The sequence below is a fragment of the Vicia villosa genome, unplaced genomic scaffold (genome assembly GCF_029867415.1).
Source record: "Vicia villosa cultivar HV-30 ecotype Madison, WI unplaced genomic scaffold, Vvil1.0 ctg.000287F_1_1, whole genome shotgun sequence".
Lineage (NCBI taxonomy): Eukaryota > Viridiplantae > Streptophyta > Magnoliopsida > Fabales > Fabaceae > Vicia > Vicia villosa.
This window is the reverse complement of record NW_026705123.1, coordinates 356654-500832: the sequence shown is the minus strand read 5'-3', so window position 1 is coordinate 500832 and position 144179 is coordinate 356654. Positions and strand designations below refer to the sequence as shown.

Sequence of the window (144179 nt, the reverse complement as noted above, 5' to 3'; positions counted from 1 at the left end):
TTTACAAAGACATTTTTATCACAAAGGCATTTGGCTAAAACATTTAGTGAGAGAAAGTTAAATAAAACTTTTACAGAGGGGAGGGGGTGAGAGATGAAAGTGTCAAGATAAGATTCTGGATGCTTTGAAATGAGAAATTAGACCTTTATTTATAGGCAAAAGGTTGGCTCAAAAAGAAATTCGAATTAAACGCATTTTACCATTTGCTAATCGATTAGACCAAGTTGCTAATCGATTAAATGATGCAAATATACAATTGTAAGTCCTCAAAATGGAAAGTTGAGATTTCAAGTAGTTGCACAGAATCAAGGCACATTCAAACTAGCTTGGGCCTTAAGTTTGTGCAAATCTAATCAATTGGATATATGTTCCAATCGAATAGAAAAAGTTAAATTTTCGTCCATGGCTTATTTAAATGCTCCCAATTCATCTGATACAACTTATAGATGTTTTTCAAAGTATTTTTTTATTGGTAAATCATTTTGAAAAAGGATTTAGTGTGTGAGTGTTTTAGCCTTTTGCTTTTACGGAAAAGTCCATCTGCTTTACATATGATCAATCACTTACTAAATTAGAAGATTACACCTTTTCTACAAGCTTTTGCCATATGTTGCTCTTTACATTGATACTGCTTGAGATCTCTTGATATGAGGCTTTAGATTATTTCCATTTAATTTTTCCTCATTGGATAGTCAAGTTTATCAAACCATGATACTAATATTTGCATATTTAATCGCTTAATCGTTCGTGTTTGACTTATCATAGTTGCCATCACGGTGGTTGTCATCATCAAAAATAGATGTCACATTACCTGCTAAACAAGGTTCCATACTATGTGCCTATGACATCATCCTACATCATAGAAGTATTTCACTCATATGTTTATGGTCCTTTTTAGGATCACATCAATAGTGGGAATAGGTGCTTTATCTCTTTTGTGGATGGGCTTAGCAGAAAGCTTTGGGTGTGCCTAATAAAGAACAAAGGTGAATTTTTTGAAGTCTTTAAAAGATTCAAAATGCTTGTGGAAAATTAAAGTGAGAAGAAGATCAAGGTCCTCAAAACATATGGTGGAGGATAATACACTTCTAAGATATTTAAAGGATTTTGTGCACAACATGTGATTGATAATGAGGTCACAACTCCATATATTTCTTAACACAATGTTATATATAAGAGGAGGAATAGAAGCATCATGGATATGGCTAGGTGTATGATAAAGAAAAAGGGTATTCCTAACTCATTATACGGAGAAGCAGTCACAACGGCTGCATATGTGTTGAATAGGTGTCCAACAAGGAAACAAGAGAACAAAGTTCTAGAATAAGTGTGGAGTGGAAAGAAACCATCAACGAATCATCTTAAGGTTCTAGGTTAAATTTCTTATAAGAACATGCCTGATGCTAGAAGGAATAAGTGGGGTGACAAAAGTGAAGCCATGATTCTTGTTGGCTATCACAAAACTGGAGCTTATAGATTGTTTAATCCAATCATTGGAAAGCTTATGATCAATAGAGACATCATTATTGATGAAAATGAAGCATGGAAATGGGCAACTAATAGCATAACTATCAAGCCCTTGTTGAATTAAGGCATGGAAAAATTAGATAACGAGTCACATGAATCTTCACCAAAAGAAATGGTTAAGAATGTTCCTAATGTGATCCAAAGACCTCAAAGGATAAGGATGGCTTTAGAAAGACTACAAGATTATGAGATGATTGCTGATAATGAAGTCATAGAAGATGGATATCTTGTTCACTTTGCACTAACCCAGTAGATATTGAACAAATCAACCATACTGAAGCATAGAAAGCTACAATGATTGAAGAATTGGTAGCCATTGAAAGGAACAATACATCACAACTTGTCAAATTTCCAGCTAATACCAAATCAATTAAGGTAAATAGGTGTATAAGCTGATGCAAAACCCTGATGGATGAATTTCTAAACTCAAGGACAGGCTAGTAACAAGAGAATTCCTGCAGAGAGTAGGTCTTGATTACTCTGAGGTTTATGCTCGAGTTGTAAGGTTGGAAACATTCGGGTTAGTAGAAGCTCTAGCTTGTAAGAGAAACTGGTCAACATTTCACCCTTATGTGAAATCTTCATTTTTTTAATGGACCATTAGAAGAATAGGTCCGTGCCACTCAACCTCCATATTTTGTGAAAATAAGGAAGGAAAGTATTGTGTATAGACTGCTTAAAGCTAGATGCACCAAGATCTTGGAATTAAAAAGTTAATTCTTATTTAGTGGAATTGAGTTTCATTAAGTGCATGTCTGAATATGGTATGTATGTGCAATCAATGGGAGATGACATAACACTCATCTGCCTATATGTTGACGACTTGTTAGTCACAGGAAACATCAAAAATTTGAAAAAGTTCAAGCAGCTGATGATAAAAGAATTTGAGATGTCAGATTTAGGAAATCTATCCTATTTCTTAGATATGGAATTCTTGAAACTGAAAAGGCATGATCTTGCATAAAAATAAAGATGTTAGAGAGGTCCTTAAGATATTCAACCTGCAAGAATCTAATCTTGCAACCTCGCCTATTGAATAAAATCTAAAATTTGAGAAGAATAGTGATGAAGATAAGGTGGATGCAACTCTAATCAAATAGACAGTAAACTCATTGAGACATATATGCAATGACATGTCTGACATATGATTCTCAGCTGGCCTAGTGAGAAGACACATGGATGATTCTAGAGTATCTTACATGAAAGCTGCAAGAAGAATGATGAGATACCTAAATGGAACAATCAATCATGATATTATTTTCCCTAGAAGCACACATGATAATGGTGCAATGATCACATGTTATTCAAATTAAGATTGGTGTGGAGACAAATCTGATAGAAGATGTACAATTGATTACTTCTTCAAAGTTTTTGGAGCACCAATCTCATGGTGTTCTAGGAAACAACTGGTTGTTTCATTAATCTCATGTGAAGCAGAATATATTGTCTAGTCTTATGGAGCATGCCAAGTAATTTAGATTGAATTAGTGCTGAAGGAGTCAAAGAATCAAGTCAAGAAACCACTTGTCTTACAATTAGATAAGATGTCAGCCATCAGTTTGGCAAAGAATCTAGTTCCTTGTGATGGCACGTGCAAACATATAGAAGCTAGATTTTATTTCTTAAGAGAGCAAATGAATAAAATAAAATAAAAAAACTAGAAATGAAGCATTATTCAAGTGAATTTCAACTTGCATGTAACTCAGAGATTGAAGATTGATAGATTATTGGCACTTATAAAGAAGTTAGAAGTTATTCAATTTCAATAATTTACATGTTTTGTTGTTTGTGAGATAATCCAACATTAAGTGATACAGTAGTTTGAATAAGTTATAAAGTGGTTAAGTGTGGTATAGTTAGTTAGTTCTTTCACAGTCAAGTAATATCATTTTGTATATAAATACATTGTTTGTAATATTGTGATACTAATTAAATTCAATATTTCCCTCAGACTACACTTCTTTCTTTACTCTCTCAACTCTCAATTATCTACTCTCATATTTGAGTGTAACTATAGTTGCACTAACATAACAGTTAACACATGGGACTTTTGAGAGCTAAAAATATAATTTCTTAATAGTATAAAACAACATGATTAATGAGAAAATGTTCAAAATATATAAATAAATAGTATAATTTCCTCTTATACATCAATTGATATTATTCAGATTCAAAAGTACTATATATAGGAAGAATCAACTTACTGGTACATAGAGCTACTGGTTTATACTGAAAGAAAGAAAGTCTAGAAGATCGAACAAAGTAAGAGATATACGTTTATGTTTTGCTACATATTGTATTTTATTCGGTGTTGAAAAAAAGAAAGAATATATATTGATATTTATATGTCTTTTCTATCGTTATGCGTAAATAACATAACCTTTATTTTAATAGTTAACATTATGAAGAAACTTTTTTTAACCACAAAAATCAATCAAAGTTAAAGCATATATGCAATATAAGAATTTATCATTCTTATTCTTTATATTATTTTATTAAGACATGATTGTCTTCTATCTCTTTTGGTTCATTGTTTTTTAATTCCTCAGTTGATATATTTTTTTTTTGAAAGTCAGAAATTTTAAGAAGTGTGGACAAAAATTTTACATTTTTATTAATTTTATATCTTATTTTTACTAATTTTACCTTTGATTTTGTCTAAAAATTTTGCCCTTAATTTCGTCTAAAAATTTTACATCCTATTTTTATTAATTTTGCCCTTAAATTTGGCTAAAAATTACTAATTTTGTCCCTAATGTTGTCTAAAAATCGATTACTAGTGTGGGGAGTATACAACGAAATGAGGGGTTAAGCTCGGGTGCATGCCCGGGCTCGTTAGACTATAGCTCCGCTCAGGAGAGTGTCACGCGCCCGGACTCGCTGGGCTATAGTTCCGCCCATAAATGTTTCACAACACTCTTTTTATTCTTATTATTATATTTTTTTACTATTTTGAATATTGAAATTAGAATTTTCTTCATTCTATGAAAATCTACTATTTTGATATATCATTAACTTTATGAAATTATTTTAAAATTGGTAATATAACATGAAAAAATAGCCGTCTCTTTTGTATGTGCATTAAAATTTGTACTACCATATAGTTGCAAATTACAAAATAATAAATTCTGTATAAAATTGTGTACTCTTTTCTATACAAAAACACACTACTTTTATCTAAATAATTATATTGTATGTAAAATATATTTATGAATATATATAAATTGTTTAAAGATAGTATAATATAGCATATGTTTTACTAAATGATTTGATTAATTTTATAGGTATGTTTGTCCATAAAAAGTATAGTGAGTATTAAAGTTGGATATATAATTTTAATTGAATTCATTGGTGTGGAGAATGAAGAAACATTGGATACTATTCTCTATCCTACCCTGATGGTTGTATAATGTATTTAATTTATATCACACGCTATTTAAAAATGATAAATAAATTAAAGAAAATATTATTTTTTGCAATCAATCATGTCAAGTATTGGTATATTACTACTTTCATATGAGAAATATTGTTTTATTTTTTTATAATATTGTTAATTTATAATCAACAACTTATTTACTATAAATATTTTATATAAAAAATATATAAAAAATATTATTGTAAAGGGATTCAACCCTTTATAAGCAACTCGCTCACATTTAATTTAACTAACAATATTTTAAATTAATTAAACACGAGAGTCTGATTTAATTGAACACACATATAAAAAATTACATTTCACATTATTATTTTATTTGTATAATTTCTTTATTTCTCACACCATTCTATCTCTCTGGTCTGAACAACCCACTTACACAAGAATTCCCATTCTCTCCTTTTTCCCATTAATTGCATTCACAACTTACATGGCCATAGAAGATGCCACACCAATTAATCCAAATACAAAAATGACCTTTTCTCTCTCTCCCTTATACTATATATAACCCCTACACCATCTTCCTTCACTGCATAATAAACTACTCACACGTTTATTCAACTCTCTAGTATTATTATAAAGCAAGTGATCTCTTCAAAGAGAAGAAACACATACACATACACACAACAACCTCTTTGTGTCTCTTCCTTAATCTATCTTTGACTTCTATCATCACCATTTTCGCCTGAACTTCCTAACTCTCATTATTAAACTCGTTTTCTTGACTTTCATATACTCACTTTCATTAATTTAACTTTCTAATTACACAAGCTTCTTCCTCATAATAAAGTCTTAATTAACCATCTTTATACTCCATCTTGGTGTTCACTAAATTCAACAATAATTACTCGTTAAGCCTAATTAGTTTATTTTGTTATAACAAAAATGGTTGTTGAGACGAATGGTAACAACAATCATCATCACCAAACATTTGATGTATCATCCATTGATCAACCACTAGACTCTAAGTTTTTCGACGACGATGGTCGCGTCAAACGAACCGGTAATCTATTAGTCTTTTTTCTTCTATTTGTCTTTTACTAGGCTCAACTCAAATTCTAATATATTGTTATACAGGCACATCTTGGACTGCAAGTTCCCATATAATAACAGCAGTGATTGGCTCTGGAGTACTGTCTCTAGCTTGGGCTATAGCTCAGCTTGGATGGATCGCTGGACCTGTTGTCATGATTCTCTTTGCTTGGGTTACTTATTACACTTCCGTTCTTCTTTGTGAATGTTATCGTAATGGCGATCCCGAGAAGGGCAAGAGAAACTACACTTACATGGAAGTTGTTAATTCAAATTTTGGTAAGTTATGATTCACCAACCAAGATAATCATTTTTTAAAAAATTGAGTTGTATATCAGAGTTCGAAAATTTGAAGTTTGTTTTATGTTTTATGTATTTATGATTGTTCAGGTGGTATTCAAGTCCAGTTATGTGGGATAATTCAGTATCTCAATCTTGTTGGGGTTGCAATTGGATACACGGTAGCTTCTGCAATAAGCATGATGTAAGTTAATTTCATTGAAATTTTGATCTAAGAAATTCAATTTCAAGGAAAATAAATGGTCTAATTCGCTTTGATTTGTGTATGAAACAGGGCAATTGAAAGGTCGAATTGTTTTCATAGGAGTGGAGGAAAAGATCCATGTCATATGAACAGCAACATTTACATGATTGCATTTGGTGCAGTACAAATTATATTCTCTCAAATTCCAGATTTTGATCAGTTATGGTGGCTTTCCATTGTTGCTGCTGTTATGTCCTTTACATATTCGACAATTGGTCTTGGCCTTGGAATCGGAAAAGTTATAGGTATGTATCATTTCTCTGTTTTTATCGTCTACAACACGCAGTTTATTGTTAGTTTGTCTTCTATTTTTGCATAAATTTTATTATATATATTTATGAAAATATTTGGACAATAATATAATAGAGAACAAAAAGTTTGCTGGAACTTTGAGTGGGATAAATAATGTGACAAAAGCTCAGAAAACTTGGGGGAGTTTGCAAGCTCTTGGAGACATAGCTTTTGCTTACTCATTCTCCATGATTCTTATAGAAATTCAGGTATTACTTTAATACTTTTTTTCTATATTTTTTTTATAAAGAACGACACTCCTCACCTTATAAATCGAACAAAATTTTAAAGAATTATATTATATTATAAAACAGGACACAGTAAAAGCACCACCTCCGTCAGAGTCGAAAGTAATGAAGAAGGCTACACTAGTCAGCGTTATAGTGACAACATTTTTCTATATGCTATGCGGTTGTTTCGGATACGCAGCGTTTGGAAATTCAAGTCCAGGAAACCTTTTAACCGGTTTTGGATTCTATAACCCATTTTGGCTCCTTGACATAGCCAATGCTGCCATAGTGATCCACCTTATTGGTGCCTACCAAGTTTACTGTCAACCCCTTTATGCTTTCGTGGAAAATTACGCGGAGAAAAGATTCCCGGACAGTTATTTTATGAACAAGAACATAAAGATTCCGATCCCGGGTTTAGAAATGTATAAACTCAACCTTTTCAGATTGGTTTGGAGGACAGTTTTTGTGATAGTGACAACTTTGGTATCGATGCTTCTTCCATTCTTCAATGATATTGTTGGGCTTCTTGGTGCACTTGGATTTTGGCCTCTAAGTGTTTATTTTCCAGTGGAGATGTATATACTTCAAAAGAAAATACCAAAGTGGAGCACAAAATGGATTTGCCTTCAATTGCTTAGTGGTGCTTGTCTTGTAATTACTATAGCAGCTACAGTTGGTTCTATTGCTGGGATTTTCCTTGATCTTAAAGTTTTTAAGCCATTCAAGACTATCTATTGATTGAAAGATTGCAGTGAATTTGTGTATGATCAACATGATTTGAGAGTTTTATGACACACAATTTCTGATGCAGCTTGTGTGAAGAGATGAATATTGAAGGAGGGAATATAGTACATAGTTGTAAGACTATTTTATTAAAAGGAAAAATATTTATATTGTATTATTGTATGGTTCACTTCTATTATTATAATACTTGTTATAGTTTATTGTAATGGTGAGTTGAACCTTGAAAATGAAATAGTTTCTTATTTTTCCTTCCTTACTTGTTATAGTTTATTGACACTTGTAATATCATACAGTTAATTAGTAGTAACTAACACATGTCAAGTTACAGACATGCTATAGCTAGGGGTACTCGCGGTGCGGTTTGGGCGGTTTTGACGAAAAAAATCATCCGAACCGCAAGAGAAAAAATAGTGCGGTTTTGTTTGGTTCGGTTGACTTTTAAAAAAAATCCGAACCAAACCAAACTAATGCGGTTTGGTTCGGTTCGGTTGGTTCGTTTTTTTACAAATATTTTATTGATCCATACATACACATATATATGACAACATAATTTTATATTTAGACATTCATACACTAACAAATAACAACAAAACTCGTCATATTTTGACAACAATTTTCCATGTAATATGTAAAAATTAAATTAGACAAAAGTGGAATATTAAACATAAAATAATAGCATAAAAAAATATAAAATTATTATAATGAGAAAAAAAATAGAAGAGACGAAAGATTAGTGAAGGTGAAAAAGAAAAAGAAAATGTGTTGAGAGATTAGAGAAGAAGATGTGCGATAAAAATGAAACTCAAATACCGAACATTTACATAAAGATGAGAAGGTGAAAAAGAAAGAATATAGGAGAGTAAAGATTATAGAAGAAGAGGGAAGATGTATGTAGCAAAGAAGGTGAAATAATGTTATTAGAGATTTGAGAAGATCGGGACTGAAATTATATGTGTAAGGATGAGAAAATTGTTCGTATTCATAAGGCTAATGTATAATAGGTTTAATTTTGGGTTGAATGTGAGTTAAGTAAAATTTAGGTTGTAACATAATGCGGTTTGATTCGGTTTGGTTCGGTTTACAAAATACAAACCGCAAACCGAACCGAACCGTGTGGTTTTGTTAAAAAATGACCCAAACTAATCTGAACCAAATGCGGTTTTTTGCGGTTTCGGTTTGGTTTGGTTTGGTTTGCGGTTTACTATTGGGTTGGTTTGGTTTTGAGCACCCCTAGCTATAGCTATGTGTTAATTCATACAGTTAATTATTAGTAACTGACACATGCTAGTAACCGATAAATACAACCTGCAATAGCAAGGATTTTACAAGTGCATCGTTGTAACTTATTTTGAAACTATGAAAAACACTTTCAACAGAATTGAAAATTAGGACCAATTGTTTGTTGATTTAGTGGTGATTGACGTTATATTTGGTAGAGAGGACTATGGTTCAATCCCCCGCAACTGCGATCGAGAGAAAACTAAAATCACTTGATGTCAAAACTAACCCTGAACTAGATTAGGCGGTCCAGTGAGCAAAATTGCAAATTAGAATCTACTTTATCATTCTCTCTAATCTAATATGCTATCAGTAAGGTAGTTTGATCTAAGGTGGATCTCACACCTCCTCCGCCACCCCCATGTCCATCACAGAGTGGTGATTCTCTGACAACTAAGTTCTCACCATATACCTGAATCTCAAGCAAAATAATATCTCGGGTTCTTGGTTGCCATCATGTGCATGAACAATGGAACAATTTGTTCACTTATTTTCAAAAACAAACACGTGTGAAATCACTTTATCTTTGTGGGAACAAACTTGAAGGTGTGAGTTAAAAGTGTCTTCTTCCAATTCTCGTAACTATGTATTGCATTAGCATCAATTAGAGATCTTGTTTTTGAAAGTCACCACATTGATGTGATTGTAGAAGGGTTACCTTCCGATTATGCGCCAGTAATAGCTTCAACTAAAAGTAAGTTTGATATTCTTGGTCTTGATGAGGTTTATGGTTTACTCCTTGCACACGAGTTGCATCTTGAAAAATACAAGAAAGACATACTGACTAAGACTTCATCTCTCAATCTCACACATGTTGACACCAAATCTACTAGAGCTTAAATCTCACTTTTCTCATCTAAGGACTCACCTCCTTCATAATCAACTGAACAATTTTACAACTCTTTCAAAAGTTGTGGTTCTCGTGGTGGACGTGGAAAACATAGTAGAGGATGTCATAAATCTAATGTTTAGAACCATGTATGCTCCATGTTTTTTCACACTTCTTTCAAATGTTGGCACAAGTTTAATCATAGCTTTCAACCTTCCCCCTAACACACACACACAAAATGAATTTTGCTTAGCTATCTCCAAACATTATCAACTCTCGAATTTATCAAACTTGGTTCGACCGGCCTATCAACTATATCCTTTCAACATGATCAATAGTTAATCAATTGAATTTTTCACTAAAAATTCTACCTCTTCATCGACCACCTTGTTTCCTGACTTTGGTGCCTCCTTTCGTGTGACAAACAAATCCAAGAATCTACGAAAAATTACCCCATGTGAAGGTCATGGTTGGATCTATATAGGGAATGATCAAGGTTTGAATATAAACTATATAGATTCCAAATATTTTCCCTCTCCTACACATTTACAAACCACTTGATGGTCATAATCTTCTTCATGTGTCCTCCATTCCTAAAATTCTCATTATTGTGAGTCAGTTTGCTCATGACAATAATGTGTATTTTGTGTTCACCCTTGTACTTGTAAAAAAAACTATAAATGCGCGGCACCCTTATGTTGGTCGGAGTGGCCAAAGGCTTTTAGGATTTTCGGTGGTTTTAGGGCAGGCTCACAGTAGTGAGAAACCCTGTTTTGATGTGATTTTGATGTGGAGAGAGAAAACTCACGTGAGGTGAAAAGATCTGTATCTTTTGGTGTATTTTGTGTATGTTTCGAATTGTCTTTCTCAACCCTAAGGTTGAGGTATTTATGGGTCTGGATTTGGGTACTCTTGAAAAGTGGTAAATGCTCCACCTTGACTAGGGGAGTTGTTGACTGCATACTTCTTAGGGAATCGTTATTGGAATTTCTTGCATATGCGGTTATAGGTTAGGTACATGTCATAGCTCATGTTTCCCCTTTGAGCGAGCATCTCACATTGTGGGGTCTATGCTTAGGTGACGTGTTCTGGGGAGGGCGTCTGATGAATACATGTTTTATGTCTCTCCATTCGTTGATTTTACAAATATGTCACTAGAACTCCTAAAAATTGTCTTGTAGAATATCAAACTATTGATGATGTGCTTCTTCAAGGGTGTGTAGGACCTGATCGCCTATATGTGTTTCCTCACATATCTATTACTACTCCCAAGTATTTTAGTTATAGAGCTAATTTTGTTTCCTCAAATAATACCTCTCTACTAATACTGTTTTTTTAATACAACTTTTATAACAGGGGCGTCTAATAACACTCAATATTTGTGGCATCTCATGTTAGGGCACCCTAACAATTTCTCATTGAAACTTTCTTTTTTATAAAAATGTAACATTCCTTGATAAATAAAAATTTCTCTCAATTTTGTTCTTCATGTTGTATGGTGAAGTTTCAAAGATTGCTGTCACATATGTCACATACCACATACACACACCCTCTTGAGCTGATTTTTAGTGATTTGTAGGATCACTCACTCTTTTATTCTTCATTAGGCTATAATTATTATTTTACCTTTGTATATGTTTATTCTAGATTCACCTAGATTTACTTACTTAAATCTTAATTTGATTTCTCTCTCATATTTAAATTGTTAAGGTCTATGGTTGAACTTCAATTTGGATATCATATAAAACCTATTCAAACTGATTGGGGTGGAGAGTTTCATCCCTTCATAAATATTTGAATTAGTTGGGAGTTATCCATAAATTCATATGCCTACATATACATCATCAAAATGGTGTGATATAGAGAAGCCCTAGGCATATTGTTGAACTAGGCTTAACTCTTCTCAATCAAGCATCATTGTCTACCACCTATTGGCACTGTGCATTCCTAGCAGTCATATATCTCATAAATAGACTCGTATTTTTCCCTTATAACTCAACATATCCTACACTACTTTGTTCAATCAAAATCCTGACTACAAATTTCTTAAATATATTTGGTTATGCTTGTTTTCCTCTCCTTAGACCCTAAAAAAATTATAAGCTTGACTTCAAGTCTTATGAGTGCTTGTTCTTGGGATACTCTCCTTCTCACAAAGGTTACAGGTTTTTATCCCCTTGAGGTAGGATGTACATATCCAAATATGTCCTTTTTAATGAATCAAGATTTCCATTTTTGAGTTATTCACTTGCCTAAGTCATCAATCATTATCAACTGTCACAAATGTTACATTGTTTACTCTTCTTGATAATATTCTTACATCTATTATTTCCTGTTCCTATATACCTAGACCATTTGCACATGTATTTACATCATCTACATTTCTACATACAAAATTTGTATCTCTAACACTTATACCTACATCAGATGTACCTATAACACTTACACCTACAGAGTCCTTTATATCAACTAATATCCCTGAACCTTATTCATTTCAATCAGTGTACACTACTCCTACAACTCTCATCATACAATATCCAACTCAAGATACTACCATCCTACCCAGAGCAAAATATGTCCCTATTAATATAGTAAATGACAACCTTATGCAAATTAGAGTGAAATATGACTTCATTAAACCTAGACTTGAGTATAAACTTCTACTTACTCACATTGAACCTAGGACAGTAAAACAAGTTCTCTTAGACTCCTATAAGAAGGAATCTATGTTAATTGAATATGATGTTTTGGAACAAATAATACATGGACTGATTATTTCTAACAAATAGGAAAGTCATTTGTTGTAAATGGATTTTTATGGATAAAAGAAAACCTAGATGGGGAGTGTCAACAAATTCAAATATAGGTTATTGGCCAAAGGGATTTCCACAAGTACAAGGTTATGACTTCAATGAAACAGTCTCTCTTGCGATGAAACATATAACCATCATGTTGATCCCCAATTTTTCCATTTCAAGTTAATGGACCATCCAAAAACTGAATGTCAACAATGTATTCTTAAATGACTCACTTTATAAAGAAGTTTACATGAAACAACCATAAGGGCTTGTGGTTCGTCATTCATCTCTTGTGTGCATATTCATTAAAGTCTTTTATGGTCTCAAACAAGCCCCTGAACAATGGTTTAAAAACTTCAGGATGCTCTTCTTCATCTAGGTTTTAGGGCTAGAAAATGTGTCCCCTGATTCTTTACCTTGTCTCAAAGCAAGCAAGTTATTTACTTACTAGTTTATTTTGATGATATTATCATCACATGTAGCTATGTGTCTCTCATTCAACAAATCATTATTAAACTCATCATGGTATTTTCTCAAACATTTATGTGATTTGGAATACTTTCTTGGTATAAAGATTCACAAGAACTCCATTGGTACACTAATCATCTCTTGGTCTAAATACATTAAGGACCTAGTCACACCGAATAATGATCTTGAATGCAAAATTATTACCCCTCTTATGTAGACTACTTGCAAAGTCAACAAGACAAGATCCAACTTATTACCTGGACCTTTTTTGTACAAGTCAATAGTTTGAGCCTTGCAATATGCCACATTAACCAGATGAGATTTATTTTATGCAGTTAACAAGATGTGTCAATTTATGTCTAGACCTACTGAGGCTCATTGGGCTACTGTCAAGAGGATGCTTAACTATCTTAAAGGAACCATAGGTTGTGACTTACGATTTCATCATACTTTTGTCATTGCACACATTCCTTTGAAGTCCTTTTGTAATGTTGACAAGACATTTTATAGTAATAACAAAAGAAGCACATCAAGAGCTACAATTTATTTTGGTCCTAACTCGGTCTCTTGGTGATCAATCAAACAACATGATGTAGTTTAATCCAACATGATGAATATAGAAGTCTGACATATATATAAATTGAACTTTTATGGATTCAAACTCTCCTTCAAGAGTTGTGTGTTCTAATGCATCTACTTCTAGTGCTATGTGACAATCAGTCAGTTGTGTTATTGGCTCACTACCCGAACTTACATATCAGGATCAAACACATAGAAATTGACTTCTTTATGTGCGAGAGAAAGTTATTTTCATATAATTCTCTATATTTCGTGTTCCAGAAACATACCAATAGACAAATATGCTCTCAAAAACTTTGTCTTATTCAAAGATTCTCCCACAAAGGGACAAATGTGTTCTAAAAAACTTTGTCTTACTCAAAGATTCTCCCACACAAGGACAACTTAAAGGTGTCTCACAAATTCAATGTGTTTGATAGAGTATCTACTAGTATACATAGCATCTCTACCGTTCTTAGTCATATCATCTCTATGGAGGATACGATACTTCATCAATGCAGAATATTTCCACATAGTGTAACAAACAAACTGTGGTAACATTTTATAGTAAAAGTTTCCTCGTGGAATTTGTAATTTAGTAACGGTCATGATGTTGGAGCCTTTAACACTAGTTTAATAAAAATAAAACGGAGCACCAGACAACAACAGAACTGTTCATTAAAAAAAAACAAAAAAATACAAATGATGTCCACAAGTACAAAAACTATTACATGTGTTTTTCGTACGAATAATAATTTTGAAATTGAAATTAAGAGATGTAAAATTGGTTTAAATATCACATTCAAAAACTACATAAGTGACTTATATCTAGGCAATATATATGTCCATCCAATGGATCTAAAACTCTTACCGTAGATTCTAAGTTTAATTATCATATTGCAATCATTAATCCATGATATCATGTCAATAGTGGCTTCATCGTCAATTCGTCATTCTCGTAAAAACAATTGATTCGTCGTCATTATTAATTTTTGTTTTTTATATTCTAGGACACTTAATGTTATTATCTCTCATTCTTTTAAATTGTTATTTTAAAATTGATTAGTAGAGAGTAGAAGTGTGAATAGGTTAACCATCAAAGGTGGATAATTGGAATTTGAAACTGTCCGTTTGAAGCTCATTGACTTTTTTCTTTTTTTTTGGTGTAGACAGATTAAGTTAGATCGAGTGTCGAATTAATTTAATTATTAAATTTTTATGGTATTAGTTGGTTTGGTCGGACTCAAATAATTATTTTTTATTTGTTGAAAACTAAATTTAACAGAACTCAATTAATATTTATTTTATTTATTTTTATTATTATATTTGATTTTTATAATCTACTAATATTGTGTATTCACAAAAATATAAGAAAAAATAATATAAAATTTTGAATATTATTTAATTTAAAGTATGATGGTAACTAAATTAATATCAAATGATATCGAAAACGTTATCAGGTCATAATAATTTTTTTAAATAATAAAATTGTAATAGTTTTTTTTTAAAGTTGAAAAATAATATTTGTGAATTTTATAAAAATGAGTCATTTTTATAGGTTTAACTCTAAATTTTAAACCGATCAAATCTACTCAGTTTAAACTAAATTAGCTGGATTGTCAAAAATTGAAATTTCATCAATTAAAATTACATCAGACAAAACATAAAATTTGGTCTATTTTAAAACTTAGTTTGATTTGGCTCATTTAATAAAAAGGCTGTGTTAAAAGTTATTTTTAAAAGTTTTTATATAAAATAGATTTGTAAGCATGTTAGAAAACTATATAAATTTTAAAATAGGCCAGACTTAACTTTATAAAAAGATCAAACTCATCTTTAAAATAATTATCAGAAACAGATCGAGTTTAACCCTTTTTCTTTAACTGAGCAAATCTATTTAAATAAACTTAGACGGTCTATTTTCACCTTTATTTTGTCATACCAAAAAAATTAATAAAATAAACATTGTTACTTTGAAATTTTTAAGAGAATAAAAATAAAATTTTAATTATTTATAAAAACTAAAAATATATTAAAAATTCGGGTTTAATAACTTTTTAAAAGTTATATTTGACTCGATTTAGAGATATTAATTAGTTTTGAAAATCTCATATGATTTAATATATATTTTGGATTTTCTTTGTACCGGGATCATATTTAAAAAATCTTGTGGAATATTATGTTTGTTTGTATGTGAATTGAGAAAATTTCAAGTCTCGTATTACTTGATTTATACATCTTAGTCGTTTCTAACATTATATAAAAAGTGCTCATGTTTCTTTCTAAATATTCTAAAAAGCACTTTGAGTTAATGAGTATTGTTCATCTCTTCTCCCTTTAGTTTCTATTGAGTTATCGAGCAATTCTTTTCTTCCCTTTTTTAATATATTAATCCTCCCTTGAGATTTTAATACTTAAATGCTAAAATAATCTTAGAATCAAACGATGCATATTTCTATGAAAATAAAATCCTCTTTAAATTTTGGCGAGTCAGAGTATATTTAAAAAAAGAGACGCCTGTGAATTTTTTGACTAATCCACTAGAGGGGATATTGATACTTAGGCCAACGATGTTTTGGTGTGTGGGTGGATAGGATGTCAACATGTATGTATAACCTTGACTAGGGTTTTCTCACTGATGAGATGGAGGAAATGAGGTTTTATTGTGGAATAGACGGTCCGCAAAGCCGCTTCAAGTGAAGTGGTCAAACATAAGAAAATCCGTTCTGAAAATCAATATGTTTTATAACCATTTTCCTTTTGCACTTTTGATTCCCTAGCACTAATTTAGTTGATCTTTTATATAGAGTACAAAGGCTCATGCATATCAATGTTGTGTCTCGTAGGGTTTTGGGTTATAGATTTTAAGAGATTGGTTTGTATGCATATAAAAGTATATATTAAATTGAGAGATAGCAGGGGCACTAGTGGAGGCAATACAACTGATGAAATCCCATTGATCAGAAGTGGTGACAAGAACGTAAAACAAGATGTATAAGAACATCGAAGAGGTAAGAGATCAAGAATTTCTAAAGTGTATGTACTATAGTATATGGTTTGTACAATAGAAGATGATCCAACGAGTTTTAAAGAATATTTTTTGTACTTTGATGTTGATATATAGAAAGAAGCCATAAATGATGAGATGAATTCTCTTGAGTATAAAAAGACTAACAATTTGGTATACTTGCCTCCTAGTTGCAAATTGATAGGTTTTAAATGGATTTTGAATAAGAAACTTAAATTAGATTGAACAATTGAGAAATACAAGGCTCACCTTAAAGCCAAGGGTTTAAGACAAAAAAGATATAGATTTCTTCAAAATGTTTTTTCCACTGACAAGGATATTAGCATACGGGTACTAATTTCTCTTGTTGTTTTTATAACTTATAAGTACACTAAAGGAATGTTAAAGTCGCTTTTCTAAATGGTGAATTTGAACAAGAAATCTAAATGGAACAACCTGAACATTTTGTAATTCATGGGAAAGAAACTAAGGTCTACAAGTTAGATAAATATGTGTATGGTCTTAAATAAATCCTCGAGAAATAGAATGAAAAGTTTGACATTCTAATGATACAAATGGGTCTAAAGTGAATAAAAGTGACAAAGGTATTTATTATAAATCTTATAATAAAAATTTCACAACTATATGTCTTTACGAAGACCACTTAATCATATTTGGTTCAGGCATTCTTAATGTGAAATCATCGTTGTTTAACAACTTTGATGTGAAAGACCTCAAAGAAGAAAATGTAATTTAGTATTAAATTTACTAGGTCTAAAAAGGAATTTGCTTGGATTAATGCCACTATTTTGAGAAAATCCTAAGGAAATATGATTACTGTGATTACAAACTTTCTTTCATACCATATGATCCGAGTGTAAAACTATTTATAAATACTGGTGAAAGTGTAAGGCTGGCATAATATAACAGCATTATTGGTAGCCTTAGACATTCTACTTATTTCACTAGACACGACATTTATTATGTCGTGTGACTATTGTGTAAGTTTGTCAGTAAAGCTAGTAATGAGAACTGACAAGCTATTGAAAGAGTCCTAAGATACCTTAAAAGAACCACTTGCTATATATGGAATACCTTATTATATGATTCTAAAGCATCCACTAGCTATATATTTAGCATCGCTTGAGGATCTATGTCTTAAAAAATCTAAGAAATAAAAAACTATTAGCTTAGTTTACTATGGAAGAAAGTTGGTTTATATGCTTGCTATCAAAGATTCTCTTATGTTTAGATATAATTATCAATTATGTTATCCATTGCGATAGTACTACGACTATTGTAAAAGTTGAGAACCGTTAATATAAAAGTAATTGTAAACAAGTATGTCGTAAGCAAAACATTGTTAGAGAGTTACTTTTAGTAGAACTATAAGAGTGTTCATGTACACACTTATGAGAATTTAGTTGATTCCTTGATTAAAGGATTAGCTTAAGAGAAACTCCATAACACACTGATTAAAATGAGACTAGTGTTCATGGAAAAGTGAATCACTCTTGAACATAACTCGGCATAAATGGATGGAGATCTCAAAACATAGGTTTAATGGGTAATATAAAGTTGTGAAAAGATATGAAGTGAACATGATATAATAAAATAAAAGACACATATTTTTGAAGCGATGAGAGAGAGAGAGAGAGAGAGAGAGAGAGAGAGAGAGAGAAAGAAAGAGAGAGAGAGAGAGAGAGAGAGAGAGAGAGAGAGAGAGAGAGAGAGAGAGAGAGAGAGATAATACAAAAATATTGATGAAATGTATGCTCTATGTGGAATGAATTTCCTATCTACAAACGTACTCTTGATAAACTCATCTTTGTAAATTTGGAAGTGATGGTCACTTCCTATGAATTTTTAGGCAAAATTTCTAAAGCACTCAGTAAATCAATATTGGCTTATAGGGTCTTTAATGCACTAGTTTTTCTCTATGATGGGTAGGGTTCAATTAATCTAGTCAATCATACAAGACATACTTATGTATGGTCTTAGGATTTATTAATGGACGATAAATCTTCTTAACAAATTGGATTCTTTAGTTAGAAACTTTGTGTGGGTAGATAGCATAGACAATAAAATATGATTACTACATCTTGGAAGGTTATTTGCTCACCTTTGTTTGAATGAGTTCTTGATTTGAGATATTAAGACAATAAACATATCTAGTTGTTAATCTCTTTGCTAGAAGTTGTTAACTGTAAAAAATTAATGGATTTATATGCTTATTAGTAGATACTTCATACACAAAAAAACTAATTGTACATCATATTTCTTCTTCAATATGGCCACATTAAGCATTCATTTTCCTTACTAAAGGAGCATAATAGATTGTAGGTTGGTAACGGGATGAGCATTAATTTATAGATTGATAATTGGTTGGGATACATAGTCAAATATTTACACTTAGTATTGCAAATGGATATTCAATTTATGCAAACCGTTGTGATTAATTCAATTATTCAAAACATCAATTGAAACATTCCTCGTGGCTTATCCATTTTGGCTCCTCAAAAATATTGAATACAATTTGAAGATTAATTTATCATTTGATAATACTACATGTGATTAACTAAATAGGACAAGATTTACAAATGATGATCTATCTTTTAAAGATTCTTACAATTGTATCAAGAGGGGTCATATCGAGCCTTCTTGAAAAAAAATCATTTAGCATCCCTAAATACTTGCTGCTAAGTCACTAGTGATTTGGAAGCTAATGTATAATGTTATTGTAAAAGAAGACAACCTGATTCAGAGGGAAGTGTATATGGTTTCGAGGTGCTCTCTCTGCAATCATGAAGTGGAAAATGCAAACCACTTATTTCTTATATGCAAATACACCTGACTTTTTTGGCATTGGATGAAGCGATTGTTTGACATGAACATTGATATAACTAGTTATGAAAGTTTATTCAAATTTTCTGGTAGAAGTGGGAGATCTTAAATTTAAAATATGATCATGACTCTTATCATAATAATTTTTTAAAAAAATTTAACCCACAAGAAATAATATATTTTAAAATAATTAAATTAACTTTGATAGGGACATTTTTATATTAAACAATTAAGAGTATTGTAATCCTCTAAAATTTAAGAGATTAATTTTTACTATTAACTATTGCTCACAAATGATAACCTACTTGTATCATAAAAAAATATCATAGTTCCAACAAATTTTATTCGACCTTCTACACACACACAAAATTTGTTCCACCGAGTAAGATTTCTTTTTATGGTTTTTAATTTTTTATTGGTATAATTGGGGTTTCAATTTGGATTGAACACTTCTACCAAAACCGAAATGTCCTTCTGATTTGAGGCTATACCAATGAAATTCATGGCGTTAAGAACAATGTTGTTGAGTTCGTGTCTCCATTGTTTTTAGCTCGGTGTCTATAGAGTCAATGAAGACAATAGATTAAGAGGTTGTTCGGTTAGGTTTGGGACCTTAGTAGTTTCAAAATGAATCTCAATTCTCAACTTCCAACCCAAAGTCAATGCATATTATTATTATTAATTTATTATTATGACTCTGTCTTGCCTTTAATGTCATCACTCAAAATTCCAGCCTTCAAATTAACGCACTGAATGAAAATAAAAGCAAAAGAACAGTATTACTTAATTGCTTGCAGGGGTATGCGGCTTTTATTTATTTCCTAATATGTGAACAAATTCATAACACTCAAGTTTATAAAATATAGGAGAAAGATTTATTGCATGAATTTACAAAAGATTGAGAGTACGTATAGATAGAAATAAATTTGTTGTATCTAAACGCATAAATTCAGCCTATACATTAGATAGTTGGTGTTATTCATTGCTATCAATAGGAAAGATACACTCAATGAGATAACTATTGGAGCAATTAAAGCAAATTAACTGTCATTGATTTTATTCAATCATATAGAAATAGTTATCCAACATCTCCCTCTAGATAAAGGTGTCATCTATACCATTTACTCCTACTTTGGAAATAAAATTTGTTCTTTATAGGAATTAGAATTTGTGTTGATTTTTAATACAAAAATTTAGACTCTATGATGTTATCACCGGTACGATGGTGCGGCGGCAAGGTTATCATTTTAACATTGAAGTCAGTTATAGCGTCTAAAGTGAGTATAAAAAAATCTACGTTGAATCTCAATTGAACTATATGTGATTGTGCTCCCATAGTATACCTCTGGACAATAAAAAAAACAAGACCCATATACATAGTTGTGGTCAAAAGTTTACTGAGGACATATGTAATTTGGTATTTTTTTTTTTATTAGAAGGAAAGAATACAATAAATAGATTAGTTACGCTGTAATCTAGGGGTGCTCATGGAGGGATAATTAAACTAACCAATTCATATCCAATTAATAATCATTTACTGTTCTGGATTGGGCCGAGCAGGCCCAGCTCTTCCTTCTAGCCGAGCAGGCCTAATGCATTTGAGCTCATTTGCTTGGTAGCCGTTACAATTACTCAAGCACGAAGACCACGTGTCACGCTTCAGCGAAGGATCCGGTCAACCTCCTCCGAATCCTACGCCACGCTCATCCAGGACGTGGGTTATCTGCTGACTCAGCCCTAGCACAAGTGTGTTCTGGCAGTTTCCTAGCACGTGGGCCTCCAACTGGATTTGGCCCAATTAGGAAACTTTGGCCCAGCGCTGGGGGCTATAATTACCCTCTTTCACTAGAGGGTCAGGGATCACATTCTTCACTCTCAAAACCTTCATTCTCTGATAGCTACTGACTTTAGCATCGGAGGACCTTGCAGGTAACCCCCCCCATCTTGCTCTTCAAGCCAGATTCTGCTGCCTTGACGATTCTTCTGATCAGGTACGATCATTTACTATAACCAAATATAAAACCAATCCATATAAATGGTTATATTTTAACATAACTAGTTATAAAATCGGTTTATCCATAGCCACATTTTATAACAGATAAGTGCCAAAATATCGTTATTTTGAGTATATAATTGTGACACTTATTGATTGGTTTTTGTAATAAAATCCCAACTTTTATGTAAATATTCGTATTCTAGAGTTTTTATTCGTTTTGTGTACCGTTTGATAGTCTTTCCTTTGTTTTATAGGTATTTATGCATATCGGAGCCTCGAGAAATAAAGTGAAGAAGGCACGACTTTGATTTCACAGTTTTGGAGCAATAAAATGAAAATCATGCAGAAGCTCGCTTAGCCACCTTGAAGCGTGCTTCCATAGGCTCAAAATAAGGATGAGAAAAATCATCAATTTGGTTTCCATTTAGTCATTGTTAGATAGAGCATTGAATAATATTTCCAACGCTTCGAACCGGGCACAATTCAGAGTTACGGTTCTCAAGTTATGGCGAAAACAAAATTTGATTTTTTTCTGCTATTCGCTTAGCGAGCTAAGCTCGCTAAGCGAGATTTTTCTGAGACAGCAGCTCGTTAAAAGGGACAAAAATCACATTTTTTAGGTTATGTTTTGGGGTATTTGTTCCCAACTCATCAAACTATCATTTTTAGGTTAGATTAGGTTAGAAAACAACTATGGAGCTTGCGTTTGGATGATTGGAGGTGGATTGCTCATCAAGCGGAGCTGACAAATCGGAAGATTTTCGGTTCATTTCTCTTCCTCTTTGTGTTTTCTCTTATAGTTGAGTTTTGTGTATGTATTTGCTTCGAACTCATGTATATTTGTCGCCCATGGCGTTATATAAAACTTGCTTTATAAATCTGTGTTGATTGTTGTCTTAGATTTTTGCTCTATGCTTGAGATTTGAGTTGCTTTAGAGATAAACTTCAATCCTTATCTAGGATGATTATCTATTAGTTTCTAAACTCTAGAGATAGACTTAGAGCTGACAATCACTTGTGTATCTGTCCTTAATGCTTTCGTGTTTAAATGGCGCGCGAGAGATCGCTGACACGAGAATACAGATGTTCACGCAGCTTTGCGTTAGAGATAACCTTGGTTGTGAGTTGATCTCGTAGGTGCTCCAGAGATGGACACTGATGTGAGAGATACGTGATGACATTGACGGGTATCGTAGGTTTATGTATAACTGATCGATAAGTTTAATTTTGTGAGAAGTAGATTGTATGCAATGCTTGATAAATCTTATCTTTCCGAAGAATGAATTCTTTTTGTGTTAATAATTACTTTTCCGTTTTTATTTTTTTGTTCATTCAAACCCGAGCTCGAAACCATAAAAACCGTTTAATGACATTCTACAACCATCTATGTGGACACGATAATTCCCGGATAAATATTTCCAAATCTTTTGTTGCTTGCCCTGTACTCGCATCAACAATAACTGGTTCTAAAGTTATAACCAAATTTTAATTTAAAATCGGTTCGAAAATTTGTATTTTTTTGAGAAAAAAATAATTTTTCATGTTTTCGAAAAAAAAAATAATTTTCCATTTTTTCAAAAACCCTCAATTTTTTAAAAAAATTTGATTTTGTTTATTCCGATAAAATACGTTTTTCGTATTTATTTGAAAAACTCAATTTTTTATGTATTTCGGAAAGAACTCAATTTTTTTCGAATTTGGAAATAAAATTGATGTTTTTTCATATTTCCAAAAAAATCAACTTTTTGTATTTATGAAAAATGGTTTTTTCGTAATTAAAAAAATACTAAATTTTTTTGTATTTCCGAAAAAATTGACTTTTCATATTTCCAAAAAAAAAACATCGATTAAAATTGATTTTTACTATTTTAAAAAAAACTCGATTTTTCGTATTTTTGAAAAAAAACTCGATTTTTTTGTATTTCCTAAAAAAAATTGATTTTTCATATTTTTGAAAAAAACAATTTTTTTCGTATTTTTTTAAAAAAAACTCATTTTTTTTATGTTTTTAGAAATAAAATAAATTTTTTGTATTTTCGAAAAAAAAACTAACTTTATCATTTTTTTTAAAATTAATTTATTTGTATTTTTCAAAAAAATTGGATTTTCATAAAATATTTTAATTTAGTTTTTATTTTGGATATGGCTGTCCAAAATATGGATTTGGTTAAAACCATATTTATAAAATGTCCAAAATGTGGATTTGGTTAAAAACCATATTAAATTTAACCGGTTTTTTTAACCGAATATGGATATGGATATGGATAATTTATAAAGCCGGTTAATTTGAACACCCCTAATGTAACCTCAAGACATCCATTGCATATGCAAGTAGCACTTACGCTATTCGAGGATAATGAGTAGTTCACTATTTAAGATTAACATGAGTAGTCCACTATTTAAGATTAACATCAAAATGAGTCCCATGTTTAGCCAACCAATCAACACACTTCTTTCCTTCACTAAGGGTATGAGTAAAAATCCAGCAAGTTGTTAACACATAACGCACTCATAGCAATGGAATCAGAAGATGCGCAACATTAAGTTAATATTTGAAACCGCATCGCACGCGAATTGTCACGCAAAGGCTCAATGTGTCACAAACAACCCATAAGACATTGCTAACATGTTTTCGAAGCTTAGATCGATTTTGAAATACTAAGCAAACATAAATCAGCACAAGCACGCATATATCTACAATACTACATCGTTAATACGCAATCCACACAGTCATACAGATCAAACAACGCGACTGACAATGTACGCACACAATACATATTCAAGAGTAAAACTGAGTTCAAACTCTTGAAACCATAACACAATGGAAAGTAAATAAAACAATAATATGCAATACGAATATATTTACAAGATTAAAAACTAAAAACCCAGTGTAGCCAGCATAAATAATATAAATATATGCAACCGACATCGGAAATAAATACAACACAAACAGTAAACACAAATTATGATATGATGTCGAACGGAAATTGTTACTGAATTTCTATGAAATAGTGTCGATTATGCGAGTTGTTGACTCTTACGGTGTTGTTGCAGTGATGTTGTTGTGTTATTGATAAGTGTCAAATTGTAGTTATTTTTGTATATAGGTTGTGGCACTTATTGACTCTATTTCTTCAACTTGTGCGTGAATTCGCACGTTTTAGTTAGATTTGTACATATTGTCTATAATTTGTGTTTTTTATTCATTTATGTACCGTTTGATAGTTTATCATTCATTTTATAGGTATTTATGCATGGATGATTCATTGAGTAGTAAAGGCCAAAAGCAAAGCTTCAAGAGTGCAAATTTTGAAGAAAATAAGAGTTGCAGAAGGGGCTAAGCGCCTACAAAGCGGGGTTAGCGCGTCCTGGAGCTGAAAATTCAATTTCTGGACAGAGATTTTGGGGCTAAGCCCCAAATCCGGGGCTAAGTTCATTGTGGGCTAAGTCCGGTCTGTGTTTTTCAGTTTTTTTTATAAATATAAAAATCATATTTTTAGGATATGATTTTGGGGATTTTTTGCTCCCAACTCCATCCATTTCATTCTTTGGTAGATTAACTTAGAAAATAACATTAGGCCTTGCAATTGGATGATCGGAGGTGGATTCTTCATCAATCGGAGCTGACAACCCGTGAGATGTTCGATTTATCTCTCTTTCTCTTTGTGTATTTCTCTTGTGTTGGGTTTGTTTGTATATTTTCTCTGAACATATGTATATATATCGCTTATGGAGTTGTATAAAACATGCTTTACAAATCGTTATTGTTGTCTTCCTTGATCTTTTTGCATTTATGTTTGGATTTGTGTTACTATATAGATATACTTCACATATTCTGATTAGGGATGAACTTCTATTAGTTTTTGGATTTTAGAGATAGATTTAGAGCTGACAATCACTTGTGTGTCTAAGCTTAATGCTTCGGTGATTTTGTTGCGCGCGAGAGATCGCTGACGCGAGAATACGAATGTTCTCACAACTTTGCGTTAGATATAACCTTGGTTGTGATTTGTCTTGTAGGTGTTTTAGAAATAGACACTGATGTGAGAGAGATACATGATGATAATAACGAGTATTATAGGTTGAGTGAAACTGATCGATAGGTTATTTTCTCTGAAGAATGTATTTATTTTCTTGTTTATACGTTTTATTTTTATTTCATTTTAACTCAAGCTCAAAAACGTTGAGATTGCTAAACGTCATTTTTTCCCTCGCACCAATACCTGTGAATACAATAAAATTCGGAATACTTCCAAATAGCAGGAGTTTGATCATACATTAGGACAATAAAAAATTGAGGGTATATGTCCAGGGAGCGCCATGTTTTATTTTTTAAAAAAAATATCAATATTTTCTCTTAGTTTTTAAAAAAAAAAAACTAAGGGATGATAGCTATAAGGGAGCTCGCTTCGAATCCCAGTCACTGTATTTTAAGTATTTTTTTCAATGGTTTAATTAGTATTTCTCTCTTGGCGCCTTTCCCGCTTCCCTTTTTTCTTTGTTATATTTTTTTCATTTTTTCTTAGTATTAACCTCGGTTACTTGGTCAAACTGAGAGGTAATATATTTTGGATCAATAATTTCAAATTACTATTTTTAAAAGCCCATTTTAATTTTTTGTTTTATATATTCAATTCCCTCGGTTTTCATCAAAAACCGATTTGATATATCTTTTAAATGAATTTCCATAATATGTCGCTATTGTGTTTTTTATATTTTCTATTTTTAATTAATACTTTCACGTCGATTTTTATATAAAACCGACATGTCACATATTTTACATGAAATATTTCAGACTACTAGCTAGTTTCTAACTTTTCATTTACCTATCAACGCTCATCAAAACTTTTCCAACAGATATTCTTCAAAACTCGTTTGAGGTACGTTTGTTCTTTTTTATCGTGTTTGAGGTTTATATCACTGAAGTGGTTTAAATCACTTGTACGTTTGTTCTTCTTTATCATGTTTGAGGTTTATATAACTGAAATGATTTATATCACTGAAATAGTATCTCTTGATCATTTGATTTTTCACCGAAACGTTAGTTAGTTAGTCTCTTGATCATTTTGTTTCTACGTGTTTGTCTCTTGATAGTCATGGCCGATTCGACCAGCGCCTCCCATTCAACATCTGTTTCAACCTCTGTTAATAAAAAACGTAAAAGAAAATCTAGAGGTGCCACGATGTATAACAAGGTGAAAAAATTCCACGGCTCGTTACCCAAAACCTATAAGGTGTTTGGTAAATAGACCATCTCTCTTATACATCCAACGTTCCACCCATTCATAGGCAATGTGGGACTTTAATCACTCTCACTTGCACCCAACATTCTCCCCCACAAGTGTGAGTCTCCCACATCCTATAATAGGATCCTACATCGGATCCAGCTCCCATTCCTCCACCTAGCCGAACCACGGCTCTGATACCATTTATTAGCGCAACAATCGGGGGAGGGTCGAGCGAGGGGCATTGTTATTTCCGAGACTTTCCTTTGAGCAACACACCTTTGTGGAAGACACACCATTTCTCCACCTAAAACCTTAAGGTGATAGGTGAGTGGGTTTTCCCACTTATAAATGCTCAAGTCACCACATTTCTATCCAATGTGGGACTATTTTTCCCCACATTCGCACTTGCATTATTTTCAACACCCCCCTCAAGTGTCCCTTTCTCGAATCAAGCTCTGATACCACTATTGCAGAGTTCGGGTGAGTCGGGAGCACCAATGGTATCAATGCTCCAGGATCACAAGTGAGGGAGACGCCATATCTCAACCCAGAACCTTAAGGTGTTAGGTAAATGAGTCATCTCTCTTATAAATCCAACATTCCGCTCATTTATAAGCAATGTGGGACTTTAATCACTCACACTCTCTAATACCATTTGTTAGCGCAAGAATCGGGGGAGGATCGAGCGAGTAGCATTGGTATTTTCGGGACTTTTCTTTGAGCAACACAAATTTGTGGGAGACACACCACTTCTCCACCTAAAACCTTAAGGTGATAGGTGATTGGGTTCTCCCATTTATAAATGCTCAAGTCACCACATTCCTATCCAATGTGTGACTATTTTTCCTACACTCACACTTGCATTATTCTCAACACTCCCCCTCAAGTGTGAGTCTACAATGCTCCCCCTCAAGTGGAAGCTCTCTCTTCTACATTCTCTTGTATGCGTTGACTTTCTTCAACTACGCGTAAGCCGGTCCCTTTTTCGAACCAGGATCTGATACCACCGTTGAGGAGTCTGGGTGAGTCGGGAGCACCAATAGAATCAATGCTTCAGAACCACAAATGAACGAGACACAACATCTCAACTCAAAACCTTAAGGACTAGATGAAGTATTTTGAGCCGGACACTATTAAGTGGGGAGGCACTAGTAGGCATCAAATCACAATTCAAAATGCTTACAACATGTTCCTTCATAATCAACCTATCATCGAAGGGGTAGCGCCATATTCAAACTTTCATGTGGTTGCTGTCTGATAGACGTATTCTTAATAACAAACAAACGCGGGAGTGGGTGTGGTTTGTCCATATCCTCTACATGTCCCAATAGTGGGAATCATGATGAGATTCTTCTCTATGTTCTTTGTGATTATTCAAATAGAAACTCAAGTGTCGGTTAGACTTGTAGAAATTTTGTTTTACGAAATCAAGTTTGCTGTCGTAACCTAGACTAAACAAAAAAGTGGCACCGGCCGTACGTATTACCCGTACTAGTAATGGAATGGAAACTGAAAATAGTACTGCAATTTTCCACTTACTTGAAGAGAATCTCACTGTTCATTGTTGAACTTGACCGTAATGCATTGCCTTGGAACTTAAAAGTATAGCTCTTGCTCAGCCACTATTTCTCTGAATTAAATGCATGAAAGTGATCGATTGTAACTGTTATTCATTTTTCTATTTTTCTATTCACGTATTGACTAACACAAACAAATAAATTTTTTTAATCAACCAAGTAGGCTTTCTATTTGACTGGAATATTTTTTTCATTTTGGTGCAACCACTCTACTTTTGCAAGATAGTGGGAGTGTTCAAAACATGCAAAGATAAAACATGGAAGTTTGAATTATAATTTGTAATCAACCAAGTAGTAGGGTTTTCTATTTGACTAAATATTTTTTCATTTCTAGTTTTATAAATTTTCCAACTAATGATGACAAAAAGGGATCTATCTAAACCACTAGCATGAAGTTGGAAGTTGAAAGTTGAAATCAATTACAAACATAAGTAAAGAGTGTTGGTTTGTTTGAACAAACCTTCTTTAATTGTTTTTTTAGTAATCTATTTGAAGAGTGTTGTTGAATTAACGGTAGAATAATTGTTTAAGTTGTGTTACTGGCAATATTTTTTGTTTTTTTGTTTTTTCAGAGAAAGAAATACTGAACCTTTAATTTATAATTATAAATTTTTTATTTTAAAGTAAACAATTTTAATAATTTTACAACAGTTCTAGATTATATAATAAAATATTTTTTATTGTTTATATTAATAAAAATAAACAAAATTAAAACTTTCTCTTTTTAATTATAAAAAAAAATATTAATTGATTCATATTTTTTACCATTTATTTATTTAAATTATTTTATATGAATATAGATAATATTCGTGTATTTATGAATAGACTTCCGACTAAAGATCTTTTGATGCACAGTGGTATTAACTTTACTTCTTTTAATTTAAATTGTGTGTCTTGTGATATGCATTTGAAAGAAATTGTTTCGTGAGTGGATTTTTTGGGTTGGAAGCAGAAAGGGTGTATTCCATTTTTTATGGAATGACATGCTTCGAGCCGTGCCAAAAGAGTTAAGATTGGCAAATTAGGGGTGTTATGGTTAGCCACTACTTGGATTATTTGGTTGACAAGGAATGACTTTTGTTTTAATAACGAGACTTGGAATATTAACAATATGGTGTAGAATATTAAGATTTTGGTTTGGAGGTGGTCTTCCTTTAACGAGATTGCTTATTTCAATTGTATCTTTTACGATTTTAGCAAAAAGATCATTTGTCTTTTATGTCGTAATTTTAATTGGTTTGTAATATTGTTTTTGAGGGTTTTGGCTATTTTTTGTGTATCAAGGTTGGAGAACCCCTAGTTCTCCCTATTAATAGATTCTTGTTTTTAAAAAAAAAATAGAATATATTTGCGTATATATGAATTTGTACGTTGCACTTTTTTTTGGCATGACAAAATTGTTAATATATTTTAAAGAAAGTACTTTTTTTCCTCTTTTATATATGTTAAATTCATATGTAACCACATTTTTTTAAAAAGGTAAAGTTAAAACAGATTATTACATAGTTTAATAAATAAATAATAAGAATAAGACATAGAATAAAAAAAAGTTAAAAATAAAATATGGATATAATATAATTTTTTTTTTAAAAAAAAACTTTTGATTAATTTCAAAAAAGCAGTAATTACAAGCGATCCAATTGGGATCCAGCTACTAAATAATCAAAAAGACTATATGACTATCATCCTTCTATCATAAAGATGACTATGTATTTCCTCAACTTCTTATTATTCCATCCTCTGTAAATAATATTGTCTATAATTGTCTTCCCTATACGTGTGATATCCGCCTTATTGTCGAAAACTTTTTTATTCCTAAGATTCCAAACTTCATAAACCGTCTCTGCTACTGCCATTTTGAGGGCAGCAGCTTTAGCACCTTTTCCTTTCACCATTTGAATAAGTCATTTGATCTCCATTTTCCACTCCTGGGGCCTATGCATAACTTGGATCCAGTCAAAAATCTCAATCCAAATCTTCTTTGTAGTAGGACAGTCGAATAACAGATGGTTGATCGTTTCCTCGCCTGAACATAAGCAGCCGCCAGTATTTCCTATCATCCTGAATCTATGCAGACTATCCTTCGTGGCCAATCTTTCATGGCATACAAGCCATAGTATAAAAACAACTCGGGGACGGGCGTTATTGTTCATCACCAAATTCCTTCATTCAGGTTTCTGAGTGTAGTTCTGAATTATGTTGTAGACTTTACTCATGTTGAATTTCCTCCATTCCATAATTTTCCCTCATTCCTCCATATTTTGTATATTATCTCTATGCTCAAGTATAGCTTTAATAACCCAGGTGTAATTATGCTTTACTTCCATATTCATCACTACTATAAAAAAGATATTTAACAACAGTTGGGAAAGATATTTAATCACGTAGGACCAAGCTTTGTTATGTAGTGTGTGGTAGTATATGTGGCACTTTCAATCACAGTCCAGTGACCATCGTAGTAAACAAAAAAGTGTGCGCTCTTTAACAACGGTTGTTCCTAATAACCGTTGTGATATTATATGTGAAAAAATGCCAATCGTATCATACCAGAATTAGCACTACACCAATTTTGAATTGTTATCAAAACTTGTATTATATGTATACAATAAATTTGAACAGGTCGAGGTATGAAATCTTTTCAACTTCCAAAGAGAATAGAAAGCTTGTAGAATTAAAGAAACAATAACGAGCATCTTTGGTTTTTAAACTTCCAAGAGAAGAATTCATCACATAGTTTTAAAGGGGTGGGATACTTGAGGATTAAAATTTGTTGGAAGAATAATATCTACTATGTGGTGAACATATATTCCTCGTGCGATTGAGTAAGAAGAAAACATTATGGAGGGACTTGTTTCTTTTGAAGGAGTCTTTCAAAGATGGTGATTGGATTTTGGGAGGAGATGTAACGCCCGTAAATGTGTTTTTCTGATTAATTGTGATGTTTGCTACATTTTCCTAATTTTACCGTTTTCGAGTCGAGTCAGTCGGTAAATATTAAGTATGCTAATATTTTACTTATTACTTTCCATGTGTGTAATTATTATGTTTTGGGTGTTAATTGGTTAGAATTAATGTTTAGTGACATTTGGGCCAAAATTAGAATTTATGAAAGTTGAGTGGGGGAAAATGAGAAGTAGAGAAATAGAAAGAGATATTTTGATATAGAGAGAAAATGAGATATTTTGAGATAGAAAGAAAGAAAGAGAACTTGGGAAGAGAAGAGAAAGAAGAGAAAAACAAAGAGAAGAAGAGAGTTGTAGAATCCAAACCAAGCTAGAGCCAAGAATCCAACCAAGGTAAGGGGGATGAATATAGTTTATCTTGATTGTATGGTTCTTGTAGTTTTGTATGCTTTGTTCTTGTTCTTCCTCTTTTCCAAGCTTGTTCAACAATGGTAAATTGTGTATTTTGTGAGTTTTGAAGATATAAACTTGATTTTGTGGTGTGTATGTGTACTATGATGATAGATATTCCCATGGATCATGTCTGTTTTTCATTTCTCCATGTTTTCTTGCTTATGAAGAAATATAGGTCAAAGATAATATGTGATGATCCAACCATATGATAATCATGGATTAGGTGTATATATAGCATGTTTGTGTTGTATTGGTGTTGGGATGAAGGTTTAAATGGGTTTTGAATGGTTTAGAGGGAGCTGAGACGGTCTGTTGCAGAACTGGTTTTCTGGGTTTACGCAGGTCCGCTGAGCGGAGGGGGTCCGCTGAGCGGAGGTTCTTTTGCAGGAAATCTCTGTCCGGGTCCGCTGAGCGGAGGTTCTGTATTTTCGTTTGGTGATTTTTCTGTCTGGGTCCGCTGAGCGGAGCTCAAGCGGACTGTGTAAAATTTTGTTTTTCCAAACTTCGTTTTGTTGTATCTTTTGAACCGTGGGTCGTTTCTACGTGCCGTTTGAAGTATTATGAGAACCCTTGAGTATGCTTTATGATAAGGAGGAGTGTGTTAGTGGTTGAATGAATTTTTCATAAATGTATTTTTGTGAAATGATATTTGCTAATCAAGTATGTTTTGACGGTATATGTGTGCTGTGTGAATATGAACGCCTGAGTGGCAATTTTGATGATGTATCCGTGTGGATTAATATAACCGGTGTGATGAGGATATGTGACCGAGTTATATTATTGTTGTTGTTGTTATGTAATCGAGTCGTTTGTATGCACAACATAACATTTCAATACGTTAATGGCGGAATGCTGTTAACAGATAGCCTGCGGGCATGGTTACCAGTAGGGGCTTAATGCTCGGTAATGGAATGAGCCTGAGTGGCAAGAGGTCATCAGTGGGAGCTGCGTGCTCGATGACGACAGCCTGCGGGCTTCCTGAGTGGAATAAAGTCCCAGCATAATGCTTGGCAGGTGTATTTGTCATAATGACAAGGAGGAGTTTTACTCCGGATTTGTTACCACATGCATACGCATAGTCGAGTCTCATTCATCATCGTCAGTCTTTATAATTTATGTTATCATTCATGTACCGCATTACTTATATATTGATTGTGGTTGACTTATTGGATTATCTTGTTATATGATTCTTAAGGATATTGTGGGTATTACTATATTGATCATGCTTTCATTATGAATTGTATTCTTACCCTTCTGCCTTAATGTTACCTACTCGTGGGTAATGTGCAGGTGATCCGCAAGTGTAGGTGCTCTCTTTGTAGTCGTCCGTTTTGGTGTCATCCGCTCGTGATACGTAACACCTAGGGGGGATCGAACACTTATTTTGTAGATAATGCTTATAGGATCCTTTTGATGTATATTTGATCCTTTAGATGCATTCGTATTATGTATTTTGGATACCTTCTCATGCGATGTATTTTGGAAGAATGTTGTGGATATTTTGTTTACCGATGCATTTATATATGTATGAATACATTCAGGTGTTTATGTGTATTCGTCCTCTTTGATTATTTGTGTTACGTATCTTTTGCGAGTATGTTATGTTTAGTTATGTGTTTTTATGAATTTAATTTTTATACTCTGATATTTGTACCTATATGCCTGGGTAGAATTGGGGTGTTACATTAGTGGTATCAGAGCGGGTCGGTCTTGTCCGACCAAGTGTCGTGTCGTTTGGTCTAACAATTCTTGTGTTATTTTTTTTGGGCTTACTTCTCTTGGTGTTATTATGAAGTTTAGAGATGGCTGGACGTAATGACGCTGCTATTGTTGCTGCATTGCAAGCTATGGCTGAAGCTATGCATACGGATGAGAATGCAAGGTCTCGGAGTTTAGCGACTTTCCAGAGGGAGAATCCTCCTGTGTTTAAGGGAACGCATGACCCCGAGGGAGCCTTGACTTGGATGAAGGAGATGAAGAGGATCTTTCGTGTGATGGATTGCATGCAAGAGCAGAAAGTCAGGTATGGCACTCATCAGTTAGCTGTGGAGGCTGATGATTGGTGGTTGGAGACTTTGGCAAGGTTAGAAGCAACCGGTGAAGAGATTTCCTGGACGGTGTTCAAGAGGGAGTTTTTGAGGAAGTATTATCCGGAGGATGTCCGTGGAAAGAAAGAGACTGAGTTTCTGGCTTTGGTTCAAGGCAGCATGTCTGTGTCAAAATATGCGGCAAAGTTTAATGAACTTGTGAAATTCTACCCGCACTTTGTTGGTGAGGGAGCAGAATTTTCTAAGTGCATTAAGTTCCAGAATGGGTTACGTTCTGATATCAAGAAGGCGGTAGGGTATCAGAAGATTCGGGTGTTTCCAGATTTGGTGGACAGCTGTAGGATTTATGATGAGGATAATAATGCTCATCATAAGGTGATTAATGAAAAGAGGAACAAAGGCCCGTAGAATCGTGGGACGCCGTATGATGGAGGGAAGGGTAAGAAAAAGATGAATTATGGACCAAGGTTTAGTGGGGGAGATGCTCCTGCTAAGATTGTATGTTTTAAGTGTGGTAAACCTGGCCACAAAAGTAATGTCTGCAATGGTGACTCGAGGAAATGTTTCAAGTGTGGGAGGGCAGGACATTTGTCATCCGACTGTACATTCAAGGGAATAGTGTGTTTTAATTATGGTGAAGAGGGACACATGAGCGGCCAATGTCAGAAGAAGAAAGTTCAAGCTGGTGGGAAGGTGTTTGCTTTGGCTGGAACTCAGACGGACAAGGGTGATCGACTGATCAGAGGTACTTGTTTTATTAATGGCATTTCTTTAATTGCTATTATTGATACGGGTGCTTCGCATTGTTTTATAGCCGATGATTGTGTTAAAAGATTAGGTCTTGTTCTATCCGATTTGGGTGGTGAGATGGTTATCGATTTACCAGCAATGGGGTCGGTGACTACTTCTCTAGTTTGTAAGAATTGTCCGGTATCAATCTTCGGTAAGGACTTTACTGTTGATTTGATTTGTTTGTCGATGAACGAGTTAGACGTGGTTCTGGGAATGGATTGGTTGATGAATAATCGTGTCCATATCGATTGTTATCATAAGTTGGTGAGGTTTCCATTTCTTGAGAAGGATGTGGAATTTGATGTCTTATCTATCAAGGAGTTGAATTGACTGTTAGAAGATGGGGCACAATTGTTTGGTGTGTTTGCATCGTTGACTGTGGAGAGTCGAGCTGCAGTTGGGGATTTTCCAATAGTGCGAGAATTTCCCGAAGTGTTTCCTGAAGACTTTTCTGATGTGCCGCCAAAGAGAGAGGTGGAGTTTTCCATAGATCTAGTTCCTGGTACGAGGCCTGTTTCTATGGCGCCGTATAGAATGTCGGCATCAGAGTTAGTGGAATTAAAGAAACAATTGGAAGAGTTGCTAGCAAAACATTTTGTGAGGCCTAGTGTTTCACCATGGGGAGCTCCAGTGTTGTTGGTAAAGAAGAAGGATGGAAGCATGAGGTTGTGTATTGATAATCGCCAGTTGAACAAGGTGACGATTAAGAATAAGTATCCGCTTCCTAGGATTGACGACTTGATGGATCAGTTGGTGGGAGCCAGTGTGTTTAGCAAGATTGATTTAAGATCTGGTTACCATCAGATTCGGGTGAAGGAAGAAGATATTCAGAAGACTGCGTTTAGAACTCGGTACGGGCATTATGAGTTTTTGGTGATGCCGTTCGGAGTTTCTAATGCACCTGGTGTGTTTATGGAGTATATGAATCGCATATTCCATGATCAGTTGGATAAGTTTGTTGTGGTCTTCATAGATGACATCTTGATTTATTCTAAGTCTCCGGAAGAGCATGAGGATCATTTGCGTGTTGTGCTACAGGTTTTGAGGGAGAAGCAGTTGTATGCTAAGTTATCCAAGTGCGAGTTCTGGTTATCAGAGGTGAGTTTTCTTGGTCATGTGATTTCAGGTAACGGGATTGCAGTGGATCCATCCAAGGTAGATGCAGTGCTACAATGGGAGGTTCCGAGATCGGTTACTGAGATCAGAAGCTTTTTAGGTTTGGCAGGTTATTATCGAAGATTCATTGAAGGCTTTTCGAAGTTGGCACTTCCGTTAACTCAGCTTACTTGCAAGGGTAAGGCGTTTATTTGGGACATAGTTTGTGAAAGGAATTTTGAAGAGTTGAAGAGAAGGTTGACTTCAGCTCCGGTTTTGGTTTTACCTGATCCTGAGGAACCGTTTGTGGTGTATTGTGATGCATCGCATATGGGGTTAGGTGGTGTTTTGATGCAGGAAGGTAAGGTGGTGGCTTACGCTTCGAGGCAGTTAAGGATTCATGAGAAGAATTATCCCACCCATGATTTAGAGTTAGCTGCAGTGGTTTTTGCATTAAAGATTTGGAGGCATTATCTCTACGGTGCAAGGTTCGAGGTCTTTAGTGATCATAAGAGTTTGAAATACTTATTTGATCAGAAAGAGTTGAACATGAGACAACGTAGGTGGTTGGAATTCTTGAAGGACTATGACTTTAGCTTGAATTACCATCCTGGTAAAGCTAATGTGGTTGCCGATGTTCTGAGTCGGAAATCTTTGCATATGTCCGCTATGATGGCGGAGGAGTGGGAACTTTTGGAGCAGTTTCGTGATCTTAGTTTAGTATGTGAATTGACGCCAGGTAGTGTGAAGATGGGTATGTTGAAAGTGACGAATGACTTTCTGTCGACCGTTAGCGAGAGACAGAAAATGGATGTGAAACTTGTTGATTTGTTTATGGTGGCAAATCAAAGTGATGATGGCGACTTCAGAGTGGATGGTCAGGGTGTTTTGAGATTTCGTGGTCGAATTTGTGTACCTGATGATTCCGAGCTGAAAAAGATGATTTTAGAGGAAGGTCACAGAAGCAGTTTGAGTATTCATCCGGGAGCCAATAAGACGTATCAGGATTTGAAGAAGATCTTTTGGTGGTCTGGTTTGAAAAGGGATGTGGCTCAGTTTGTGTATGCGTGTTTGGTATGTCAGAAGTCAAAAGTGGAGCATCAGCGTCCTGCAGGGTTGTTGCAACCGTTGGATATTCCAGAGTGGAAATGGGATAGTATTTCTATGGACTTTGTGACGAGTTTACCAAATACTGTGAGAGGTTTCGATGCGGTTTGGGTGATTGTTGATAGGTTGACAAAGTCTGCTCACTTTATTCCTATTAACATCACTTTTCCAGTTGCGAAGTTGGCTGAGATTTATATCAAGGTGATTGTGAAACTGCATGGTATACCGTTGGGTATTGTGTCGGATAGAGATCCAAGGTTCACATCAGATTTTTGGAAAGGTTTACAAGAGGCTCTAGGTTCTAAGTTGAGGTTGAGTTCGGCTTATCATCCTCAGACAGACGGTCAGACCGAAAGGACTATTCAATCGTTAGAAGACTTGTTGAGGGCATGTGTTCTAGAGAAGGGAGGTTCGTGGGATACTTATCTTCCGTTGATAGAATTCACTTACAACAACAGTTTTCATTCTAGTATCGAAATGGCACCTTTTGAAGCGCTATATGGTCGTAAGTGTAGAACCCCACTGTGTTGGTTTGAATCGGGCGAGAGTGTGGTACTCGGACCTGAAATAGTAAGAGAGACTACAGAGAAGGTGAAATTTATTCGTGAGAAGATGAGAAGTTCACAGAGTAGGCAAAAGAGTTATCATGACAAGCGAAGGAAAGATTTGGAATTCCAAGCCGGTGATCATGTATTCTTAAGAGTTACACCTATGACTGGTGTTGGACGAGCTTTGAAATCGAGGAAGCTTACTCCGCGTTTTATTGGTCCTTATCAGATATCGGAGCGAGTTGGCAAAGTTGCGTATCGGGTGGCGTTACCGCCAAGTCTTTCTAATCTGTACGATGTATTCCATGTGTCTCAGTTGAGGAGATACGTTGCGGATCTGTCCCATGTGATTCAGATGGATGATGTGCAAGTGCGTGAGAACCTGACGGTTGAGACGATGCCAGTGCGTATTGAAGATCGTGAGACTAAGACTCTGCGAGGCAAGGAAGTGACCATCGTAGTAAACAAAAAAGTGTGCGCTCTTTAACAACGGTTGTTCCTAATAACCGTTGTGATATTATATGTGAAAAAATGCCAATCGTATCATACCAGAATTAGCACTACACCAATTTTGAATTGTTATCAAAACTTGTATTATATGTATACAATAAATTTGAACAGGTCGAGGTATGAAATCTTTTCAACTTCCAAAGAGAATAGAAAGCTTGTAGAATTAAAGAAACAATAACGAGCATCTTTGGTTTTTAAACTTCCAAGAGAAGAATTCATCACATAGTTTTAAAGGGGTGGGATACTTGAGGATTAAAATTTGTTGGAAGAATAATATCTACTATGTGGTGAACATATATTCCTCGTGCGATTGAGTAAGAAGAAAACATTATGGAGGGACTTGTTTCTTTTGAAGGAGTCTTTCAAAGATGGTGATTGGATTTTGGGAGGAGATGTAACGCCCGTAAATGTGTTTTTCTGATTAATTGTGATGTTTGCTACATTTTCCTAATTTTACCGTTTTCGAGTCGAGTCAGTCGGTAAATATTAAGTATGCTAATATTTTACTTATTACTTTCCATGTGTGTAATTATTATGTTTTGGGTGTTAATTGGTTAGAATTAATGTTTAGTGACATTTGGGCCAAAATTAGAATTTATGAAAGTTGAGTGGGGGAAAATGAGAAGTAGAGAAATAGAAAGAGATATTTTGATATAGAGAGAAAATGAGATATTTTGAGATAGAAAGAAAGAAAGAGAACTTGGGAAGAGAAGAGAAAGAAGAGAAAAACAAAGAGAAGAAGAGAGTTGTAGAATCCAAACCAAGCTAGAGCCAAGAATCCAACCAAGGTAAGGGGGATGAATATAGTTTATCTTGATTGTATGGTTCTTGTAGTTTTGTATGCTTTGTTCTTGTTCTTCCTCTTTTCCAAGCTTGTTCAACAATGGTAAATTGTGTATTTTGTGAGTTTTGAAGATATAAACTTGATTTTGTGGTGTGTATGTGTACTATGATGATAGATATTCCCATGGATCATGTCTGTTTTTCATTTCTCCATGTTTTCTTGCTTATGAAGAAATATAGGTCAAAGATAATATGTGATGATCCAACCATATGATAATCATGGATTAGGTGTATATATAGCATGTTTGTGTTGTATTGGTGTTGGGATGAAGGTTTAAATGGGTTTTGAATGGTTTAGAGGGAGCTGAGACGGTCTGTTGCAGAACTGGTTTTCTGGGTTTACGCAGGTCCGCTGAGCGGAGGGGGTCCGCTGAGCGGAGGTTCTTTTGCAGGAAATCTCTGTCCGGGTCCGCTGAGCGGAGGTTCTGTATTTTCGTTTGGTGATTTTTCTGTCTGGGTCCGCTGAGCGGAGCTCAAGCGGACTGTGTGAAATTTTGTTTTTCCAAACTTCGTTTTGTTGTATCTTTTGAACCGTGGGTCGTTTCTACGCGCCGTTTGAAGTATTATGAGAACCCTTGAGTATGCTTTATGATAAGGAGGAGTGTGTTAGTGGTTGAATGAATTTTTCATAAATGTATTTTTGTGAAATGATATTTGCTAATCAAGTATGTTTTGACGGTATATGTGTGCTGTGTGAATATGAACGCCTGAGTGGCAATTTTGATGATGTATCCGTGTGGATTAATATAACCGGTGTGATGAGGATATGTGACCGAGTTATATTATTGTTGTTGTTGTTATGTAATCGAGTCGTTTGTATGCACAACATAACATTTCAATACGTTAATGGCGGAATGCTGTTAACAGATAGCCTGCGGGCATGGTTACCAGTAGGGGCTTAATGCTCGGTAATGGAATGAGCCTGAGTGGCAAGAGGTCATCAGTGGGAGCTGCGTGCTCGATGACGACAGCCTGCGGGCTTCCTGAGTGGAATAAAGTCCCAGCATAATGCTTGGCAGGTGTATTTGTCATAATGACAAGGAGGAGTTTTACTCCGGATTTGGTACCACATGCATACGCATAGTCGAGTCTCATTCATCATCGTCATTCTTTATAATTTATGTTATCATTCATGTACCGCATTACTTATATATTGATTGTGGTTGACTTATTGGATTATCTTGTTATATGATTCTTAAGGATATTGTGGGCATTACTATATTGATCATGCTTTCATTATGAATTGTATTCTCACCCTTCTGCCTTAATGTTACCTACTCGTGGGTAATGTGCAGGTGATCCGCAAGTGTAGGTGCTCTCTTTGTAGTCGTCCGTTTTGGTGTCATCCGCTCGTGATACGTAACACCTAGGGGGGATCGAACACTTATTTTGTAGATAATGCTTATAGGATCCTTTTGATGTATATTTGATCCTTTAGATGCATTCGTATTATGTATTTTGGATACCTTCTCATGCGATGTATTTTGGAAGAATGTTGTGGATATTTTGTTTACCGATGCATTTATATATGTATGAATACATTCAGGTGTTTATGTGTATCCGTCCTCTTTGATTATTTGTGTTACGTATCTTTTGCGAGTATGTTATGTTTGGTTATGTGGTTACTTAAGTGTAACGCCCTAATTGTTTTTATGAATTTAATTTTTATACTCTGATATTTGTACCTATATGCCTGGGTAGAATTGGGGTGTTACAGGAGACTTTAATGCTATTAAAATTAGTAGAGAAAGGAAAGGTGGGGCGGAGATGATAAATCACAACGAAGCGGATCTTTTTGCGGAATTCATTAACAAGAGCACTTTGGTTGATGTACCATCTAAATAGAAAAAAATTCTTTGTATAGTAGAGATGGGAAATCGATGAGTAGAATAGACCGGTTTCTCTTATCGAATAACGTTATCAATCGATGGGGAGTCATTGGTGAATCTATTGGTTCAAGGGATATTTCGGATCATAGTCTGATTTGGATAGTGGGAGATAATTCAAATTGGGGGCCAAAATCAATGGTTTTCTTTCAATTATTTTCTTCCTTTTGTGGAGAAAGAGTGGAATAGTATGAAAGTGGAAGGAAGGGGAGATTTTGTCTTGAAAGAAAAGCTTAGACTTTTAAAAGACAAACTTAGATGGTGGAGTAAAGAAGTGTTTTGAATTCCATCATTTCTCCTTGTCAAAACGCTTTTGATTCCCGAAAGACAATTGTTGGATGGGTGTTAGTAGCTAAAGAGGTGGTGGATTACGCGAGGAAAAAAGGTACTAATTGCATTCTTTTTAAAGTTGATTTTGAAAAGGCCTACGATAAAGTAAGTTGGAGCTTTTTTAGGTACATGTTAAAGAGAATGGGTTTTGGTAGTAAGTGAAGGTGGTGGATGGAGTTATTGAATTTTAAAAGCAACATGCCGGTTCTTGTTAATGGTAGTCCCAGTAGGGAGTTTGAGGTTTCTAGAGGTTTGAGACAACGTGATCCGCTTTCACCTTTTCTTTATGTTTTAGTGGTGGAAGGCCTAACGGGGTTAGCTAGAAAATCCATTGATGTTGGGGATTTTGGGAGATTTTCTATCAACGGGTCTTGTTGGGTTGATATCCTTCAATTTGCGGATGACACTTTAATTGTGGGAGAAGGCTCTTGGAAACATGTTTGGGCGATTAAGGCAGTGCTTTGGGCGCTTGAACTTGTTTCGGGACTTGGAATTAATCATCACAAAAGTAAATTGATATGAATTTATAATACTTCCAACAATTTATTGGAGGCCGCTTCTCATTTCCTCTCTTGTAAGGTGGAGGAGAATAATTTTTATTTTCTTGGTATTCCTATAGGTTTCAATCCAAGGAAGGAGTCGACATGGAATCCTCTTTTACTGGACAAATCGTTATCTCAACTTAGGAGGTATGATCACTCTTTTGAAGTTCATTCTAAGCTTTTTAATCATTTTCACTATGTCTTTAATTAGTAAAACATCCACTCCAAGTCCATGTGATGAGATTATGTTTTCTCTCTTTATATAAAACCAATTTGAATAACAGGTCCACTAGGTTTTTAAAAACAAATTCATAGTGTTAGAACAAGAATTGTTCTGATCAATAATCTTAGTTTTGATGATAACAATGTATATGAATTTTGCTCAAGATAATGTGGTACTCTAATCCTATGCAATTTCCTTTTCAGGAAATATATAAAGAGTATGCACAAATCAGCGCTAAGAAGCTTTGACTCAGAAGGTTCAGTATGCAACTTCAGCACATGGTCTGGCAAGACATCAGAAGATGGTCAAGCAGAATCAGAACATGGTCTATTAGAAGCATCAGAAGAACTTGAGTTCAGAAGCAGAAGCACTGAAGTCATGGAATCACGCTCAGAAGCATATCAAGATCAGAAGATCAGAAGATGCTCTGCACCAAGCTGTTTGTACTCTGATGATATTCAACGCAGTATTTACAAAGAACAAATCAGAATCAAGTACTAGATGGCAGGCTACGCTGACTGACAAAAGGAACGTTAGAAGCTATTAAAGGCAATGTCAGTAGTCACAGCAAAAGCAAGGCTCGAGGTAGTTGACAAAACAGTGAAACATTAAATGCAATGCTGTACGGAATACGCAAAGCATTAAATGCTCCCAACGGTCATCTTCTCAAACGCCTATATAAATGAAGTTCTGATGAGAAGCAAGGTTACGAATTTTGGACGCACTTTGAACGAATTCTGAACTATCTCTGATACTATCTTGCTGTTCACTTCAAAAGCTATCAAACTTCATCTTCAACCTCACTACATTACTGTTGTAATACTTTAGTGAGTCTAAGCTTAAATCTGTAAGAGAAATATCACAGTTTGTGATTATCTCTTTTAAGAAGCAATTGTAATACTCTTAGAATTTGTTTACATTAAATTGTAAAGGACTAGAGTGATCGGGTTGTGATCAGTATACTCTAGAGAAGTCTTAGAAGGTCTCTAAGCAGTTGTTCCTAGAGTGATCAAGTTGTGATCAGAAGACTCTAGAAGAATTAGAAGTTGTCTAAGTGGAAAACCATTGTAATCTCGTGTGATTAGTGGATTAAATCCTCAGTTGAGGTAAATCACCTTGTATAGGGTGGACTGGAGTAGTTTAGTTAACAACAAACCAGGATAAAAATACTTGTGCAAATTATTTTTATCTTACGAGTTTTTGAAACTACACTTATTCAAACCCCCCCTTTATAAGTGTTTTTCTATCCTTCAATTGGTATCAGAGCGCCGGTTCTAAGGTGCAAGCACTTAACCGTGTTTAGAAAAGATTCAGGAAGAGAAAAACATTAAGTCAAGATGGTTGAGACTCCACCACCTTCATCTACATCTGGCTCCGCTGAGCAATACAATGGTAATGGTAACAATGGTTACACTAGACCACCAATATTCGATGGTGAAAACTTTGAATATTGGAAAGATAAATTAGAAAGTTACTTTCTTGGTCTGGATGCTGATCTATGGGATCTTCTGTTGGATGGTTACAAACATCCTATTAAAACTACTGGTGTAAGGCTCACGAGAAGCGAAATGACTGATGATCAAAAGAAATATTTCAAAAATCATCACAAATGCAGGACTGTTTTGCTTAATGCTATCTCTCATGCTGAGTATGAGAAGATATATAACAGGGAAACGGCCCATGACATATATGAGTCCTTGAAAATGACTCATGAAGGAAATGCTCAAGTTAAGGAGACCAAAGCTCTTGCACTAATCCAGAAGTACGAAGCCTTCAAGATGGAGGATGATGAAGACATTGAGAAGATGTTTTCAAGATTTCAAACTCTGACTGCTGGATTAAGAGTTCTGGACAAAGGCTACACCAAAGCTGATCATGTAAAGAAGATCATCAGAAGCTTGCCCAGAAGATGGGGCCCAATGGTAACTGCATTCAAGATTGCGAAGAATCTGAATGAAGTTTCTTTGGAAGAGCTGATCAGTGCCCTGAGGAGTCATGAGATTGAACTTGACGCAAATGAACCTCAGAAGAAAGGTAAGTCTATTGCATTAAAATCTAATGTTAAAAAATGCACTAACGCTTTTCAGGCTAGAGAAGAAGATCCTGAAGAATCAGAATCTGAAGAAGAAGATGAATTGTCCATGATCTCCAGAAGGGTAAGCCAACTCTGGAAGAGCAAGCAAAGGAAGTTCAGAGGCTTCAGAAGTTCAAAGAGATTTGAACGAGGAGAATCTTCTGGTGACAGAAGATCTGACAAGAAGAAGGCTGTCTGCTATGAGTGCAATGAGCCTGGACATTACAAGAACGAGTGTCCAAAACTTCAGAAGGAGAATCCCAAGAAGAAGTTTCATAAGAAGAAAGGTCTTATGGCAACATGGGATGATTCAGAATCAGAATCAGACTCTGAAGATGAGCAGGCAAATCTAGCACTAATGACCATAATGGATGACGGATCAGAATCTACATCAGAATCAGATTCTGAAGAGGTATTTTCTGAACTATCTAGAGAAGAGTTAGTTTCCAGTCTAACAGAACTTCTGGAACTCAAGTCTCAGATTAGTATCAAATACAAGAAGCTGAAAAAGCTATTTGAGTTTGAAACTAAGAAGCTTGAAGTGGAGAATTCTGAACTGAAGGAAAAAGTTTTAAATTTATCCAAAAACACTGGATCTCCTTCTGTCTCTGAAAAATCTAGTCCAAGTCTGAACAATATTCTGAAAGAATATGACTTAAGTTTCAGAAAGTTTTTATCTAGAAGTATTGGCAGAAGTCAACTTGCATCTATGATATATGCTGTGTCAGGAAACAAAAGAGCTGGCATTGGTTATGAGGGTGAAATCCCATACAAGCTTGAATCTGTGGATGATATGAAAATATCATACAAGCCTCTGTATAACCAATTTAAATTTGGCCACTCCCATGATATTAGGCACACATCACATGCTCAAAGTTTTCACATAATACACACCAAGAAGCATATGACAAAACCTAAGAAATATCATGGAACTCAGAACATAAACTATCATTTTGTTCCTCCTATTTCCTATAATGCTAAACCCAAGTTCAATCAGAACTTGAGGAAAACTAACAAGAAAGGACCCAAGAAGATGTGGGTACCTAAGGAAAAGATTATTCCTATTGCAGATATCCTTGGCTGCAAAGAAGGAAAAGCACAACATGTCATGGTACCTGGACTCTGGATGCTCGCGACACATGACAGGAAGAAAGTCTATGTTCCAAGACCTGGTGCTTAAATCTGCTGGAGAAGTGAAGTTTGGAGGAGATCAGAAGGGAAAAATTATTGGCTCAGGAACTATAAAGTCTGGTAACTCTCCTTATATTTCTAATGTTCTTCTAGTAGATGGATTAGCTCATAACTTATTATCCATAAGTCAATTAAGTGACAATGGTTATGACATAATCTTTAATCAAAAGTCTTGCAAGGCTGTAAGTCAGAAGGATGGCTCAATCCTATTTACAAGCAAGAGAAAGAACAACATTTATAAGACAGATCTTCAGGATCTTAAGAATCAGAAGGTGACTTGTTTTATGTCTGTTTCTGAAGAGCAATGGGTCTGGCACAGGAGATTAGGACATGCTAGTTTGAGAAAGATTTCTCAGATTAACAAACTAAATCTTGTCAGAGGACTCCCTAATCTGAAATAAAAATCAGATGCTCTTTGTGAAGCATGTCAGAAGGGCAAGTTCTCCAAACCTGCATTCAAGTCTAAGAATGTTGTCTCTTCCTCAAGGCCGTTAGAACTTTTGCACATTGATCTGTTTGGCCCAGTCAAAACAGCATCTGTAAAAGGGAAGAAATATGGATTAGTCATCGTTGATGATTATAGCCGCTGGACATGGGTAAAGTTCTTGAAACACAAGGATGAGTCTCATTCAGTGTTCTGTGAATTCTGCACTCAGACCCAAACTGAGAAGGAGTGTAAAATCATAAAGGTCAGAAGTGATCATGGTGGTGAATTTGAGAACAAATTCTTTGAGGAGTTCTGCAAAGAAAATGGTATTGCCCATGATTTCTCTTGTCCTAGAACTCCACAACAAAATTGAGTTGTAGAACGAAAGAATAGGACTCTACAAGAAATGGCCAGAACCATGATCAACGAAACCAATATGGCTAAGCACTTCTGGGCAGAAGCAATAAACACTACATGTTATATTCAGAATAGAATCTCTATAAGACCTATTCTAAATAAGACTCCTTATGAATTGTGGAAGAACAGAAAGCCCAACATTTCATATTTTCATCCTTTTGGATGTGTTTGTTTTATTCTGAACACTAAAGATCATCTTGGTAAGTTTGATTCTAAGGCACAAAAGTGTTTCCTTCTTGGATATTTTGAACGCTCTAAAGGCTACAGAGTATACAATACTGAAACATTGATTGTAGAAGAATCAATCAATATCAGGTTTGATGATAAGCTTGGTCTTGAATAGCCAAAGCAGTTTGAGAATTTTGCAGATTTTGATATTGATATCTCAGAAGTTGAAGAACCAAGAAGAAAAGTTTCAGAAGCTGAAAACCAAAGCAGCAAAGAATCAGAAGATCAAGTTGCTACATCCTTGGAAAATCTGAGAACTTCTGAAGAGCCAACAGTCAGAAGATCACCTAGACTTGCTTCAGCTCATTCAGAAGATGTGATCCTTGGGAAGAAAGATGATCCCATCAGAACAAGGGCATTCCTTAAGAACAATGCAGAATGTCAATTAGGTCTTGTTTCTTTGATCGAGCCAACTTCTGTTGATCAAGCTCTAGAAGATCCAGACTGGATAATTGCCATGCAAGAAGAACTCAATCAGTTTACAAGGAATGATGTATGGGACTTGGTTCCTAGACCAAAAGGATTTAACATCATTGGCACTAAGTGGGTATTCAGAAACAAGCTAAGCGAGAAGGGAGAAGTGGTAAGAAACAAAGCCAGACTGGTTGCTCAAGGTTATAGTCAGCAAGAAGGGATTGACTACACAGAAACCTTTGCACCAGTGGCCAGGTTAGAATCTATTCGTCTATTAATTTCTTTTGCCACTCAACACAACATCACTCTTTATCAGATGGATGTTAAGAGTGCCTTCTTAAATGGTTACATAGATGAAGAAGTTTATGTCCATCAACCTCCTGGTTTTGAAGACTCCATGTCTCCAAATCATGTTTTTAAATTAAATAAATCATTATACGGATTGAAACAAGCTCCTAGAGCTTGGTATGAACGTTTGAGTTCTTTCCTTCTGGAAAATGGTTTCACTAGAGGAAAAGTGGACACTACTCTCTTCTGTAAAACATTTAAAAAGGATATTTTAATTTGTCAAATATATGTTGATGATATTATCTTTGGAACATCTAATGCTACACTTGGAAAGGAGTTTGCTGAGTCTATGCAGGCTGAGTTTGAGATGAGCATGATGGGTGAACTCAAGTATTTCCTTGGGATTCAAATCAATCAAACATCAGAAGGAACCTATGTTCATCAAACGAAGTATGTGAAAGAACTTCTGAAGAAGTTTAATCTTTCTGAAAGCAAAGAAGCCAAAACTCCTATGCATCCAACATGTGTCCTAGGTAAGGATGAGGTAAGTAAGAAGGTAGATCAGAAGTTGTACAGAGGTATGATTGGATCTCTTCTATACCTAACTGCTTCTAGACCTGACATTCTCTTCAGTGTTTGTTTGTGTGCTAGATTCCAATCAGATCCGAGAGAATCTCATTTAACTGCGGTTAAGAGAATTCTGAGGTATCTGAAAGGTACTACTAATGTTGGTTTAGTTTACAGAAGATCCTAAGATTACAACTTAGTAGGATTCTGTGATGCTGACAATGCTGGAGATAGAATAGAAAGGAAGAGCACTTCTGGAAGTTGTCAATTTCTTGGAAGTCATCTGATCTCATGGTACAGCAAGAAGCAAGCTACAATTGCCCTCTCAACAACAGAAGCAGAATATGTTGCTGCTGCTGGTTGTAGCACACAAATGCTCTGGATGAGAAGTCAGCTAGAAGATTATCAGATATATGAGAGTAACATTCCTATTTTCTGTGATAATACTTCAGCTATATGTTTATCTAAGAATCCTATTTTACATTCAAAAGCTAAATATATTGAGATTAAACATCATTTCATAAGGGACTATGTTTAGAAGGGTGTTATATCTTTAAACTTTGTGGATACAGACCATCAATGGGCTGATATCTTTACAAAACCCCTGGCTGAAGATAGGTTTAAATTCATTCTGAAGAATATCAGTATGGATCTTTGCCCAGAATGAGAAGATGAGAAAATCTTATGTATGGCTATCTTCTGAAATGAGAATGGATTAATCTTTTATAAGAGGTTTTGTTTTTAAATCAATTAGAAGTAGTGACTCGTTTATTACTAACGTTTCATTGTCTAAGTTGATTCAGAATATCTTTTAAAGTAAAACAGCTGTATCTAGCTTTCCAGATGGTAACACGTGTCTACCCTATTTGGACAAGCATGCGTGCAGTTGAGGAGGCGCCTTTCCTAGGTAACTGTTCTATCACTTCATTTGTCATAGTATCTCTCTCCTCTTGTCACGTAACATTAAATGCCATTCATCATTTCTTTTATTTTCTTTTTCGTTTTTATATCCGTCAAACGTTCCCCTTCCCTAGAATGTTTCCTTCCCCACATTTCCTCTATTTATTTCTCCATTTCTTTGAATTCTTCAATCAATCTTTGCGAAAACCCTAGTTCATTCTTCATCGATCTAGCGTTCATCATGAATCCTTCACCTAGTTCCCTTCATCAAAACTTTAAACCAGCTGAAGAAACTAAGTCTCAAAAGTGGCTGATCTATTTGAATAGAACGGATGGAAGGGTTAATCGGTTACAGGATGAGAAACATATCTCGGGATGGCATTCCAAGTTTTTCTCAAGTCAGATCTCTTCTTTGATGCTGTTATCAACATTTGTCCAAAGGAAGAAGACTTTCTTGATATATTGGATGAAGTTAGGTTCCATAAGGACTTAACTTCTATGTTAAGGGAAAGCCCATCTGAGAATACGCTCTCTCCTGGTGAATTGTTCTCAGTTCCTCCTTTGTATTCATTTACTTCTTTCTCTGGGAGCTGCTCAGGCATGCAGAGTTTCAAGATTTGATGACCAAGCAAGAGCAAGAACAACGCTGGGATTTATGATATACTGGCTTAGATTAGGACTAGGCTAGGGTTGTAGTCTTTGTGTCCTTGTAGTTTTCTTTGCTTGTTGCACTTGTGTATCAGCATACATCTTCTGTAACTCTGTTTGGTTAATCAATGAAAAGCTTATTCTGCATAACTCTTGTACTTCTGCTTGTTTTATCAATGATTATTTGTTTTTCTTTCCTTTGTCGAATGCTTACATTTGAATCTTTTACATTCTTTTTGATGTTATGACAAAAAGGGGGAGAAATAGTGATAAATGATTTGATTTATATTAGCAGTTGCCGGGGAGAAAGCCCCCACATTTCTAACAGAAGCTGCAAGCTTCATATGTTTCTAAGTTGTGTTGTTGCAGGAATTGAAGATTCAAGATCAATAAGCAACAAGATAAATCAAGTTCTTGGATTCTTGAAGAAAGCTGAGTGCTATGAAGCTTTAGAATCAGAAGCAAGAAGGAAGAATGTTCAGATATTCTGATGATAGAATATGTTCTGATACATTCTATATGGCTTATATGGCTCTGATACATATTATGTGTTCTGAAACATATTTTATGTTCTGATTCATTCATGCTGACTTTTGTCGTTTAGTTTTGTTCTGTAACATTTCAGGATGTAGAGATGCTCTGATGATGCTCTGGTACATTCAACAATGTTCTGATACAATCTAGCATGAAGTGATGTAAGAAGAAATTCAAGCTCTGAAGCTGTCCGATGGAAGCAGGAATCAGAAGCTGTGAATGTTCTGAGGATCTAAAGAAATTCAAGTTCTAAAGCTGTCCGATGGAAGCAGAAATCAGAAGCTGTGAATGTTCTGAGGATCTAAAGAAATTCAAGTTCTGAAGCTGTCCGATGGAAGCAGGAATCAGAAGCTGTGAATGTTCTGAGGATCTAAAGAAATTCAAGTTCTGAAGCTGTCCGATGGAAGCAGAAATCAGAAGCTGTGAATGTTCTGAGGATCTAAAGAAATTCAAGTTCTGAAGCTGTCTGATGGAAGCAGAAATCAGAAGCTGTGAATGTTCTGAGGATCTAAAGAAATTCAATGTTCTGAAGCTGTCCTATGGAAGCAGAAATCAGAAGCAGTGAATATTCTGAAGTTCAAGCATATGTGAACGTCTCTACTGAAATACTCAGGGAAGTCTTTTATTTATAAAAGTCTTCTAGTATTAATTTCAGGGGGAGATTATTCATCTCAGGGGGAGATTGTTAATCTCAGGGGGAGACATATTCACATGCTTATGATTTAGCTGTGTAATTGTCTTTAGCCGTCTGTTATTCTGATCGCAAATTCATATCATTTATATATGTTTTTGTCATCATCAAAAAGGGGGAGATTGTTAGAACAAGAATTGTTCTGATCAATAATCTTAGTTTTGATGATAACAATGTATATGAATTTTGCTCAAGATAATGTGGTACTCTAATCCTATGCAATTTCCTTTTCAGGAAATATATAAAGAGTATGCACAAATCAGCGCTAAGAAGCTTTGACTCAGAAGGTTCAGTATGCAACTTCAGCACATGGTCTGGCAAGACATCAGAAGATGGTCAAGCAGAATCAGAACATGGTCTATTAGAAGCATCAGAAGAACTTGAGTTCAGAAGCAGAAGCACTGAAGTCATGGAATCACGCTCAGAAGCATATCAAGATCAGAAGATCAGAAGATGCTCTGCACCAAGCTGTTTGTACTCTGATGATATTCAACGTAGTATTTACAAAGAACAAATCAGAATCAAGTACTAGATGGCAGGCTACGCTGACTGACAAAAGGAACGTTAGAAGCTATTAAAGGCAATGTCAGTAGTCACAGCAAAAGCAAGGCTCGAGGTAGTTGACAAAATAGTGAAACATTAAATGCAATGCTGTACGGAATACGCAAAGCATTAAATGCTCCCAACGGTCATCTTCTCAAACGCCTATATAAATGAAGTTCTGATGAGAAGCAAGGTTACGAATTTTGGACGCACTTTGAACGAATTCTGAACTATCTCTGATACTATCTTGCTGTTCACTTCAAAAGCTATCAAACTTCATCTTCAACCTCACTACATTACTGTTGTAATACTTTAGTGAGTCTAAGCTTAAATCTGTAAGAGAAATATCACAGTTTGTGATTATCGCTTTTAAGAAGCAATTGTAATACTCTTAGAATTTGTTTACATTAAATTGTAAAGGACTAGAGTGATCGGGTTGTGATCAGTATACTCTAGAGAAGTCTTAGAAGGTCTCTAAGCAGTTGTTCCTAGAGTGATCAAGTTGTGATCAGAAGACTCTAGAAGACTTAGAAGTTGTCTAAGTGGAAAACCATTGTAATCTCGTGTGATTAGTGGATTAAATCCTCAGTTGAGGTAAATCACCTTGTATAGGGTGGACTGGAGTAGTTTAGTTAACAACGAACCAGGATAAAAATATTTGTGCAAATTATTTTTATCTTACGAGTTTTTGAAACTACACTTATTCAAACCCCCCTTTCTAAGTGTTTTTCTATCCTTCACATAGCATATTCAATCCAATCCCAACAAAGTCACTTAAAATCTAGAGTTTCAAAATAAATATACAGCAAATTCGATCCAATCCCAACAAAGTCACTTAAAATCTAGAGTTTCAAAATAAATATACAGCAAATTCGATCCAATCCCAATAAAATTATATATAAAATCTAAAACAAAAGATAATACATCTATTCTAAATAAGATTTCACATAATCAAAAAAGTAAATTTTTTAAAAAATATTTTGTGTAGAATTCAAAATCAAACAAAATATTTTCAAAAATAACACATCAATGGATAACGGAGTCAACATGTCTCAACTACTTAGGAGACGTTTTTTTAAATTTTAATGATAAAAATAAATTACTTCATATATATTAAAAAAAATTAGTAATAATTCTGTTAAGCCAACTCAATTAATAGCTGTGCAGGACTATCAGATGGATAAATGTGGATTCAGATCCGCGACATCTTACTTGTTCATATTTGATATATTTTTTAGTTGAGGATTTTGGGTCTGACACTATTAGGTGGGGAGGCACTAATAGGCATCAAATCACAGTTCAAATTCAAAGTGGTAATAACTCCTTGATAATCAACCTATCGTAGAAGTGGTCTGAACTCTGAAAAACGTGATTTAGAAGTGGAAGGGATTGCACCATATTCAAACTTTCATTGGTTGCTGGCTCATATTCGTACTAACAAACGCGGGAGTAGGTGTTGATTGTCCTTATCTCCTACATGTCCCGATCAATAGTGGAAATCAAGATGAGATTCGTATCTATGTGGTTTGGGGTTATGCAAATACAACTCAAGTGTTGGTAAGACTTATGCCATCGGATTAGATAACTGGTTTATTTCTTTTAACACGAAAGGTACTCTTCTCTTCTCTGCAAAAAATAACCACAATTTTTCACTGACGTAGAGAGTGTAGCACTGTTCATTGTTGACCATGATGCATGGCCATGGAAGTATAGTTCTTGTTCAGCCACTTTTTTTCTGAATTAATAACATGAAAGTGATTGGTTGTAAGAGTTATTTATTCAATGATGGGGTTTTAAAGTAGGTTGGTAAGTAAGACTCTAATCTTGTGAGTTATTCCCTTCGTCTCATAATAAGTGTCTTATTTGTATTTTTTTCATGTCTCAAAATAAATTATCTCTTTAGAAAACCAATGCAACATTTATTAATTTTTTCCACTACTATACCCCTGTTTATTAACTTTCACGTTTTTCAACTACTCTACTACCTATAAGAAATAAGGGTACTTTAGTAAATGATATTAATTTTATCATTAAAACCAACACATCCAATCATTTTTTTAAGAACCGCGCAAAACTCAAATAGGACACTTATTATGAGACAGAGAGAGTAATATTTAGCTTTTGGGCTGTGCTCTCTATAGGCTTTTTTCTCGTCATTTTTCTTATTTTTCTATTCACGTATTGACTGACACAAACAAATAAATGAAAATGTTGAAATGTACTAGGTTGAAACTCACACGCACAAGTCGCTTATGTAGATATGATAACAAAATTCATATTCATTCGTATCAACTCGAATTCACTCTGAATTTGACGAAAAAATCTAGTTTTATTGGATTTAGATTTAGGTTTGAATTTTCTCCGATTTTATAATAGAGATACAGGATGGATAATAGAGACATTAATACTAATTTTGAATTCGTCTCCGAACCCGTCCGTTGATAATTTGAAATATTTTATTTTTATAATTTATAATATTAATTTGATTAGTCTATTGATATATTGATATTTTAGTTTGCGCTTTATCATTTTAACTATTCGAAAGATCTTTTTTTACAATTTTATAATTTATTATTTCTAATGTATCTTAAAGTTTGGGACAAATTATGAATTTGGAAAATTTTGATTATTTTAATATATAAAATTGATTTTGATGATGGTATGGGATGGGATGAGAATATCTGAACTCGTTACTTACAGATTTTGAGTTTAATTATTTATCCCTGATTGAATTAAGGGAAGGCAACGAATTTTTAACTGAAATTTGAGTTTGGGTTCAAGGAAGCAAAACCAATCACCGCCCTACTTTCATCGATCTTTAACTTCAATCCTTGAGTAATAGCGTGCAACCATCCAACTTCTTGCATGGTGCGCGTCATGGTGGGAGTGTAGACAATAAAGCATGAAAGTTAAAAATACAATTTCTAATCAAGCAAGTAACTATAGGCTTTCTATTTAACTGGAATATTTCTTCATTTTTAACCTTTTAAATTTTCCAACAAAAAGGAACTCATCTAGACCACTGCCACATGAAGGTGAAACTAATTATTAACATTAGTGAAGAATGTAGGTTTATTTTACTGCTATAAATAATATATTTTGTGACAAATTAAGTTTTCACCTAACTCAATAAAAAATTAAAGTATAAATTTTGTGTACACCACTTTTTTTATAATAAAAAATTGTTAATTTTCTCGGTTGATACAAATAATCGAGGGAAAAAACTAAGGAATACACTTTGAATCCCAGCAACTATAATTTATGTTTTATTTTATTTATAATGATGTCATTCTTTTTTATTTTATTTTAATTTAAACATTAAGTCATATGTTCATTCGGTTAACCTACCAACTTAGGGGGAAAGATTACTCAGTTTTGTCTATACAAGCATTCGTTGATTACATTTTTACCTAACCTAACTCATTTGTTGTTGTTCCAAACTCGTAAATATCATTTCAAAGATGGATTGTAAGACAGAAAAATCTTTTAAGATTTCTTAATTAGTAAGAAATCTTTCAAAGATTGTGTTGTTTTTGTTTGTTGTTATTGTTGTTGTTACATTCATTCATGAAGAAATTAATTTTATCAACCTTGCACAAAATATTTTTCTCCTCTTGTAATTTATGTCACGGAATGGAATTGTTGTTGTTGATTTCACCTCTTGCAAACTATTGTTATATTTGGAAATAATTTGCCAATGTTCTCATCTAATGTAAAAAAAATCAATGATTTTATTCTTTTATAAGTGGACTCATTCTTAATCATATTTAGAAGATATTGCAACCAAAAAAGAAAATGGTAAGAAGCTGTAAGAGATATTCCTTATAGTTTACCATTTTTTCGATTTGCAAATAATCAATCTCCTTATATGGGCAGATAACTGAGGGAAAAGGTCCTTATTTTATTTTATATTTTATTTTTAAAAAAAAATTATCTATTACCTCGGTGTTCATAAATATTCGAGGGAGAAAAATGACTCAGCTTTATAGATTAACAAATCTTTTCCGTCCATTATTAAAGTATCCACGCAACACATCAATCCACAAAAAACAACATCGCGTGAAACCCTCAGGCCATCCAATCAGAACGCGAACGCCACAATTATAAATTTCGAATGCTACATTGTGAATAAAAAATATTGATAATGGAAACATTAGGATTGAAAAAAGTGAAACTTAAAGAAGCGTGAAAATAATTTGGGATAGATTGCTAGAGCAGAAAAAATATTAGTTCAAGGTTGATGTTCCTTACAAAATCTCTTGTCTTATAACATAATAAATTATTTTCCTTATCTAACATTTATTATACTAAAAGAAAATACATGTAAAGCCATTAAATATATATATTGTATACATATGGATAGGAGTGTTCGCTGTGCGATTTGAGCGGTTGGCTTTAAAAATAAAACCAAACCAAACTAATGCGGTTTGGGTTGCGGTTTGGTTGATTCGGTTTTTTACAAAAAAATTATTGAGTCATACATACACATATAGAGGAAAATATAATTTTGTATTTTATCACTTATACATTTCCATAAAAAAAGTTTAAGATTGTCAAAATAAGTTTAAAATTTGATACATAAATAAAACGTTTTTTACAAAAAAATTATTAAGTCATACATACACATATAGAGGAAAATATAATTTTGTATTTTATCATTTATACATTTCCATAAAAAAAAGTTTAAGATTGTCAAAATAAGTTTAAAATATGATGCATAAATCGCGTCTTACACGTTTATCTTAAATCTAAAGAATTATATAAATGAAGTTGCATTCTTAAATAAATATCATACAAAGAATATGATAAAATATATTTTGTCAAAATAATATTTATAATTTAATAATATTTTTTTTTTATATATGTAAATTAAAATAAATATATAAAATAAAATTTTGAAAAAAGATCGTTTAAATAGCTAAATAATTTATGAAATTAAAGTTAAATAATTAAATTAATTTTTTATTATATTTTCAATTTAATATTTAATTTGAAAATTTGAAACATATAAAATAAAATTTTGTAAAAAGATAATTTAATTAAAAAACATATTTAATCCAAAATATAAATGAATAGACAAAAATTAGAGAAGCCAGAATTTTAAATAAATTAGTTGAACTAAAAATAAAAATTAGAATATTTAAAAGCACCAGAGTATATTTAATCCAAAATATAAATTATAAGTATAAAAATTATATCTAAATAAAATTAAAAGTTACGGCATAATTAATTATTTAGGAGAAAAATAAACAGACAATGTAAAATAAATTATGGAAAATATAAAATTTGGATTTAAGAATAATTGTTGGAATTGATTATCTTTTTAAAAACAGAATTTTTTATCTATTTAATTAATCCAAGGATCACTATTTGGCTGCATGTTGCCGAGGATTGTTGACGCTAGAAATCTAAAAGACTTACACTAAATCTCAACCGTTAATATTATTCGATCAAACAGTTTTATAAATACTTTATTATTTAGGAGAAAGAATATATATATATATATATATATATATATATATATATATATATATATATATATATATATATATATATATATATATATATATATGGGATAGGATCAAATGACACCAAGGTGTCAAAGTTTAATTTGACACCAAAATCTCAACCGCTAAATGAATTGATCTAACGGTGATACTAAATGAAATAAAATAATAATAAAAAAATACATAGCATATTTTTCTCTTAAAAAATAGGCTATTTAGTATCACCGTTAGATCAATTCTTTTAACGGTTGAGATTTTGGTGTCAAATTAAGCTTTGACATCTTAGTGTCATATATATATATATATATATATATATATATATATATATATATATATATATATATATATATATATATATATATATAGGGGACGACTCAAGTGAGAACACTTGGTTATTATGAGAAATGAGAACAATGAATCACGACCATTAAATTTCGATTTGTTGATTTTAATGGACTTGATTGGTTTCTTTTTTTATGTTGATAGTAAGTTATTATAACTTACTTCAAATCTAAACCATTGATTATTCTCAATCTAATGGTTAAAAATAATAAGTAATAGTTTTGTCTCTCCACATTTACTTACTTATTACTTTTAATGATTAGATTGAGAATAATAATGGTTTAGATTTGGAATAAGTTATAATAACTTACTCCTGAATTAAATTTAATCTTCCTCTATATACATACATATATATATATATATATATATATATATATATATATATATATATATATATATATATATATATATATATATATATATATATATATATAGGGAGCATATCAAGTGATAGCATTTTTAAATGAGAGATGAGAGGAATAAATAATAATCATTGGATCCATCAAAAGAGAGAATGTTAATACATTAATGTGACTATTAATTTCTCTCTCTTGATGAATGGTTAATATTTATTCCTCTCATCTCTCATTAAAAAATGCTCTCACTTGATATGCTCCATATATATATATATATATATATATATATATATATATATATATATATATATATATATATATATATATATATATATATATATATATATATATATATATATATATATATATATATATATATATATATATATATATATATTCATCTGTGAGCATACTATAACGTTGGTTGCCAGTCGTGTTGAGTTGTAATTATGTTATCATCATTATGTTATCGTCATCTTCGAATGTGCTGTCGTGTTTGAACCTGACACCGTTGGGTGAGAGGCTCTAGTAAGTACGCATCAAATTAGAGTTCAAAGTGCTCATAACTTTCTCCTTCATAACGAATAACGGCACCGGCCGTAAGTATTATACATGCTAGAATGGAAACTGCAAAATAGTATAACGGCAATTTTCCACCGACGTAAAGAGAATCGCACTGTCCATTGTTGACCATAATGCATTGTCCTGGAAGTATAGCTCTTGCTCAGCCACTTTTTCTCTGAATTAAATACATGAAAGTCATCGATTTAACATAGTGTTATTTATTCGTTGATGGGGTTGATTTGAAAGTAGATAGATAGGTAAGACTCTAATCATGTGAGAGTTAATATCAAGCTCTATTCACGTAGTATTGACCAACACAAAAGAAGATCCTGATAAGCAAAATATCAAGGGTAAACTTACGGTTACGCTCTTGATAAGCAAAATATCATTATAGTTATGATTAAAATTAATTTAAAAACTTGATTTTTTTTAAGTAGTGTGAAAACATTTGAACCTTTGTGACTTTAAAAGCATGCATATATATATATATATATATATATATATATATATATATATATATATATATATATATATATATATATATATATATATATATATATATATATATATATATATATATATATATTACAAACCATGTCAGACATAATAATAACGTTTGATTAGACAAGAGTACTTGTATCCAACTAAACTCAAATTTAGATAGACACAAACATAAGAAATTATTTTTCACATAACCAATCACAAAATTTTAATTAATTAAAAAATAAATAAAAAATTTTCTCTATTCTTTGTAATCTCATCCACCACATAAATTCAATTAAAAATAAAAAAAATAAATTAATTAAAAAATTCCTATTTTTAAATTGATTGTTCCAAAAAATATGTTTCTATACAAGAATTTTTCCCTTTGTCCATCCGCATAATATTTTTTTTTAATCAAGTTGTATTAAAGAACAGAAAGTCATAACACTATTACAAAAGAGAAATTAAAAGACGATCCCTACCAGGACCGGTCCAACCCGTTTAAAGGTCTAAAGCAATTTTAAAGTGAGGTCTTTAAAATGTATTTTAAAATATAAATTTTGTGGTTGTTAAGAGTTGAACTCAAGACCAAATAAAAATTGTTCACCAAATAAATCATATTCTAAGTATCTGCATAATGGAGCACGTGTAATTAATTCGACTAATAATTCAACTTCCAGCTAGGGTACTAGTGGCATTCGCATCTGACTTTAGAGAAATATTATAATTTGAGAAAATTCAAGTCCTTTACATCCTTATTTAATTTCTTCACACGTTTTGTACACACAAAGAAATGTCCACATTAGGGTATTCATTCCAAAATCAATCTAAAACATAATCGTAAATTAGAGTTGAAAAATTAATTTAAACTAAGTTTTAAATTAAAATTTATTAAGCATCAAATCAATATAATTGCTCATTCGGTAGTAAATGCGGCTAATTCATGGTTTAATGTTATTTCTTCTTATATTAAAATGTTATTGATAAATGAAAGAAGTTAGCTAGCCTTTATTTAAAAAAGACATTCATTAATTTGAATTAATTATACTATACATTATAATTGGTATAAACTTCGTTACTTTCATATACTTTATATCATTAATATTAACTTAATTTTTTATTTACGTATAAAAAGATTGATCCAAACTAAATCATATTTAATTTTATTTTTAGTTTTATCCAAACTGCACCGCCAACAGCTAGCTAGTTGACATGCATGTGGTCTTAACTACATGCATAGCTTGATTTTTCTTTGATAAATCAACTCCCATAGCCTGTGGCCCATGTCTGTGGGCACGTTGGAATTTACCTTCAACTTACCAATAACATTTTTTTATTGTGGCCAAATAAGAGCCATAACCATAAGTATATTAAAATATTGACTTAAATATATTTTTGGTTCATATAAATATCTTAATTTTGACTTTTAGTTCCTATAAAAAATATATATATTAACTTTTAGTTCTTATAAAATTACTTTTGCACTCACTTTTGGTTCCTCTATAGGAACTAAAACTGAGCTCAAAAGTAATTCTATAGAGATTAAAAGTCAATATTTTTTTTATAGAAACTAAAAGCTATTTTGGATAATTTTTTAAAGACTAAAAATATATTTAACCCTAAAATATTTATAACCATTATACTTAACTTAATAATTTATATTTAAAAATAATAAATAAATTAAATAACAAAAATTATGATTAATAACTAGAAGAAGAAAATACAGACATTTTGGTACGATATTATACTCTTATACCCAGACGTTGTTGTATAGAAAACCAACTCTAAATGATTGTTGGAGTGTTTTCATTATGCAGAATTTTGGGATTAAATATAATAACAAGGAAAATGGTGGACATGAGGGCTTTTTCATAATACGGTTCCTGAGAAAAATTGAATTAAATCGAACGAATCTATAGTAAGAATTTATTCGAACTGAATCGAACCGTTTCAATTTATTAAGAACTGAATTGAACCAAAATTATTGATTTGGTATTCCGTTTCAAAATTCTAAACTGTACCGAACTGTTAGAAGACAATTTTTTCTAAACTAAACCGTTTATTAAAGAACCGCACCGATAAGTCATTTTTCAATTATTTTTCTTAAACTTATTTTAAGCATTTTTTTATTTTAAATTTTAGTTCAGTTCAGATTCAGTTTCAGTTAAGTTCAATTTTAATTACAATTCAGTTTTATACATAATAGTTTGATTCACTATTTAAATATAACAGTTATATTATTTTAATTTTAATTTAGTTCAATTCAATTTTTGAATTTTTTTGTAAGCAGCCCTAGTGGACATGCACCAAAGAGAATTACAAAATATACGAGAACACATTACAGCAATTAAGGCGTACTGGATTGCTCCAGATCTGCCAAATGTCTACTCACTGGACAAACTGTGTTAAAGATGTTCATTATTTTGAAACTTTTTTGTTTTACCTATAAGCTTAGCCTGAAGATAATAATGAAGGATAAGACCATCTCTAATGGTGCAATCCATTTTTGAATTCTTTATAAATCTTATCAGCCATATCATTTCAAAATAATTTATTTAATTTTTATTTTATTGATGTAATTTTAATGAGTCCCATAATTTTACCTCATAAATTAATCTGATTGGATACCACAATTTTTTACTAGTTACATTGCAATGCAACTGTACTATGACATGGTAAATTATTTCAATATTTAATTATTATATTGATGTTCAGCTGAAGAACTCAAACGAAAATACTACCATTGAAGGTGCTCTAAAGCGGGTGGTGTTTTGACAAGGATGATTATGATGTGCACCTTGAGTTTATTCCTTCTAAATTATGAGGTTTCGTGTTTTATTTGTATCATTTCTCGTATGATTAAGTATGAATTAAAAGACTAATAGCATGCATGTTGCATCTCTAATTTTGTTGTTTTTTTAAATTAAACATTTTCTTATTGGGTGTTGTTTATGAATGTTTTGATTATGTTATGTTGAATTTTAGCTATGTAACGTTTCATAAAGTTGACTTTGAGTAAAATAAAATTAATGTAGGGTATATATGAACCAATGCTTATTAAGAAAAGTGTTACCAAATGATGATTTACGCTGGCACTTTTAGTATATATCACTACTTACTTTTAGTATATATCACTACTTAATGATGTCATATGTCAGCGTTTTTATCAAAACGTATTGTTTAAAGAAGATTTACCGCAGTGCTTTTGAAAAAACGCCGTCTAAACTAAGCCAGCAATTTTAATAGAAAAACGCCGTTTAAACTAACGTTTTTGATAAAAGTGTTGTCTAGATAGGACTTATATCAGCGCTTTTAATAGAAAATACAATCTAAATTACATTTAAAGAGGCGTTTTTAATAAGAGTACTGACTAAAGTCCACTTAAGCCAACACTTTTAATAAAAAGTATTATCTAAAGTACACTTAAGTCGGTGCTTTTACATTAAAAATGTTGTCTATATCTACAGCATCGTCAGAATAGACAACACTTTAAAACGATGTTTAAAATTAAAAAAGTGTTGTCTAATGTCATATTTGGCATATTGCGTTATGTTCTTACAGTATGGTTTACATCTCTATTCTTCTCTCATCGAGAAACTTGTTCCCTTCTCTTGGAGCTTTATTTTTCCCTTTCTCAAGCTACTCGGGTGTACCATGACAATGTTAATGCTATCTACCTATCTTACAACTCGGTCCAACATCAACATACTAAAAATATTGAGATAAACATTCTCTTTGTTCGGGAGAAGCTCGCTCGTAGTTAGACCCGTGTTCTTCATGTTCTTTCACTGCAAAAAATAAGGTCTATAACGACGTTAATTCCATGACACAACATGGAAAATCACGTCACAGCATAAAATTAGCGACATGATCGTATACGTCGTCTGGGAGTGCGTGGGAACTTTATTGTGTAGTGTTTATCACGTCACAACTTTTTGACATGGAAAACACGTCGCTAGTGTTGCACAATAACCAAGTCTCCATTTGCTGTTGGAACAGACAAGAACTGCAAAAAGCTGCATGGCACAGGACACGGAGAATAGTTGTGGCGTGATTATCATGACACATTATTTCGATGTGGATATCACGTCGCTAATTTTCAAATTTAATTTTGAAACTTGCGACGTGTTTTACATTTCACAAATCAGTGACATGTAAAACACGCCACAAAAATTTAAAAAAAAATCTGATTATTATTATTATAAAAAAAGTTTTATTATTAATATTATTTGTTGGAAATTAATAAATATTAATAAAAATATTTATTTAGTTAAATTAATAATAATAAACAAAATACAAAAATATATTAAACTACTAAAATATATTAAATTTATAATATAATAACCAAAATACTAAAATATAATAAGTAAAATTTTATCATCCCAAACAATTTCAAATTAAAATAAAAATTAAATTCATCCTAAAAAAATCATCTGGATCGAGATAATTATCAAGGTTGAAATCATCATCATTCTCTCGCTCAGTGCCAGCCACTCCCACGTTTCCTCCAGACGGTTGACTACCACTTCTTTGTTGAGACTGCAAATAACTGCATTTGCTGTTGCATCTCTGCTTGCATCTTTGCCATTGTCTCTATTTGTCGTTGTTGCCCCTCCACTTGTGCTTTTAGCGCCGCCTCACGTTCATCCATTTGGGCCTTTAGCTCCGCCTCAGTTAGGGCCAATTGTCTAATTGTTTCCATTATTTGCGGTGTCAATTGTGTTGGACGTGACGATCCTTCCCCATCTCTAACTCTTTGAAATAAATTTCTATCTCCACTTCCCAAGCTTCCCGCCAAATTTCCACCCCCAAAAAAACATCCATTAGGCCCTTTTCCGCCAATGACTTTATTCCAAATATAAAAATCAACATCTGGATGAAGCGGCTCTCCTTCTCTAGGAGAATATTGGGGATTATTGACCAAAAATTGTACAAGCATTGTTTGATAATCCTCCTACACATAAAATAAAATAAAAATTATGTATATATAACTTAAATTAAATTATATTAAATAATAAATTGAAAATTAGTTGCCACATGATTTACATGACACAACATCAGAGTTGCCACATGAAAATCATGCCGGAACTTTTTAGTTGCCACGTGAAAATAACATCACAAAATTGCCATTAAATATAAAAAAAATTGAATAACTTACCAAAGCTTTTCGAGTACGCTCGTCAACAAAATCACCCGATTTTTTTGTCCTAGTTTCTTTAACCAACTCGATCATGAGTGGTTGTCTCCCCAACCTCTTAGGCTAAATAATAAAATTAACTTTAACTAAAAACAAATAATTAATCAAAACATAACTTTAAAAAGTAGCAATAATTATCATGCGTCGAGAATGTTCGTAAGTGCTTATACTCCCAACTGCATTAAGGTGACCTCCTTTTTCAGATGCCCTCATTTTTTTTGCATTTTCAGATTTAGCTTTAAATTCCTCTGTATTCCAATATGCAAGAAGTTGCTCAAGAACTTCTTGGCCCAACCACCCAGGACGACTACCATCACGTTCCCAACGCTTTCTAATATTTTGCAACGTGTCAGAAAGTCTTTTTGATGTTCTGCTAAAGAAAAAAAATTTAACAACTTTCTCGCTCATTGGATCCGAAGTACACTTTTCCTGAAGACATTTAAATAAACTGTTAGAAAACTATAGTAAAAAAATTTAAAAAAACAATGACTCGAAAAGATATATTAATTATACCTTAAAACAATTAAACCAAGCATCTTTATTTGAAACATCTCCAAAACTCGTCCAAGCTTCTTTATACATTTGCTGAATCACATAGTACACACACCTGGCAGCAGTCCGACTCGGCCCAAACCTAAACAACAACAATTTTAATTAGCATGCATTAAATATAAATTTATATTAAAAAAAGGAAATGTAAACTTAATAAAAATTTAATATATAAGATACTTACGAATTTCCAGCGGGCCAAATAAAATATCTACCGTCAATGATATGAATCTCCCTCGGATCATCCTCCCCCTGAACATCGTCACCATCAGACTGAACATCATCTCCATCCTGCGCAGTATCATCCCCACCCGGCTCCACATAATCATCCTCACGTGCAGGTATATGAGTGGGATGCGGGGTGTGGGATCCCCCAGTCTGCTGGAAGCGTGGGGGCACTTGTGTCTGCTGGAAGGATAAGGGCACCTGTGTGGGATATGGAGTGCGGGATCCTCCAGTCTGCTGGAATCCTGGGGGCACCTGTGTGGTAGGTGGAAAGCTAGATCCTGCAGTCTGCTTGTATGATGAATAACTAGGTCCTGCAGTCTGCTGAAACGGATAACTAAGGTCCACAAGTGGGCGAATAAAAGATGGTGACCCAGACATAGGCCTCCCCTGAGAGGAGAGTAATGACGTAAGAGGTTGGGTACTGGCCATGAACATGTGATCTAACTGACTCTGTGGGGGGGGCGCACTACTGTCTGAGGAGACTGTCCTACTACTATCCTTGGGCGTCGACCCTTACCCTTCTCAGATCGGGATGACATTTTACCTATTTATTGAGAATACACAATTAATAAAATATATACATTCACACAAATATATTCAAACATGTTTCTCATATACATTCATTAACACATTCAATAGATGGTTCATTAAGTAAAATTACAAAAAATACATTCTCTTATAAATACATTTATTATTCTAAATCTACATGCTCTTCATACATATCATTATCATCATTTGATGTGATATTATCCTCAGACCCAACGCCTTCGTGCTCTCCATTCACATTATCTTCAACCAACAATATAGAAGCATCAACTTCATACCCCTCATTTGTTATATCAGACAAACTGGTAATTTGCTCAACTGCAATGACATCGTTAGTTGGTCCAACTTCATCAACTTGGTAAGCAAGATCTTCCACTAGATCGCCAGTTTCAATATGGCCTATTGGTTTTGTTTTTATAACAACACACAACCCTCGCTTACGTGGCACAAATGTAGGATAAGGAACATAATAAACTTGCCTAACAAGATGTGACATTATGAAAGGGTCATACTCTTTGTACCTTCGCTCCATTTTAATCTCAACAATACCATATGTCGTGTCTATTTTTGTGCCTCTAGTTGGATCATACCATTCGCAGTAAAACAAGACAACTTTATTCTCCGAGTCCAAGTAATTGTATACCAACTTGTAGATATGTTTAACAAAGCCATAGAAATCATCTTCACCCCCATCTGTAACTCCTTTTACGAATACACCACTATTTTTTGTTTTTTTCCCTTCAGTACAAGTCTCAGCGTGAAATTTATATCCGTTCACGAAGTATGTGTGCCATTCGTTTGCGCTTAGAATAGGGCTTTCACACAAATTTCTCAAATGGAGTATTTTTGGAGTCGGTGTAACAATGCATGACAATCTATCCTCGAACCATGCTGGAAATTGTGCATGAATGACACCGGATGTTGATTGTACATCGTTGCTTTGAAAATAGACTTTGTTAAATTCCCTATAAAAAAACACACTATAAGTTTCAAGGTAATAATATTTACACACTATAGATAAAATAATAGTTGGATATACTTACTCAAGATATGGTTTAACTCCGACGCAGTTGATCGACACATGAACATGTGCGGATTGCATTTCTTGTTGGGTCAACCAATGAACACCTTTCTTTCCAAATGGACGACCTGGAAGCCCAAAGACTGATAAGGTAAATTGGCTTCTTTCGTTAACATTTACGGGATTCCTTATGATTCTTGGGGTTAACATCAAGTTGTTGAAATAGTGACTGCAAAAATGTGATGTCTCCCGATGCAAGTAATGTGAACATATGGATCCTTCAACTCTAGCTTTATTTTTCACGGATTGCTTAGAATCACCCATAAACCTTTCAAATGGATACATCCACCTATAATGAACAGGTCCTCCAAGATAAGCTTCGTATGCAAGATGCACAGGTAGATGTTCCATGGAGTCAAAAAATCCAGGTGAAAATATTTGTTCCAACTTACAGAGAATGACTGGAATATTTTGGTCCAACTTAATGATATCATCCACTCTTAAAGTTGAGGCACAAATATCTCTAAAAAATTGACTAATTTCAGTTAGTGGATTAAGCACATGTTTTGGTAGAGAACCCAAACGCAATTGGCAGCAATTGTTCCATAAATATGTGGCAATCATGACTTTTCATGCCATGCAACTTCCCAGTGTTAGCGTCGGCACACCTTGCTAAGTTTGAAGAATATCCGTCGGGCATTCTCAATTCTTTTAACCATCTACAAACTGATTTAGCTTCTTGTGAAGTCAGAGTGTAACTAGCCTTGGATTTTAATAATTTTCCATTCGGTTGAGGCTTCAACTCCAACTCTTTTCGATTACACCATTTTTTCATGTCATGTCTCGCCTTCTCATTATCCTTTGTTTTGTCTTTAACATCCATCACTGTGTTAAATATAATATCAAAAAAATTCTTCTCAATGTGCATAACATCCAGATTATGGCGTAACAAATTATCTTTCCAATACGGGAAGTCCCAAAATATACTTCTTTTTGTCCAATTGTGTTCGACCCCGTATCCTGGAATTCTACATGCTTTACCCGTATCTGTGAATTTTGGTAGGTGACAAACTTGGTCCCATACTGCACCCGGTGACAATCGAGGCGGAGGAAGATCTTTTACCACTTCGTCTTTTTTGAGATCTGTCTTATTTCTTCTATAGGTATGATTTATTGGTAGGAATTTGCGATGACACTCAAACCACGAGCTCTTCCCCCCTTTCTCTAACGTAAACGCCGTAGAACTTCCCATGCAATGCGGAAAACCCATTTTTCCATGTGTACCCCAACCAGACAACATGCCATATGCTGGAAAGTCGTTAATCGTCCACATCAAGGTTGCTCGCAAAGTGAAGTTTTGTTTACGGGATATGTTATAGGTGCATACTCCAATCCACAACCTTTTCAAATCATCAATTAGAGGTTGTAAGTACACATCAGTTCCAACTTTTGGACTCAACAATCCTGTAATGATACATGTCAGAAACATGTACGGTTTTGTCATGCACATCTCAGGAGGGAGGTTGTAAGGGGTTACAATAACTGGCCAACAAGAATACGCGGTTCCCGACCCTTGAACATATGGAGTAAATCCATCAGAGCATAATCCAAGGGTGGCATTTCTAAGTTCAGCGGCAAAATCAGGATGTATTCGTTCAAAGTGCTTCCAAGCCTCGCCACCAGATGGATGTCGCATAGTGCCCGGACTTGTTTTGTTTGTATGATGCCATGTCATCTGACTTGCACTATGCATTGAAGCAAACATTCTTTTTAACCTTGGTATAATTGGAAGATAAAACATGGACTTCACTGCGACACGTGTTTGCTTACGGTTAACAGCTTTACTTTGAATTTGATATCTTGGACTCTCACAAAACTTACATTCCTCCAACAATCCATCATTAGTACCAAACTCATTGTCATAAAACATCATGCAACCATTAATGCAACAATCAATTTTTCTTACACTTAAACCCAACTTCGACACCAACTTCTTTGCATCTTTAAATGTTGTAGGTAAGTTGTCTTTCATAGGAGTCCAACATCATTTTTGTGAAGAATTCCAAACACTGATCTGGAACATTCCAATTTGCCTTGGCAGCCAATAATCTCACACACATTGGTAATTTTGAATCTGACGACCCCTCAAACAACGGTATATTCATCTCATTCAACAACTGATAAAATCTCTGCGCTTCCTCATTCGGCAACTCTTCCCCATCAAAATCTTCAGGTTGATCATAGGTCACGTTCACACCAAAAGCATCCTCAACCATGTCACCGATCATATTAAAGTTTTCCTCATATTCCATAGTCGGTCTACTGCTTGAAGCATAATATATAAACTTTATTCTTTTAAAAAAAATAGAATGCATAAATCATGTTTTTAATAACTTACATATAAACTTTGTCTTTATACCCTAATATAATATAACTTTTGTCTATATATATAATATTAAATTTTTTTACCATTTTTAAACATAATAACATACTTTATATATATTAAATTTTCTTTTTACCTTTTTAACATATACACATATACACGTATATAATAAATTTTCTTTTTATCATTTTAAAAAATATTCTATTTTTCAATACATATTAAACCTCTATTTTTTATTAAATAATAAATATTAAGCTTTTAAAAAAAATTATATAATATAAATGTTGTCTATACAATTTACATATATAAGTTATGTTTAATTATATATAATAACTTACATATATAAATTATGTTTAATAATATATAAATTTTACATATATAAATTATGTCTAGTAATATTAATTCTATTTACAAAAAAAATGTAACATATCTAAATATTACAAATTTAAAAATATATTTCGTTTTACTAAATTATATTCTTTTTTTTTAGAAATAATATTATAGATTTAAAAATAAAAAACATAATCTGTTTTATTAAAAATATATATATTTACCATAAACTAAACAAATATATATCTATTAAACATAATTTGTTTTAATAAAAAACATAATCTGTTTTATTAAAAAACATAAACAAATATATATCTATTATTTACCATAAATTACTACATTAACCTAATAACATTCAATTATCTAATTAATATATCACAAAAATTACAGCAAAAACATAAAATTTATCTATTATCACAAATATTACATACTACATTAACCTAATAATATTCAATAATCTAATTAATATATCACAAATATTACAGAAAAATATAATATTTATCTATTAACACAAATATTACAAAAAAAAAACAATCTAATTTAAATCTACCAATAATCTAATTAGTATATCAGATTTAAAATTATAGAAATACCTCTTCTTCAATCTCCTCCAATCTTCTAGTTCAATTCTTAAATCTCCTCAATCTTCAAAATATACTTCAAAATCTTGAATTAAAAAATTAACATAAATTAGAATCATAAATCAATACAAATAATAAATAAACTAAATATAAAATACAATTATAAAAAAATATACCTTAAAAAATGAAAGAGAAACTAAAACTTAGTGGTGTGGTGAATCTGAAATGCGAAAAAATTGATCCAAAAGAGGAAGAGAGGGACACTGGAAGAGAAGAGGAAGAGAATATGGATGCTGAGAGAGAAGAGAAAATGAGAAGTGTTAAAGTGAGGAAGGGAAGAGGCGTTGCTGAAACGAATATAAGGAGCATTTAGCGACGTGTACAGCACGTCGGTATTTACTGAAGTGGTTTACACGTCGCAAGCAATTAACGGTCAAAAATTAAATGATGTTCCGACATGTCAGCCACGTCGCTATTTACCCACGTTACATTCACGTCGCTAATTACCTAACGGTCATATGCTTTAACTTTCTTATCTGTCCTCGCCTGCCAAAGCCTGCACATGTCCATTCAAAGTCAGAATTTCTAAATTCCGATGTGATAACCACTTCAAAATTTAAAATTTGAAAATTTTTATTTTCCCACCATATGACTTAACAGATTTCAATTTTTGAAAATTTTATTTTATGTGTTGCGACGTGGAAAGCATTTCACAAGTTTTTTTTAAATTATTATTCTCTGACTCCCCATGTGATTACGTGATTCTTATTATTAATCATTAAAATAATATACTGACGTGGTTTTCACGTCGGAACAGGCCTTTTTTCCCACGTGAATAACACGTCACAAATTCAGGTCGCTAGGGAGCTATTTTCTTGTAGTGTTTCCCAACACCAGATTATTGATATCTTCACCAAAGACATTCCTAAAATTCTAGGAATTTCTGGTTGATGATTTTCGGACGAGTCTAAACATACAATAACCTCTCACTTCGATTGCGAATATTTAATATGTATTTTATATCTGATATATTAATTATTAGTAATGAGAAAAAACATATAAAACCAATTTTTACATGGATCTTATTTTTAAATTATTTTATATGTTTTAAACATTGATTAATTTGAATTAGTTATATTATAATTGGTATAAACTTCGTTACTTTCTTGTACTTTTATAACCCTAACTCTTTTATAGTTATTTTTTGAATATAAAAAATTGATCCAAACCTAATCATAGTTAATTTAATTTTTAGTTTTATCCAAACTGCACCACCAACAGCTAGCTAGTTGACAAGCATGTGGTCTTAACTACATGCATAGCTTGATTTTTCTTTGATAAATCAACTTCCATAGCTTGTGGCCATGTCTGTAGGCACGTTATCTTCAACTTACAATTACAGTAACATTTTCTGATTGTAGCCAAATAAGAGACATAATTATATTAAATTATTAAAACCAATATGCTTAACTTAATAATTTATATTAAAAAATTATAAATATACTAAATACCAATAATTATGATTAATACTAACTAGAAGAAGAAAATATAGTCGGCTGACAAAGTATTTTCTCCAATTGATAAACCTTTAAAGTCAACTTAAATAATTTTCTACAACTTCTGACAAACCTGTTTGATTATTTATTACAGGAAAACATACACATATTAAAGTCTCCAGTGTGGAAAAATATCTCTAATAAATTGATTACGACTACAATTATAAAGTATTTTAAAGTATAATTTTAAATAATTAATTAAATAATATATACGTCTCCATGACATGATAAGCCTTTTATGCAGGCCACATTAAAATAAAAAACCTTTAGAGTCAACTTAAAATAATTTATCTACAACTTGTGACAAAGATGCCTTGTATTTTGTTATAAGAAAAAATTTACACATTTTAAAGTCTCTATTGTGGAAAATTCTTACTAATATTTTTATTAAAATTATGATCATATGAATATTTTTGCCCATCCAGACATAGTAAGACTTTTACAAGACACATAAAAGGACCTAAAGTCAACTTAGAATATTTTTTTCTACAACTTGTGAGAAGTTGTGGTCTTTTATGACGAAAAAATGTACAGATTTCAAAGCCAGAGTGTGGAAAATTATATCTATACACTAGTCATAGACTCAAATAAAAAATTATATGGACTCTTGGAAAAGGAAAAAAGAAAAGTAAAATTAATATGTAATATGGAAATAATTAAATGATACATAATTTTGCATAAATAATTATATAACTTTTATTTGAATTTGGAAGATACAAATATTTCTCTATGCATTATTCAAGACATGTAATACTTTAAAATTGATAATGTTGTTTCACGATTTTTGAAAATTTGTCATTGAAGAAGTTATTGGATCGAATCGCAAAATAGGTCGTTATCTTTAAAACAATCATAGTGATGCTGAGTTGTTGAAGCCAGTACTAAAAGTTGGAGCTTGTTATCCTAGGTTGTTGAATGAGGTTGAGGTTAAGAATGATGGTATTCCTCATGGGATATTGAGTTTCAGCTAAAAGTTGTTAGGTTGTTATCCTAGACATTATGTCCAACATTTATGTACCAGTTGATGAATCTGATGTGACTTTTAATGAAGAAATGGTTGAGCTTTTTCACCTCAACTTGTTGTTGTTGTCACTATTGATTCTACTGACTGTGTGGTGATGGTATATGATGTTGTTGACTCTAGTGTGATTGGTACTAAATGATGTGTTTGGTACTAACTGTTCTGATTTTGTATTAGTGCACACATGCTAAAGCATTTGGCCTGACATCTGTGTTGATCTTTGTGTTAGTAGTATCTGCTACTGATTTTGACTAGACTACTAACAATTATGTGTTCATACTTGACTGGCTATTATGGAGCATTAAAGTGTGTAGCAAACAACTTGACTTCTGACTATGCTGCTTTGTCCAATACCGGATTGGTTGATGTTCCTATCAAGCTTGTATTCTGGATCTTAAAACTTGTTGTTTTTGTTATGGTTCTTTTAATACCTTTGTCAAATTGTGGCAAAAGGGGGGAGAATGAAGTGATCTATCTCTTGTTGTGTAGAAACCATCTTACTTGTGCTTTTGTGCTACTTCTTGAATATCACATCTTGTAGGTTGTTTTAGCCAAAATTTGTCAAAAGAGGATATTGTACGAGATATATTGTGTATAGAGGTAACATGTGGAACAAGATGTTCCAGCATGTGTTCTAACATCTAAATGTGATTGTGTTTGTTGCTAAAAAGAGTTGTTCATCTAAAGTGTTTGACAGAACTAGTTAAGCAAGAGGTTCAACATGTAGCTAAAGTGTTTGAAAGAACTTGTTAAGAAAGAGGTTCAACATGTCCTTGACATAACTACTTAAGCAAGAGTTTTAACATGTAGCTAAAGTGCTTGACAGAACTTATTAAGCAAGAGGTTCAACATGTGATTGTGTAACATCTTGGCATAATTTTTGGGTTTTGATATCTTCAGAGTTCCTTCAAAGTACAACATGTGATTGTGTAATATATTGGCAGAATGTTTGGGTTTGATATCTTCATAGTTCCTTCAAATTTGTTGTGGTGTTAATTTCTCCTGAAGATGCAGAAGTTTGCGGTAGCAAGAAGTTTAAAAAGCCAAATCATTTGGAAAATATTTTATTAAATAATGAATATGGAGAATACGATTTGATTAAAAGATTTAGATTTGATTGGATGTACTTTGAAGATTTATATGAAGATAGTGATTTTCGATGTTTTGGTGCAACATGTGTAACTCGATATCCCAGCATGTGGGTTGCAACATCAAGTCTCTATCAACTGGCCAATGTTATTTCATTTTTGGTGAAGAAGGGACACATGTTCAACATCAAGTCTCTGTCAACAGACCAATGTTGTTGCATTTTTGGTGAAGAAGGGACACATGTGGAACATGATGTTCCAACATGTGTGCAACATCTAGCCCTGACTCAATAGTCCAATTTTGTTGCGTTTTTTTGAGCGAATTATGGTTCAGATTCAACCATATTTATTGTTATATTTAAGCGATGCGTTTGTGTGATTTGTTTGACAATTGTTAAATATCAAATCAATTTAAATGAAGATTTAAATTTAAATTTGAATTAAAAACAAATCATATCTTTTGTTGGAGATCTTTCTAAGGCAAATCAAATCCAACAATATGTGTTATTATTTTGGACAAAATTAATTAAGCAATCCAAAGGAGAAAAGCCCAAAATTGCATTGTTATTTAAGAAGACTTAAACCTCAGGTTTGACGCGCGCATGTTTTTGAAAATACCTTGTGTTAGGGTTTATCTCTTGAGTTTTTTCTTGTGTTATTTTTGTGCATCACTCTAGCACCTTCATTCATATGTTAAGGCATAGAGTTTGGGTTGTTAGTTGAGTTGTAAAGCTTTGTTCCAAGACACTAAATTTATAAGCTTGAGAACAAAGTGCTTGTGTACACCAAACTATTGCTTCAGTAACTTGGCATAGTTATAGATTTGTCTTAGTTGAGTTGTATATTCAACATTCATTATTGTTGTTATTGAAGTTGATCATTTGGGATTAGTGATTGAGTAAAAGTGAGAGGGATTCTCATATTTAGGGGGAGTCCTAAATAGAAAGTCACTAAGATAAGGAAGTGACAATTTACATCATAGGGTTGGTTTCCTATAAGACTAATTATACTAATTCGAAGTAGTAAATTTTCTTTGTTGAGTTACTAATCTTTTGTGTTCTTTATTACTTATTTGCTTCATTATCTTGTATAAGTTAAATTGTCATTACTTGGCTATGTAACTGGTTTTGTTTTCTGTTATATAATGTTCCAGACATCGTGTCTGACATCTGTCCCCTAAATCTGTCATTTGTCTTAAATCAGTTGTACATATTGTCTCAGGTATCTGGTCCAATATTTATCCTCCTTATGAACAAAATTTCAGAATATCAGTTTGTTGATGGTCACGTAAAGCCTGGCTTGAACTATTTTGGAGCGTGGTGGATGACTTCCTTTAATATAGGAGTCGGAGTGCAGTCTTGGTACACACATTCATACATTTGGGGTATTAGTAACCGTTTGATCAAAATCAAATAGTTTTGATTTAAGTTGTGAATTTTAAACTATGATTAAAAAAATAAAATCTATATTTTTCTAGAGATTATCCAATCTTGATAGAATAATCACTCATTCTTTGAATACGTAAATGCACGGACGGTTTAAGTGTAGAGAATCCAATTTCTATAATAGTTTAGTATAAATGTATTTGGATACTCTCATTTTTTAAACTAATTTTTGATATGAGATTCAAAGATATTAAACTAATATATCCATTTTTTTCTTTTCTTTTTTACTTCAAATGTAACACATAATTTCTCATTTTCTTTTTAAATTTCCAATATGTATTGGACAATTAATTTGTTTTGCCCGCGAAGGAATTGCGGGTTTATAATTCCACTTAGGCTATGTACAATGGGGGTGTTGAAAAATAAATTCAATAGTTGAATCCTTACAATGGGGGTGTTGAATAGGGTGTTTAAAGTGAGGTGTATTAATTGATGTTGAAAGTTTTTAACACGTTGAATGTGGAAAGAGTGGGGTCCACAAAATATTTTGTAAAATTTTATTGATTGTTTTGAATGTTTAAATTTTTTTATTGTGTTGTGAATGGTGGTGGAATAGGATGTTGAATTTTATTAAACAAAATCATTATAGTGAATATAAACTGAATGTGTGTTGAATTATTAGTTGGAAGAAAGAGAAGATGATGTGTAGTATAAAAAATAAAAAATAAAAGTGTTGAATAATAAAATCATTGTACATAAGAGCAACAGATTGAAGCATTGGCATAAGAGCCTGGTGGCTTAATTTCGCTGGCAGATAATGAAAATAGTAGGTGCTGTTGCTACTGCTGGAAGTAGGGGTGATCGCGGTGCGGTTTGGGCGGTTTTGACGAAAAAAATCATCCGAACCGCAAGAGAAAAAATCGTGCGGTTTGGTTTGGTTCGGTTGGCTTTTAAAAAAAATCCGAACCAAACCAAACCAACCTAATGCGGTTTGGTTCGGTGCGGTTGGTTCGGTTTTTTAAAAATATTTTATTAAACCATTCATATACATATAGATGATAACATAACTTTGTATTGAGACATTCATACACTATTAAATAACAACAAAACCCGTCATATTTTGACAATAACTTTCTATTTAATATGTAAAAATTAAATTAGACAAAAGTGGAATAATAAACATAAAATAATAGTATAAAACAATATAAAAATTATTAGAATGAAACAAAAAAATAGAAGATACGAGAGATTAGTGAAGGTGAAAAAGAAAAAACAAAAGAGTTGAGAGATTAGAGAAGAAGATGTGCGATAAAAACGAAACTGAAATAGGGAACATTTGTCTAAAAATGAGAAGGTGAAAAAGAAAGAATACAAGAGAGTATAGATTATAGAAAAAGAGGGAAGATGTATGTGGCAAAGAAGACGCGATAATGCTATTAGAGATTTGAGAAGATCGGGACTAAAATCATGTGTAAGGATGAGAAAATTGTTCGTAACATAAGGTTAAGGTATTATAGATTTAAGTTTGGGTTGAATGTGAGTTAAGTAAAAGTTAGGTTGTAACATAATGCGGTTTGATTCGGTTTGGTTCGGTTTTTAAAATACAAACCGCAAACCAAACCGAACCATGCGGTTTTGTTAAAAGATGACCCAAACTAATCCGAACCAAATGCGGTTTTTTGCGGTTTCGGTTTGGTTTGGTTTGGTTTGCGGTTTTCTATTGGGTTGGTTTGGTTTTGATCACCCCTAGCTGGAAGTGTCATTATTGCTCACCTTTTGGTGTTGTTTGGGGGATCAAGTAGGTGATGCTTGTAAATATTTTTGTTATTTTGATGGAATTCAATCATTAATTCAAGAGTAGTCCTCATCATCAGTGAGATTTACCCTAGAGTAAGGGTATGGGCAATGAACAGCCGTGAGTGCACGTAATGAATCATAAAATGATAGTTAATTAAATGCTATAATTGAAGTATCAGTATGTCAGATCATCATCCTTTCTGGTTATGTAGGTTACTGGTTTTGACATTGGAAGCAAGTACAACCATGAATTCCAATATGTGGTTCCTAATAGACTAACATCAACGATCCTATTTATAAGGGACATATATTTTTTAGGTTTATTGAGATCAAATATATTAATTATTTAATAAATTTATAAAAAAAAAAATTGTTTCTTATAAAAAAATAAGGAAGATAGTATTTGCAATAGTGAATTTATAAGAATCTCGAGTTAAATTCTATACACTACTAATACTAACAAGTGGTGTTACATGTGGTTGAGATTCAAATGTACTTTACTTAATAAAAGAGTGGATGTATAGAGTATTTAATTTTTGGGTTAAATAAGTTTTTGGTCCCTCTAAATATAGTTGTTTTTAACTTTAGTCCCTCGAAATATTTTCTTCAAAGAATGGTCCTCCTAAAAATTTTAATTTTAACTTTTGGTACCTCCTGCAATTTAGCGACGGTTTTTACAATTTAGTGACGGTTTTAGTGACGGTTTTAGCGACGGTTTTTTATTTAGCGACCGAATTAGCGACCATTTTAGCTACGATTTTGCCATGAGGGACCAAAAGTTAAAATTAAAATTTTTAAGAGGACCATTCTTTGAAGAAAATATTTAGAAGGACTAAAGTTAAAAACCGCTATATTTAGAAGGACCAAAAACATATTTAACCCTTAATTTTTAACATTCTATCTGACACTAGTGTTTTATTATGTGAAAATACTACATGTGGATCTTACTTTAGAAATGAATTATCACATAAAATGTATGTGGGATTCACATGAAAATGTTAGCATTGTTATTTATTCCAATCATATTAAGATATGTAACTATTACGCAATTTATACTTTAATTTTATTTCTATATATAGTCAACTTTATAGCAAATAAAAATATTACTGTAATTTATTTTAATAAACACATAAATTTATATAAATTTATAAGTGAATATACAAAATAATAAATCAGAAGGATTTGACTTATATCTACCGACAATGTAAATACATCTTGAACTATTATTTAATCTGAAAGTAATAGTTTTTTCTTAAATATTTATTGATTTAATTAATATTATTGTTCTGTTATGGAACTAAAACTGTATGAAGAATCAGTATTGTGGAGGATTACAGTTGATTTAAGCTTCTGAAGCAGTGGAGAGGGGGATGACATGCAAGGTTAGCACTTCAACGCTCAAGTCAGTATGTGAGAGAGAAAGGTGAATGAAAATTGAATTTAAAATTGTGTACCTATATTATTCGTGTCTATTCTTTATACAGTGAGGCGGTTATAACAACCTGTTATTTACTAGGCGTTTGATGCAGAGAGTCGTTAGATGTATCGATAATTTGGATCACTTGTATTCTTATGTAGGGTAGTTCTCCTACGCTGCAAATGTTCTAGACTAATTGCAACATCTTCTTAGTGGTTGGCCAATGACTAGTATGGTCGGTTCGTAATAGTTTCCCCCAAGTCTTTGTTTTTGTATGGCAGTGCAAGGGTTTGTCGTGTTTGCCTCGTCCGCCGACCATTCATTTCAACTATTCTGGAAGGTCAATAGGAGGTGTTACTGTTTCTTGGAAATTTGCGTCTTTAATTCCCCCACACTTCAAATGTCTTTTCGGAGATACCTTCATTATAACCCTTGGAAACTGGAACACTTGAATGTTGTGTGTAAGTGACTTGAAGCATTGATAGGGTCTACTATGTCATCACATGGTTTTTGAAGTGTTAGTTTCTCATTCTTTGAGGTGTCTTTTCTATTTCGTTATCATTTCCCTTCCCTCTGATATTTTCTTTTCGAGTGCTTGGAGAAAATTGTATCTGTTATAAGTCAAAAGTCAAAAGATGATGTCCGCGCTTCTTGGGAAAATCTTGTCTATTCTTCAATTGTTTCTATTTTTGCTCACGGTAGTAGTCTTGACATAGTCTTTCTGGATGTTGGTCCATCTTAGAATTGGGGTGTCTTGACCCTTGGTGAAAAGTAAAGAATTTGCAGTTAGTGTGGTGATTATGTCATCCCTTTCCATGAGTGTGTATTCTCGATCCTGAGTCTTCGAATTCCCTTCAATGACTTTGAAATGGAAGTCCTTAAACACCTAATGGTTTCCCCGTCGCAGCTTCATTCTGCAAGTTGGTCATATGTAAAAGTCTTCCAATATTTGTGTGAATATTTAAACGCGACGATTAAGAAAATATGTTTCGAGGAACTCCTATTGAGCTTGAAAAGAGAAATCTCTAGACTCGTAGATATTTGATGACGTGCGTCAAAATCGAGAGCCCTCGTTGGTGTCATTTGACATTGAAGATAGCAAGTAAGAAGTAGTAACACGATAAGGCAATCATGAGGAAAAATATTTTGAGATGAAGAGAAAAGGAAGGAGGATACCTTTTTATAACCATCTTGCAATCGATTAGGAAATGATTAAATTCAAAAATTATCAATGCTAATTGATCTTCCACCAGAGATGATCGAAAATTGATTTACCAATTTAAATTTGTAAATATTTTCGTCCTTTTATTTGATTAAAATCTTATCTTAATCGATTTGATCATCAGTGTTGATTGATTTGCAGTTAAAGTTGGTTGATTTCTAATTCACCTTACAGATTTGTTACATATTTGAGATTCTAATCGATTAGATTTTGTACTTAATCGACTAGATGGCGCCAAATTTAAAAGATAAATAGCCACAAATTTTCATTTCTTTGCTTCTTTTGGGCTAGGAAAGAGCTTTAAATTCCAAATTGCTTTTAAGACCTCCCCTTGTTGATTTCTGACCCATTGTTCCCTTTTTTTTAAAACTTCACTTATCGATTAACAATTGTTTAAACTTGTTAATTCGTGTTTGATTTACTAAGTGTTTATGACTAAAATAATTTTAAACCACTTAGAATATTTAAAAAAGTGAAATTGTTATTATATTCATGAATCTAGGTGGGTTTGATACAAAATACTTTGCTAGTTCATTAAAACTACATCAGGTAAAGATATGCTTACACTATTATTGACATTCACACCGTACACACCGTATTAATTAATGTACACAACATATACTAACTTTATTTTTTGAGTGAAGACCCATTTTGGTCCCTCACAAATATTACACAAGTCAAATTAGTCCCTCATAAAAAAAGTGACCCAACTTAATTCCTTACAAAATTAAACCGGATCATATTAGTCCTTCTGCTAATATTTTTCTCAAATCTGTTTTTTCCTACTTTTAAACCGGTACTTTTCATACTTTTAAACCGTGACTGGACTGACACGTTGATTTTTTTTTAATTTTTTATTTTTTGAATACTAAATTAATTTTTATTTTTAATTTCACTTCTAAACAGTTATCAATGAATAATATTAAAAAAGCCAAAATTGTTTCTTATAAAGTAATTTTTAAATAAGTAATTTTCATTATTTCTACTAATATTAACAAATTTTATACATAAATTTTTATCTATAAGGTCTCAAATCCAAGTCCCTTCAAGTTAAATGATTTTCACCACTAGACAAATCAATTTCTATCGTTAATAAAGTGACTATCATTTACAACTAGAAAAATCAATTTCTATTGTTACTAAAGTACTATTATTTACAACAAAACAAATCAACTTCTATTGTTAGTAAAATGACTATCATTTACAACTAGATAACTCAATTTCTATTGTTAATTAAGTGATTATCATTTACAACTAGATGAATCAATTTCTACGATTAGTAAAGTGACTATCAATAACAACTAGACAAATCAATTTCTATTGTTAGTAAAGTGACTATCATTCACAAATAGACAAATCAATTTCTATTTTATTAAATTGACTTTCATTTAATCTGAAGAGACTTAGATTCGAGATCATATTGATACAAATTTTGTATTTTTTATTTTAAATTTAGAATTGTTTAAGATTAACCACATAGGCATGAATTCAACTCCTTATAAGAAATAATTTTGGCTTTTTTATATTATTAATTTATAATTATTTAAAAATGAAATTAAAAATAAAAATTTAAAAAATGAAAATAAAATAAAATTCAACGTGGCAATCCAGTCATGGTTTAAAACTAGGAAAAAACTGGTTTGAAAAAAATATTAACAGAAGGACTTATATGATCCGATTAAATTTTATAAGGGATTAAGTTGGGTCTATTTTATTGTGAAGGACTAATTTCACTCGTGTAATATTTGTGAGGGACCAAAATGGGTCTTCACTCTTATTTTTTTATTAATTAATTTTATTTTGATTTCTGTGAAATCAACTTTTTCCTTTGCTGTCTTCTACGGTGTGGATATGGTGTATAAAAAATTGCAGTGTATGCATAGCTCAACTCAAACTACATCAATATCATAGATACTCGAGTTAACCTTTTCACTCCCTTAAAAAGAGTCCAATTGGATTTGAATTGCTCTATTTGTCCAATATCGCGCATACTATAATATAAGAAAATTAATGATCGTGGAAAAGTCAAAAATATTTTTATTTGACTTTTTACCACCACATTAAAATTGCGGTTTTTTGGTCTTTGCACTATAAAGTTCTTAATTTTATTATTAAAATAATACAACTCTTATATTTTATCAAACTTATTAAATCTCTATTCATTCTCTATTTTTTTTCTCTTTCATCACTTTCTCACTTCTTTCTTCCACAAAAAAATTTATTATTGATATTTTTTTTATATACGAAAAATGGTATTTATGATCGAAATATTTTTTAGTCAAAAATGATATACCGGAAAAATTTATTCAAAAAATCTATTATTGATCTAAATAATTTTATATACGAAAATTTAATATTGATACAAATATTTTTGTAAATGATACCTAAATAAAAATAATATTTGTATACGGAAAAAATATATTATTTATGATCCAAATATTTTTTATTCAAAAATGATATACGGGAAAAAATCTACTATTGATCTAAACATTTTTATATACGAATTTTACTATTGATCGAAATATTTTTGTAAAAATGAAGTTTGTATACGGGAAAAAAATTTATTATTGATCTAAATATTTTTATATACGAAAAATGTTATTTATGATCCAAATATTTTCTATTCAAAAATGGAATCGGCCAAAAAATCTATTAATGATCTAAATATTTTTATATACGAAAATTTGATATTGATCCAAATATTTTTGTAAATGACACCTAAACAAAAATAATATTTGTATATGGAAAAAATCTATTATTTACGAAAAATGTTATTTATGACCCAAATATTTTTATTCCAAAATGGTATACGGAAAAATAATCTACTATTGATCTAAATATTTTTATATACGAAATTTACTATTGATGCAAATATTTTTGTAAACGATACCTAAACGAAAATGAGGTCTGTATACAGGAAAAAAATTTATTATTGATCTAAATATTTTTGATCCAAAAATGGTATACGGGAAAAAAATTTATGAAAAATGTATTTATGATCAAATATTTTTGATCCAAAAATGGTATACGGGAAAAAAATTTATTATTGATCTAAATATTTTTTTATACAAAAATTTAATATTGATCCAAATATTTTTGTAAACGATACTAAATAAAAATAATATTATATTATTATTACGAAAAATGTTATTTATTATCCAAATATTTTTTATTAAAAAATGGTATACGGGAAAGTATCTACTATTGATGTAAATATTTTTATATACAAAATTTACTATTGATTCAAATATTTTTGTAAATGATACCTTAACAAAAATGAAGTTTGTATACGGAAAAAAATCTATTATTGACCTAAATATTTTTATATACGAGAAATGGTATTTATGATCAAATATTTTTTATCGAAAAATGATATACGGAAAAAATATATTATTGATCTAAATATTTTAATATACGAAAATTTAATATTGATCCAAATATTTTTGTAGATGATACCTAAACAAAAATAATATTTGTATACGGAAAAAAATCTATTATTTATGAAAAATGGTATTTATGACCCAAATATTTTTTATTCAAAAATGGTATTCGGGAAAAAATTTATTATTGATCTAAATATTTTTATATACGAAATTTACTATTGATCCAAATATTTTTGTAAATGATACCTACATAAAAATGAAGTCTGTATAAGGAAAAAAAATCTATTATTGATCTAAATATTTTTATATACGAGAAATGGTATTTATGATTAAATATTTTTCAATCCAAAAATGGTATACGAAAAAAAATCTATTATTGATATAAATATTTGTATATACGAAATAATCAATTATTTATCTAATTTTTTTTTCTTTTTTAACATTTTATTTAATGCTATGCTCGTAACCGAATTCACGTAACCAAACAACAACATTCGCATAACCGAACAAAATCTGTGCATATGTACGGATTTGTTACTAGTTGTCCTTTAACAATCGATCATAAACAAAAAGGGAACAATGGGTCAGAAATCAACAAGGGGGGTCTCAAAAGCAAATCATCACGTAAATGAGCATGAGTATCTGAACTCCTTCACGTGATGATTTGAATTAACGATTGTTACATAGCCTTACATACAAAACGACTCTTGTTGTTCAAATATTTTGCTCTTAGTGGAAATTTTGGCTGTCATTGGTTATGAATCAGCTTTTATATCTAATAATCAATAATGATGCTAAATATGTTCATGAATTTGTGGATGAGTTCAATCATGCAATCCAAATGTGAGTATGTTATCTTCTACGAAGGGCGTCGCCCAATGTAGATGCAGACCTAAATTCTGAGGGACACATTGGTTGTGACTTGGTTATAATAAATTGTGACAAACAAGTGGTTTTGTTGTAACAAATATGAATTTTCAGACTGGTGATCCAATTGTAGCATTGACGCTGGGTTTTAAATGGGGCAATTGAAGAGATTCTACAACTCATTTCACAATGATATTTTATTGAAAGTAATTAGTTGGATAAATATGATACTCAGACTCTTGTGAGTATCCATCTGACGTGATACTCGTGTGATTATCCATCGTGTATTCATGAATTTTAAAATATCCATGTATATTCATAGACACTACTAACTCTATTTTTTTATAAATCATTTTGAACTTTTCACACCTACTTCCTCCGTCTTAAATTATTTTTTGAATATTTCACACAAATTGAATAACTTAATCATTAGTACTATTAGAAAGACAAATTATATACCCCCCTTCGTCCTATAATAAATGATTTAGTTGACTATTTCACACTTAAGAAATATGGATAAAGAAATGATATTTTTACTAAAGTGACAATTATCATGTATTAGAATTTGGCGAAAATAGTAATAATTAAACGGTACAAATGGAAAGAAAAAAAGAAATTAATTTGTTGAAATTGATCATTCATTTTAAGACACTTTTTATTTCAAATAGATCACTCATTGTAATTTGTGATACAGAAAGCATATGACTTTACAATAATCTCCCTCATAATTATAATTATACATGAAATAAAATTAAAAAGTTAAAAACATGAATAATAATAATAATAATAATAATAATAATAATAATAATAATAATAATAATAATAATAATAATAATAATAATAATAATAAAAAAATGTGAGGATATTTTTAAAAAAAATTATGTTACATTAAGATTATAAAGTAAGACAATTTTTTTTTCAAAACATCTTTTAATCTTGGAACAAATAGAGTATTAGAAAAAATAATCATTTATAAGAAAAATTATTAAGAATTTTATAATACTATCCTTTGTTAATGGCAAGAAAGGATAAATTTAAATAATTGAAAGAAAATATGACAATAAATACTTAAGGATGATAAAAAAAAATAAACAACTTATATTTTAGTACAAATTTTTTCTCCAAACTTATAAAAAAAATGAGGGAGTATTATTTAAATATGTTTCTTTTTAAAAAAACAGAACTACTAAAAAATTATATCAAATAGTTTTAAATAATAATAATAATAAAATAAATCACCTTCATTTTATTCATTCTTCTGCCACATAATTATACTAGATTCAATAAAATAATAATAATAATAATAATAATAATAATAATAATAATAATAATAATAATAATAATTTTATCTTTCACAAAAATAATAATAATAATTTTAAATTCAACAAAATAATATTTAAATAATTTTGACAATCATTAACCGATTAACCAATACAAATATCAACGGATAAGATATTATCAAATCCATATTCATATCTATAAATTAATGAATATTTAAATATTCATTAAATCTGTATTAACAAATATTTAAATATCCATTAATTTTACTGAACTTGACAGATTTCATCCGAAGATAGCCACAAAAGAATGTTTTCTGCTTCCCTGAAAGTGATACAGTGGCAATTGTGAATTGTTTCAATAGTATTCAGACAGTGGCAGGTATTACCAATGTGATCTTAAATTGTTGAAAACATTTGTCTTGAATTCAGTCTCTTATGTTAAAAGTTATATACAGAGCTTGCTAAAGAGCATTTTTTTGGTCAAAAGAGAGCTTGTTAAAGCTGGAAAAAGTATAGACTCGCATACTAGAGTGTGGAATACCCAAAGCGTCATGGTCTCTCGTCTTTGTTCTTTTCCCTTTGGCTTTCTTAGTATATAGCTATAGCTATTTGAATTTCAAAAATAAAATAAAATAAAACGATGGCATTCATTTGACATAACTCACCAATTCAAATAAAAACATCAACCTAAAAGACTCCTATTCGTAAAAAATAAACCTAATTACAAGTATATAATTGAATTATCCTCATTCCCGTATGCAACTTTGCATTTTCCGTCAAAAAATAAATAAATGTATGTTTAGATAAGCAGTGAGCTCATCAAAATCACAGCACCAGCATAGTTTTGTTGATATTCAAGAGTCTAGTTTATGCTAAAATTGCGGCTTATCATGATTCTTTCAATCTCACCGCCAATCCAAACATACACCAACCTTCACGATTTGATCAGGCTGACTGAAATATAAGTTGCCGGTCTAAACTGTTAAATAACATAATGTACTATGATAACTTACATTAGAGCATTCAACATCATTAGGACAACGAATATGCAGCCAAATGACACCATGTAATATATATGTGCAGCGTAATAATCTTTAACTGCACAAGAAAAACATGTATCGGGCATCACCGAGGCATGTGAATAGCCCCAAGCCAATGCGGTGAACGTCATTGATGGATCCATTGACTAACGGTGACCTCAGGTGACAGATTTAGGAAGAGGCAATAACCTCAAGTGACAGATTTAGGAAAGCTCTTCTGCGTTAAACTTAGTCCAAGCTTCCTGTTTCAAGATCAGAAAGAATAGAATTATATAAAAGGCGCGCCCAGGTATATTGTGTATCAATTAAAAATGTGAGACAAGTTGAATATTTTCCTCATAAAAAATTGATTGAGCAGTAGAAGGGGAGAGTTATATGTTCAGATAAATGGTGGTGACTAGTGTAAATCAAGCTAGCAGTAGCTCAATAGAACTATATGCAGTATTGCATAACAGTGGCTCAGAATTGTGACATTTACGAAAAGGGATAAATAAAAAGTACGAATTTCTAGCTAAAAGCATAGCAATTTTTCAGAATTACTATAGGACAAGGTACCTTAAGGATGTCAAAAACCTTCTCTGCGGTATATTTTTGTTCAAGATTAGCACCTTTCTGTTGGACTTTATCAGGGTGAATACATAATGTGGCTTTTCTATACACTTTTTTCACTGAAGTAGAAGTGATCATGTCTGTCAAAGACACTGGTTGCCACCCACAATCTGCCGATAGAACCTGAATATAAATTCAAAGGTAAGAAGTGTGAAATAAAACAAATATTTCAGGATATGGAAGAAAAAAAATATTACTATTTATCACAGAGGCAACAAAAGACACGTGAGAAGGTACACTATCTTCATGTTAAATGAGATATTAGTAATGACTGAGGAGAGAGATTTATCAAGGAAAAAGCACCCAGTAAACAAAAAATAAATTGCACGATAGCACAATCAAAGGTACATTTATTTTTGAGAAGTTATTAATAATTCTCACCCCCTTAACAGAAGAAATGTATGGCTGGAATTGGCGAGCAAGAATAAAACTTAATGTAGCTTTCAGTCAACAACTCAATCAACATATTCCATTTATTCTACCATGTAGGTTTACAAAATTGCATACGATTTAAACATAAATACGATTAACAACTCACAACACATCAATTGAAAATAAAGTTTCTTCCAAATAATTCCATTTATATATGTTATATTATATCTTCATTTTCCATTTCTTAAATATTTTATACTGGATTTTAAATCCTTCTGTTCTGGCCAAGCATTCAAAGTGAAAGCTATTCAGAGCCTAGGTTTCAATTGTCAATCTGGCACATAGAAAACAAAACAACCTGATGTTTCTATTTCCTTTTCAATAAAACCCTAATACATTATGATGATAAGAAATTAAGAATCCAAATCAGACTATAGGGTTAAATTGGTCAATGCAAGAGCCTGAAGTGAAATTAAGTATTAACAATTATAACAATAATGATAAGAAACCATACATTTTGCAATGATGACAGCAATGCCCGCATATTGCCTTCTTTCCCTGCAGCCCACCTCTTTATCTGAACATCCACAGTGTCGGCTATTCGCTGCAAATTAAAATCAAATGCCGCACTAAGAAATCTGACAAATATACAAAATTTAAAAAGAACTCGAGAAATTATAATTAGATTATCCTTGGAAATAAATCGTGATCCAAATAAGAACACTACAAAAGCTTACACGTCTCTCTTCTTGCTCCCTCTTAGATTGAAGGTCACGCTGGTTCATATCAGCAACTGCTTTCAGCTGGAACCATGACAGTCAAAAGAGCAAAATTATCCCATGAGAAATAATGTAAATATAAATTTGTAATGCCAGTGTCCAGAATAACCTATTAAGGTAACAAGTGCTTCGAGTTCAAGATTAAAGATGAATTAGCTAAAATATCTTATGTCGAGTCTTTGTATAGATCATTAAGCTTAAAATTCATCAATCCAATCATTTAGAAAATTAAGTATCACAACAACAAAAAAATTGTTGATAGAAATATGACATTCAAATTGCAATAATGAGTCCCCATCCCTTAATAATAAAATTTGGATAATCAAGCAAGATAATACACACCGCTCGCTCTTGTGTTCTCTGATGACGTCCCAATCTCGCTTTTCTCCTTTCTTCAGTTTCACCTTCCATTTCCTCAAATTCCGATGACGGGGAAGCTTTTGCAACAAAAAGAAAACAAAATGATAGGTTGACAATGAAATCACTTCACTGTAATAGAAATCGGTAAATATAAACAACTTACCTCCAAATATCAATGACAAGTCATCAAAAGATGTTGTTGGTGAAGATTTCTTTGCATTGGCTGGGGATCGTGATGGCACTCTTTGTGATCCATCATGTTTTTCTTTATTGTTTACTTGGCGATCGAACATATGATCCTATACAGTGCATCGGCCAAAAAATTGAATATAGTCATATAATGTGGCAATATCTTTGATATTATTATATGGAGAATGCTAACAAGTTCCCTTAGGACATTGTTTAAGAAATCAAAAGAAATAAGTTTATTACATTGAGAAATGTTCAACTTGTATTTTCAAGTTAAACTTTCCCTTTATGGACTTCATAACCAATGTCTTTAGAGCACTCGTTAACAAGACCTTATTATATTTTTAACTTTTACCATAGTTGTTGTCCTTGACTTTGGTACACTGTTTGATCGAGACCCCATGCTGAAAAAGGATTCAAGATCATCCGCACCATTTGATTGATTCACTTTTGTAGCTGGAGATTCTTTATCTTTGTTTATCTTAGCCGCTGAGTTTTGCTTAATCTCACCAGTGTTGGTATTTGCCCTTCTACTAGCATTACTCTGCACCCGGCCCATGGCAAAGTTCTCAAGCTCATCTAATGATGATATATTTGAGTTGTTAACTGCATCAAAAAATGATATCAGAAGAACGCATAGAGTCAGTAATAAAAAATATGACTTTTCACTTCTTCTAGCTCGAGTATTTGAAAGAATCTTTACATGAGTTTGAAGCATTCCCTGATGGTGGAGGCCTCAATAATGGGGAGGGACTGGAGCTGCCACTTGTAGCTTTAGAACTATTCTTACTCATTTGTTCTAATGAGTCCAGGAATGATCCTGAAGATGATGTGCTTAAAGTTTCAAATACTAAAAATGGATCATCATGAGATGTGGCGGTTGGTTTGGGAGGAAGTTTCGTCTCAATGCTTGCTTTCCTAGAAAAAGAAAAAACACATTAAGTTACATTCATACTATGGAGAAGGATGGCAACTATCAATAAAAAGGTAAGAAAAATGTATACTGTTGTTTTAAATTCAATCAATCAATAAACTACTTAAAGCAACTGTAGATAGAAAAATATGCCATTGCACTTAGAAATAAAGTAGAAAGAATGACCAAAGATACTCCTGAATAATATTAACATCAAGAAGCATGCATCGGTAGCTTCAAATATACCTTACTAGGAACGATTACTGGATCCAAGTTCAGAATCATCTGAATTTCTAAACACATTCAGAAAGAGGACACAGAGATTGGGTATTCAAATTGAGCATGGCTGGAAACATGAAGAAGGAAAAAACCAGCACCAAATTCATAATTAACCTAGATCTAAATTTGTCTGTTGACATCATGCACAGCAGAGTGCATCTCAAATATTCCTGTTCAAATCATGAGAATATAAACAAGGTCAAAGTATTTGCGGCATCTACGATGCATCTTAAGAGAGTAGTACTCAATGCCCATATCCAACTTACACAATGGATTTGTTTCTCTCTAACACCATCCAAAGCTTGCTATAAGTATGTAAGATTGTCAATGGTTAACTGTTAGTATATATGTACACCCTTGCCAAAATTGAACCATGTATCTCCAATTCCTTTTAACCCTTAACTCAACAATTTCAAGCCAGATGAGCTACCCTCCCACCCGTACAGAGTACTGTATCTGTATGCCGATAAGTTCATCACTAAAAATTTATATCATCATAATTGCTTGGCTATTGTTGCTGTATCATAATTTCTTGCTTTTTTAACAGGCATAGAATTCTTGTGTGATTGCAAAAATAAAAACGAGTTAAAACTTAAAAGTAGTTTAGTTGATTAAAACAGGTAAATTTACTTCGCATTAATTCCGGAATTTATGAATGTGTAAGAGCTAGTCAAATTCATAAAACAGATATCATGTTAGTCCTTTAAACTAATCAACCATACATTCCAGAAAAACTAACATCATTCAAATCATCATAAACTCTGGAATCAACTCTCAATTTAAAAAAGAACAAAAGCAATCAGAAACTCAAGACAAAATTCCATACCCATTATTGGAAACGCTGCCACCACCACCAAACCCCGCCATCAAATCATCAAAATCATGCGATTTATTCATCGAACTTCTACTGCCTGTCGCATGCAATCCACCAATCTTACCTAGCAAATCATCAACACCAACACTTTTTTCATTCCCTCCACCGAATATATCATCCACATAAACCTGCGACGACGAAGAAGTCGAAACCGACTGACTCGAACCACCGAACAGCAGATCATCATCAAGAGTAACACCCTTGCCGACATTCGATCTGGCGTTTCCGTTTCCATTTCCACCAAAGATCTCGTCAATGCCATTGTCAAAACCACCCGAACGCTGCGTTTTGTTACCGTTGAAAACACCGTAATCAAAATCGAAAGATGGATATTGAGGAGATCCGGATCCGGATCCGTTTTGTGGCGAACGGGATCCGAATGAGCGGGAGGAGGAATTGGCGGCGGGTGTCGGTGTGGATCGTTTGGAGGAAGCCATTGGAGCTGATTTACCTTGCGGCTTCAAGCCGAAGCGTTCGGTTAATACGCCGAATTCGTCCATGGTTGGATTGAGGATACGAAAAAATTGATAGAATGAAAATTGGAAATGAATAAATGAAATATGTGAGATTGTGAAGGAAATGAAAGAATGAATTGAGGTGAAAATTGTGGGGTTTAGTGTTGTGGCGGGAATCGTGTGGAAAAGAAAGAGTTAGTTAGGGAAATATGGGATGAAAGGTTGATAAGGATCCTTATCTATTTGTGTCTCAGAGAGAGAGAAGAGAGAGGCTTTCTTTCTTCTTCACTACTCCGCTTGGTGGTTGCGGTGCTGGTTTTCTTTCTGTCACGCAGGCACTGGTAGTAGTGACCAAGCACGCACAATCCAACGCGGTTTTTGCTTCCATATAATTTCGTCGCCTTGTTTGATTTTTTTGACTTTATTAACGCATTATGCTTTTCTTTATTAAAAAGAAATATTATTTTGCATTATGCTTTGCATGATTGAAACATGGTGGTCGGAAGAAAAATATTCACACTTGTAACGTCGATTGATTAAAATAAATTGATATCACAACTGTTCGTGCAAATGATTTTGAAAATAATTATGATAAAAACTGAATATATTTAAGATTTTAACTTATATGAATTTTTATGTTGACATAAATTTTAGAAGAATTTATAAACCAATCATTCTTTATAAAAAATTTTAATAATTTATTAAATATTTTATTCATGTTAAAACTAATTTAATATAATTATTTATTTATTATAAAAAATAGCTTGTGTAATATGTAATATGTGTAAAAGTCCTTTCACTTGATCACACAAAGTCTTTCATGATAGACGAGGTATAATGTCGTCCACGTAAGACTCCTTGACCGTCAATTTATCAAGATGGATATCTATTTTTTAAATATCTTATTCACTCCTTAGATGACTCGGTTTGTGAGAATGTGGAAAGTGATGTGCCCCTGTTCACAACGATGTGAAGAGTGGGTTAATGGGGATTTATCACATTCTTCAGAATAATAGAGGATTGACTCAACATTCACCTACATAAGTCAACAAATGGTTCTAGCTCTAAACCAAATACACCAACACAGCAGTGTCACCACACAAAATCACACGATACTCGATTCCATCTCTGAATCAAACATAAACCATCAATAATCACTAAACTCAACTAAAAACAATCAACAATGTATCAATCAACGCCAAATAGGACTCCACACTAAAAATTGATACTCGATAGAACCAAACAATTACAGCAATAAAACTCTGTATAAGAAATTGAGTTGAAACGAATCGAGTCTGTGTTGTCAGCCTCGCCAGGCGCCACACAGCTAGTTGGGCGAGTTCTTGTAAGGCGAAGTCCATCCTCGCTGGGCGAGTTCACAAAACCAGAACCCATCTTCTCTCTGCACAACTTGTCAGGCGAGCCTCTAGTCTCACAAGGCAAAAACGCATGAATCTGTAAACAAAAGAATATGATTTCCCACTATTGGAGCTCCCCAAAGCTCTGATTTTGATCACGATTCACCCAGTTTGCGTAGAATTCATTAAAGATATACTACAGCAAGATTAATACTTCACATAGTCACTGATTTTACCTTTAATCCACCAAATTGACATGAATTCAAGTCAAACAGCAAACACACATTAATGGCAACAACATAAAAAATCCATAGAATTATATTATGCATAATTTACAACATAAAAAAGAGCACGAATCTCCTCCCAATGACAAAATTCATAGAATTATATCATGCATACTTCACATAATCATATCAATAACAACAAAATTCATACCAATTCCTCTCAAAGACACACAAACATCAACAATGGTGAAAAAGATGGAAAACCTATTTGAGGGTGAGGACCCTTCTTTACCCTTCATGCAAATCACACTCATATAAGAGTAGTTCCCAGTTTTACCTTAATTTTCCAACAGCAAGTTCTCTAATCAATGGCTACTTCTCTCTCAAACATTGTTTTGCACTCTCTCACAAAAACTCTTATTTCTCATAATTGCTTGATTCACGTACTGATACCAAAAAGTTTCACTCATCCATTTTTATTAAAAAATCTTATTTAATATTTTCTTAATCACACCTTGGCCCCCAACTTACTTTTAATTATTATCACTTTCCTTATTTCCTCGTAGTTTCTATTTTCCACTAAATTTCACTTAAATCTCTATTTTCTATTCATTTTAATTAATTAAAATTAACCATAAAATCTAATTAAATTTTAATAATTTCTACACGCCTCAATAAATCTCAATAAAATACCCAAGCACACAACTAATCAATTAAAAATAAATTTTCACCCAATTAAAATAAAAACACGAGAAACGGGGTGTTACAACTCTCCCTTACTTAAAGAATTTTCGCTTTCCAAAATTACCTGAAGGAAACAACTATAGATATGAATCCTTCACCTGACTTTCTAGCTCCCACGTCACGCTTCCACCAGCATGTCCTCCCCGCACCACCTTCACCAAGGCAATCTCTTTACCCTTCAGGTGTTTCACTTCTCGATCCTCTACTCTAAAGGGAGATGCCTTAACGCTCAAGTTCTCTCTAACTTGCACATCGTCTCTTGAATCACATGAGACGAATTAGGAATTTACTTCTGCAACTAAGACACATGGAATACATCATGAAGAATCAAAAGAAATAGTGGTAAGGCAACTGGGTGGGCAACTCCTTTGACTCTCTGGAGAATCTGATAAGGACCAATGAAACGAGGTGTAAGCTTGTGCGATTTCAACGCATGACCAACATCATTCACTGAAGTGACTCTAAAAAAGACATGGTCACCCTCTTGAAACTCAAGATATTTCCTCTGCTTATTATGACAACTCTTATGTCTGCTCTGTAAAGTTCTCATGTTCTCTTGAATCATCTTGACCTTTTTAGTAGTATGTTGAATAATCGTTGGTCCAAGTACAACACGCTCACCGGACTCATACCAACACAAAGGCGTCTGAAACCTTATGTCATACAAAGATTCATACGGAGCCATTACAATACTAGAATGGAAACTATTGTTATAGGTAAATTCGATCGTGATAAGTAATTGTCCCAGTTACCTCTCTGCTCCAAAACACAAGCTCTCAATAAATATTCCAAAGACCCGATAGTCCTTTCAGTCTGACTGTCTGTCTGTGGAGGCTAAGCAGAACTCAACTTTACTTTAGTTCCCAAAGCTTCTTGTAAACTCTCTCAGAACTTCAATGTGAACCTCGAACCTCCTGGAACAATACTCGAAGGAATACCATGCAAACTGAAAATCTTCTCAGTATAAATTTCAGCTGGCTTTTGTAAAGGATAATTGGTCTTTATCAGAAGAAAATGAGCCGACTTAGTCAATTTGTCCATAAAAACCCAAACTGAATCACTTCCTTTAGAAGTCTTGGAGAAATTGGTCACAAAATCCATTGAAATTATATCCCACTTCCACTCAAGAATACTCAATAGTTACATCAATCTAAATGGTTTCTAATGCTCAATCTTTGACTTCTGACAAGTTAAACAAGAATATACAAACTCTACAATCTCCTTCTTCATACCTCGCCACTAAAACATCTTGTTAAGGTCTTGATACATTTTAGTAACTCTGAGATGAATAGTCAAACTACTCATGTGACCTTCTTCAAGAATTCTCTTCTTAAGCTCTAGCAATTCTGGCACACAAACTCTGTCTGGAAATTTCAAGATTACATTCTCATCGACCTTAAAGTCCACTTCTTTTCCTTGGTTAACTAATACCAAGCAGTGAACCAATCCCACATCCATCTTCTGAATCTCTCTAATTTCTCCAAGAAAACTACTTGTCAACTTCAACATACCCAACTTCACACTATTAGGAGTCACTTCACACACCAAGCTAAGATATCGAAATTGCTCGATCAAATCAAATTCTCGAACCATAAGTGTTGACATATGTAAGGACTTCCTACTTAAAGAACCTGCTATTACATTAGCTTTACCCAGATGGTAACTCAGTCTAAAATCACAGTCCTTCAAAAACTAAAGTCATTTCCTCTGCCTCATATTCACTTCCTTTTGATCAAACAGATACTTGATACTCTTATGATTGCTGAATACCTAAAACCTTAAACCATACAGATAATGCCTTCATACCTTAAGCACAAACATTACAACTGCTAACTCTAAGTCATGGCTGGGATAATTCCTCTCACGAATCTTCAGTTGTCTCAACATAGAAGCCACAACCTGACCATTCTACATAAGTACACCACTTAAGCCCATCTTCGATGCATCACATTACACAACAAAATATTTCTTCGTATCTGGTAAAATCAAAACTGCCGCCGATGTTTACATCTTCTTCAGCTCTTGGAAACTTTCTTCGCACTGAAAACTTAACACAAAAGCTTTACCCTTTCGATTCAACTGATTTAAAGGCAATGCTAACTTTGAAAAACCCTCAATAAGTCTCTTGTAGTAACCAACCAAACCCATAACATTTTTGTCTCAGAACTGACATAGGAGTCTCCCATTCTAACACTGTGTCCACCTTAGATGGATCAACTGCTATACCACCACTGAAAATCACATGACCAAGGAAACTCACTTATTGCAACCAGAACTCACATTTGGACATTTCGGTATATATTTGATTCTCCTTTAAAACCTATAACACAACTCACATATGTTCTGTATGCTCTTCGTCTATTTTAGAATATACCTAAATATCATCGATGAACATAACCACGAACTTATCCAAGTAATGATGGAAGATCTTGTCATATATTCCATAAACACACATGGGGCATTAGACACACCACAATGTATCATTGAGTACTCATAGTGACCGTATCGAGTTCTAAATGCAGTCTTAGGGATATCTTCTAACTTTACTCGAATCTGATGATAACCAAATCTCAAGTTAATCTTACTAAACACACAAACACCAACCAATTGATCCATCAAGTCATTGATCATAGGAAGAGGATACTTATTCTTAATAGTAACCTTATTCAGTTGTGGATAACCAACACACAATTTCATGCTACCATATATCTTTCTTCTTAACAAATAATACTGACGCTCCCCACGATGAAGCGACAGGTCTGATAAATTACTTTTCTAACAGATCTTCCAACTGTTTCGGCAACTCATTAAAATTTAAAGCAGACATTTTATATGGTGCCATTGACACATGTCTAGTACTAGGTACTAAATCTATGGCGAACTTAATTCCTCGCCCAGGTTGCACTTCACTAATATCCTTAAGAAAAAGACCAGGGAACTCACACACAATATGTATCTCAACACTCGCAACCTCGCTATCCACTCTCAAGGAAGCAAACATCATGAGCATCTGATCATTATCCTCCAAAGTCATCTTCATTTGACGCACAGACACGAGTCTCAAATCCGTCATATCTTCGAGTTCGAGAAACATCATAACCTCATCCAAAAACCTACACTTCTGCAATCAACGACAAGATGAACCAACCCTTCACACCTGAAACATCTCATAGAAGCAGAAGCTTCTCCCTTATTTGTTTCAATCCCGCTCCTGCTGACAAGCAATTAAGAAACTAAAAGAAACGAGCATCGATATGGTTTCACACATATGACGCGTACTAGGGAACAAATATCATCACAAAACCATGGTGGGTAGACTGACCTTCTCATATTCCAACTACGTAACACCCTAATTCCCCGACACACATTTTATAAAATAATCAGAGTTTACTTTTACCAATAGGATGTCACACATTCTCAGCATAAAACATTTGCACAACTTAAACACATCACAACAGAATTTATAAAGAACCTTTTAAATAACATCTCACTGTCTCAAATAGAATTAACTTCAAATTGAATAAAATATTGGTTTCATAACAATTTAATAATAAGCAGAATAAATAAATAACAATCACATCCCTTGTGTTACACTGTCAGAGCGACACCAAGTACTAAACAGAATGCAGAAAATAATAAACAAAGAAGGCACGAGCCATCTTCCACACAACAACATCTAAGGTTTCTCAGTCTCTACCTGAGTATTTGCATCATAGGCGTAAAGCCAACACAATAAGAAAATAGGGGGTGAAAATACGCTTAAAATCTGTTAGCGGTGCAAAAGAACGCAAGGATAAATATCATCAACAATAATAATCAACAATCAATTATTCACACAACACAACGACAAGAAATTCACAATGCAAGTATGTATGCAAATCAACTACTCGGCTCTATATGAATGTGGTACCAAAGTTTGGAAGTTCGGAGGTATGTTACTGAAATCATCCCATCGTTGATCACATCTCTAGATTAAACGACACGCCACTAGTTCCATCTATGAACCTGGAATCATCAACACCTAAATCATACATGATGCATTAATGGCAATTAAATATCATACGAGGTTCGCCTCAATCTTCACCTGCATAATTCAACAATGGTTCCATATATGAACCAAATACACCAACATAATAGCGTCACAACACAAGACCATACAATGCTCGATTCTATCTCCAAATTAAACACAACCCATCTAAAATTACTAAAATCGGTTAAAAACAATCAACAATGTATCAATCAACACCAAACAGGACTCCACGGTGAAAATCGATACTCAATAGAATCAAACAATCACATTAACATAACTCTTGCAAAGAAATCGAGTCATAACGAATCGACTCTGCACTGTCAGCCTCTCGAGGCGACACAACAGCTAGTTGGACGAGCTCTCGCCATGCAAAGCCCCTCCTCGCGGGTGAGCTCACAGAACAAAACCCCTCTTCTCTTTGCATAACTCGCCAGGCAAAGACGCACGAATATGCAATAGTAAAAATAGGATTTTCCACCATTGGAGCTCCCACAAAGCTCTGACTTCAAACTCGATTCACCCAGTTTGTATATAATTCATTAAACATATATTACACCATGATTAATACTTCACATTGTCATTAATTTTACCTTCAATCTACCAAATTGACATGAATTCAAGTGAAACACAAAACACACATTAATGGCAGCAACACAACAAATCCAAACAATTATTTCATGCATAATTTACAACATAAAACAAAGCACAAATTCCTGTGAATCATATCAATAACAATCGAATTCATACCAATTCCTCTCAAGAACACTGAAACATCAACAATGGTTAAAAAGATGGAAAACCTATTGGAGGGCGATGACCTCTCTCTACCCTTCATAAAAATCACACCCATATGAAAATAGTTCCCCCCTCCCTTAATTTTCCACCAGCAAGTTCACTAATCAATGGCTTTTTCTCCCTCAAACCTTGTTTTGCACTCTCTCACAAAAGCTCTTCTTTCTCTTAATTGCTCAACTCACGTATTGATACCTTATCCTCACCAGTTATAGATCTCTTAACCATGCTCCCACTATTTTATACAAAGGACACTGAAGGTTAGAAGTTGGTAGAATAGATGGAATAACATTACAGTGAACACAAGTTGTACAAGTTTTCAAAAGGACTATTGTACTACAAAGATATAATTTTTGTACCTAACATTCAAGGGTTTCGTAACACTGTACTACATGAGTATCACTACACTCATACAACAAGCCATTATGGTGTTAAGGCTACCCTTGCATGTTTGCTAGCTTCTTTTGCTTGGCCTGACCTCTATCTAAAAGTAAAGAACTTTGTCAAACACTACTCCATTTGTCAACATAACAAATAACAAACACAAAAAAGAAAGTGTTGTTACACCTCTGCCATATGTGATCGTTTTACCAAGTTCATGCATTTCATTGCCTTGCCGACCAAGTTCTCAACTAAGGACCTTGCATTTTGCTTATCTGTAGAGATTTGTCACATGCACGAGATTCCCAAATCAATAGTCCATGATTGCAACCTCTTGTTTCTCAGTACTGTTTGGAAATATTTCTTTAAGGTCCAAGAAACTACACTCATATACAACACCTCTTATCACTCAAAAATAGACGAACAAACAAAAGTTGTTGATAGATCTCTAGAAACATACATTAGATGTTTTATAAGCGATCATCCTCGTCAGTTGTATAAGTTCCTTCATTTGGCCGAACTTTGGCACAACACCACTTTTCACTCTGATATCCAAATGACATCGTTCAAAGCACTATATGGTAGCGACCCCTCCCTAATATACAGGAAAAAACAACTGATGTAGACTCCTTAGATGCTTTTCTGCAGCAACGTCATGATATTTTAACCAATCTAAAGGAGAACTTAAAAAATAGCAGACAACAAATGAAAAATCAAGCTAATAAAAAGAGAGTTAATTTTACCTTAAAGCATGGACACTTAGTTATGTTATGGTTGCAAACATGCCGGCAACAAACACTTACTAAAAGAGTTTCTTAGAAGCTGACAAAACATTTTTTTCATTCAAAGTCATCAAATGCGTAGGGGAAGTAGCTTATATGAAAGATCTTCCATCTTTTTCATGGGTACATCTAATAGTACATGTCTCATAGCTAAGACTATATTTCGGTGTAAATCTGGCTAAAGAGTTTCGTCCTTTCTCTATTAATTTTTTTTGTGAGAAGATATATAAGAGGATGTCCATAAAAATATATGTCTTAAAAAAGGAGAAACATTCAATGGACGTGGTTTAAGAAAACAAGGAAGAATGGTGGAAAAAAGAAGAAAAAAGCAAGAAAGGAGAAAGGGAAGAAGAGAAGAATAAGTAATTTGAAATTGGAGTATTACAAAAAATGAAAGTGAATTAAATCTAAAAGAATTGAGTACGAAATGAATTGATTCTATAAGAGAATTTCTCACCCCACCTCTTCGATCTCCCACCCACCATTGATTTGTCAAAATTGTCCCTCTGCTTCCGTAAATGTACCTCCGAAGCACATTTTTTTTATAAAAAAAAATTAGTTTTTTCGTAGGTGCATCTACGGAAGCGTTAAAACTTGTAATAATTCCAAATTAATTGGGATAATCCCAAATTAATTTCATGAAATCTTTGGTAGCTACATCTACGGAAGTTCTTGAAAATAGAGTGTTCCGTAGATGTACATACGTAACATTCTGTTATATTTTCAAATCAACTATATTTCACTCCTAAACTCCAATTTTTATAAATAATTTGGGATCTTCCCAAATTTCACTATGTTTTAATGCTTCTGTAGATGCACTTACGAAAATAACCAAATTTTTTGAAAAAAAATGTGTTGCCGGAGGTACATCTATGGAAGGTCTTAAAAATAGAGCGTTCCGTAGATGTACATACGAAACATTCTGTTATATTTTCAAATCAACTACATTTTACTCATAAACTTCAATTTTTATAATTAATTTGGGATCTTCTCAAATTTCACTATATTTTAACGCTTCCGTAGATACACCTACGGAAATAACTAAATTTTTTGAAAAAAGTATTTCCGAAGATACATCTACGAAAGCAGGGAGCATAAATGAAATTTTATCGAATGACTAAGAAATTCAAGAGGTGGATTGCGATTTTCTCTTCTATAAATTTGTTTTAACTAAAAAAAAATTTAAAATGATTTATGTATGAGTTGAAGTTAAATTCTCGTAGAGATGACTTGAATTGTAAATTTTAATATAAAAATCACAATTAAATTAAAAAAATATTATAAATTCTAATTTTGATTAAAATCAATTTTAGAGATCAATCTAATTCTAATCTTTACATCTCAAAATTATTTCAAAATAAACTTTACATCTTTAAAATAGTTTTTAACTCTTCCAAATTTTTTAAAAAAAAAATACTATGGTAACTTTAATTTAAAATCAATTTTTTCTCTCCTAATAACCATACAAACAATAAATGATTTTAATTTAAAAATCAATCATAAACTACTGTTTAGCCATATCCCATTTTACAAAAATCATTTTTCATTCCAAACAACTAGGGATGTCAATTGCATCTGGTAATGGGGATCCTGTGGGGAATATCTGTGCGGAGATTCGAAGTTGGGGATTTTTTTCTCCGTGGGGATGGGGATGGAGGGAAAAGTTCCCCCGATAACACTTTGGGGCGGGGATTGGAAAAGTATCCTCCGTCCCCGTGGATTCCCCGACTCCGACGATATATTTTAATTTATATATTTTATATATTATATAATTATATAATTATATAATTTTACATGAAAAATATCAATGTATTAGAAAATGAAGAGTCATTAGAAGTTATAAATTTGTCACACATAATCAACCACTTGCATTGGACGACATCGGTATTGTTGTAGTAAATTAGTGGAAGCACGGTAGCAAGTTGTTACTATTTATTTATTTATTTTTACATAAAAAATATTAGCAACATCAAGTTCTTTTGCTTTTTTTTATTTATTATTGATGCAAGATGTATTTTTATTTTTTTTTTATAAAATAAAGATGCAAATATATGCGTTTTAAAAAATACGGAAAAAAATAACAAAATACTAGTGTCATATTTTTGATCAAAAAGTGTAGAAATTTTCTTAAGATTCGATCTCCGTGGATATCCGTGGGGATCTGTGGGGATGGGGATGGGGAAATATTCCCCGTGGCGGAGATTGGAGATGGGGATGGGGACTAAATTTGAGAGCGGGGCGGGGAGCGGAGAAACATCCTCCGAACAATATCGGCCGCGTTGACATCCCTACAAACAACCTTCGCAGACTTGTGTCGCTGTGTAAGCACTTTCGTTTCGGCTTCTTCAGTCCATAACAGTGGCATTAGGGTTTGCAGATTTTCAACTCCCTCATACTCACAACCTCCAAATGTCACAATTTCCAATTCCAATTTAACCATTCCCAAGCCATAGCACAATGATTAAGGTTTCCAACCATATAAATTTTCCACTCCTCAAATGCGCAGCGTTCGCCAAAATGTTAAGCACAAGCGACCAAATTCCAGATTTTGCAGAAGTAACAGAAACTGTATGCAACGTTATGATGTCTTCTCCCACAGTCACACTCGACACCGCTCTTAACCAAACAGGGGTTAGGGTTTCTCCAGAATTAGTTGAAACTGTCCTCAAGAGGTTCGAAAATGCCGGAATGTCGGCGTTTCGGTTCTTCGAATGGGCCGAGAATCAGCGAAACTACTCACATTCGGTAAGGGCGTATCACTTGATGATTGAGTCTTTGTTAAAGATTAGGCAGTATCAGATTGTGTGGGACCTTGTTAATTCTATGAGGAAAAAGGGTATGGTAAATGTTGAAACTTTTTGTATTATCATGAGAAAATATGCTAGGGCACATAAGGTTGATGAAGCTGTTTATACTTTTAATGTGATGGATAAATATGATACGCCGCAGAATCTTGCGGCTTTTAATGGGCTGTTGAGTGCTTTGTGTAAGTCGAGGAATGTGAGGAAGGCTCAGGAGATTTTTGATAGTATGAAGGGCCGGTTTGAGCCGGATTCGAAAAGTTTTAGTATATTGCTTGGAGGGTGGGGAAAGGAACCGAATCTTCCGAAAGCTAGAGAGGTTTTCGGTGAAATGGTTTGTGCGGGGTGTAGCCCTGATATTGTTACTTATGGTATAATGGTTGATATTCTTTGTAAGGCTGGACGGGTTGATGAAGCTGTCGAGGTTGTTAAGGATATGGATGATAATAATTGCAGGCCGACTTCGTTTATTTATAGTGTTCTTGTTAATACTTATGGAGTGGAGAATCGGATTGAGGATGCTATTGATGCTTTCATGGAGATGGAAAGGAAGGGAATTGAGGCGGATGTTGTGGTGTATAATGCATTGATTGGTGCTTTTTGTAAGGCGAATAAATTAAAGAACGTGTATAGGGTGTTAAGAGAGATGGAAAGTAAGGGTATTGCTCCGAATTCAAGGACCTGTAATGTTATCATGAGCAGTTTGATTAGTCAAGGAGAGACTGATAAAGCTTTTAGTGTTTTTCGCCGGATGATTAAACTGTGTGAACCTGATGCTGACACGTATACGATGCTGATAAAGATGTTTTGTGAGAAGAATGAAGTGGATATGGCTTTGAAAATATGGAGATATATGAAGTCAAAACAGTTTGTCCCAAGCTTGCACACTTTTTCAGCCCTTATCAATGGACTGTGTCAAGAGGGAAATGTTGTGAAAGCATGTGTTTTGCTGGAAGAGATGATAGAGAAAGGAATTCGACCATCACGGATTACATTTGCAAAGTTAAGACAGTTACTTATAAAGGAAGGGAGAGAAGATGTGCTCAAATTTCTGCACGAGAAGATAAATCTTCTAGTTAAGGAACCTTTGTATGATTAAACCATGGAAGGCTGTTTGCAATTGGAGTAAAGAAAAATCTACGAGAGCACTAGCTGTGTCTCTTAACTAAGAACGGCATCTTTAGAGGGATATTGGATTTTTAAAGCAGGCGCTGTTGAAGACATACAGAGGCTATGAACCTAGAGAGCTGGTGTGATAGTGGCTGTTGGCCTGTTGGGGATAACAACTTACAAGATGTATGTGTAAATGTGTAATTTTGAAAAAAGGATTGTAAGAGGATTGTGTTCTTGAGTTTTGGTCGAATTTTTATGATCCACAGACAAAAGGAACCCATGATAGAACTCCATCAAATGCATTGCTCAGATTCTTTTTGTTGTTTGTTATAATCACATCAACTAACATCTGTTTGATTTCCTATGGGGTGGATTCAGTGAGTTGTAATAAGATAGAAAGCAAAAATGCACATGTAGAGAGTGGCATGGCCATTGATATGTTTTTTTGGGATTGCTTATTACACCTTTGTGTATCTCACAAATCCTATAAATTTCTAAAATTATATATTTCGCTTGGATAGAAAAATACAGACGCACCCCAATGGGTTGATATCTATAGCAGGAAAGGAAGAAGTGGGACAAGGGTAGGAAAGGAAGAAGAGCAAAGAAGAGAGAGGAGCACACATAATGGACACAAAGTCTAAGGGGAGTAAAGCAACTAGAAGGGTGTGGGGAATTTCCACGTGGTTAAAGGTTTATTGTTGATTGTCATTTTTTCATTGTTCATCTTGCATGGAACCAAACTCCATCCCTAATATTGTCATACTTTTTCTTCTTTTACTTGTATACATTACATATTGTGAGAAAGGGAATCACCCTCTGTTTTAAAATAAATTTAATACAATTTTATGTTCATTGTTTTTTGAGTTTCAAGTTCTTGTCAAATTAGTTTCAACATGATACGGTATCAGCAACAATTGATACCAAGAAGAAAATGCATAATTGAGTTTTTGCAAAGACAGCCAAGGCGTAAAGCAAGATGGTTAAGGTGGATTAGGAGGTGGAGATATGATAAACGAGAGAGGGAAAATGAAGGGTTCTGTATGATAGGGATGAGTTCTATATGATAGGGATGAGTTCTATATGATAGGGATGTTAAAATTCAAATCGATCTAATTAAAAAAATGTGTAAAGTCGATTTACAAAAGTTGCATACATATAGTTTAATTTTTATTAGTGAAATATATTACATTAATAAACGACTTTAATTGCTATGCACTTTGAATATAAAAAGTTTTACATCATCAATGCATTGAAGTAGGGTTGGAAATGGTTCGAGTCGAACTCGCCTCTGCTCAGTTTGACTCATTAAGAATTGGTCGAGTTCGGGTTCATCACAAACTTTTATTTTCAGTTCAAACTCGACTCGTTAAGAATTGGTTGAGTTCGAGTTTGAGTTCATCACGAACTTTTTTCAGCTCAAACTCGACTCGTTAAGAATTGGTCGAGTTTGAATTCATCACGAACTTTTTTTAGCTCAAACTCGACTCGTTAGAAATTCACGAACAACTCGATTCAACTCATTAGGTTTATCTCGTTAGGTTCAACTTCCTTGTTTCAAGGACTTAAAAGTAATATTTAAAGTCTATTTTTTACCTTGACATTTTAAATAAATATTTTTTTAAATAAAAATAAAATAAAAGTTATTAGATTGAAATTTATACGATGTTGATTTTATTTGTATAAATATTTATAGAAATATTTTGCTCACTTAAGAATATAAATTATCAATTAAAACCGTCAGCATAAAAGAAAGGCTTAATTGTAATTTTGGTCCTCTTATTATCCTTTTTTCTGGGTTTTGGTCCCCTTATTTTAAAATCCGAAATTTTAGTCCATTTTATTTTAGTTTTTTTGAAGATTTTGGTCCCCTTTCAAATTCGAAGGCAATTTTTAATGAAATAGAACTCATGTTCAACATAAATCTTAAATAAAATTAGTTTTTTTGAACAATTCACTGCTGAACTGGCACCGACATATCATCAATGTGAGCTACATTTCATTTAAAATTGCCTTTGGATTTGCAAGGGGACCAAAATCCTTAAAAAAAAACATAGGAACTAAAATTCCGGATTTTAAAATAGGGGGACCAAAACCAAAAAAAAAAAGGATAATAGTGGGACCAAAATTACTATTAAGCCTAAAAGAAAATGTGTTAACTGACAATTTCGACTGTAGTAGTTGGGTCGAAGAGGAAAGAAAACATTGTTACGTGGTTTTGGGCTTCATTTGAATGAAGTCGAACAATGGCCCAAATTGTTTTAGGAATAGAAGATTTCAAATAAAACTGTTCGTTGGCGAATTCGAATTTGAGGTTTGGTTATAAAGACATTGAAGACTTGGCGCCTGCAAGCAGAGAAGATTTGAATTTGAAATTGACCAAGTCATCCGTCGAAGACGCGTGAGAGTTTTATTATTCAAAAGGATCATGCAGACATCAAACGTGGCATGTTTCTGTAGGAAGACTGTTATGGTCGAATTAGTATAAATAAGAGTCTTAATGTTAGGATTCAGGTGTTCACTTTGTACAGAATCACTCAATATACTCAAAGTACCAGTGTAAAGAAACGAGTTTGTAGAGAATGTGCGTATAAGAAACACCATTATTGTCTTTTCAAAATTACTTACTTTATCAATGCAAAGTTCTTTACATTACTTTTTTATTTCCTTTACTTTTCCAATCGAAATCTGTAGTTTAGGGTCATTTATTTGTTATGCATTTTGCTTTAGTTTTTACGATTGATACCTTTATTTTAATCATTTAGTGTTTTGCAGTCGAAGTTACTTTTATTCATATTCTCAAATAGTCATAACATTTAGAGAAACTTTCAATATCTTTATCAAGTGAAGTAGAATTAGAACATGAATTCAACCAAAGTGTAATAAAACTTAGACACGTGTCCTAGGATCAATATAGTCGATCCTCTAAGTTACCAAAATATTCAATTTGGAAGACTAGCGGTTGTTTTATCAGAAATCACTGTAAACAAATATAGGACTAAGATTTGGAGCAAATATTTAAACCTACTCTTAAAGACAATTAATCTATCTCATATATAATCGAGTTGACTCATGAACCTAACGAGTTGAACTATGTACTATAATTTAAGCTCAACTCATTTAGTTAACGAACTTAGTTTTTAGCTCATATTCAGTTGATTTGGTTCATGAACATAGTTCAACGATTTAATTTTTAAATCGAATTTCGAACTATTTTCGAGTTGGTACGATTCATTACCAACACTACATTGAAGTAAGTGGTCACAACAAAGTTATAGGTGGTCAAAAGTAAGTGGCCAGATTATGGTTCAAGCATGGGTTGAATTTGATAAAGGTTGTTGAATAGTGATTTCAATATGGTTTGCAAGTATTTGACTTCTTTATTTCTCTTCCATTTGTTGATGGGTAGTGTTTTGGACTTTGTCATAAATTTGTGTAACCTTAGGAAGTTTTGCATATATCTTAGGAGATCGAAAAAACACTTATAAACACTTTGAATTTGTGTACACTTTAAAATTGTGCGATTCATATATAGAGTTTGAGAGATTGAAAAATACATTTGTTCTTGGGAATTTGAGTGATTATTTTTTCGTAACTATTTTGTAATATTTTGTAACAATTTTTTGAAGTATAATGAATTAGAGAGTTACTCTCTCCCTAAAATAAATTGATTTAATCGAACTGAATAAATAAATTTCTATATTATTTATCAACTATTTTGATTGCTTGATACCATTAATTTTGATTGTCTTTGGTTTTTATATCGCGTGTTCACTTGATCATCATTGTGCAAGGAAATCATTTATTTTCTTTCTCGATCATCATTGTAGAATTTTTTCTCTCCCGAACTCAGATGACCATTGTTCATGGCCAAAAATACCACTCAAAATAGAGTATGTAGTCTAAGCATAAGTTCTCATGTTTCAAACATTTGTTCTATCACTATACTTCAAATTATAGAATTCTGATGGACACACTCACGTGATCCTTCACCAAGGACAAGATTATTTTAGGAATGTACTTTTAGACCTCTAATTAGTAAATAATAGGCAAAATACCTTTTTTAGTCCTTTATGTTAACTTTGGGGTTCATTTTGATCCCTTAACTTCAAAAAGTGTCATATTGGTCCCTTAACTTTTCAAAAGGTGTCATTTTAGTCTTTTTTTTATCATATTAGCGACGGATTTAGCGACCAATTTTTGAGTTTTTCCGTCGCTAATGTGACAAAAAGGACTAAAATGACACCTTTTGAAGAGTTAAGGGACCAATACGACACTTTTTGAAATTAAGAGACCAAAATGAACCCCGAGGTTAACATAAGAGACCAAAAAAATATTTTGCCTAAATAATATTAGACGGGTATTATGTTTTAAGTGGTAGTTGTGTGTTTATGTAAAGAATAAAAGGAAAAAACTATAAAATAAAAAAAAAAAAGAAACAAACAAAGGTTATTGAAGAGTTATTGAGTGATATGTTCATTATTCAATGAATATAAAAGAATAATATTTGTTTATAATTATTGTTGATACGGTTTCTATCCAGTTTACGTTTGAGATTGAGGAGTTAAGAATTTGTTAGTAAAAAAGAAATGTGAGTTTGAGAAATAGGTGAGAAAGAGAAGATGAATTTTGAGAAGAAATCTAGGATTCTGGATTAAGTAATAAGATCATAAAGCTAAAGGAACATGCCTCAGAAAGCTAGGATTTTGGAATTTAGGGATTAGAATTGCAATAAACGATGGTGGCAATTGGATACCTAAGCTCCATCATCGAATAACTCCACCATGGCAACGATTTTAGAATTTAGGGATTAGAATTGCAATAACCGATGGTGGCAATTGGATACCTAAGCTCCATCTTCGAATAACTCACCCATGGCGACCTTTACTATGCTGTAACCACTCATGCAAACCCATAAGCTTCTATCTCCTTAGTTTAGAATAGAAGGGGTGCGAGAGGAGAGAAAATAAGTCTGGTGTGGAAAGGTACATGATATGTGTGTAAGCTCATACTTATCACCACCTACTACATACATTTTTGCAAATTCAAAGGATATATCAACATGGATTCAACTGTTACCAATGCTATTCCAGACTTCACAGTTGCAAGACCGGTACAGACTGCGGATCACTGAAAGCAAAGGGGCTCAAGTCCTAAGTGTCAAAGGTTTACTTAGTGAGAACTAACCCTGAAAATTCATTTTATATGAAACATTGATCATTAGTAGTTCAGATCACTTATAACCAACCCATTTCAGCATTCACTATCTGGCGAAGTAAACAAGCTCGCTTATGATAAAATGACCGATTGAACTTTAGTTAAATGTACATCTTTCAAATCATACCATTATACCATTCTAATTGTAAAATGAAGTGTCAGATAAATCAAAAAACGCTCATCTTATAAGTTGTGATACTAGGGTTGTAACTAGGGAAAATTCTCTATATCTGCCCTGACAGTAAGCATACATAATGATTAAGCTCTCCCACTTTGCTTTTTAGTTCTGGAGTCAGTCGTTGAAACCGCTGATCCAGAGAGCTTGTTAACCTCATAGAGCAATACAGCCGAGAACAGGAAACTGCATTCATGCAACAAACAATAGAAGAACATCAACAATGATTTCATAAAAAAATACCAATTGATACAATTTTATGGTTTTTAAATAATAAAGTATCCACAGATATCCATCTTGTTACTCTGCTTTCATTAGACCCTATCTTTAAATGCCAGACTATAACAATGCCAAAATACTCTGCTAGTTAGTTGCTATACAACGCCCTTTTGATTGCATTTAAAATGTGTTATAGGAAACAGAAACATCCTTCTGGTTTTCTGCAATTTACAAGTTCAGAATTAGGCTGCAATCTGCAATTTGCAAAAGCTTTAGGTCGTCTATTACTTTATTTACCTAAAATCACATGATATCATGATGTTGCCACTTCTTCTTTTACAATGTAATGCACTATTGGTTACATCACAAAGCAAGTCTAGAATTCAATGTTACTCCCTCCGTTCCTTTTTAAGTGTCGTTTTAGAAGAATTTTTTTGTTCCTATTTAAGTGTCGTTTTAGAAGAATTTTTTTGTTCCTATTTAAGTGTCGTTTTATAATTTAATGTTATAATTTGTCAATTATACCCTCACATTTTTCAATTAGTTATTAGAAAAAGAGTGTATAATTGAATTTATTTGGAAAGAGAAAAATAAATAAGGGTATAATAGGAAAAGTAACTCTAACAATCCACTATCTTGGTTGAAGAGCTTTATGCTAAAATGACACTTAAAAAGGAACGGAGGGAGTAATATACAAGAGCTTATGAAGGTAAAGGGATAAAGATCTACAATCGTTTATTTTATTATATGACGAGGTGTGGTGATACATGAATGCTAGAATCAATAAGAACATGTTCCTGAGGATAACCAACCCAATACATGTATTACTGGAGATGTCAAATATCAAACTTCACTATTTCTATTATAAGCTGATTGTCATATATTTGGTATCAGTAAGTTTGCCAGAATCTTGATGAGCCATCATGATTTTGCAAAGAAGGTGACACATTTTCTTTTTCAATAAAAGAAGTTGGTATCACATGCTCTGTTACAATAAAAGAAGGTATGATGTGTTTTTTAATATAAAAAAAAAAATGCATCATTTCATTATAAGTTAATGGTGATTTATAAACAGTCATTGAGAAGGCTTGACTAGAATATCCTACTTAATTAATTGTCACTTGGCACCATATTATACCAGAGGGGAGATTGGCATTTAATGTGTTTCTTACTTCTCCCTCACACAATTTCTTTAACACTTCCTAGTGAGTTTCTTCTTATTGTTCATTAGTAAGTGGGAGAGAGGGGTATTGCAGGGAGCATACCATGTAGTGGTGCATACTCGGTGAACAGTGCTTGCAGCAATCAAAGCAACTACTTCTGCTACTATGACTGCAAAATAAAGACAATGTTTTAAATTTTTGAATATATATAATACAAAACTGGAAGCTCAGGCATGCATGACTTATGCATAGTGACACCAGAAAGAGCAAAAGAATTGACTGCCCCGTGGCCATCCCATATTTCATGCAACTCTCAAGTATAAAAATGTAGGTGTTTTGCAAAGTATTGCTTAATATTCATTCTGTTTCTTGAATTTTGAATTTGATTAATGTAAAATTTAACTATTTGTCATCAACATTCATTATCGTGTACTTACCAGCACCCCAGCCAGTTCTTGCACCGGCTGATTCCTGAAAATTTCCAATGAACTGCAACCAAAATGTGACATAAGTGTTATTAACTTAAATCAACTTGAAATATTTTGCTTGAACAGATATCCTAGAAGTAATATATGTGAGAGAAGATAATCTAAGGCAGATTATATGGATAAAAAATAGCATTCACAAATATCTTGTTAGCATGGATTACAACAGTCTAGTTAGCACTAATATGTGAGTAAAAGATCCATTGTACTAAGTAGGACTATATCGATGATTGATAGAAACCCGGGTAGAGGCCATAAGTAAAAAAGGGTATTATGTAATACGATTGTGGTAAGAATATATGATAAATAATGAGCGAGGTAGTAGGCTGCTTAGTTTGCAAGTTGTTATGTCTTAGTCGGATAAATAGTAAGGTGAGGGAACTATGTGGGTTATGCAAGACTATTGAGTGAACCATTATGGTTGGGAAAACTGGGGTAGATTGTGACACATTCCCTTATACATATTTTCTTTCATCAACTACTGAATACACATACTATACTCTACTGTTAAATCTCTTTCTTTACTTAATTTTGGATAACTTAATTTCGGGGTCCAATCAATGAGTGACCAACGAACCAATGTACACAAAGATCAACCTATCGACTAGAAGTGATAAAAGTAGTCATTTCCTTGGTCTTCTAACAATCTTCTAACTTCAATCAACCAAAAGGTAAATGGAACTTCTCGTAGGAACTGGAAAGAATTATGCAGTACATATTTTGATATTGTTCCTTATAGAAATGGAGCGATAGATACTTTTCATTTCAGATATCATAAAAACATTTTTCACGGTGTCTAGTAAATGATATAATTACTTGAGAAAAACAAAGAATCACAAGAAAACTATAAAGAAAATTTAAAAGACAAGAAAATGCTCATGCAAGATTTGATTGTGACTCATGCAAAAAATATGGCTTCAAAACTCACAGTTAGGAGCACGAGAAATAGGAGAGAGCTAGTGAACCCTCCAAGTATTGTGTATAGTTCCGACGATGCAAGTTTCCCACGGTACATTTCTTGAAGTGAGAGGATAACAATGAATAAGAGAAAGGAATATGTCATGGAACTCCCAGACCCTGCCATGGCCTTCTTATAGCAAGTATATCAATGGCAAACAAAGAAACAACTGTTAGAATAGCCAAAAACCAAATATATCACTCAAGAATGAGTTCCCAGCAGAAATTGAGCATAAGTATATAAAGTCCCTTATACCAAAATTACAAAGTAAATTTCCATAAAACCAAGCAGGCTCAAATTTCCAGTGTCAAACATATATGCTATATACTATAATCTACAAGAAGTCAAGAACAATTTTTAATTAAAATAACCTACTAAAATTCTATAGTCAAGTTGAAAACTGGCTAAAATTTCCTTTGATACTAAGACTGTGTTTGGATATCATAAAATGAACGGAGCAAAATGTAGAGGAGTGAAGCAGAATGTAGCGGAATGGAGCAGAGCAGAATGGAGCGGAACGAAACGAACCAGAGTGTCATATAGCGGAGCGGAAAGAGGATTACATTCTATCGTTTGTAAATTTTAGGACAGAACAAGGGAAATTCTTCATTCTCCTCAAATCGGAGGGGAAGAAATATGGTGGTAAGTGGGGGAATGAAATGGAATCCATACTACTCCATTCCGCTCTACTCTATCCGATTTTAAATAATCCAAACAATAGAATACCACTCCATTCCATCCCATATCACACCACTCCATCCAATTTCGTCAATCCAAACAAAGTCTAAAATCTTCACAGGGCTATAATGTAAGGTCTTCATCGAGAAGAAATGGAAAAAGTCAAGGTCAATAAATTTCAAACATGCATCATAGCAAAGCCAGACACTCTCTTCCACAAAAGGGAACAAAGAAGCGCATTATCAGAAGAGACATTGATAAATCAAAATACAAACACCAGATTTCGCTCACAAGCATTCCGACGCAAACCAAAAAAAAAAAAACTCAACAACTCAAGCTAAAGGATCTAATAATGTAAGTAATACACTTCGATCTAAAGTTCTCAAAACGTAAAATAACTTAAAAAACCCTAATTACAAGCTACGAGATCAAAATTCCATCAAATCGAAAGAGCAATTCATTGTTCAAGTAAAAACAAAAGCAGCAACAAAAATCAAGATCTAGCCATTTCATGATTCACTTGGAATATCGCATTTTCTCAGAAAAAGTAGAATCCATACCTCACTCAGATCAAGAAGATGCAGTTGCAACTTTCAGTTTTCAGATCTCTCTGTCACTCCCGATCGTAGTGTTTTAATAAAAACGCGCCCTTAGCTACATTATTCTACGGTGAATACCCGAGGGTAATCTCGGTATTTAATATAATCAAAGGACAAAATCGTCTAATCAGTGAAATTTCTTATGCCAGTGAAACGACGCCGTGTAAACCGTTGTGTTCTCTATCGGCTTCGTTTGGATGGAGGACTTGCCGGAGTGCCCGGTGTGTCTTCAAAACTACGACGGCGATAGCGCGATTCCGCGAGTACTATCATGCGGCCACACCGTTTGTGAAGCTTGTCTCGTAGAGCTTCCGGAGCGGTTTCCGAACACTATTCGTTGCCCTGCGTGTACTCAACTCGTTAAATATTCTCCCAAACAAGGTCCTTCTTCTCTTCCCAAAAATATTGATCTTCTTAGAATTTGCCTCCAACAAGACTCTTCATCTAAACATCAGAAATCGAGTCATCAACGGTCTTTGATCGATTATGGATATTCCTCTCGGTTTTGGTCTGATGAGTTTTACGATGCTTGGAAGGATTGGATTCTTCCGAACGATGTCGTTTCGGTTGAGGAGAATGGTTTTGGTAGGTTTAGTTCGGGTTCTAAGGGTAGGGTTTGCTTTGGAGTTAACCGAACTGTGAGTCTTGTTCCTATTGTTAGTTTGGTCCTGGTTAGTGATTCGAAGTTTAAGTTTAGTTATGTTGCTTGGGTTATTAAGTGTTTGGAGGGGATGAATGAGGTTGTGAGAGAGGGGTTAGGTTTGATTCTAGAAGGTTCTGTGAGGCAGGGTAGGTTTTGTAGGGTTTATGGATTGTGGAGTGAGGTTGTTGGTGGTAGTTTGTATCTGGTTTGTGAGAGGCAGAATGGTAGGGTTTTGGATGAGTTTGGTGGATTGAGGAGTGTGAGTGGGGATGGTTTGGAATTGGATGAAGGTGGGGTTTGTAGGTTTGCGACGATTGCAAAGGGTATAGTTGAAGGTGTGATTGCTTTGAATTTGGAAGGTTTGGTTGCGGGATGTTTGGGACTTTCCTGCTTCTCTTTTGATGAGCTTGGTGGTGTTTGTGTTGATTTGAATGAGGTGTTGGTGATGGGAAGGAAGATTGTGGATCAGGTTTCTGGTGGCGCGGGTGATGATCATGAAGCGATGTGGATGGATTGTTTGAACAATGAGCTTTTTATTAGCCCAGAGGTTTTGTCTATGTTATTGCATGAGGGGATTATCAACCCAGAGAGTGGGGATTCGAGGTATCCGATTGGGTATGGCTCAGATGTGTGGTCATTGGCTTGTGTGTTGCTGCAGATTCTTTTTAGAAATGCACTCCCTCAGTTTACCTTGCAAAAGAGTGAAGAGAATGGCTTTGATGTCTCGGCTAGTTACATTTCTTGGGTGGAGAGAGTTTGTTCTGTTTTGGAAGAAAAAATTGGCTCTGAAAACCTATCACTTAAACAGACTCTTTGCAAATGTTTGGACATCAATCCTGGAAACCGTCCAGATGTTGTGGATGTAAGGAAATGCATTCAAGATGTGCTAGTCAAACGTCAATTTGGTTTTCTGGGAGAAACAGAGGTCACAGTAAATAGGAACAACACAGGTCACCCTGTGATTCTTGCTAAGTTGTGTCAGTTGCTTCAGGAAAGTTCTAAGGAGCCGAGAGATCATGAGTTGCAGGTGAAAGTAAATGGCGGCCAATCTGAGTTTCTTCAAGGTGCGGAAAATATATCTGACGAAGATTTTGCTACTAGCTTATCCCAAGGAATGACTGAGCTTAAAGATCTGCAAGGACATCTTGGTTCTATCACTGGTTTAGCTGTAGGAGGTATGAATTCCGAGTTTATATTCAAACACTGCAATCTCTATCAGTCATATTCCATGATATAAGTTGTTGCATGTCGGGATGATAAGATACTTTAACTCTATTTTTGAGGTATAAAATAATAGGTTATCTGATAATTGACATTTGCCATGGATTTGGGTGGCAGATGAACATAAGGCTTTTGATTTGATTCAGTAACGGTTTCTAATACCATCCACGCCTTTCCTTAAAATATTGTTACTAATGTGCAATTTGGTGTGGCACGTTTTAATGCAGCCTAGATGCTAGGCTCTTAATTAGCTTATGTGTTGATGTTGCTTCGCCTATTTTATGGAAAGTGTTTCACTTGTGGAGTTATGATTTGTTAGTATGTGTGGCGATCATGCAATGAAGAATTATATTTGATTTTAACAATCATTTGTTTAGTTTCACAGGGGGATATTTGTTTAGCTCCTCTTTTGATAAAACTGTCCGTGTATGGTCCTTGCAGGTAACACTTTTAAATCACTGTTACCTAATAACATTCTATTTGGCTTTCCACATAGCATAATCTCATTATTCATTAATAATCTTTGCATGCGGATTTCATCATTAATTTTTCAGTAAATGTAATGAAATTAGAGATTTTCTTTTGGTACTTACTAGTAAATAGTTCAGGTGTTGTTTCCCTATGTGACATCAGTTAGCAGATACCTTTCGATAAATGCTAATAACACACTCGTTTTAAGATGCACCTTCCTATTTTTTGAAATTCAAGTGGGTTCTACAAAGTTTTATTGAGTTCCGTGTCATTTGGTGGGACACATTTCCAAAATAGTGGGATCCACTTTGCTTTTAAAAATTAAATGTAAACAAGTGTATTTTCTCTAGAGTTTGTTGGATTATAGATGATTTCCCACAATTATAATTCTATGACAAATTGCAATCAGTAGATTTCCTTCAAATGCATATTTACTCTTCTCACATTCAGCCTTGTAGGATTATTACACTCTTTTTTTTACATGAAAAACTGGAAAAATAGTCTTGAGTGCTAGTTAAATTGTTATGCAACCTCAAAGTATGATTGATAATAATATTTTTTTTAGAGCTAGTCTTTTGCTACCGAGTAGCATGGGTTATTCTGTTGACGAGTTTCTTCTATGCAAATTTTATGTAGGACTTTTCTCATTTACATACATTTAGAGGTCATGAGAATAAAGTTATGGCTCTAGTTTATGTTGATGACAAAGAATCATTGTGTATAAGTGGTGACGGTGGTGGGGGCATATTTTTGTGGGAGATTTCTGCATCTCTTAGGCAAGAACCCTTAAGGAAATGGTATGAGCAGAAGGATTGGCGCTTTAGTGGTATCCATTCCTTGACTGCTTTCGGAAGTCTTCTCTATACTGGAAGTGGAGATAGGACAATAAAAGCTTGGTCAATAAAGGTGAGTGTCATTTTCATTGTATACACATGCTGCAGCCTTAGACAAAAGCTTCAATACAAAGTGCATTCTTTGAGTTGTTATAATTGCTACATTTTTCCAGGATGGGACTTTGATGTGCACAATGGATGGCCACAAATCTGTAGTTTCCACACTTTCAGTATGTGATGATGTTCTTTACAGTGGTAGTTGGGATGGAACTATCCGATTGTGGAGTCTTAATGATCACAGCCCGTTGGCGGTACTAGGGGAAAATTTGCCAGGAGAGATGAAGTCTATCCTGGCTATTACTGTCAATAGGAATTTGCTGGTTGCAGCATATGAGAATGGATGCATAAAGGTTTCTTTCTCTTCTAGAACTGTGTTCCTTCCCATTAAAAGATTAATATATTATAGGCCACTTGAAATTAAATATACACTTGATCTCCGTGTAATCATCTCCTGGCAGGCACTGTTAGGTAACATCTCTTTTTTTTTTTGCTTGTTTAGGTCTGGAGTAACGACATGTTCATGACTTCCAAAACATTGCATAGTGGTGCAATTTTTGCGATGAGTATGCAGGAAAAATGTCTCTATACAGGAGGTTGGGACACAAATGTTAATATACAGGTAGAAATGCAAAATCTTATGCTATGGGTTTGGGAATTACATGGTAATGAATTTAGTGAAGTCAGCTTGCTATGTTAATCATTTGAATTTGTGAAAACTCAATTATGATTGTTGAATTTATAGGGTTTTTACATTAATTGGGAAGAGATAATTACATGATACATTATAGGGTAAGTTTTAGGGTTTTACATTTACCGTGTTTACAACCATGTTCTTAAGAGATAGTCTGAGATGCTTGATGATAAAAAAACTTGTCCTATGAGATAATCTAGGATACTTATGAGATACTTTCATGTTGTCTAAGACTACGCCTAAAGCTTAAGTAAACTGACAAATGTACACCTTGAAATCGAAAATAACCAAATAATATATTTTTCATCTTAAGATCGGCAAGGCCAAACCACATCTGGAACATGAATCAATACTAAATTGCAGGCAAGACAAAAAATGGGTCCATATTGCAAAAAAGAGACGATGTAGATGAGATTCTGGACAATTAGAAAGATGACAACACAACAAATGAGAACCTTGTAACACAAGCATATGTTACAAGCATAGAGAAAACTTGAGATAGAAGAAAAAAGACATGAATATGTGTACAACTGGCAACAAGAATTGAGTTTCAAATTTTAGTAGTTTCAGATTTCAGGGAAGTTGGTAGCAGAATAGTGACACAATCTATCAGGACGGATGGTACCTCCCCATGTTGGAGTTATCAAGTTTTACAAAAATAGGAAAGAAAAAGAATAAAGATTTAAATCAAGAATATGGTTTGATATGATTGATGATTTGATACAAAAGACCAAACACTAACTCTAATTTACAGTAATCTTAATACATAGGGAAAACAAACCATGATAATACCCAAGAAATGTGGAAACTAATCTTAAGAGGTAGTATATGATACTCAGATAAGAAACTAATCTAATGAGATAATCAAATACCCTGCGATAATAGATATTAGTAAACACTAACGTTGTATCTACAAACTGTGGTGTTTTATTTAAATATTTATTATTCGTTCAATTATCATAGAAATTCCTCAAAAAGAGTATTGAATTGTAGGAATTATCAGGAGACGAGTTAGAACTGAATGTCAACGCATTTGGATCCATCTCTTCGGGTTCTGTTGTGACAGCTATATTATGCAGTCAGGGAAAACTTTTCGTTGGATGTGGCAACAAGTCTATCAAGGTATCCTACTTCTTTAATCATATTTGTTGTTAAACTGTTCCCTTAACAAGCATCGTGGCACACACATGAAATATTGACAGAGTAATTGAAATCGCATGCTTTGGTTACAAAAACTTTCCCATTACACCTGTTTACAACATCATAGCTCCTTTTCTTGTTTCTTTTGTTTATGCCTATGAAATCCTCAAGACTCGACAGCTATTGCTAATTTGAATCCTGCAGGTTTATGGTGCTAAATAATAGTATGAATTTCGCCAGCTACAAGCTACAACTGTCTTCAATAGTTTGTTTGCTCAATATACGGTCCAATGTTTAAAATATTTCTCAGATCTTGCTTTGTATATATGATGCTCGGCTTCCTTGAGTACTTGGTAAATGGTAATTGACAAATTATGCTTACAGAGTACTAAAATGTACTGTACATAGTATTTAACTAATGTTATTTTCTTTTTGAGCATTCGTTCTTGGGGTTTGTTTGTATATAACATTGATAAGAAATGATTTTATTGTAATGTATATATTTAATATAATCAAACTATATCCCGCTTGTGGTGCCATTGTATCAAGTTGGTTTCCATACTCTCCTCTTGGTTCATATTCCCCCAAAATATGATAATCTCAAAATACTTCTCATTTATTTTCAAATTTTCACTCTCTTCACATTTTAAAAAATAAAAATAAAAGGCAAAATACCCTTTTTGGTCCCTTATGTTAACCTCGGGGTTCATTTTGGTCCCTTAACTTCAAAAAATGTCACATTGGTCCCTTAATTCATCAAAAGGTGTCATTTTAGTCCTTTTTGTCACATTAGCGACGGAAAAACTCAAAAATCGGTCGTTATTTTCGTCGCTAATATGACAAAAAGGTCTAAAATGACACCTTTTGAAGAGTTAAGGGATCAATATGACACTTTTTGAAGTTAAGGGACCAAAAAAAACAAATTTTTGAAAAAAATAATAAAAAAGTTTTTGAAAAAAAAAAACAAATTTCCACGTGGAAATTAAAAATAAAAAAATGTCACATGCGCATGCCACGTATGCAGATTCTCTTGGAATTTTGATCCAGGGTCAAATTCACGGATATATGACAGGGGATAAAGTGGTATTAACCCTATATAAAATAAATTCATTCATAATAAATTCAATATTGATGTTAGCTATAATTTCAATCAACATCACAAAATTCAACTAATTTGTAATTAATTGATTTCGTATAAAGCATACCAAGGTTAATAGTTCCTTTAAATTATTTAAATATTATATTAACATCATTTAAGTGATATTCTCTAATATCTGATTGAAAACAAACACACATCAAAGCACTAAGAGACGGTGTAAGCCCAACCTCCTTAAAACAAGTTAATCCTAGAAATTCAATCCTTCTTGAATGAGTTATAATATCCAAACAAACATTTACAAACAAATGTCCTAGATACCCAACAAGAAAAGGTTGAGCTCAACGAATCAAAAGGAGAATAAGAGGATTCTTAATCGTTGTGTCAAGAAGTTTGGGATGCCTTAGTCCAAGAACACTTTAAACCGCCACACATGTAAATATTTGACGAAAATTGAGACCCACAAAAACACCTAACATTCGTGAACTTGCAGATGGCCACCGTAAAATCCATATATGCTATGAAGTGAAATATTCTCTTAAGAAACCTAAAGGAAGCAATACTTTAGTGATATATGAACATACCTTGCCTTTAAATCATCGAATATGTCGACTTTGATAGAAAGTTGATAAACTAATTTTTAACAAGCAAGAATTAAAGGGTATGTGTCGCTAACCTCTTCAACATTATATAAGAGAATTCATTAAGTTTAAAGGAATTCCTAGATTGCTTTAATGAAGTCACCATATGGGTCAAAAAGCCAAATCAGAAGGTGTTTGTAGGAGCACTTCGAGCAATTTGAAAGTAGGGCATTTCAATGAGTCATTGGATTTAAAGTCAGCCATAAATATGTAAGGAATCATGAGGTAGACATAATGTTACATCAAAGGAGAAGAGGGAAGCAATGAAAAGAGAAGTATGTAACACCAAAAAAAGAGCACTAGAACAAAATGAGAACTACCCTTCAAAGGAGCCCGAAAGGAAACCTAAACCCTAACCACTCATCTTTAGAAAAAATATACTTAACTAAGAGATTTATGCCCAAACCCTTTGGCTATGTTTGGGAGTTTGGAGTGGAAGGGAGGGGAGGACTTTGGAAAATAGGAAGAATTGAGTGAAAAGGATAAAAAGATTTTGGGTAGGAGGGTTTTGGAGGGTTTGAGTTTATTCATAACACCAAAAACCCCATAAAATGGGGGAACTCAAAAATTGTATTGAATGAGGGTTTTGGAGGGTTTTGAAGGGCTTACATAAATTTTCCAAATATCTTTTAGATTGTTATAGTATTCTGAAAATTAAATATTTAGTAATGATAATGACTCTTTTATCATTCTAAGCAAAATCATTTTTTCAAAAAATGTCAAATATTTTTCTATATTTTTTTAAAATTTCATTTTTGGAAACCTTCCCCTCCCCTCCCCTCCCCTCCCCTCCCAACTCTCAAACATAACCTTACACTTTATTTAAAATGCCTTCATGAAGGCCCGATTAATAGTATGAAGTTGCAAAGGTGCAATGTTTACTAATCTAAGTATGTCACATTTGAAATTAATAAAAGGAACTTACTTATGGAGGTCATCAAAGATACAAGCACAAATATAAAACATCACCTGAAACACCAAAAAGGAGACATATGGCCACACACTCCTACTCCTAATAAGACTCTAGAACCATATATCTCCCATTCTTGGTAGAAGAAAAAAAAATCATGGCTCGGAAGATCGAAATTTTTTCATCAAAAGAACACTTGAAATAACGCTCTATGACCTTGGGGTGCACCCAACCCAACTTTAAACCACTCGAATCCATCAACATATTCACATTGTAGTTTCATGTCCCTATTAAATTCAGGGGGAGCACCCCTAGTACAGTTTTTTTGTTGCTTGTCTTATCACTTTCATTTATTATCGTTTATTTAGCCTCATTCATGATTGCATATCTCTGAATCAAGCTTGAATCAATTTGTTTTAGCATCCATAAATCAATGATTGTATTTGAGCTTGATCATGATGCTTTTATTCAATTGCATTAGTCAATGGAATAAGAACCATGTGTGTTATTGATTCAATTTAGGAGGAAAGAAAAATCTCAAAGTATTTTAAAAATCACAAAAAACTAAAATTATGTGTATTTGATTTGAATCAAGCACATATCCTGACTTAAATCAAATTGAACATAGGAAAATTAATTTTTTTTCAAACACTTTAATTTGAATAAGAATTTACACGTGATTGAAATCAAGCATTTCTAGGTCAGATCTACTTGATTTGATTTGAATTAGACTTTACACTTGATTCGAATCAGACAATTTTTCCACATTTTTATTTTGTCTCTATTTGAATTGATTCGAATCATGATTTACACTTGATTCGAATCACGAGGCTTATGATTTGAATTAGATTTTCCACTTAATTCGAATCAGATAAGAAATGAATAACAATATCCTTTTTCTTCTTATTCCACTTCACTTGCTCGTTTAACTAAAATTATGAAATGTTCTTGATTCAAATCTAATCAACTTTTTCTATCCATTTTTGTGCTTAGTCTCAAGAACATATAAAATTACTTTGTCATCATTTTTCAGGTGTGAATTTTATAATCAATATTGTGATTTTCTATGAAACCAACAACCTCTCACTCTTGCAAAGTTTAAAACCTTTGCAACTAATTTCTTTCATCTTCAACCTCTAATTTGATTTCAAATTTTGATAATGAGAAATTTGTAATTGATTGCGGGAGATGTCGTCTGGAAATTAATGGTTCTTGAAGATTTGGCTGAGATTTTCATGTATCTTATAAGATTGAGGTTGTTGTCATTGGTGCTGACATATTCCAGTGAAAAGAATGAGGTTCTTCTCTCCATATTACCTTGGTAGTGGTTGTGTGGAAGACTACAGACATGATGAAGTTCTTCTCAAATCTTTAAACGGTTCATCGCTCAAGAAATCGGTAGGATCCAAGGGTGATTGCTACACACCAAGGCTTAGAGTAGATTAATGAAGCTAAGGATTCAAGAAGCGTGAATCAAGTAAAGATTATGCAGAAAAGTTTGACATTATATTGTATACAAGTCAAGATCCAGATAGGAAATATATTTATCTCAACATTATTGTGGATTAGTGATTGTGTGAACTCTTGCAATATTTGTCATAATAAAAAGGAGCAAAACAGGTTCCAATGGAAAACCATTTATGAATGCAGTGGGCAAAACAAAGACAAACATTGAAGCAATATAAATCCTAGTGCTCTCACTATTTCTTACTCTTGCATTTAATTTTTGTAGGCTATTGTATACATATGTTTTCAATCCTTAGTGTAGTTTATCGTTTATTCAATTGATAGCGATTTATTACGTAAGATTAAGTTTTGTTAGAATTGGTGCCTAATCGAGCTTTAATGGTGATTAAATTCTGAGAAACTGTTGAGGTTAGAATTTGTTGAAATTGAATCATTATATAAACACACCTCGTGAAGTATACAACTGAATCAATTAATTAACATTGTATATCATCATTAAACCATCATTGACATTTGTGGAGTGATTAAGTGTTAACGTGATCAAGTTTCAATAAAGTATAATTCTCATATTTTCAGTCTAAATCTCCCGTGAACATTTTTTAAAAACCTATGATATTCTATTTTTGGTAAATCAGCTAGAATTTTATAAAAGTATTTTTTTGTCTATTGCCATAGCCCCAAACACACATAACCCCACTTAAGATATGTGAAAGAGAAAATGACAATGCCATTATAGCAGTCACTTGAAGAATCACTATAATCTCTTGAGAAATAAGTAGAATTCTTAGAAAACTTGTGAAGCTGTGTGCTTGCAGGTATGGAGTTGACGATCCTGATATTGACAACCGTTATGATTTTTTGATCAAGACAGCGATGCACTATAATCCTGGTGATATCTTCCCAACTTGATGATGGTGATTAACTTGAAGAAATCTCAAGCCTCATTAATAAAAGATTCAAAGCTCTAGTAGAGTGCTTATCATATTGGCAAATCTGGAAAAAGAGGAGCATAAAATTTCGAGTGTTGTGAAAGCTCGCATGATCGTGTCTGTCTGAGTAACTAGAGTCTTGTGAAAGCATGAAAGTAACTCCTGACTATTTAACCGCATACAAAATTGTCATCAATATAACATGACATATGACACTACTTAGACTTGAAAAGACCAACGATAAACATGAAATAAGTTATAAGAGATTCATTCATAAAAGCCATAAAACAAGTGTTAAACATAGAAAAATCCAAGGCATAAACAAACTATTTCAATTAAAGGGTCTCTAGGTCTCGAGTTCACAAATGTCATTTTTAACACGATTCAAACACTCCAACCATCTAAACCTCATGCTCGAGGTATAAACCACCATAGCCTTTTAGAGCATCAAATGTCATGACTGTTCAACCTCTTCCAACCTTTTAAGATCGTACTCGAGGCTTGTGGACTATTAACCTTTTAAGATCGTACTCGAGGCTTGTGGACTATTATAATCTTTTGGACAATCACATGTCATAGCTATTTAAACACTTTAGCTTCTCAGGTCTTGCTCGAAGTTAGAATTTGTAGTTTTTGAATTTAAATTTAATTATTACACTGAAATTTCTTGTTAACTCACTTTATATAAATGTATCCAAATATGGAAAATACTTAGATGAACACAGCTATAACACCTGGATTTACACACAACCAATCACATTTTCTTTATTAATTAAATAATAAAACTAAAATTATCTCTCTTCCATTATCACAACCACCCTCCCTGTTGGCAATTAAAAACGAAATTAAATTTTAAATAAATTTAAATTCTCTCTCTTCTTATTGGTTGTTCCTAAATATATGGATTTATGTTCGTGTCCATGCAATAATTGCTCTCCAAATATAAGTTAATTCTCCTAAATATAATTTTATTAAAATCAATTCTATGAAACTCAATTCTATCACAATCAATTTTGTCTACCGCCTAACCAGAGACTTGTGATTAATCTCTTATCACCATTAATTGTATGAGTAGATGATGAGTACAATTTGTCTGTCGAAATTTCATTATTGAAATTAATTATTAATTGATAAAGTGGTGATTGACGTCAAACTTGATAGGAAAGATCATAATTTAATTTTTGCAATTACGATAGGAAAAGAATTGAAACTATTTGATGCAAAAAAAGGACTCATAAACCAGATTATGAAATTTTATTGTTGAGACAATAAACCGTTTTGTTTTTAATTCCGTCAAACGACTCCTGAACCAGGATCAACTCTACTCCTTCCTCACGCAACATCATCTTTTACCCAACTTCTGCTCACTTTTCAAGTTCTAACTTCTAAGCACAATACAACCGCACATTTTCTAATGGCAACACTCTCACACCCATTCACACACTTCTTCACCGTTCCGAGAACCACTTCAACTCACCCCAACACCTTCTTCATTCGACCATCTCATTCCTCCACACGCCTCCCACGACGTCGTTTCGCTCCCGTATTCGTTGCCGCCACATCTATTAAGGTCCGTTCACTCCCAGTGCATATAAACTGTTCGACGAAATGCCATAACCATAACTGACTGCGTTTGACTTATATTATATCCTCTTCGTTTCAGGAAAATCTTGGTCGCATTCATAAGACTTTCACTGACTTCACCAGCTTAAACCACTGGGTGGTGAACGACTATTTCCGTCTGGTGGACTCCGTCAATGCTTTCGAGCCGCGGATTCAGGCTCTCTCCGATGAGCAGTTGGCTGCTAAAACCGAGGAGTTTCGCCTCCGGCTTGCGCGAGGGGAGACACTTGCGGATATCCAAGCTGGTTCACTTCACAATTTTTTACTCTGTTTTTTCATTGATTAATTTGACTAACCTTTGAGTCACGGCTTTTGAATGTAATTTTGATGAATGAATGAATGTTTCAGAGGCGTTTGCGGTTGTTCGTGAGGCTGCCATAAGGAAACTTGGAATGCGCCATTTTGATGTTCAGGTCTCACTCTCTTGCATCCGTTTGTCTGTTGTATTAAATAATAAAATATGGAGTTAAAAATGTGAAAATTGACTATCCGAAATTTGACAATCTTATAGTTTGTTTTGTTATAGTTTTGCTTATATTTTTATTATAATTGTAATTGTTAGAGTGCACTTCTTGTTACAGAAGAGTCAAATCCATTATATTCTTTGCATATTTAGTTTATAGAAGACTAGAAGTAGGTAGCTGAGTTGTTCTTCATGAAAATTCATGTTGTTAGATTATCGGTGGAGCTGTGCTGCATGATGGGTCAATTGCTGAGATGAAAACGGGAGAGGGGAAAACCTTAGTCTCCACGCTAGCTGCATATCTTAATGCCCTGACCGCTGAGGGCGTCCATGGTTTGTGTTAATGTCAACACTTTAAAGCTTTGATAGATTGTTGGTCAATTTCTTTAGATGCTGCAGGCACTTAGTTTTACGAAAATGACTTGCTCTGATCTTAATGTCTTTGCAGTTGTAACTGTCAATGATTATTTAGCTCAACGTGATGCTGAATGGATGGGGCGTGTTCATCGTTTCTTAGGTCTTTCTGTTGGTCTTATTCAGGTAAATTCTCTCTGCCAATGGTAATTCTTTTTATCTATGACGTGTTTGATGGTGGGATATACGAGCACATGTTTTGATGACATAATGTTCAAATGGACTGGGTCTGGTTTTCAACAATTTTTGTAACAATATTAATAACTGCATAATACGATTTAAGATTTTTATGTATATTAATTAGCAATAGCTCACAGCAGCACTTTCTGTTAAACTCATTATTTAATGTTTGCATGCACAGAGGGGGATGAATTCTGCAGAGCGAAGATTCAACTATGGATGTGATATAACATATACGAATAATTCGGTAATTACAATTTTCGGCTACTATTGTTATCTTCTTAGTTGTGCTTGTGCATTTATTTCTTGACAGTGCATGTTTTCTTGTGTTCCTTTTCTTTCCCTTCTTAAATTAGGAGCTCGGCTTTGATTACTTGAGAGATAATCTTGCTGGAAATAGGGAACAGCTTGTGATGAGATGGTAGTTTGTATTACTTAACTAAAACTTAGTTGTTGTGTTTTTTGTGGTATGGAATACAATTGGGTTACTGGTGATTTTCTGCATGAGTACAGGCCAAAACCATTTCATTTTGCTATTGTTGATGAGGTGGATTCAGTACTGATAGATGAGGGAAGAAATCCGCTGTTAATCAGTGGTGAGGTCAGCACAAGAGTCATTTTATTGTTTTATTTTCTAGTGGTCCAGTCTGGCATCATCTTATTCATTTTTTCTTATTTTAACGGTCCTGTCTGTCATCAGTTTGAAGTCTGAAGTCTACCTAGCCTGTGCTTTTTTCACTGAACTCAATCACATACTGTTTCTTGCCTCTCCTTATGAATAACAGGCCAATCAAGATGCTGCACGATACCCTGTTGCTGCAAAAGTGGCCGATTTGCTGATACAGGGCAGTGTAAGTACATTTTCTTTCACTTCATCAATTCATTTGCTCCTTTTCTCTCTCTCTTCATCCATTCTGTGAACTTCCTTTTAGTGGATAATTTAAGAAAATAGTTTTATGTATACATTTTATTTTGTTAACAGCATTACAAAGTGGAACTCAAAAATAATTCGGTGGAGTTGACCGAGGAAGGGATTACTCTTGCTGAAATGGCTCTTGAAACAAATGACCTTTGGGATGAAAATGATCCCTGGGCTAGGTGAATTTTCTTCTGCTTTAAATATTTATTAACAAAAAAGTTTACCTTTCACTTTTGTTTCTGTTTATTTATTTTGAAATTCAATGTCTGCTCGAGAAAAAGTAGGTGGGAATTAACACAGGCATATCTTTTTTATATTTTTTTCATTATGTTATTTTTGTACAAATGAAACAACAGTAATACCACAATGCAGGATTACATTTTTCATTTTTCTATTCAGTAAAATAAGCGAAAAGATGAAACATAATAAAATTCGACATTTGTAAAGGGCAATCCTTTTAAAGGCGATTCATTTTTCTCTACTTTTTTTTTTTTTTGAAATGGCCAATGTTAGTAGTTAGTTGTTATTTTTGTTAGAGTAGTGGATTTGAACCTACAACTTCCTTATCACTCCAATCCCCACTTTACTCCACAACACCACCTTATGTTTCCCTCATTTTTCTATATTTGACATCTCATTTGTTATCATGATTATTTTTTGGTGCTTACTTTGATGGAGACTTACATTAATTATTGTAATCATTATTATTCTTATACTTACCGAATACCAGCTACTTTATGGGGAATTTGGGCTAACATGTTGGGATTGGAATATATGTTCAGTCAGATAAACATGAGTAGTAAGACTTGAGTTACTGCAGATTTGTGATGAATGCTTTAAAAGCTAAAGAATTCTATCGCCGAGATGTGCAATACTTCGTTAGAGATGGAAAGGCTTTAATTATAAATGAGGTAATATTATCAAGGTTTCTTTATGTTTTTAATATTACACCGTTTTTACTTATCTGAGCTTACCATTGACATGAACATGCCACACATATATAAAATTAAAAAAGGGTATACAGAAGGGTTGGGTCCATTGTGAATCTATTGTAGGCTGCTGTACCAAGATATATCACAAGAGAATTTAAGGGAAATAGTTTATAATTGATAGCATCATATTATATAAGTTTCAAAGATTACTCTATTGGGTCATGATGGGAAGCCTGTGAGTTGTGGGATCATCACGTTGGACTTTGACCAACCACATTCGTGAAGTAGACACCACATCTTCGCCAAAAATCTCAAGGCATTAGGTATATGGGTCTTCTCTCTTATATGTTGCTCAACATTCACTTTTCTATCCAATGCGATACTTCTAACTCACACTTTTGACACACAAACAACCTCCCCTCAAGTGTGAGTCCATCCATTCGTCTTGGTATACTCCCCCCAAGTGGAAGCTTTTTCATCCACAATCACCTGCATTGCCGTTGGCTCAACATCAACGGGACACGCCGCCCGACCACTACTCTGTCTGGAAGACTTTCGTTACAAGGAGTCAGACTTTTGATAAACCATCGGCTTTCCACGTTCCTCCCAAAACCAGCGAGAACTAACCATTTACAAGTGCATGTACAACCAAAGAATATAACCGGATAAAGTATCTATTTATTATTGATAATTTTCTCTCCACCATTTTTGTATTGCCTTCATTGGTGAAGAGGGCACTTTTAATCTGGTATAGGTGAGGGGAAAATGAAATGACAAAGTTGGGGTAGATGAAATTGATATGAGATGAAAGTACTCTGGTTTATTTAGCTGTTTGCTTTTTTTTCTTCTCATCCTATCTGCCTTTTTTTGGATCTATGCAGATTAACAATTAGAGGAAAGAAGTGATTAAAACATTTTAGATGCGTAAGCTACTAACCTGGACATCACTCCGAGAGTTTGATTGCATCATATTATGAAGGAAAGAAGCAATCTTTCTTACTTATTGTTGTCGGTGTGGTTGAGCTTATAAGTCATTAATTCTTTGATAGCTAGATACAGAACTTACATTGGCATAATCAGAGCATGGGAACTAATTGTTTAGAAATTAAGGTTCAAGCTTAATAACTAGTAACTAGTAAGTGATAGAATAACCAGCCATCTTTGGTAGGTGATGCACTGAGTTGCTTTTCTATTACTAACACTCTCATGCAAGAGCACATTAGGCTTGAAATCTGAATAATCCACTCTACTACATTGTACTATATTTAGTTTAACTATGAAAAATGGGGATGGCAAGGATTGGATTATTGACAAGTTAATTAAAGAGGCTTTGGTAGATTGTCAAGGACTAACTATCCAAGAAGCTATTGGGTTGAATTGCTTAAGTGGTTTTTATATCTCTAAAATTACTGTTTCCCATTAATTCCCTGCAGCAATCTATGATTTTCATTTTCATTTAATAATTATACAAATACCTTTTGCTGATACTTTTGTAAGAATATGATTATATGATAAACATTTCTCAGTTGACAGGAAGAGTTGAAGAGAAAAGGAGATGGTCTGAGGGGATTCACCAGGCTGTGGAGGCAAAGGAATGTTTGAAGATTCAGGTATATATGGAGGTTCTTTGATGTTGTTATTCTGTTTATGACACTAATTTGATCTTAATTATTTGATTCTAAGTTTCAATGTTTTGAATCTACACAGGCAGATTCTGTTGTTGTGGCACAAATCACATACCAGTCATTATTCAAGCTTTATCCAAAATTGTCAGGAATGACTGGAACTGCAAAAACAGAAGTAAATATTTAATAGATCTGACAAATTTGAGTTGTCATTACTAGTACAAATTGTGCATTTATGAGTTCTTGATAATCATTTATATCATTGTAGGAGAAGGAGTTCTTAAAAATGTTTCAGACGCCAGTCATTGAAGTACCCACAAATCTTCCTAACATTCGTAAAGACTTGCCTATTCAAGCATTTGCTGTAGGACATCTAATATTTATTATTGATTCTTCTCAAGTATCATTAGTTGTTACGACCTTGGTAGTTCATTGTTATTTTTTCCATGTATATGATTTTCCATTTATACATTATTCAAGACTGCCCGTGGGAAATGGGAGCAAGTTCGCCGAGAAGTTGAAGATATGTTTAGACAAGGGCGTCCTGTCTTGGTTGGGACAACTAGGTAGATTCTGGCTATTTTAATGAATTTTTTTATTATATTACTTCATTATGTTTGGCATTCTTTTTTTATAACAAGTTATGGCTACAAATACTTCTTTCCCTGCCTGAATGACCTATAAATATTGCTCACCAGTTCTTCATGGAAATATTGTGGTCAGAGTTCATAGGGATTGAAAGGTTTTCTTGTGTTTTGGATTTGCTTCTTATGTATTTTATTTTATGCCTTTTAAAAGGGATGCATTGTAGTTTGTACTTTTAAATTAATATATATTTTTTGAATAGAATTGTTTATTATAAGCAAGTAAATAAATACTACAATCGATTAGTGTTGGCCAGGTTACATTATCTTCACCTTTTAGTTTCTATATTTTATAGGAGTAACCGTGAAGAAAAAACCCTGCTCTAAGTCCCTTACTTAAAGCTTAGTTGTTGTTGCTGTTGTTCTTGCCGTCGTCGTGTGTCTGTGTCTTGTCATCTGTTAACCAATATTTAGTAGGTTAACATTTATATTCTTGTGGTCTATGAATTTCAAGTTACCAATAATCAATTGAAAGAAAGTTGAATATTGAAATTATTAATGAGGGACAGTCTTGAGAGAAATTATTATTTCCAAGGACTATAAGCCATTACTAAATCTACAGTCTACTGCAGACACCTTAAACTTTTTAGGGATTTTAGTTGTAGAAACAGGACACACTTTCAGTACAAAGTTGAACTTTGTCCATGTTTCAACACAAAAGGACTTTAATTCTGAGGAAGCAAGTCCAAAAGGTCTTCATCGCATCTTTAGCGTCCCTATAGGTGTGCTTTTGGGATAGTTGGTATATGACAATTATTTTATTTTTTTAACATTATTATTGAAAGAATAAAATTTAATTTTCTAGAACATCATGGCGGAAGTTGATCCATGAAGCCGACTCTACTCAATGGGATAAGGCTTGATTGTGGTGGCTGTTGTTGTTGTTGTAGCGTTTGTCATTTATGTTTCTTGGCATTAATGCTCTAGTGTTGAAATCATTGAGTATAGGATAAAATATGCCTCTGTTAACCACCTTTGTTTAATTCTGAGGAAGCAAGTCCAAAAGGTCTTCATCGCATCTTTAGCGTCCCTATAGGTGTGCTTTTGGGATAGTTGGTATATGACAATTATTTTATTTTTGTAACATTATTATTGAAAGAATAAAATTTAATTTTCTAGAACATCATGGCGGAAGTTGATCCATGAAGCCGACTCTACTCAATGGGATAAGGCTTGGTTGTGGTGGCTGTTGTTGTTGTTGTAGCGTTTGTCATTTATGTTTCTTGGCATTAATGCTCTAGTGTTGAAATCATTGAGTATAGGATAAAATATGCCTCTGTTAACCACCTTTGTTTACGTCAAGCCACCTTTCTGTCATCATTGTCATAATCTTGGTTTACTTATATTCAATTGTCTGTTGTTTAGACTTTGGAGAATAATTAGTTTCACTCTTGTGCAGTGTAGAAAATTCTGAGCTTTTGGCTGGTCTGCTTAGGGAATGGAGTATTCCCCATAATGTTCTGAATGCTCGACCCATGGTTCGTGAAAATTTAATGCACTGTACTCTGTCTTTCTTACATATACCTTAGATAGGCCTTCATTTTCTCCTCCATGTTTTGCCTTCCTCACCAATTCTCCTTACTACCCCTCATTTAACTCAGTATGCTGGAAGAGAAGCTGAAATTGTTGCACAGGCAGGACGGAAACATGCCATTACAATATCTACAAATATGGCAGGCAGGGGCACAGATATAATCCTTGGAGGAAATCCAAAAGTATGTGTTCCAATATGGATCCGAGTGTATTCTTTTAGTGACATATTCTTTTAGTGACATATTTAATGTCTGGAAAAATAATCATTTGAATTTTGAACCTCTTCTATAATTATACGGCGTCTTTTTATTAGGCATGTCCCTTCAGAATGAGTTGGATCTTAGATACAAATTTTTACATTTTTTTTCTGGGTATAGATGCTTGCCAGAGAAATTATAGAGGACAGTGTAATTCCTTTTTTGTCACGGGAGGATCCAAACAGTAAACTTGCTGGTGAGGCCATTTCAGAAAAGGTAATTTTTTTGGAACTGATAGATACTTTGAAACTTTTTTATTTTTATTTTATTTTAAAAAAAAATACAGTTTCTCGATGAATCTTTTGATATAGATGCTTCCGAAGATAAAGGTGGGATCATCATCATTAGCCTTGCTGGCTAAAACAGCCTTAATGGGTATGCTATTATAACTAAGTTTTTTTTTTATAATTTTTAATTTCAGATCAAATTTGCTTGTTTTACTTAGTTGCAAATTAAAATACGTGCTTTTAACCTGAAGGTGTTATATTCTTTGCAACATGAAAATTTTCAGCAAAATATGTATCCAAAAGTGAGGGTAAAAGTTGGACATATCAGAAGGCTACATCTTTTATCTCTGAGTCTGTTGAAATGAGTCTTTCATATGGTCTGAAAGAGCTGGAGATGCTTGCCAACGAAGAATCTGAGATATATCCACTTGGTCCAACAGTAGCACTTGCCTATCTGTCAGTTTTAAAGGATTGTGAAGAACACTGTTTGCAAGAAGGGTCTGAGGTAAAAAGGCTTGGGGGTCTTCACGTGATTGGTACATCGTTACACGAGTCCCGAAGAATTGACAACCAGGTGGGTAGTTAAGCATTGCAACAATTAAACTGATAGTATGTTAAATCTTGCAATTATCTCGCTGTACCATTCCCTATGGATGATTAATAACTAGGGAGAGATGTTAATTAACACTCATTCAGTTAGGGTGAAAAATGTTAAATTGTTATTGAAAATAAGGAGGGAAAGAAGTCAACAAACATTCCAATTGTTTAGGGAACAAAGCTTTAATTTTAATTTGTTAAAAGATAAGGGAAAAGCTGTTTCCCCTTGATCTCCCTCACACGTGGGGGAGAAAGAGGGTATGGTTCCAGTCCTTCATGTCATTAAGTCAAAGATATTTAAATTCATACATGTCAAGAGGGCAGTCACGTCTCAATTCCAACATTTAATAAATATTTTTCTTGCTTCTAATAAGGTATTCTTTTGGCGTATTTGGACTTTGGGGCATAAATTCATAATAATTGCAGTTCTACTTTGCCATTATAACTTTGCTACAGTCATATAAAGCTTACACTCTCTCCATCTATCTAATCTAACATGCACCAGTCTGCCCAAACATGTGCTGAAATTTAATTTGTATTTAGAAAAATAGGGGATCGTACTCTTGATCACTTAGTCATAAAGACTCTACCGTGTTATGAACCAACTACCCTAAAAGCTTAAATTGTGAGGCAAAAGCATATGAGTGGTTCTATATCTAACAATTATTATCAATATCTGAGACCATTGTTTTGCTCATATTTCGTTTTTCATATTCTTTCTGTCTAGCTTCGTGGCAGAGCAGGGAGGCAGGGGGATCCGGGGTCAACAAGATTTATGATCAGGTAGAAATAGTATATTGCTGCGGCTGTTAATATTACATGTTTTTTATATACATAAACCAAAAAGGATTATGCTCAGTTTTACTCATAAACAAAGTATTGTTTTCATTATTAGGTGCTAACTTTCATCCTTGTATTGTGTTGGGAGAGCACATGGTTTCTGTCTAAGGAGAAGTAAAATAAATTATATAAAATGCAAGTTTAGCAAATGACACACAATTTTTATCATAGAATTGAAAATTGGGGGATATACAATGCCAAAAGTCTTGTTTTAAGTCTTTGGGGTCCATCTTACAGAATGACGGGAATATAGATGAAGATGTCAACCATAGCTACCAAGTAGAATGTACAACAACAACAACAACCAAGCCTTATCCCACACTAAGTGGAATTGGCTACAATCACAATGATCAACTTCCGCCATAAAGTTCTATCCAGGACCATGTTTTTATCAAGGGCCATCCAAGTAGAATGTACTAAATGGAAAATTTCTTTGAGTGTGATATTTGAAAGAGAAGCACCTCTTATTTTTAAAGGAAAATTTTATCGCACACCTATAAGATTTGTAATCTTTTGAGCTAAATGTTGTGCAGTGAAAAGCCAAGAAGAAGGTAAACTTAATTTTGCGGAGATGAAAATGTTACAATGGATTGGTGGTTACATAAGACAGAATATGATTTGAATTACAATTTAGATGATTGATATAGGCCTGTAGTAGACAAAATGATAGAATCTTGTCTTAAATAGTTTGGGCATGTGTAAAGGAGATTTGTCAAAACACTGGTAAGGAGAGTAAACCATACGGACCATATCCCCATAATTAGAGGGTCACTTTTAGAATATTTTTTTGTTCCTTTTTAATTGTCACTCGTAAAGTTCAAGATAACATTAATTGCACTTCTGTTAAAATTACCCCTAGTCATTTATTGTTGAGAGAGAAAGTCAAATGCATGTGACAAATAATTAAGGGTATTATAGGTAAAAAGAGAATTATTGTATAAAAAGTAACAATAATCATTAGCTTTCTTGGTATCTGTAAAAAGTTTAAAAATGACAGTTAAAAAGGAACGGAGGGAGTATAATCTAGGCCACTAAGAGATATAGAGGTAAATGATGACCATTTAGTGGTTTATCTTGGGATTTAATGCATGAAGGAACGTTATAGTGTTGACGGATCCATGTAGCCGACCTACCCAATGGAAAAAGGGATTCGTCTTCGGTTGTTGTTGTTACTTTTGTGATGAATCTAATTTTTCATTGAAGTATAAATTTGGATTGCTTTGTCATGTATTTTTTCTAAAAACTAAATAATGAGTTTAACAGCTGAATGTTTCTAACACCATTTGATTCTTTTGATATTTTGTTTTCTTCTGTGTTTTCTGAGGTTAGTAATATGAATGGGTGTGTCAAATACTTATAAGTGCTGTCAATCGGTTCTCACACTATTCCACGTTGTTATAGCTTGCAGGATGAGATGTTTCAAAAGTTCAATTTTGATACTGAATGGGCTGTTAGACTTATATCAAAGATTACAAACGATGAGGATCTTCCCATTGAAGGTGGTGCCATTGTGAAACAGGTTATATTCTACTTATTTACATATGATTGGCATGGTCTTGGCATCTGCTTTTCTTTTCTTCTCTTTCTCTTCCGTAACAGAATTTCTTATTTTATAACTAATACAGTAAACTATTCTGGTTTGTATCTTTTATTCTATCTATATTTATCTTTTCCATGTGATTTGTGTTTTCATAATTTTATTCATTTATAAATATTTTGGATGATTGCTCGATGAATGTCACCTTCCCACTACTAACCGGAATTATCACATTTATAGCTATTGGCATTGCAAATCAATGCAGAAAAATTCTTCTTTGGCATAAGAAAGAGCCTCGTTGAGTTTGATGAAGTATTGGAGGTATGTTTCCAAAATATTGATAAGATTGCTATTTCCTAAGTAAACTCTGGCATGATTATGTAATTGGTTAGATGTTTTCTACCAACATCACACCTTTTTGCAATGATATTATATGGATTGATTAAGCTATGAAGCATTGACACGGACACGACACAAACACAGATACGTCAATACCTTGACTTGGAGCCAGATCCTTATCACATTGTGATAGAACCTGTAAAATCAAAGTAACAAAACTGTATATTATTGAATGGATAAGATGAGCTCAAGTTCTCTACAATGGTGGAAATGGAAAATGAAAAGATAATCCAGAGTTCAAAAACTCTTAACCAGAGCAATATTCTCTCAACAATATTTCTGAATGCCTTCATCACTCCCCTATACTGTCTTTTATAACAGAAAATTCCCTAAAGTCAGGGAGGATGCTAACTAACTCTTTATTCCATCTGTTTCTACAAACTTCTAAAATGTGCCTAGGTGTCCTATCACACATTGTCTCTACCCTCTTCTACCTTCAGCCATCTACTTCCTCTATATGTATTGATATTGAATTTTCTATCCTTCATTGCTTTCTGGATAATCTGAGTTCCCATAAGTTGAAGAAAACAGTGCATTATCTCTCACACTCGGAATCTTTAGGATTTGAGTCATGTTGGCTTGGAAAGCATGTTAGTCTTTTTTGTAGTTGTATTAACAATCAAGCTATTTTCTTATTGTCCTTGTTCAATTTGATGTTTGGAGCCCTAATCACTTTCTTTCTGTCTTAGTGTATAAGTATTATAATACCTTTTTGAGGATTTCTCAAAATGTACTTGGATGTTATTTACTGAAAATTCAGTTGAAGCTGTTCAATATCTTCTAGAATTTCTGTTCAGAAATAAAATATCAATTCAGAGAACAATTCAGTGATTCACCACATTTTGTATAGTGACCATGCTAAATAACTTTTTGATTGTTTGAATTCTTCCATGACTTAAGATGGCATTATTCTCTCATCTAATTGCCTTTGTATATCTAGAAAAAATAGTATAGTTGAAAGAAAATATAAGCATATTGTCTTTTAATAATTGAACTTTTGGACTTTGTCTTCAATTATGCAAATAGTCTCTATCAACTAATTGCTTGTGTTTTTTGTTTAATCAGGTGCAACGAAAACATGTCTATGATCTAAGGCAGTTAATCTTAACCGGAGACGATGAAAGTTGTTCCCAACACATATTACTGTGAGTGCCTTTGAATTCTATTGCTGTTAGAGTTGATTGTTAATTTTTTGCATGTGTATAGTGAGTAATATTAGCTGTCATTTACTGCTTCACAGGTGATTAGTACCTATTAAGTCTAATTTAGGAGATGTTTCCTTGCATGATTTTTTTTAAACCAAAAGTTAAAAGTGAAGCAAAGGATGAATGCACAAACATCTTAACTATGCTGGCACCTCGACACTCACATCCAAACTTCTCAATTCTAACCAAATATTATTAAAATAAAAAATAAAAAGTTTGGGGGACTAGACCAAAACCGAAGGTAACAACAATGCAGACCAAAATGATTAGCCAACTGCCTTGTTAAAAATTCAAGGAGAATCCAATGGGAAAAAGGGTGCAGTTTGAATACATGAAATAATCAATTCTTAAATCTAAACTTCGGAACCAAACCTATTATAATTGTAATCTTCAAAAACATTATTAGATTTAGGAACATGCTCCCACCATGTGAAACTAGAGTCATTCAGACCAAGGGAGACAATTTGTCTGCACACTGGTTGCCTTCCCTATAAATATGAGAAACCGCAAAATGCATACGCTTCAGAGCTCTAAACAGTTAAGCCATTGATAGAAAGTGATAAATTAATAGTTCTAATTATTCCAATTTGAGAAGGAATATGTCTCCATAGAAAGGGGGAAAAACTAGAATTCTTTTATGAATAATTTTCTTCATTCTTGTTTACATGTAGAATACTAATATATATAGATAAAGATACAAACACAACTACTTCCTAATAATTAAGAGATGGAGTAGTTTCTTAACCCATTCTTAACTCCCTAAAACTACTAATAACTACCTATATATTTAAATACATAATAATAATTTATATTATATATTTCATACAAAATACATATTTAATAATTTATGTATACATGTTAAGCCATTGATACAAAATGCATACGCTTGAGAGCTCTAAACAGTTAAGCCATTGATAGAAAGTGATAAATTAATAGTTCTAATTATTCCAATTTGAGAAGGAATATGTCTCCATAGAAAGGGGGAAAAACTAGAATTCTTTTATGAATAATTTTCTTCATTCTTGTTTACATGTAGAATACTAATATATATAGATAAAGATACAAACACAACTACTTCCTAATAATTAAGAGATGGAGTAGTTTCTTAACCCATTCTTAACTCCCTAAAACTACTAATAACTACCTATATATTTAAATACATAATAATAATTTATATTATATATTTCATACAAAATACATATTTAATAATTTATGTATACATGTATCAGCCATCTAGTAAGGAGATTCTATGGAACAATTGCCTTGTTCTTAGATGCCAAGTTTATAATTTGAGAATCAGATTCTATCCTAGGGATGGCAATGGGCAGGGTTTGGGCAGGGTACTATAGTACCCGTCCCCATACCCGCAGTTTAAAAAAATCCCCGTACCCGAGCCCAAACCCGCGTGGGTATCAATATTCATGCCCGTACCCGTATCCTGTGAGTATCTCAATGCCCATACCCGTACCCGTTTACCCGCATTTATAGTAAAATTAAATCGTTTAATTACAAAATATCATATAATTTAAGTCTTTTTAACAGTATTAAAAAAATTATGTATGTTATTGTTGAGTTAAGAAACAAATAAACACTTTTATTAAAATGTGTAAAGATTTAATAGCGATATATTTTTAAAAAAATTTAGAATCATGCATTTTTATATAATAATCTAAATGACATTATAGAAATATGTAGTGTGGGTATGGGGCGGGTTGGGTAGTAAGGTACCCGTGCCCGCACCCATACCCGTATATTTTAATGGGTAATTACCCGTGCCCATGCTCATACCCATTTTTATGGGTATTTACCCTACCCGATATGGGGTTTTTTGTGGGTACCCACTGGGGATGGGCCAAATTGCCATCCCTAGGCCCAAAGGAATTTCCAGCCTTTCTTATGAGCCAATTCAATAGCTAGCATAGCACCAACCAACTTTGCATGAAGTGATGATTAATGCCAATATAAGATGGAAAGCAACCTAAAGCATCCGCATTACTATTTTTGAAAATTCCGCCACATGCATTTCCTCTCGTAATTAATACCGTACGTTAATGTATGTTGTATAAATTTTAACATGTGTGGATTGATTAGACACTATAATATGCCCTACCTTAGGTTGATTTATCTAGAAATGTGTGCTGAATATACTAGGTTTTTCAAGTCACAGATTTTTTACTGTCAAGAACTAGACCAAAAGTGGTTAGTGATCGTGGTACCTCACTTGGAAGTCTCTGCTCTTTTAATGATGACACTGGTGGTGTGATATCTAGCTTGTTTCCCTGTTGAGTTGGAGTTTTAAATGTTTGGGCTTGCTTTTGGTTTTGTTTCGTTTTGTCTTTTCAGCTATTTGGGTGTTTTTGTTGTATCTTGTGTTATCTTTGTTTTAGTGAGCTCAGTTAAGTACATCTCGTGCTTTTTGATATTGCTATTATTGTACTATACTGAGATCTTTATTTCTAGATTTTATTAATATATTATTTTGCCATTAAAAAAAAAGAACTAGACCAAAAGGAACACGGTTATACAATGAAGTTCATATGGATGAAACTTATTTTTAAAAATATGCAGCTAAATGATGTCTTTGTTGCCATATATTCTATTCATGCGGAGGCTTAAGAATAAAATTTGACGTGCTTAACATGTAGAAACGTAAATGCTTCATTTCACTCTGTCATTTTTTTTTACTTGGGTTAGTCTTTAATGGTTTTGCATAAAAGAATGCACAGCAGCCTGTTACAAATGCGTGCAAGACAAGGTGGCCTACAACATATCTCCAATGGTCCAACCCTTTTTTGGACCATACCACGGCAGAAGCTTTATGGCACTGGGTTGTTATTTGTACTATATTTACATCTACACGTTACACTATACCTAGATGTTTACATAGTAATACAGATTTCTAACATAATATTTGCCCTTACCTATATGCAATTTTGGTGAGAGTAATTGGTTTTTGTCCATTTTTCATAATCTAGGTGTATTACTTAGTTGTATATCCTCTTCTACTTTTGTTTTATTGTTTATTTATTTATCTCTTAAATATTTACTTGTACTGCTCATAGGTACATGCAAGCTGTGGTGGATGAGATTGTCTTCAATAACATTTATCCATTGAAGGTGGTTCATTCCCTCCTGCAATGTTTTTTTTTTGTTTAATTTAAAATTTCTATCCACCAATTCCTCCTATTTATTGCTTTGAATGGGTTTTGTAGCATCCTCGTAGTTGGGATTTGAGTAATCTCTTGAAAGAGTTCAAGACAATTGGTGGAAAGCTGTTGCATGGTAGGCTCATTTGCATCAACTGTGGTCCTTCGATTCTATCTGCACAAATGTTTTATTATTGTCTTCATTTTCTCGTTTTGGCTACTCAGCTTATGTTATCATTATTAATATGCTTAAGTGGATTCTAGCAGAGTCATTTGGAGGAATTAATGATGAGACTTTACTAAATTCACTTGGTCTATTGAATGAAGTGAATTCAGTTGATGTTGTCAACGTTTGCCTTCCAAATATGCCTGCACCTCCAAACACTTTCAGGGGAATTCGCCGGAAGAACTCTTCATTAAAACGATGGCTTTCTATTTGCTCCGATGATTTAATCGAGTTAGTTGACTGAGTTCATTGTTTTACTGAATATATTAGAAATTTGATAGCATTCTAAAACTCATTGACTGAACATGTAGGAATGGGAAGTATCGGACAATTTCGAATCTCCTTCGCAAGTATCTTGGAGATTTTCTTATTGCTTCGTATTTAGATGTTGTTGAAGAGTCTGGTTATGATGAGGGACATGTAAAAGAGATTGAGGTCAGACATTCTCTTCAACTGCTATTTTCTTAATAGTTGCCCTTCTAGATTTGCAGATGTCAAGGACAGCTTCAGACCTAAAAATCTAATGCTAGTATTAGATGTTAATAATTTAATTTGACATTATAATTGCACCCAAGAATTTCAAATCAAATACAAACGAAAAAAACATATTGCCATGTCTAGAGCTAAGAGGACCATATTTTATATGAAGATAAGAGAAAATATGAGTGCTTCAGGTTTTGCACTATTTGTGGCTTCAATATTGGCACGGCAACAAAATCGAACCTGGCTGAACCCGACTGAATCTACCCCGAGTTTAGTGGTGAAAAACCGGTTAAACTGACGGCGGGCGTGGGTGCTGGCTGGGCATCAACACCCCCGGCTCCGCCCCAACCCCTGTTTATGAAATTTTGGGTTTTCCCGCCCCGCCCCCACCCAGTCTACTCAAAATTGCTAAGTTACCCTTTTATTTATTAATCTTATTTCACATTTACTCATTTTAAGAGAATAAGCTATTTTAATGATTAAATATTTAGAATTTTGGTTGTTAAAACTATAAGCTGTATGATTAATTTATGTTAAATGCTGCTATTTAATTTAAATATTGGTTTTTAATGCTATGAAAAATGAAATGCAAAGATTTGAAAACACGTAAACACGTTTTATTTTGATGAAAAAATTAAGGTTTTTGGGGGCGGGAAAACTGGTCTCCCATTGGGGGCGGGGCTGGTAATGCTGAAAACTGCCCCTGCTCAGCCCCGTTACAATACCTACTTCAATATGATATACAGATTTTCCAGTTCCACAGAACATCCACACTCGATCACACAATGAAATCTTGTTAGTTGACAGTCACTGGGTAATAGTAATCTATACAATTATGATCCAAATTTTTAATCATGGCAAAATGATTCTATGATGTATTTCTACTGTCCTGTGCAGTAGTGAATATAATTAGCCCAATAGTTACTGATAGATACAGCTTGTTGTGGGAAATTCCCCTCTCCCTCTCTATTGATTTAAGGGGATTAGGATATGAACATGACACTCCTTTCACTGTGGAGAACCTTTGATGTTCGTTGTCCAAATGGTAAATCATGCATTGATACCATGTGTGTGTATTGATATTTTATGATTTTTTGGCTTACTGTATTCTAATTGCATCTTATTTACTCATTTTTTCATAGCATTCAGCTTCACCTTTTTTTAAATAAAATTGAGTATTTATTATTTTAAATATTTGTTAACAACAGAGAGCTGTTCTTTTGAAAACTCTTGACTGTTTCTGGAGAGATCATCTTGTTAACATGAATAAGCTCAGCTCTGCGGTAATATTTCCTTTTGCTCTGATGAATCTTTTTGGCTTTGTTAACCACTAAAGGCTTATCTGAGTTGTGGCAGGTGAACGTTAGGAGCTTTGGCCACAGGAATCCTCTGGAAGAATACAAAATTGATGGTTGTCGGTTTTTCATCTCAATGCTCAGTGCAACTCGAAGATTGACTGTAGAAGCACTCTTACGCCATTGGACATCTCCATTAGAATCCCAAGAATTATTTTTTTAATAAACATTTGAATGCTTTGTGCATTAAAGTTACATAATTCACCCACGAGTTTTCAACTTAGATCAGTCTATTTCGCCCCCAAGGATTTATATGAAGCGGTAAATTTTTTGTATAATGTTATTGATGTTTCACTTAGTTGGTTTGCATGGTCTAGATATCACAAAGGGGGCCTGTAGAATGGTTTTAAGACTCAAGGTTACTTCATCTCTCAGTAATGTTTATCATTTTTCCTGGTTTATCAAAGTGACGGAGAAGATACATATAGATGCTCACAAAAATGATTTGTATATTTGCTTCCTATTACAGGTAAAGCACAACAATTTTCAGCATCTCCTTTGATTGAGGCCTGGAGAATGGTTCTAACTTTTGGTTTTTTCTTTATAACAGGACAATCAAAGTAGCTGAACCAGTTTATTCTGGGGTTTTGCTTAGATTACATGTTTTTTGGGCTCACATATTGATAGTGCCTAGTGCCTAGAAGAGGTTTAGTAAGGGCTACACCAAACACATCCAAGTAAATATCCTTTACGTGCTCTTTGTTCTACTGAAAGAATTTGTAGCCAATTTAGATGTACATTGATCTCTCGAAAGAGTTAAGAGAATTATGGCCAATTTAGATGTACATGTAACATATGAAACATATTAGCATAATATATAAAGAGATGTGATTGCTGACTTCCTATTTCCAAATTTATTGTTCTTCTATGCATAATAGAGGACATTTGATCTCCTTTGTATAATTGTAATTTGTATCCCTATGTTGATTCATTCTTTGGATCCTTTGATCATAGGAAAAGTAAAAAGTTTGGTACTTTTCTTGTTCACTCTGCCACCCCCAAAATTTATTTATAAAAATTTGAAAAAATGAAAATTTTTCTTGTTCACTCTGCCATCCCCTTATTTTATATTTTTTGAAAAAACTCATACCGGAAATTTATAAATGAACTACCGGAAATTTGGTATGTTAACGAAAATTTTGAAAAATCTATTGGAAATTTTGTTCTTGCCACCCTAAAATTTATTCATGGACAATTTGGGAATTAAGAAAAATTGGGGGTGCTGAATATAATTTAGAGGATGGCATAGTAGCGTGTTGGACTTCTCGGCGGATTCCTTCCGAAAAGATATAATACGAGTCATTTTGACATCGAATGTCAAACTTGCACAAATTTTGCCGAACCGTTCTGATGGGCGGCTTTTCCTTCAATACACATAGTCAACCCTCCTACATCATTTAGGTACGTCCACAAATTGATCAACTTCTTGCTCTTTATGCTTTCATCTTTGAGGAACAGACGTTATGTGCGAACACCTTTTCAATTGCTGATGAATGAATCTTTCACGCGAACACGTTATGTGCGAACACCTTTTGCTTTTTCTTTATGAAGTTTGTCATCATTTTTTTTTGATGATTTACTTGTTTACAATCCTTCAACTCGAGCATACATTCCATCCTGAAGTGGTTTTCAACCCTTCAAGATAATCAGCTATTTCTTAGCAAAGTAAAGTGTCATTTTGCCAAAGATGGAGTGTCTACTAACCCTTGTAAGATTCAAGCAATGGAATCTTGACCAATAATCCACATCAAGCAACTAAGAGGATTTCTTTGATTAGTTGGTCATTATCGTGACTTTGTCAAGAATTATTGCTAAGTTTTTAATTGTTTTATTACCCAAGATGTTCAGTTAAACTAGTTCAGTTATTAGCTATACATGGACATCAGATATAGGGGCATAAATTCAGATACACGGACACAAATTCAAATCTGCAACATCCTATTTTTTTATTTTTAAATGATGAATTTCAACCACACTGAAAAAAAATCCTTCAATGAACTAATAGCCACTACATCTTTTAATGAAAGTATGCTTAGATGCATTTTTAAAAAAAGTTGGTGCTGAATTGTTACTTTAATTCTTATGAGAATCTCTTTGAGTTGATTAAAGCTTCATGGTCTCTTCAAAGAGAGTCTCTTGATTCCAATTCCAATTTATTATTTCTGAATAGCAAACCTCATCCTAACTTTTCTTGAATGCAGGGGGAAAGCTCTTTACAAAAAGGCAAGCTTGTTGTAGGTATTATTTCTGAATTAAAATGCTTTATTTTGAAATGGCTCCATTATTCCCACTCTAGTGGGGATGTTACTTACAGCTGCACAATTTAAATTGCATTGTCCATACAAAAGATATTACTAACAATTGCAAATATTTAAAATATGATAGGTAATACATTAGTATTTTGAATAAATTTTATGAATTAAAACTAATCAATTTTAGTAATGTATTTAACTTCATGTTTAGATAATATCTAAATACATTTTAATAAACTCTAAAAATACTAACTAAACCTATTTTTAATAGATAACAAAACCATACTTAAAACAACATGCACAATAATGTTTAGAAACACAGACAACAATAAAATTTAGATATACAAACAACAAATATATCAAAAATATGTCAACAAATACTTTTATTTTAGATATTTATATATTTATATATTTGACAATTTCATGATTAACAAACTTTATTTAATTAAAGTTTGATATGGAGGAATTGGATAGGTTAGAGGTGTGATTCCAACAATCTTTGCCTGAGAGGAAATGATAATGATGCAAGACTTTCAATGTGTAGACCTACCCTCAAACCTCGACATGTTTTTCACATTGACCGGATGGAAAACATTGATGATGCAGGACTTAATAAAAATTTAACATGTGAAGCCCAATCTATGATATCCACTTTCTTAAAATCCAATAAACTACATATATCTGAATGGATATTGAAGGATTCTGTGAACCAATTCTAGATTTTATTTGCAAAACAACATTCAAAGACAATATGGTTTGATGTTTCAAATTGTTTCTTGCAAAGGGATCAAACAGATGGAAAATCAAAGCCTCTTATGGACATGTTTTCATCAGTAGGAAGTTTGTTGTGCGTATATCTCCAAATCATGAGGGATTTTGAGGGAGAAATATGAAGGAAAGAAAAATACACAGGAATGAGAGGGGGGGGGGGGGGGGGGGGTTAATTGTGTATCTGGTAAACTTTTGCTTCTAAGAATAACAACTTCTGAATCTGACCAAGTTCATATTCTAAGCAAGAGTAAGTTGCAGCAGAAAGATTAAATGCAGAAGCAATAATTAAAAGCACATACATAAATTATCATGGTTCCTCTCCTACCGAAATTAGTCTTACCCCCTTGTCCCACAAAAGCTTTTTCAGTATAATCAGAACCTGATTACAACCTGTTTAGGCACACCAGTCCAAGACTTCCTTGTTCAATCAACCATGAAAGAGAATTCCTTGCCTAAACACAGCCGTTCAGGACTTCCTTGCTCAAACACCCAGTCTGAGACTTTACAAATTCTAAACAAAATGTTTAGGATATACAACAAGATGTACTTGATATACAATGATAGGTACAAAGAATACGATACAAACAAATAACTTGCTACTTGAGATTTCTAAGATATAAAAGTGTAAGAAATCTCAAGTCTATGGGCAATACAACAACTATGTACAAAATCTTAGTGATCAAATTGATTCTAGTTCGTTGTTGCAGTTTCTTGGTGTCTGATGATGTATCTTCCTTTGAATCTTCAATTTCTTATATAGAGGTAACAAAAGAGGCGTTGGAGGATAACTTGCACATGTGTCTTTGATGAAGAAGCAATTTTCAAGAGAGAGACTTTGAGAGTTGGTACAGTTAGGATTTTCAACATCTGAATAGTCTCTTTATGCATTGTGTCTTTCTCAAGTAACGCGACCATATGCATGCTGGATTATATTGAAGAAATCGTGTCAAACAGCCTCGAGCCTTGTGCTAGAACCTCTTGTTGAATTTTTCCATAATTCTGACAGTTGACAAGATGGAGCTACTTTACACAGAGTATAGACCAGAGGTGTTGTACTATGTTTCCATCTCAACAGAGGTTGAGTCATCAGACGTTGAAGTTCTATGTGAAAATCATATTCTGATCCATTAGAATCTGAGTCAAATGCTTCTTCTTCATAAGCTATTTT

The 144179-nt window shown here is 33.3% G+C and overlaps 7 protein-coding genes across 9 annotated transcripts; 4 read left to right on the top strand and 3 right to left on the bottom strand.

Moving 5' to 3' along the window:
- The first annotated feature begins 5485 nt into the window (after positions 1 to 5485).
- LOC131626425 (amino acid permease 3-like) lies at positions 5486 to 8052 on the top strand. Its single transcript, XM_058897235.1, has 6 exons — positions 5486 to 5963; positions 6038 to 6271; positions 6383 to 6476; positions 6567 to 6781; positions 6903 to 7036; positions 7142 to 8052. The coding sequence occupies exons 1-6, from the start codon at positions 5846 to 5848 to the stop codon at positions 7796 to 7798; spliced, it is 1452 nt and encodes a 483-aa protein (XP_058753218.1). The 5' UTR covers positions 5486 to 5845; the 3' UTR covers positions 7799 to 8052.
- Positions 8053 to 41100: 33048 nt separating this feature from the next.
- Positions 41101 to 41424, top strand: LOC131626450 (uncharacterized mitochondrial protein AtMg01250-like). The gene has a single exon (XM_058897269.1). The coding sequence runs from the start codon at positions 41101 to 41103 to the stop codon at positions 41422 to 41424; it is 324 nt and encodes a 107-aa protein (XP_058753252.1).
- Positions 41425 to 62360: 20936 nt separating this feature from the next.
- On the bottom strand, positions 62361 to 64244 carry LOC131626449 (uncharacterized). Its single transcript, XM_058897268.1, has 5 exons — positions 63772 to 64244; positions 63552 to 63672; positions 63216 to 63467; positions 63000 to 63101; positions 62361 to 62795 (listed from the first exon to the last, which is right to left on the bottom strand). Exons 1-5 carry the CDS (start codon positions 64242 to 64244, stop codon positions 62361 to 62363), a joined length of 1383 nt encoding a protein of 460 aa, XP_058753251.1.
- Positions 64245 to 84679: 20435 nt separating this feature from the next.
- On the bottom strand, positions 84680 to 89985 carry LOC131626441 (auxilin-related protein 2-like). Its single transcript, XM_058897260.1, has 9 exons — positions 89060 to 89985; positions 87745 to 87959; positions 87397 to 87647; positions 87016 to 87151; positions 86835 to 86929; positions 86451 to 86516; positions 86228 to 86317; positions 85288 to 85464; positions 84680 to 84974 (listed from the first exon to the last, which is right to left on the bottom strand). The coding sequence occupies exons 1-9, from the start codon at positions 89605 to 89607 to the stop codon at positions 84936 to 84938; spliced, it is 1617 nt and encodes a 538-aa protein (XP_058753243.1). The 5' UTR covers positions 89608 to 89985; the 3' UTR covers positions 84680 to 84935.
- A 10118-nt stretch (positions 89986 to 100103) lies between these two features.
- On the top strand, positions 100104 to 102248 carry LOC131626424 (pentatricopeptide repeat-containing protein At1g77360, mitochondrial-like). Its single transcript, XM_058897234.1, has one exon. The coding sequence runs from the start codon at positions 100331 to 100333 to the stop codon at positions 101771 to 101773; it is 1443 nt and encodes a 480-aa protein (XP_058753217.1). The 5' UTR covers positions 100104 to 100330; the 3' UTR covers positions 101774 to 102248.
- Positions 102249 to 107055: 4807 nt separating this feature from the next.
- On the bottom strand, positions 107056 to 111386 carry LOC131626440 (uncharacterized). Its single transcript, XM_058897259.1, has 5 exons — positions 111243 to 111386; positions 109975 to 110133; positions 108999 to 109050; positions 108664 to 108730; positions 107056 to 107365 (listed from the first exon to the last, which is right to left on the bottom strand). Exons 2-5 carry the CDS (start codon positions 110128 to 110130, stop codon positions 107263 to 107265), a joined length of 378 nt encoding a protein of 125 aa, XP_058753242.1. The 5' UTR covers positions 110131 to 110133; positions 111243 to 111386; the 3' UTR covers positions 107056 to 107262.
- Positions 111387 to 111478: 92 nt separating this feature from the next.
- Positions 111479 to 141484, top strand: LOC131626439 (protein translocase subunit SECA2, chloroplastic-like). Of its 3 annotated transcripts, XM_058897258.1 has the most exons (36): positions 111479 to 113099; positions 113531 to 113586; positions 114253 to 114522; positions 114623 to 114859; positions 115009 to 115128; positions 116194 to 116322; positions 123047 to 123251; positions 123355 to 123419; positions 123682 to 123802; positions 123918 to 124009; positions 124245 to 124310; positions 124420 to 124484; positions 124577 to 124664; positions 124849 to 124914; positions 125046 to 125161; positions 125803 to 125893; positions 127441 to 127524; positions 127622 to 127714; positions 127808 to 127903; positions 128020 to 128105; positions 129583 to 129661; positions 129785 to 129898; positions 130094 to 130189; positions 130285 to 130348; positions 130485 to 130774; positions 131525 to 131580; positions 133039 to 133156; positions 133415 to 133495; positions 134639 to 134718; positions 137841 to 137895; positions 137991 to 138060; positions 138192 to 138381; positions 138462 to 138585; positions 139842 to 139916; positions 139990 to 140457; positions 140539 to 140874. In XM_058897258.1, exons 1-35 carry the CDS (start codon positions 111479 to 111481, stop codon positions 140149 to 140151), a joined length of 5421 nt encoding a protein of 1806 aa, XP_058753241.1. In that variant the 3' UTR covers positions 140152 to 140457; positions 140539 to 140874. The 3 variants fall into 3 exon arrangements, with proteins under 3 accessions (XP_058753241.1, XP_058753238.1, XP_058753240.1); XM_058897255.1 differs by lacking the exons at positions 111479 to 113099; positions 113531 to 113586; positions 114253 to 114522; ... (1 more) ...; positions 115009 to 115128; positions 116194 to 116322 and adding an exon at positions 122652 to 122953 and having other exon boundaries at positions 138189 to 138381; positions 140539 to 141484; XM_058897257.1 differs by lacking the exons at positions 111479 to 113099; positions 113531 to 113586; positions 114253 to 114522; ... (1 more) ...; positions 115009 to 115128; positions 116194 to 116322 and adding an exon at positions 122652 to 122953 and having other exon boundaries at positions 140539 to 141481.
- The last annotated feature ends 2695 nt before the right edge of the window (positions 141485 to 144179 follow it).

What these genes read in the sequence shown, in the direction of transcription:
- LOC131626425 (XM_058897235.1), top strand. Translation starts at nt 5,846, where the DNA reads ATGGTTGTTGAGACGAATGGTAACAACAATCATCATCACCAAACATTT. An exon ending in TGGTCGCGTCAAACGAACCG is followed by an intron (nt 5,964 to 6,037) that starts GTAATCTATTAG and finishes ATTGTTATACAG; the next exon opens with GCACATCTTGGACTGCAAGT. An exon ending in GCTTCTGCAATAAGCATGAT is followed by an intron (nt 6,477 to 6,566) that starts GTAAGTTAATTT and finishes TGTATGAAACAG; the next exon opens with GGCAATTGAAAGGTCGAATT.
- LOC131626449 (XM_058897268.1), bottom strand. Translation starts at nt 64,244, where the DNA reads ATGGCCAGTACCCAACCTCTTACGTCATTACTCTCCTCTCAGGGGAGG. An exon ending in AAGGAGGTCACCTTAATGCA is followed by an intron (nt 63,102 to 63,215) that starts GTTGGGAGTATA and finishes TTTATTATTTAG; the next exon opens with CCTAAGAGGTTGGGGAGACA. An exon ending in AGCGTACTCGAAAAGCTTTG is followed by an intron (nt 62,796 to 62,999) that starts GTAAGTTATTCA and finishes TTTTATGTGTAG; the next exon opens with GAGGATTATCAAACAATGCT.
- LOC131626450 (XM_058897269.1), top strand. Translation starts at nt 41,101, where the DNA reads ATGCCGGTTCTTGTTAATGGTAGTCCCAGTAGGGAGTTTGAGGTTTCT.
- LOC131626441 (XM_058897260.1), bottom strand. Translation starts at nt 89,607, where the DNA reads ATGGACGAATTCGGCGTATTAACCGAACGCTTCGGCTTGAAGCCGCAA. An exon ending in GGCAGCGTTTCCAATAATGG is followed by an intron (nt 87,960 to 89,059) that starts GTATGGAATTTT and finishes TTCTTTTTCTAG; the next exon opens with GAAAGCAAGCATTGAGACGA. An exon ending in AGGGAATGCTTCAAACTCAT is followed by an intron (nt 87,648 to 87,744) that starts GTAAAGATTCTT and finishes TTTTTGATGCAG; the next exon opens with TTAACAACTCAAATATATCA.
- LOC131626424 (XM_058897234.1), top strand. Translation starts at nt 100,331, where the DNA reads ATGATTAAGGTTTCCAACCATATAAATTTTCCACTCCTCAAATGCGCA.
- LOC131626439 (XM_058897258.1), top strand. Translation starts at nt 111,479, where the DNA reads ATGGAGGACTTGCCGGAGTGCCCGGTGTGTCTTCAAAACTACGACGGC. An exon ending in CTGGAACTGCAAAAACAGAA is followed by an intron (nt 127,715 to 127,807) that starts GTAAATATTTAA and finishes ATATCATTGTAG; the next exon opens with GAGAAGGAGTTCTTAAAAAT. An exon ending in GTCTTGGTTGGGACAACTAG is followed by an intron (nt 128,106 to 129,582) that starts GTAGATTCTGGC and finishes ACTCTTGTGCAG; the next exon opens with TGTAGAAAATTCTGAGCTTT.
- LOC131626440 (XM_058897259.1), bottom strand. Translation starts at nt 110,130, where the DNA reads ATGGCAGGGTCTGGGAGTTCCATGACATATTCCTTTCTCTTATTCATT. An exon ending in TATTTCTCGTGCTCCTAACT is followed by an intron (nt 109,051 to 109,974) that starts GTGAGTTTTGAA and finishes TTTTGGTTGCAG; the next exon opens with TTCATTGGAAATTTTCAGGA. An exon ending in CGAGTATGCACCACTACATG is followed by an intron (nt 107,366 to 108,663) that starts GTATGCTCCCTG and finishes GCATGAATGCAG; the next exon opens with TTTCCTGTTCTCGGCTGTAT.